Source organism: Eretmochelys imbricata, chromosome 9, assembly GCF_965152235.1.
Source record: "Eretmochelys imbricata isolate rEreImb1 chromosome 9, rEreImb1.hap1, whole genome shotgun sequence".
NCBI lineage: Eukaryota > Metazoa > Chordata > Testudines > Cheloniidae > Eretmochelys > Eretmochelys imbricata.
Window position 1 is genome coordinate 50506766 of NC_135580.1, and position 126271 is coordinate 50633036.

Consider the following 126271-nt stretch of genomic DNA (forward strand, 5'->3'; position numbering starts at 1 on the left):
GATGTATAAAGTATGCATCAAACGTAGCCAGAACCCTTTTATGGTCACCTTTGTTACTGTCTTCAGTAAAGTCAAAGGATTTAAAGATATGTTCCTCTTGCTTCCCAAGAGTATAAATGAAAGAAGATACCTGTATATCTCCCCGTTTCTTTGTGGAGCTTGTTTGCAATTTGAAATATTGCAAACTACTGCTTCCAATCTCTCCATTCTGAAGGTTTGTCAAAGCTGAAGTTCTCTGGGGCATTGAAGAATGTCATGTTGATGAGATCCTGCAACCTTTGTTACTATTCCTTCTGTCTGCAACTTTTGTTGCTGGTTTTTCTTCTGTTTCTGGTTTACTTCTGACACCATATTGTATTCTTCTGTACCAGATATGGATTGGTCACAGAGCTTGTTCATATACCCCAGATGTGTTCCTCATAAGATCCTTTAATGCTCTGCCAGGTATGGCTGAAGTTTGTTTAAATAAAGTATCTTACACATTGGACTACCTAGTGGCTGAATGGTATAATCTGCTTTAGCATTCTATTATAGCAGTGTTACAGCATTTCATTACACTAGAATTTGCAATGGTGATAATTAACACATTTAAACACAACTAAAATGTCACAGGTAGACCTGTCCAGTATGTGCCAGGGCATTTAGGTCAACTCCTCCTTGTACTGCAGCTGGGTAAAAAGAAGAAACCTTCCTGTTTCCAGTGTGATTATTCTGAGAAGGGTTTTCTTGGGCAAATATATTCCCAAAAGAGATGCCAGTAGGATATGTTCTGGAACAAATGTATTTGTTCCTCTGCCCTTTCTGTACCACAAGCACTGCTTCCATACCAAGGGCTTTAAGATGCAGACACTGATAAATGTTTCTAGAGCTCCGGGAGGTTGTACCGCAGAGTAATAGGAAAGATAGCTCCGAGCCCCAGAAGTCTTTGGTTTTGAACAGCAGGGTGTCCTGGCTGGCACCAACCAGCCCTAGTCAGATCCGTGCTTGCATTCTTGCTAGCTCTAACTTTGGTGCTGTTTGCGTTGTTGTGATAATATCTAAAGGGGAACCCTGGGAGGTCACATATTCAGGAAGGAGTCCTAGCTTGTGGCTTGTGTTCGCATGGATGGGGCCAATGCCAGGGTGCAGCATTCCACTCAGGATGAAGATTGGGAAACTTTCCCTTTGTCCTCAACCATCACAAAACCTGGTCCCGTTTCTCTGCTGCTCAGTGTGAACTTTGAGTGTTGCTTAGGGTGACCATATTTTCCCAAAGGGAAAATGGGACATTGTACAGGGCCAGCCCGTGGTGCTCCCTCCTCCCTTCCCACACACGTCTGGTGTTGTCGCCTCCCCCCACAAGTTTCTCCGTGCCCCTCTAGGAGTCACATGCCACTTTTTTTTGGCATAACTGGGCATTTAATAGAATTATAGAATATCAGGGTTGGAAGGGACCTCTGGAGGTCATCTAGTTCAACCCCCTGCTCAAAGCAGGATCAATTCCCAACTAAATCATCCCAGCCAGGGCTTTGTCAAGCCAGGCCTTAAAAACCTCAAAGGAAGGAGATTCCACCACCTCCTTAGGTAACACATTCCTGTGCTTCACCATCCTCCTAGTGAAAAAGTTTTTCCGAATATCCAACCTAAACCTCCCCCACTGCAACTTGAGACCATTACTCCTTGTTCTGTCATCTGCTACCACTGAGAACAGTCTAGATCCATCCTCTTTGGAGCACCCCTTTCAGGTAGTTGAAAGCAGCTATCAAACCCCCCTCCCCCATTCTTCTCTTCTGCAGACTAAACAATCCCAGTTCCCTCAGCCTCTCCTCATAAGTCATGTGTTCCAGTCCCCTAATCGTTTTTGTTGCCCTCCGCTGGGTGCTTTCCAATTTTTCCACATCCTTCTTGTAGTGTGGGGCCCAAAACTGGACACAGTACTCCAGATGAGGCCTCACCAATGTCAAATAGAGGGGAACAATCACTTCCCTCGATCTGCTGGCAATGCCCCTACTTATACAGCCCAAAATGCCGTTAGCCTTCTTGGCTACAAGGGCACATTGTTGACTCTCATCCAGCTTCTCATCCAATGTAACCCCTAGGTCCTTTTCTGCAGAACTGCTGCCTAGCCATTCAGTCCCTAGTCTGTAGCGGTGTATGGGATTCTTTCATCCTAAGTGCAGAACTCTGCTCTTGTCCTTGTTGAACCTCATCAGATTTCTTTTGGCCCAATCCTCTAATTTGTCCAGGTCCCTCTGTATCCTATCCCTACCCTCCAGCGTTTCTACCTCTCCTCCCAGTTTAGTGTCATCTGCAAACTTTCTGAGGGTGCAGTCCAAGCCATCCTCCAGATCATTAATGAAGATATTGAACAAAACTGGCCCCAGGACCAACCCTTGGGGCACTCCACTTGATACCGCCTGCCAGCTAGATATGGAGCCATTGATCACTACCCATTGAGCCTGACGATCTAGCCAGCTTTCTATACACCTTATAGTCCATTCATCCAGCCAATACTTCTTTAACTTGCTGGCAAGAATACTGTGGGACACCATGTCAAAAGCTTTGCTAAAGTCAAGGAATAACACGTCCACTGCTTTCCCCTCATCCACAGAGCCAGTTATCTCGTCATAGAAGGCAATTAGATTAGTCAGGCATGACTTGCCCTTTGTGAATCCATGCTGACTGTTCCTGATCACTTTCCTCTCCTCTAAGTGCTTCAGAATTGATTCCTTGAGGACTTGCTCCATGATTTTTCCAGGGATTGAGGTGAGGCTAACTGGCCTGTAGTTTCCCAGATCCTCCTCCTTCCCTTTTTTAAAGATTGGCACTACATTAGCCTTTTTCCAGTCGTCCGGGACCTCCCCCGATCGCCATGAGTTTTCAAAGATAATGGTGTGGCTCTGCAGTCACACCCGCCAACTCCTTTTAGCACTCTCGGATGCAGCGCATCCGGCCGTATGGACTTGTGCTTATCCAGCTTTTCTAAATACTCCCGAACCACTTCTTTCTCCACGGAGGGCTGGTCACCTCCTCCCCATGCTGTGCTACCCAGTGCAGTAGTCTGGGAGCTGACCTGGTTTGTGAAGACAGAGGCAAAAAAGAGCATTGAGTACATTAGCTTTTTCTACATCCTCTGTCACGAGGTTGCCTCCCTCATTCAGTAAGGGGCCCGCACTTTCCTTGGCTTTCTTCTTGTTGCTAACATACCTGAAGAAACCCTTCTTGTTACTCTTAACATCTCTCGCTAGCTGCAACTCCAAGTGTGATTTGGCCTTCCTGATTTCACTCCTGTATGCCTGAGCAATATTTTTGTACTCCTCCCTGGTCATTTGTCCAATCTTCCACTTCCTGTAAGCTGCTTTTTCGTGTTTAAGATCAGCAAGGATTTCACTGTTAAGCTAAGCTGGTCGCCTGCCATATTTACTATTCTTTCTACACATTGGGATAGTTTGTTCCTGCAACCACAATAAGGATTCTTTAAAATACAGCCAGCTCTCCTGGACTCCTTTCCCCCTCATGTTGTTCTCCCAGGTGATCCTGCCCATCAGTTCCCTGAGGGAGTCAAAGTCTGCTTTTTTGAAGTCCAGGGTCCATATTCTGCTGCTCTCCTTTCTTCCTTGTGTCAGGATCCTGAACTTGACCATCTCATGGTCACAGCTTCCAAGGTTCCCATCCACTCTTGCTTCCCCTACTAATTCTTCCTGGTTTGTGAGCAGTAGGTCAAGAGGAGCTCTGCCCCAGTTGGTTCCTCCAGCACTTGCACCAGAAAATTGTCCCCTACACTTTCCAAAAACTTCCTGGATTGTCTGTGCACTGCTGTATTGCTCTCCCAGCAGATATCAGGGTGATTGAAGTCTCCCATGAGAACCAGGGCCTGCGATCTAGTAACTTCCGTTAGTTGCCGGAAGAAAGCCTCATCCCCCTGGTCTGGTGGTCTATAGCAGTCTCCCACCATGACATTGCCCTTATTGCTCACACTTCTAAACTTAGTCCAGAGACTCTCAGGTTTTTCTGCAGTTTCATACTGGAGCTCTGTGCAGTCATACTGCTCTCTTACATACAATGCAACTCCCCCACCTTTTCTGCCCTGCCTGTCCTTCCTGAACTGTTTATATCCGTCCATGACAGTACTCCAGTCATGTGAGTTATCCCACCAAGTCTCTGTGATTCCAATCCCATCATAATTCCTTGACTGTGCCAGGACTTCCAGTTCTCCCTGCTTGTTTCCCAGACTTCTTGCATTTGTGTATTTGTCTAGTTTTGCTAAAAAAATCAGGACAGGGCTTAAAAAAAGGACTGTCCTGGCCAAAATGGGACATATGGTCACCCTAGGGTTCCTCCCATCCTCCATTCTTCTGCCTCCATGATGGGGTGTGAATTGCTGTTTGGTTCTGCCTTGCTGCCTGTGGTACGTATGCTTCCTGGGTCAAGCATAGCTCGTGTTGATGGGGTGCACCCCCAGCCCACACATGGTCCCTATCTTGTGTCACAAATCTGCCTTTGCAAAAGTGCTGTAATGAAAAAGAGCCCCTTAGAAACTCAAAGGAAAATGAGAGGCAGAAAAGGCAGCAAGGTGAAGCCTTGAGAAGGGCTGTAGTGATGATTTCCAGAGGGACTCACAGGATTTCGCTGTGAGCATGTAAAGGATACACGTCTGAAAACAGCAGGAGGCTTCGTGGGGCTGCAAAGGGCCATTTCCTCTTAAGCAGAACCCCCCCACTGACTTCAGTGGCATAATTTGGCCTATGGGAATGGGGAAAAAGGAATGTGCCAATGAGCCCAGGTGCAGTGATGGAAGAGGTCACTGTAGGGCAACCAGTCCACTTCAGGTAAATGGTTAACCCTCCTGGGGTGGAAGGCACTTTACCTGCCATTAGCACAGCCTTGCAGCCAGAGTGCATTGCTCAAATTCTGGTGAGATTAGCATATGTTCATGGCAGTCAAGCAGAAGTACAGGTGTTCTATCTGATGGAGATCTGCATTGTAATTTACAGCACCACTCGCTCCAGAGGCAAAAAAGGATGGTCTCAAGCCCCTTCTCCCTCCTGCAACGCACACCGCAATTAACAGCGCAAAGAGGCCTGAGCAGCCTCCCAGGTATTTCTGAAAGGCCTGACTTCAAAGGCTTTAAAAGGGGGAAGGAGGCTTCCTTTTGCTGCATTGCTGCATCTCCTGGAGGAAAGGTTATAATTAGAGCTGAGCTCAGGGTGTGATCAAGGGATTGCTCATCATCCTCACACACAGTCCCCCTGTCTATTTATCTCCTGCTCTCTGTGAGGCAAAGCCTCTATTTACAGACGCGGGGCTCTATTAGGAACAAAGGCTACATTCTGTTTGATGTGAATTAAATGCAATCTATAAAAGGGAGGAAAAATGCCAGCTTCACCTCGAATAACCTGTTCTTTTCTTCTCCTTCACATGCTCTCTGGTACTCCAGGTGGTTTTGCTCATCCCCTTTTGTGCCAGAATCAGGCTGTGCCACATGCAAAGAGAAACTGGAGAAAGGCGTTTCTGAGCTCTCCGTCTCCTTTCAGACAGAGCAAATGTAGCCTTGCATCTCCCCCAGTGAAAGAGTAACCCCAAGTCTCCTGCAATTCCTGTCACAAGGTAAGGGGCCAAATTCACGAATGGATGTTGGAGAGTGATTTATTTTTTTTCCTCTTGTCAGAAGTGAAAGTAAGCCAAGCCGGTCCAGTACTGCATACCGGCAAGAGCTGGTACACAGCTGACCGTACTGGCAGGGGGCAGCTTCTCCAGGCCAGCAATTTAAAAGGGCCCTGGGCTACCGGCAGTGGCCGAAGCCCCTGGCCCTTTAAATCACCGCCAGAGCCCCAGGGTTCCCAGCTGCCACCGCAGCTACCACTACCATGGGGCTCTGGCAGTGATTTAAAGGGCCCGGGGCTCCTGGCCGCTGCTACCACAGCCAGAGCCCCGGGCCCTTTAAATCCCCGCCGGAGACATGGGGTAGCAGCAGCGATTTAAAGGGCCTGGGGATTTAAAGGCCCTGCCCCCCTTGCTCAGGACCCCAGCCCTGCGTAACGGTAAGTCCCTTAAGTTACTTTCACCCCTGCCTGTTGTGGAGCCTTAACAAATGTTCTTCCTTTTATGCATTGATTGGACTTTGGCATCTTAAACTAATAGCTCCACAGACAGCTATTTAATATCTGTGCCGAATTGGCACAGCGATCGATCATTGCCCAATATTTATGACCTCTTTGATATCTCCAGAAAACTGGCATACTATATTTGTGATGTCAGTTTCTTGGGGATACTGGCGTTTGATAATCATGACAGCCATATGTAAAAATGAGGCACTAAGCAATAAATAGTGGGAATGTCCCTGTTTCCTTGTTGTGCAAACAACAATAATCTATTTCCCCCTCTGTCATTGTGAGAAAACAGATCTGGTGTATCCCTGGGACGATTGGCAGGCATGGAATGTCCTCCAGCAATGAGTCTTCCTACCGCTCCTTCCCACCTCCCAGCAAAGAATCTGATTCCTGAATCTCAGGTAGTGTTTTCCACTAAACAGTAGCAATGAGCTGAAAATCCCAGTTGATGTTTCTCCTCATTTGCTGAAGGACTGATTGATTCTGGCCTGGACTGAGCCGCATACCGTATCAGAGCAGGTGGGCCTTTTCCTGTTGATCAAGGTGGGGGCAAAAATGAAACCATTGGGACCGCTAAGGCCAATGCATAGAGGTCCTGCTCATCGATCTTTGGTATCATGAACAAATTTTCTCAAGCATCCAAATGACTGGCAGATCTTATTTCATTCCATGATATTCCCTAAGGGGGTGAGTTTCATAATCACCAAGTGATTTAGGAGCCCAGGTCTTTCAATGGGGCTTTCAGTGGAACAAGCAGGAAAGAACAAGGCATTGCCTGTAACTATGATCCTTTTCCCACAACTCTTGAGCTTATTTTATCTAGGCTTCTATGGCTCTCATTGCCACGAGTATTTGATTATAACATAGGCTCTAATGTAGGAAGAGAAATAGCTGGATTGTTATACAGAGGGTTTGTAGCTTTGGTGTGTATGTATAGAGCTCCTGAGGCAAGATTTAGTCACAGAGGTGCATTTGTTTAGTTCTGAACGTGGTTAGTCCCGTGGCCATTCTTGTCTCTGACAAGAGTGAGCTCTGTAGCCAAGGTCCAGGCCCTGGGAACGGCCCATCTCTCACTGTTAACTGGCCCAATATATACAAGGAGTTGGTGCCTGCTCTCGCCCATTACAGCTAGGCACTGATACAGAAGCAAACATAGAGTGAGTTATTCCAGCATTCCACTTCCCCTGTGACTCTGCGCGTTCTCTCTCTGTAAATGGATATGCTTCCAAGCCCTGTGGGTTCCACTTAGCAACTGACCGATTTCCCCAGAAACAGACCTGTTAAAGCAGCGCTTCGTTTTATCAAACCAAAAGAGAAACAGACACAGCAGTCATTGCAAAAGCCTGATCCTCCAAAGCATTACTCGTGGGAGTAGTGTCATGGATGTACTACCTGCTGGAGTGAAGGTTACTCAAAGGAGTAAGTGACATGACAGGCCCCAGATGAAGAGGAATAAGCATCAGGTCCTAAATGATCAGGAATCCGCTAGTAAGGAAAAGAACAAACTTTCACTGCATCTGCAAGTGCATTGTAGCAGAATGGAAGTGGTCATCTGGTGGGGGTGTGTGTGTGTATATATATATATGTATATACAAACACTGGAACCAGTTTAAAAATAAGCCTCTGGGAAAGGAATACAGCATTCAAATGAGTCCCTTTGCCATCCCCACTTGTGACAACATCCTGTTTCTTGGTGAAAAGCAGTGGATGGTGCATGGCTTGCTGAACCCCTTTAAGAAATCTCACCAGGTTTCCACAGCCAGGACTTGCATGAGGCACAAGGATCCTTTGCCTCACTCCCCTTCACCTGAACCAGGAGGCAGAATGTCGCCAAGGGATGACCAACTGTCACTCTCTCTGCTAGTTGCTGCTTTTCACAACAGATCTAGGATGCAGCCAGGGGTGAAAGTAAGTCGAGTGACTTGCCAGTACTCTGGGGCCAGCTCTGTCCCCAGAAGAGGCGGGGCTAGGACAGACGGGGTGGGGTTGAGGGGGTCAGAGCCAGCCCCAGCCCACCCTGTAAGGTAAGTGTCCCCCCTCCACTGGGGTAGCAGCAGCAGCCCGGGGCTCCGGGGGCTATTTAAAGGGCCCGCCGCTCCCCTGCTTCTACTGCCCCGGCCCTTTAAATAGCCGCCGGAGCCCTGGAATAGTGGCAGCAGGACTCCAGTGGCTATTTAAAGGGCCCAGGCGGTAGAAGCAGGGGAGCCCCAGGCCCTTTAAATAGCTGCCGGAGCCCTGCAGCCGCTACCCCAGGGCTCCAGCAGTGGGGCTCTGGAGGCAATTTAAAGAGCCTGGGGCTCCAGCCACTGCTGGGAGCCCCAGGCCCTATAAATTGCCCCTGGGGAAGATGGGCTGCCCCAGTATGGTGCACCGGTTCTTGCTGGTACTCCATACCGGGGCACACTGGCTTACTTTCACCTCTGGATGCAGCCGGATGAGCTCAACTCTGTTACTAGCTTAGTCACTGGGAGCTACAGACCCTGATCCGCTGCACTGCCAGAGAGGTGCAACAATGTAATATAAGCCCATGCTACAGCCCTCTTATTCTGCCAGGGTGGTGTAAAGGGGCCTTCGTGTAAATGAGATCCCCTGCCAGTCAGGCAGGCTGCAGAGGAAGGATGGCCCGGTAATTAGGGCATTAGCCTAGGACTTGTGAGATCCAGGTTCAATTCTGTTCTTTGCCACAGCCTGCTCTTGCCCTTGGCACTTAGCCTCTCTGTGCCTCAGTTCCTCTTGTGTACAATGGGGATAACAGCCGTGCCCTGTCCTGCTCCCTGGGTGGTGTGAGGTGGAGTAGGTTAGATTGTCTGACGCTCTGATGATGGGAGCCATGTAGCTTCCTCGTCTACCTACCTGAGCTCACTGTGTTCTTTGCAAAAAGAAAAGGAGTACTTGTGGCACCTTAGAGACTAACCAATTTATTTGAGCATAAGCTTTCGTGAGCTACAGCTCACTTCATCGGATGCATACTCTGAAACCTGTGTTCTTTGCATTTATCGCTTGGGACCTGAGCAGCACAATGAAATGAGCCCCGTGACCGATACAATAGCCAGGGCAGAGTCAATGTCATGGACTAAACAAACCCACTGAAGCGGTTTCATGTATTTGTGACAAGAAGGCTTATCTGTATTTACATGAGGTATTGCGTCTAATTAGAAATATTAGTCTCTTTCACATTGTACTCCTCAGTGCACCTGCAACCTGCCAGTATCTGAGGGAATTGTTCATTTGCATGTAAATGCAGCTATTTCTTGGAAGGTGTTAAATGCCCTCTGGTCAAAGAGAGCTCACTGAAAACAGGTTCCTGTTTGCCTAGGAGATGAGATAAATCCTCTCAGTTTTGTATGGAGAGAGGTTAGCAAGAGTTGAGAAAAGAAAAGGGGTATTTGTGGCACCTTAGAGAATAACAAAATTTATTTGAGCATAAGCTTTCGTGGGCTACAGCTCACTTCATCGGATGCATTCAGAGTTGAGAGTGTCACAGAGAATCCTATGAGTGTGAGAAGCCCAGGCAGCATCTTTTTTGTGTACCACAACCTTAGGGCAAAGCCCCGCTTGTGGAAAATGGGACAGCACCTTTTAAGGCAATGAATTATCATAGAAAATCCATTGTAACTGGGAATCTGGGGGCCAAATCTGGCTTGCTGGCAGTGGGGAAGCTCACTTGACTTTACTAGAATGGCAGTGACTTATACCAGGTCTGAATGGGGCTCAGTATGTGTCTAGTAATAAGACAAAGGGAATTGTAACTTCTGGGCTTTGCTGTAGCTTCAGACAAGAGGATGCCCTGTCATCAAGGCCTCCTAGATAGTATGACCTAGCCAGCCTTTAACTAACTGTCCCTTCTGAGCAAAAGAAAATTAGCCTATTAGCAGGGCAAAGGTCTCTGCAATCTGGGAACTCATTCTGGTGCTAGAGGTAGAAGGAAGAGGAGGTTTCTCTTACTCGATCTTTTCCCAGGTTTAACTTTAACAGCAGGATTTCCACACTGCAGAAAGCCATGTCTGTGGCTGATGTTTGTTTCATGAGGTGTTTGTTTAAATGTAGCATATTTCTGCTGGAGAGGGTTGCCTAGTGGGTAGAGCACTGTGCTGAGAGTCAGAAAAGCTAGGTTGTGTTCCCAGCACCACCACTGTCTTGTTCTGTGACCTTGAGCCAAATCACTTCTGTTCCCCGGGCCTCAATTCCTCCTACCACCATTTATCAGTCTTGTCTACTCAGATTGTAACGGTAGCAGCTGTACGTTGTGCCCATGCTCTTTGCGAGAGAGCACTGAACTTCACTGGGGACACCATGGGCTTCTGTAATATAACCAATATTCAGCAGTTGCCTAGGTGATCTTAAAAATTAATGGTGGAAATTAACTAACTACCATGCTTCACTTATTGTGAGAGAAGATCTCCTCTGCCACTTCCAAAATGCCTGAAAACCTATTCTCTTGGCGGTCCACAGCTGCCTAGATGCTGGTGATGAGATAAGAGAGAGGCTCTCTTGAAGGCTGGTACCCAGAAGGTTCAGTGAGGAGACACACTGTCAGTTATTTGATTTGACCTGACAGCCAATTCGTTACTTATTCTGGTGCAAACAATGTGGAGTTTATTAAATAAACCCAGTAATAAAGGCCAGGGAAGCAGTAAAGGCCTGTAGCAGTAAAAGGTGTACTTCAGTATTCAAATGCTGAAATCCATTGGCTGTGTGAATGGCTGCAGTCTTGCTAACTTGTGGGAGTTTTTTTGGTCACAAGGCTTGTGATAGCTTGTGTGCGTTTTTCCCTTTAAAGCTGCTGTCAATGTAGGAGAATCGCAGCTTCCATTGCAAAGCCAAAGGAAGCATCTGGCTCTCGTGGTTGCTCAGAAAAGCTTAAAACCATGACCTGAGTGCAACCTGAAGGCTCAGAGACCAGAGAGTAAAGGGAAAGAACAAACCTTTGTGACCTTAAAAATCACACATCTATGGACCATGTCATAGAATGAGAAATGTAGGCCCAGCCCCCTGTGCTAAGGCAGGACCAAGTAAACATAGACCAATCTGGTCTGGTGTTTGTTCTTAAACCTCCAGTGATGGGGATTCCACAACCCCCCTTGGAAGCCTGTTCCAGAGCTAACTACCCTAACTCTCAGGGTAGTTATGTCTACATTGGAAACTTCAAAGCACTGCCTTGGGAGCGTTCCCACAGCAGCGATTTGAAGTGCGAGTGTGGTCAAGCGCTGGGAGAGAGGTCTCCCAGCGCTTCTGGTAATCCACCTCCATGAGGGGATTAGCTCCCAGCACTGGGAGCCTGTCTACACTAGTGATTTTTCACACCCCTGAGCCAGCAAGTTAGAGCGCTATAAAGCGCTAGTGTAGACAAGCCCTTAGAAAGCTTTTCCTAATCTCTAACCTAAACCTCCCTTTGCTGCAAATTAAGCCCATTACTTCTTGTCTTGCCTTCAGTGGAGGTAGAGAACAATTGATCCCCATTCTCTCTTGAACAGCCCTTCACATATTAGAACACTGTTATCAGGGACTCTTATCTGTCTTCTTTTCTGAAGACTAAACATGCCCAGTTTTGGTGGTTGTTTGTTTTTTTTAACCTTTCCTCAGAGGTCAGGTTTTTCTAAACCTTTGGTCATTTGTTGCTTTGTTTAGGACTCTCTCGAATTGTCCACATCTTTCCCAAACTGTGGTGCCCGGAATTGGAAACTATGCCCACGGAAGCCTCCCTGGTGCCTAGTAGAGTGGAACAATTACCGCCCATGTCTTACATATGACACTCCTGTTAATACACCCCAGAATCTAGGCCCTTTTTGCATTTCATGACTGACCCCCAGGGGTTGGCTGTACTGTGTCCACACCTAGGTTTGTAGTAGTCCACCCTTCACTTACTTCAGTGCAGGGCTAGTGACTGAGGTCAGGAAAAACACAACTCAGGCTGCCTTTCCCCTATGTTAGCCTTCAGGACTTTGTGTTAGTATTTAATACTACCCCTTTTAGTACAAGAGGCCACCCCTGGCAGTCAGGGGCTGCCCAGATCAAGTACTAAATGGTAAGCTTCCAAGCAAGCTGTGCATTGCAAACCTTTCAGAGGGGGATCTCCCTGGCTTTGTAGACAGAGACTAGTCTTCCTTACTGAGAGCACTAACCCTCAGTGCTCAAGTCAGGAGCCAACAAAACCTCAAAGCCAGGTTTTATCCCAAGATCACCCGCTTAGCCGTGTACAGCACTCCTTCAGTGGCCATTCACCCAGCCCTTTTTTGATTAGATTTCAATACAGGGAACCCTTAGGCTTGCATCAGTACTGGGTTTACAATGGCGCCATGGTGCGGGGCCCACGCTCAAAAGGGGCCATGGCCCAGCCCACTCCACTTGCGCTGCACCCGGAGCAGCTGGCTCCTGCCCGCCCCCAGCTCGCTTATCTCAGCCAGCCCAGGGCTTCTCTCTGTCCCTGTCACCGGCCGGCAGCCGCTGATGGAGACAGGGGCAGAGAGGAGCCTTCAGCAGCTGCCACTCCGGGCTGATGACCATCCACTTCTGCCTACCTAGGAGCAGGGCCCGCCTCTCCCCGCTGCTCTGTGGAAGCGGCGGGCTGGGGGAGTTGGCGGCTGCCTCCCCCGCCACCCCATGCAAGGAAACGGCTTCTCCGCCATGACCACCACTAGCACCAGGCGGGTAGGGCTGGGTGAGCCCTGGGGAAATGGGACTGCTCTGTGCTCCCAAGCTTCAGCTGTGCGGGGGGGGTCCCTGTTGCATTGGCTCAGCAGGGTCTGTGGGGCAGATGCTGGGTTGTGAGGAGGTGGTAGGCTCAGGCAGTGGGGGTGGGGTTGTGTGTTTTGGGGTGTTGGGCGGTGGAGGTCTGGGGGGGTGCTGTGTGGTTGTGGGGAAGCATACTGGGCGGTGGGGGTGGGGGAGATCTGTGCACGTTGGGGTGGTGGTCAGTTGTGGGGTCTGAGGTGCTGTGGGGAAGGACAATGGGCAAAAGGGGGTGGGGGAGATGCATGCGGGAGTGGGGGTTCTCTGTGGGGTGCTGGGCTGTGTGGTGGGGCTAAGGGCAGGGGTGGTGGTGTGCAGGGCATTGTGCATTTGTGCTTGGGGGTGCTGGGTATAGCGGGTCCGGGGAGTGCTGGGGGGCTGTGTGGCGTGGCATGGTCCTGCCTTCAAGGGGAAGGGGCATGCTGGCAGCATAGGGCAGGGTGGGCTAGTGTGCATCTGGCGACTGCCAGTTTGTAAACAGTGCCCTCGCACTGAGCGGAGCGGGTCCACCCCTGCCATGCCAGGCTATACCATGCCCCATTGCCCCTGGCTGGCCCCTCACTTTGGGGACTGACCTCCTCATGCCATGTTCCATTGCCCCCATGAGGGCCCACAAATATGTTTGGGGCCGGGTCCAGAAAAGATTAATCAGGTCCTGGTTTGCATATTAATTCTAATTGTAGCTCCTGACAGAGGGAAGGTTTACACATCTGTAATTCTTCCCTGTCTCTCAACACCGATTGCACCATGTTCTCTGTCAGCCCACAACCTCTTCCCACACTGTGCAAAGGCTGTGTTTTATAAATCATTAGCGAGTCAGCGTGCAGGAGAAGGGCCAGGAACATGTGTGGGCAGTGCTTTTCATGCAGCAAGTGAGAAACAGGGAACTAAGCCTCAGCATTCTTGTGCTTGGCCTCGGGAGCTCAGTTTATTGCTTTTACAAGACAGTTTTTGTTTCTGTTTTTTTTTTAACTGAGGTCAAAAGCAAATAATATATCTTTTCAAAGGGCACTGTGTTACCCTGCAGCCTTCTGCAACACACAGCTTGGAAATAACAGAACCTGGACATCTCAGTCTGGTCCAAGGAGGAGCTTTGCAGATGGGCAGTATCTCTACTCCTGGCTCACGTGTCTCTGACACACCCTGTGGCTCTGATCCAAAGCCTTCTGCCAAATGGGGGTTTTTTCAGTGACGCCGTAGGGCTTTGGATCAGTATGTGTCTGACATGTATGTGGCTGTAGCATGTGCTTGTTCTCCACACACAGGCAGTGCAGATCATGGTCTCACACCTGTTAAATTGAGCGTATTGAGAACCTATAATTACTGCTTCTTTGGGGAGAACCACAGATGCCATGATAATAGGAGTCGGAAAAGAGCCTAGGCAAATGCTGTTGTTAGATACATAGGAGAAGGAGACTTCAGGGGTTTACATCTTGTCAGAGGTGTCATTTTTCCGCTTCCTGTCAGTATGCTGCTGGCCGTCATGCTTCCCTTACTGCTGGCCAATAGGAAATTGATAGTTGACCCAAAGCTAGGGTGGAAGATGTGACCCTATCCAGCTACATGTAAATGCTTCACTGCTTGTGACTCTGGTGGAAACGTTTGCAGTGTGAAGATTTTACCTGCTCTGGTAGGGTGTTTCTCCCCTCCCCATTCCTGGTCTTTTCAATATTGTCACAAACTTTTCCATATTTTTTTTTCCTTATGGCAATAAACCTTGCAAAAAAGATACCAGGTTAAAAAAAAACAATTAGTTCCCCCCCCCCCCATTCACATGTTTGTTGGTGCAAAATTTTCCCATCCAGGGTCCACTCCTAACTATGCCCGTGGCTGAGGCACGGAGCTCAGGAATTGCACTAACCAGTTGGGTGCGGTTTTGCCTTTAAGCCAGTCTAAGAACTGGCTAAGAAGGGTGCCTAGCCTGTTGTTTTTGTTACCCTCTCTCACCTGCTCCATGCTCTGATCTTCCTGTCTGTCTCCTCACCCATGATATCTCCTCTTTTAGACTGCAATGTCTTGGAGACAGGGACTCTAATGTTCCACATGTTTGTACAGTGCCTGGCACCATAGGGCCCCAACCTGGTTGGCGGATAGGCACCACTGCAGTATAAATGGTAAATAATAATAAAAAGAAACTGGCCACTATGGATGTAGAAGCCCTCTACACCAACATTCCACACAAAGATGGACTACAAGCCGTCAGGAACACTATCCCCGATAATGTCACGGCTAACCTGGTGGCTGAACTTTGTGACTTTGTCCTTACCCATAACTATTTCACATTTGGGGACAATGTATACCTTCAGATCAGCGGCACTGCTATGGGTACCTGCATGGCCCCACAGTATGCCAACATTTTTATGGCTGATTTAGAACAATGCTTCCTCAGCTCTCGTCCCCTAAAGCCCCTACTCTACTTGCGCTATATTGATGACATCTTCATCATCTGGACCCATGGAAAAGAAGCCCTTGAGGAATTCCACCATGATTTCAACAATTTCCATCCCACCATCAACCTCCGCCTGGTCCAGTCCACACAAGAGATCCACTTCCTGGACACTACAGTGCTAATAAACAATGGTCACATAAACACCACCCTATACCGGAAACCTACTGACCGCTATTCCTACCTGCATGCCTCCAGCTTTCACCCTGACCACACCACACGATCCATCGTCTACAGCCAAGCTCTGCAATACAACCGCATTTGCTCCAACCCCTCAGACAGAGACAAACACCTACAAGATCTCTGTCAAGCTTTCTTACAACTACAGTACCCACCTGCGGAAGTAAAGAAACAGATTGATAGAGCCAGAAGAGTTCCCAGAAGTTACCTACTACAGGACAGGCCTAACAAAGAAAATAACAGAACTCCACTAGCCGTCACCTTCAGCCCCCAACTAAAACCCCTCCAACGCATTATTAAGGATCTACAACCTATCCTAAAGGATGACCCAACACTCTCACAAATCTTGGGAGACAGGCCAGTCCTTGCCTACAGACAGCCCCGCAACCTGAAGCAAATACTCACCAACAACCACATACCACACAACAGAACCACTAACCCAGGAACTTATCCTTGCAACAAAGCCCGTTGCCAATTGTGCCCACATATCTATTCAGGGGACACCATCACAAGGCCTAATAACATCAGCCACACTATCAGAGGCTCGTTCACCTGCACATCCACCGATGTGATTTATGCTATCATGTGCCAGCAATGCCCCTCTGCCATGTACATTGGTCAAACTGGACAGTCTCTACGTAAAAGAATAAATGGACACAAATCAGATGTCAAGAATTATAACATTCATAAACCAGTCGGAGAACACTTCAATCTCTCTGGTCACGCAATCACAGACATGAAGGTCGCTATCTTAAAACAAAAAAACTTCAAATCCAGACTCCAGCGAGAAACTGCTGAATTGGAATTCATTTGCAAATTGGATACTATTAATTTAGGCTTAAATAGAGACTGGGAGTGGCTAAGTCATTATGCAAGGTAGCCTATTTCCTCTTGTTTTTTCCTACCCCCCCCCCCCCCCCCAGATGTTCTGGTTTAACTTGGATTTAAACTTGGAGAGTGGTCAGTTTGGACGAGCTATTACCAGCAGGAGAGTGAGTCTGTGTGTGTATGGGGGTGGGTTTTTGGAGGGGGGTGAGGGAGTGAGAGAACCTGGATTTGTGCAGGAAATGGCCTAACTTCATTATCATGCACATTGTGTAAAGAGTTGTCACTTTGGATGGGCTATCACCAGCAGGAGAGTGAATTTGTGTGGGGGGGTGGAGGGTGAGAAAACCTGGATTTGTGCTGGAAATGGCCTAACCTGACGATTACTTTAGATAAGCTATTACCAACAGGACAGTGGGGTGGGAGGAGGTATTGTTTCATATTCTCTGTGTATATATAAAGTCTGCTGCAGTTTCCACAGTATGCATCTGATGAAGTGAGCTGTAGCTCACGAAAGCTCATGCTCAAATAAATTGGTTAGTCTCTAAGGTGCCACAAGTACTCCTTTTCTTTTTGCGAATACAGACTAACACGGCTGTTACTCTGAAACCAATAAAAAGAAACTGACATTCCCAAGATAAACTGCATTCATGTCTCATTGGGTACGGTCTCTTATCCCAAACGTTACGTTTGGCAAGTGGATCTGTGTTTAACGCTGCTTTGGGCATCGTGGACTAGGAATAAAAGAAAATGAAGATGCCAAGCTGCTTTGCACTCTGCAGGGTGGAGGTTAGTCATTCAACCACTTGTGTGGCCAAACGGCCGTTTTTGCCTGGGCATTTGGTCCAACAATGCCTGAACTTTGCAGCCACTTCTTCAACTGGCGAGAACGAGGGGCAGAAATCTGATCCAATGGTGAAAGCAAAAGGGATAAAGGTCCAATCCGGGCAGGTACGGAGGACCCTTGATCCTAGGATGTTCAATAGGCACACAGAGCACTCAGCACCTTGCAGGGCTGAGCCTTTAGCCAACTGCCTCCTACAGAACTGCTAGGGAAAGCTGGACATGCTGTAGTGAAGTGCAGCACTCTGCTCTGCAGGTTCAAGACCATTTCAGCTAAGACAGGGCTAGTCAAAAAGACTAGGAAGCAGAAATCTGTTTTGGGAACTCTTGGGTGGTTTCTCTCTAACTTCAGTGGGGCCAGGATCTCACCTGTTCTTTCTAAAGAAGGGGCATGGAAGGTATTGAAAGCATCCAGAGGCTGGGTTGTACGGTGCAGGTGTGCCTTGTACTAGGGGAACGGGGTTAAATGGCAGCTGCTGAGAACAAAGGCATGGGAGTGGATGTGACTCTTGGCCGCAGCACAGGCTGCACATGCTCAGGAGCTGATTGGCTGGGCCGAGGCCGGTGCGGCGTGTGGGATGGGGTGGGCTGGATGGTGGGGGAGAAAGCGGGGGTGTTCAGAGATCAATAGGGCTAAAGTTAGTACTTAGGAGGCAGCGTGGTCTACTGTGAAATGGGAACAGCAGGGCTGGTCGCCCCCAAAGGGGGCCAAGCACAGGACAGTGCCTATGAGGAGAAATCTCCATAAGATTCCCTTTAGCCCATTGGATTGAGGGAGCTGGGTTTGCGCCCCACTGAAGCAGCTTGGGGGGCCAAGCCCCTCAAACCATCCCCATCCCTGGGACCCACACAAGCCCGAGAGAGCTGCTGCTCAGGAGGCCTCTGGGCTAGGTCCTGTGCCCTCTACTGCTCTCCCAGAGCTACCCCAGCTAGCGCTGCCCCCTGAAAATGGGGGTTCCTGGTGCATAGGGGCTCCAGCACAGTGTTATAGCCTGAGATGGTGCCTTCCCTGGCCCTACCTCTCTGGCTGCCGCCCCAGCATGGATCCCTCTGGGGCTGGGGACAGTGAAAGGGGTCTGGGGTAGAGGAATGACTGAGCATAGAATATGTAATTCTGACCTCAGCAGACTGGATCGGAAGGCTATTCTTCCCACAATCGCCCATGCAGGCCAACAGGAGAACAGGCACAGATTACAGGTATTACAGAATAAGACACACTTATTGTTTTATGTTTGTTGATCAAACTAGCCCTGCTGGAGAGCTGCTATGGGAAGGCTATTTCTGGTGCAAATGTTGACCTTATTGCCTGACTTATAGGGATCCGGGCTGGGCTCTGATCTATCAATCAAGCACTAATGAGCTATGTATGACTTCAGGAAAGCTCATGAACAGGCAGAGGTGCAATGCAAGTCGATCGCACCAGCTAGTGATTCCCTTAGTTTGGCTTCTTTCATCAGAGTAATTAATTCATGACTTACAAGAATCCTAGGGCAGATCTCAGCCCTGTGGAAGGGCATTTTAATCCCTCCCCTTGCTGCTTCTCTCTCTGACCACAGAGTCACTGTGACTTGAGTGGAGTTTCGCCTGATTTAGACCAATGTGAGGAGAGACTCAGGCCCTGGGGGCTATTTTGATACATCTGACTGCAGGCTCTGGTATTTTTAATGAGCTTTGCACACATGGCCTCCCACGCAGCGTGAGGGAAACACAGTCCTTTTGAACAAAACTGTCTAACACCTGCGCTGAGTGGGTTAGAGATAAGGGGCATGTTTTAATTGTTTCACTCCAGTCCCTTTGCACCATGCTGGTTGGAATTGCCATTCGCTCCCCCGTTACAGCCTGTTGCACGCCTGGAGCGATGTAGCAGGGTCTTAGTGTGACTGAAAATCAGATTCCCAGAGTTTATTTATCTAAAATGTCGTCATCATCTGTGCGGTCTGAAGTAGGAAGCACCTGTTATTTGTCATCTTCCTCTGTTTGGGCTCTTGCCTCCTGAGTCTTCTAAGGATCTTTGTTCCAATCCCCTCCCTGGAGCCACGCTAGCAGCTACAAGGAATGATTTGGAGCCTTTCTTGCTGTAATTTATACAAGTGAATGAAAATGCACCTTGCTTTGTCAAGGCGTCTTTCTCCACCTGATGTTTCCCAGCTGGTGCGGAAGCTGCCCCGCTTTTGCTTTGAAAATGACACCTGCACAGCAAGCGTCGGCACTTGGCTGGCTTCCCCCCTCCCCCCCCCCCACACTGTCAAGCAGTGCGGAACAGCTCATGCAGTCTTGCAGGGGCAGTTTACAGCTGGTTTGCAATTCCCAGGCATGTCCATCTCCAGCGCTGGCAGGCTGAGCGATTGCTCATGGCCTTTTCCAGCTGACTTCCCCCTGCAATATGGAGGGCCTGGCACATTTAGGGAGGTTCTCTTGGGTGCAGCATTGCAAGAGAGGATGCAGAGGCCCAGGCTGTATAGACAGCATTGGCTACCACTCTGCATGGCTCTTTTCTGGGACTCCTATGGGAGCCACCCAGCCATTTGCTGGCTCCTGCTGCAGCTACTCAATGGGCGATGAAAGGATTCCCCGGTGGAGTTAATACAGATCAAAATTCTGTTCGCTCCCAACCACCTAGAGGCCAACCTGGAACTTGGCCTGGTATGCTGGCGATTGATGCACCAAGGTGCAATTACTGCCCAGTCTATCGTTCCCCACCTCTAAACCTGTGTAGGGTCCCTTCTGCGAGTCACCCGTAGGGGAGGAGCAGGCAGCACCCCCTGTCTGGGGGATTGTCCCATGGAAAGTCCTGCAGGCCTGGCTTTATCACCACCTCATCCTGTGGCGCTTTGACAGCCCTGCCAGTGTAAAGTGTCTGCACTTTGGGACAGCAAAGGCTCAGTCAGCTGAGGGAGAACAGGCCTGGCCGTGCTCAGACGTGCCCTCTTCTTGTTCCTGGGCTTTCCCAGCTCCTCAGGCTGTTCTGAGAACATGGAGGCAGACAGGGCCAGGATGCAGCCAACCCCAGGGCTGGATGGCACAGACACCTGGCAGGATCTGCTAACTCACCGGGTCGCAGATTTCCACACCAGAACAGCCTGGACTCAGCCGCGGGAGAGCTGGCTTCTATTCCCAGCTTTGCTTCTGACCTGCTGTGGGACCTTGGGCTGGTCACTAATTCTCTCTGGGGTTTGGTTCCCAGTAGGTAAAATAGGGCTAGTTATCCTTCCCTACCTCACCGGGCTGCTGTGAGGCGGAGTCTAGGAACTCGTGTGATTACTCCACGAGAGTCAACACTCCCATTGGAGTAAATAGATTGCTGTGGTTCTAGCTGGGGGACTGGGCTAGAACTTCTGTGGCCCAGATTCAGCCGCGCACCTCAGCCCACACTGTTGAAGTCCTCTCAGAGAGCCAGGGACTGCAGGATTTGCCCCCGTGTGTCCCCTGACAGAGCCATGACTGAGAGAGAGGCTGTGGTAGGGCAGTGCAGCTAGGAGTTAGCTAAGTGATATGCTTCATGGCGAAAGAACTTTCCATTATCAGCAATCAAGTCAAGGCTGAAAATGGAGAGGGCAGAAGGATGCCTTGAGACGTGACGAATAGCAAAGAATCATTGGCAGGAGAAACGCATTGTCCTGACTGAAAATGCCAGCGCATTCCTGGTCCTGGTCAGAAGCCACCATCCAAGGCCTCCCCCAGAACTGTATTGTACATAGCATCTTATTGCTTCGACATCATGCAAAAATATGGATCCCAGTTTCTTATTGAACACCATAGTCTAGTTCCCCAACCATATGAACAATGCCATTGAGATTGGAGCAACAAGTACAAGCAAACTCCTCCATGTCAGGAGTGCTAACAGTACCAGGCCAGGATTTCCCAAGGGATTTGAAGACATGATTCCCATTAGTGTCTCACTGAACTTCCCAAGCCACCTTTGAAAGTCCCACCCTTTCTTAGGGCATGGCTACACTTGCAGATGTAGCGCGCTTTGAGTTAAACCCGCCTTTGGAGAGCGCAGCAGGGAAAGCGCTGCAGTCTGTCCACACTGACAGCTGCAAGCGCGCTGGCGTGGCCACATTTGCGGTACTTGCAGCGGCATTGGGAGCAGTGCATTGTGGGCAGCTATCGCACAGAGCGCCTCTTCCCATTCTGGCGCTGTGGATTGTGGGAAGGGGGCGGGGGGGCGGGGCGTTCTGGGTCCTGTCCCAATGCCCCGTGATGCATCGGTTCACATCCCAGCAATCCCTCTGCTTCCGTTCACAATTGGCGCCATCTTTCAATGTTTTTTGTACTGCGCGCGCTGTCTTCCCTTTCGGGCTGCAGGAATGGAGCCCAAACTGCTGAGGAGTATGCTGACGAGTGTCGCCAGCACGTCATGTTTGGCAGTCGAGTTATTCCTTAAGATCCAAAGTGACAGCGAGGACTCAGACGATGATATCGACGCGAGTAATGCATATGACATGAGATTGCTTGTGGCTTTCATGGACATGCTCACCACCGTGGAACGGTGCCTTTGGGCTCGGAAAACAAACACCGAGTGGTGGGATCACATCTTCATGCAAGTCTGGGATGATGAGTAGTGGCTGCAGAACTTTTGGATGAGAAAAGGCATTTTCATGGGACTGTGTGAGGAGCTCGCCCCCACCCTGCGGCGCAAGGACACGAGATTGAGAGCTGCCCTGGCGGTGGAGAAGCAGGTGGCGATTGCAATCTGGAAGCTGGCAACTCCAGACAGCTACCGATCGGTTGCTAACCAGTTTGGAGTGGGGAAGCTGACCATTGGAATCGTGTTGATGCAAGTTTGCAGGGCCATTAATCACATCCTGCTCAGAAGAACCGTGATTCTGGGTAACATGCATGACATTGTGGCTGGCTTTGCCAAATGGGTTTCCCTAACTGCGGAGGGGTGATGGATGGGACGCATATTCCAATTCTGGCACCAGCCCACCTAGCCTCCGAGTATGTTAATCGGAAGGGGTGTTTCTCGATGGTTCTCCAGGTGCTTGTGGATCACCGTGGGCATTTCATTGACATTAACGCAGGCTGGCCCGGAAAGGTGCATGACACAAGCATCTATTGGAACACTGGCCTGTTCAGAAAGCTGCAAGCTGGGACTTTTTTCCCAGACCAGAAGATCACCATAGGGGAAGTCGAAATACCCATTGTGATCCTTGGAGATGCCGCTTACCTGTTAATGCCGTGGCTCATGAAACCCTACACAGGGAGCCTTGACAGCAGCAAGGAGCGGTTCAACAGGCTGAGCTGGTGCAGAATGACTGTGGAGCGTGCTTTTGGCCATTTAAAGGGCCACTGGCGCTCTCTGTATGGGAAGCTGGACCTGGCTGATGACAGCATCCCTGCGGTTATATCCACGTGCTGCACCCTCCATAACAGTTGTGAAGGGAAGGGTGAAAGATTCATTCAGGCATGGAACTCAGAGGTTCAACACCTGGAGGCTGAATTTGAACAGCCAGAGAGCCGGGCTATTAGAGGGGCCCAGCGCAGGGCTGCAAGGATTAGGGATGCCTTGAGGGAGCAATTTGAGGCTGAAAGCCACCAGTAATGTCTGGTGCCCTGAACGGGAGTGAAGTGCAGTGGTTCCAATGTTAGTAGGAATCTGTGTTTGCTATGTATGATACACTGACTTGCAGTGCCTGTTTCTTTCCTGGGCTACGGTATCTTTTACTTTATGCAATAATAAAGAATGTTTTCAAAGCAAAAAAATCCATTTAATGAAAAGAAAATGCATTTATTGAAAAGAAACACAACTGCTTGGGAAACAGACAGGGCAAGGGGGTGGGGTGGGGAACGGTGCAACCACAGATTTGCATGTGTCCTGTTATCATACTCAGCTTTCCTCTTTGGAGTGCTGTGCAATGAGTGCTGCACTTCAGGATGGCTATACTGCATGGTGGTGGGGGTTGAGTGCAGTGGGTAAGAGTCGTAGTTTTCAGGGCTGGGTGGTGAAGCTACAGGTGTTGGAGGCAGCTGGTGGGGGTAAGAACCCGGATGTTGGGGAAAGTGGGCTGGAGGTGACATGGGGGCACAAGGGAAAGCGTTTTGGGACAAGGGCTGCGGGGCAGGGGGGCGCGCGGTAGTGCTCCGCCTGCATGGCTACGAGCGCCTGGATTGAGTCCGCTTGGAGCTCCATGATGCTTATCAGCCGCTCTGTGCTTTGGCGCCAGCGATCTGCAATCTGCTGGCGGACCCTCCTTTCACTCTCCTACCACTCCCGCACTTTTTGATTTTTCATAAAGGGATTACTGCATGACTTCATGCAGCATATCCTCTTTGCTTCTACGTGGCCTCTTCCTGGTTCTTTACAGCCTCTTGGCTGGTGATAACACGGACGGCTGAGATCTCAAGGTTGCATCTGTAAAGGAAAAATGCAACACTTAACAGAGGCAGCATTGTTCACACCAGACAGAGCAATGATTTCCCCCGTACTTAAGGAGGGCAAGCACAGTCTACACAATTGCATAATTTGCCCGTCCCAAAGCGAGCGCACATAACCCACAGGAGCCCCAACATGCTGAGTCAGCACACGGTCAAGGGGGACTGATTGTTTCACGGCTGTACTGCCCTCTGGGTTTCTGCGCCTTGGGGAGAGCCAACAGCTGCAGGGGGCCCCTATACTGAACACCGTCCCTACATTTTCCACAGGAGTTTGTCCTGGAAGATATCTCGCTGCTGAGGGTGACCTGGGAAGCAAGGGAGGGTCTTCTACTAGAATTCGGCTTCCACCTTGGCCCATATGCAGCTTGCTTGTGTGCAGCAATGGTCCCCCCACCCCACATGGCACAATGGCGTGGCCGTTAGCCTGACTGGGACAAGGAACAGAGCGGGTCTCCCGAGAAACCTGCGCAAGCGCATTGCCCAAGTTCTGGATGAGACCTTTGAAGAGATCGCTGAGGCCAATTACCATGATGTGAGAGAGAGCGCACCAACACCCTATTCCGCATCTAGGCATGCATGCAGCCCTAACCCTCCTCGCCCCAAGATCCCACACCGAATATCTTCCTTCCCAAAATAAAAGCCGCTTACCAGGAACCTCCTCTGGTGTTTGTCCTTCCCCAAGCACCAACCACCGTGACTGGCTACCTTCCTCCTGGCTTGAGAACAGCTCCTGGCTGCATGCATCTAGGGATGCTGGGGTGTCTTCCTCCGCCTCAGCACCCTCACTCCCGCTTTGCTGCTCCTCCTCCTCCTGCCTTGTTGCACTGGGCTCTGAAGTGTCCACGGTGATACTTGGCGTGGAGGTGGGGTCCCCCCGAAGTATCGCGTCCAGTTCTCTGTAGAAACGGCAGGTCGCAGGGGCAGCACCGGAGTGGCTGTTTGCCTCGCGGGCTTTGCAGTAGGCATTCCGCAGCTCCTCCACTTTAACCCTGCACTGCAGTGCGTGCAGGTCATGGCCCCTTTCCATCATGTCCCTTGATATCTGCCCGAAGGTATCGTAATTCCTACGGCTGGAGCGCAGCTCAGATTGGACAGCTTCCTCTCCGCAAACACTGATGAGGTCCAGCACCTCGCCATTAAGAACATAAGATTGGCTATACTGGGTCAGACCAAAGGTCCACCCAGCTCAGTATCCTGTCTTCTGACAGTGGCCAATGCCAGGTGCCCCAGAGGGAGTGAACCTAACAGGTAATGATCTAGTGATCTCTCTCCTGCCATCCATCTCCACCCTCTGACAAACAGAGGCTAGGGACACCATTCCTTACCCATCCTGGCTAATACCCATTAATGGACTTAACCTCCATGAATTTATCCAGTTCTCTTTTAAACCTTGTTATAGTCCTAGTCTTCACAACCTCCTCAGGCAAGGAGTTCCACAGGTTGACTGTGCACTGAGTGAAGAACTTCCTTTTATTTGTTTTAAACCTGCTTCCCATTAATTTCATTTGGTGGCCCCTAGTTCTTATATTATGGGAACAAGTAAATAACTTTTCCTTATTCACTTTCTCCACACCACTCATGATTTTATATACCTCTCTCATATCCCCCCTTAGTCTCCTCTTTTCCAAGCAGAAAAGTCCGTTCCTCTTTAATCTCGCCTCATATGGGGCCCGTTCCAAACCCCTAATCATTTTAGCTGCCCTTTTCTGAACCTTTTCTAATGCCAGTATATCTTTTTTGAGATGGGGGCCACAGCTGTATGCAGTATTCAAGATGTGGGCGTACCATGGATTTATATAAGGGTAATAAGATAGTCTCCCTCTTATTCTCTATCCCTTTTTTAATGATTCCTAACATCCCGTTTGCTTTTTTGACTACTGCTGCACGCTGCATGGACGTCTTCAGAGAACTATCCATGATGACTCCAAGATCTTTTTCCTGATTAGTTGTAGCTAAATTAGCCCCCATCACATTGTATGTATAGTTGGGGTTATTTTTTCCAATGTGCATTACTTTACATTTATCCACATTACATTTCATTTGCCATTTTGTTGCCCAATCACTTAGTTTTGTGAGATCTTTTTGAAGGTCTTCACAGTCTGCTTTAGTCTCAACTATCTTGAGCAGTTTATTATCATCTGCAAACTTTGCCACCTCGCTGGGGATCACCTGGCGCGTGGAGGCATGGTCATCTGGAAAGGTTCGCCGAGAGGATTCCACGCCTGGCTGAGCAAACAGGAAGGGGATTTTCAAAATTCCCAGAGAATTTAAAGGGTGGGTCTGACGGTTGGTCACCTGAGGGCAGGGCAGTAGAGTTCAAAGTAATGACCAGAGTGGCTAGGACAGGCACTGTGGGACACCTCTGGAGGCCGATCAGAGCGCATAATAGACCAGGGCATCCACAATGGTGCCGTGGCGCTCCAGCGGGGCGCACCAAATGTTATTCCACTCGCCGAGGTGGAGTACCAGGAGCGGGCCAGCTGCGGAGTCAGAGCGCTCCCCGTGCCTTGCCAGTGTGGACGGGTAGTGAGCTAGTGCGCCTGGGGCTCCTTTTAATGCGCTGTAACTCGCAAGTGTAGCCAAGCCCTTAATGATCAGTTTGGTTTGCCTGTCTTCTAGCAATGGCAACAAAACTGGAACATCTAATGACAGAGGCCAGGCCAGGACTCCTTGATAATGACAAGCTGTCGAAGATCAGACTGCTCCTTTAACAGCCTCTTTTATTGCCCGCTATGCTGATAAACAGAGCTTGGCATTTCCTCAGCCTGCTGCTGTGCTAGTCATCAGCTCCCTTGGCCCCTGGAGTGTGCATGCCACCCCTCCCCCACAGTTGGCATGTGGGACGAGCGATTTCCCATACCCATTGCTTTCCTCCGCTGGAAGCAGGAGACAGTTACACCCGCATCAAACACCTGCAGCCTGCCTAGGACCGTTCCACCCACCGTGGCCATGGATTATGGTGTTGCACCTGGAATTGTGTCATGAAGTTCCCAGTTACTCAAATCCATGAATCTTTGTGGCGGCATGAAGCATGCACCCCTTTGTGTGTTGCTGGGGAGCACGGTGTGCTGGGTGTTTTGTCCAGCTGAAGAGCTGCAGCGCTGCTTTTGACTGTAATTTGTGACTGAAGGAAGGCCAGATGGCTGTGAGATTGACATTTCGCACTTTGGCAGCACCAAATCCTGAGCACAGTGCTTAGGGAAGGCCTCTAACCGCTCCAAGCCTGGCTGTAAGGGGGTCCAGGTTTCTGCATCACCACCATCCAGCAACATAGGCTTGACAGGTCCTGAACTTTGCCTCAGCGCAGAAACATTTTTACTACCCACCCCATAAAAAACCCTGCCACTTACGTGACACTGGCAGGCCATCACCTTCTTCACTCTGCTTGCGTGTACGATCCTCGCCCCACAGCACTCGTTCTGTCTTGTCTGTTTGGAGTGTGAGCTCTTCGGGGTACGTACAGCGCCTGGCGTGATGGAACCCACCTGGGGCTGTCAGATACTGCCGCAGTACTTGCAGTGGTAATGAGTTGCTGTATCAGAGCATTAAAACACCCATCATAGTCCAGGGCCTGAGGGCTCCCTTCATACACACAGATGTGGCTGGTGCACATGGCACATCACTGCTCCAGTGGGGGCCGGTATCTCTGAGCATGGATCCCCCACGGCAGTGTAGGCAGTGCTCAGACTGACCCCCCCCTTCCCCCCAGGTTCTACTTCAGGGAGCAGCTGGGGCTTCCTGGGTGCCCTTCCAGGGAAGCTTCCCCTGTAGGTGCCCTAAATGCACACATGCTCTAGACCCCACACCCTTCTTGTACCCTCAGGGGGTGGGGAGGTTGCATTTGCCTTGCACCCCTGCCCCGCTCTGCGGGAGGCTTTGTGCTGCCGGGGGCTGTGCAGCCAGGCCTAGGAGCCAGTCTGGATCTGGGAGGGAGAGGAAATGAAGCTGGACACTCGAGCAGAGACCTGCTCAGCTGTCAGCATTGGCCTGCTCAGGTGGCCATGGTCTGCGTGCAGGACTTGCCTGGTATGAGGTTCTCTGCAGAAGAGGGGCTTGCCTGCAGGATCCCAGCAGTACCACACCTGGGTGGTCACTAGGGGATAGCATAAGTCAAGCAGCCCCAGCTGGCGGGATGGATGGAGACTCAGAGAAGCTGGCTGTAATTGTGGAATAACCAACCTGCAGCAGCTGGACAAAGACGGGCAGTCTCCAGGGCCCTGGCACTAGCCCGTGGCCAGTGCTGACGGCAATCAGGGCCACGTGATGCTGGGCTCTGGGGTTCCAGGCAAGGGCACAGGTGCATGTGGAGACTGTGTGGAGGGGTGAGTTGCTGGTTTGGGGACAGGGCTGGATGTACGGGTGTCTGAGGTGGGCTTTTTGCAGGGAGAGCAGCCTGCCTGCTGCTCCTCCATTCCTGTCCAAGGGACGCATCCCAGGAGCAACAGCCAGCCCTCCCCAGGCCCACCTTTCCCAACCCCTGAGCATTGACCCAAGCTAAACAGCCAGTGTTAGAATCCACATGGGCCAGCTGCGAGGGAGGGAAGCGGCACACACTTTGCCAGTGTTGTGAGCTATTTGTTAGATAACAATAGGAGTTGGGGGACCAGCATTTTCATCCTGGCTCTGAAGGGGAATGTGCTGTGCAGTCAGGGCAGCTCAGGACACATGGCATTTCAGATGCTCAGCATGGTGTGCATGAGACTTACGCTTTTCCTTTTGCAGGTTCTATTTTCACCTCTGCATCAGCTGAGGTCGTGCAGTTGCTCTTACCTTATTTATAAAATGGAAGCTGTGGTTAGACTGCCTTGGAGGGTACATGTCTGAAGCCTTGACCAATGATCTGGGCTAGGAATTGCACTGAAATATAAAGAAAAGGAGTACTTGTGGCACCTTAGAGACTAACAAATATATTAGAGCATAAGCTTTCGTGAGCTACAGCTGTCTGAAGGTGAAGCCCCCAACTAAAACCTCTCCAACGCATCAACAAGGATCTACAACCTATCCTGAAGGACCAACCCATCACTCTCACAGACCTTGGGAGACAGGCCAGTCCTTGCTTACAGACAGCCCCCCAACCTGAAGCAAATACTCACCAGCAACCACACACCACACAACAAAAACACTAACCCAGTTGTCCTGTGTTGTCCTGGCAACAAAGCCTGTTGCCAACTGTGTCCACATATCTATTCAGGGGACACTGTCATAGGGCCTAATCCCATCAGCCACACCATCAGAGGCTCGTTCACCTGCACATCTACCAATGTGATATATGCCATCATGTGCCAGAAATGCCCCTCTGCCATGTACATTGGCCAAACTGGACAGTCTCTACGTAAAAGAATAAATGGATACAAATCAGACATCAAGAATTATAACATTCAAAAACCAGTCAGAGAACACTTCAATCTCTTTGGTCGCTCGATTACAGACCTAAAAGTGGCAATTCTTCAACAAAAAAACTGACTCCAAGAAGAGATTGCTGAATTGGAATTAATTTGCAAACTGGATACAATTAACTTAGGCTTGAATAGAGACTGGGAGTGGATGGGTCATTACACAAAGTAAAACTATTTCCCCTTGTTTATTTCCCCTCCTACTGTTCTTGTCAACTGCTGGAAATGGCCTACCTTGATTATCACTACAAAAGGTTCTCAACACCCCCCCCCCCCCCCCGCTGGTAATAGCTCACCTTACCTGATCACTCTTGTTACCACGGTATGTATCTGATGAAGTGAGCTGTAGCTCACGAAAGCTCATGCTCAAATAAATTGGTTAGTCTCTAAGGTGCCACAAGTACTCCTTTTCTTTTTGCGAATACAGACTAACACGGCTGTTACTCTGAAACCAGTCTGTATGGTAACACCCATTGTTTCATGTTCTCTGTGTATATAAAATCTCCCCACTATATTTTCCACTGTATGCATCCGATGAAGTGAGCTGTAGCTCACGAAAGCTCATGCTCAAATAAATTTGTTTGTCTCTAAGGTGCCACAAGTCCTCCTTTTCTTTTTACGGATACAGACTAACACGGCTGCTACTCTGAAAACTGAAATATAAACAGCTGAGAGGTGAGGCTGGAACCTTCCCAGCTTAGTGCATGGTCACCTCACCTAAAGGCAATTTGGAGAGTCTCTCCCATACCACAGTGACCAACTTTGCAACTTAGTGGAACGAAACTCAAGTGTACCTGAGCCCTCTGCTCCTGTACTATGCCCCTGTCTCTGAGGGCCAGGGTTTGTAATCCCAAGCCACACTGATACATGTAAAGCATTTCCTCCTGACTAATCGTGGGGCATCCAGAATGCCAAAGGGATTAATAATTTACCACTGGTTGCAGAGCTGCCTCCTGTCACAAGCCTTGCAAATGCATGAACATGGTATGAGGACCTTGCATAGTTTTTTACCTTAGAGCTGTCTGAGGCAAATTCAGAGATTTCAGCAGCCTTGACAAATATCAGCTGTTTTCTCAGAAAAATGCAAGCATTGTGTGGGCTAGGTTGAATTTCCTGTGCCATGGACTGCCATCAGCCTTAAATATGAATGAGGAAACATACTTCCTAGCCTATTTTATACACAGAAGGATCCACCTGTGAGTGCTCTTATCCAGCTAGTATAAAGTGGGTCAGTCTGGCAATTACACGTGGCCGAACTCCCCCAATCTCTCCAGGCCTTTGCAGAGATGCCTGGAGAAAGAAACGCTCGGTCAAACTGCATGGTAGATAAAAGGAAATACTTTTCCCCACATAAGAAGCCTGGGGAACTAATTGCCACAAGATCTGAAGAGCTAAGCAGGACTCAAGAAAAAGGATCATCCATTTATATGGATGAGGGGATGTCTATAGTTACATTAGACAGGGTTTTAAAAAAATGAGGCCAGGATACACCAAGCTCTGCAGAGTGGGGGAAGGAGGACTGGTCACGCCATAATTGCTCAGTGGGGGTTCTTGCCACTTCCTCTGAAGTGCTAATCACGGTCTGAGACAGGAGCTAGCTCTGATCCAGCCTCTGAGAACTTGCTTCCTCCAATCTCACTATCGGACTAACAAGGATAATGTCACTGTTCATTTGTCGATGATTGTATTTGAATGCAGGTGTTAAGTGACCCAAGCGGCTGGCACAGGCTTCAGGTAGACAAATATGTAGATTTGGCTGATCTATGTCTGTATGGAAAATCATCAGTGACAGCCTAAACCAGCCTGTGGCTTCAGTGGAAGACGCTACATGCTGACACGCCTGAAAATCAGGCCATGTAAGAGCTACCGAAGGATTAAGGCCCTGATCCTACAAACACTTACCCACATGCTTAATTTCACACACATGAGTAGCCTCACTGAACTCACTTGGCCAGATTCTCATTTATACTAAGGCCCCTTGCTGGCAGTAGGAAAGGGCCTTAAAATGAGTAAATTACACTTACACCCAGTGAGCAGCCTTAGTGTAAATAGGAATAAGGCCGAATGAGAGTGCCTGTGTGTGTTTGTGACACCTAACTTTAGGTACCTGTCTTTGATGCTATTGGCTTGCGGCAGTATGGTCTAGTGGACAGAGCGCTTAATGGGGACTCAGGAGACTTGGGTTTTAGATCTGGCTCTGCCACTGGCCTGCTGGGTGACCTTGGGCAAGTCACTTCCCCTTCTGTGCCTCAGTTTCCCCACCTGTAAAATGTAGCTAACACTGCTGACCTCCTTTGTAAAGCACTTTGAGATTTCCTGCTGCCAAGCACTATGCCGGGGTCTATATTTAATCTTTTATGTTCATGTAATTAAAAAGACAAATGCGAGTTGAATGATACAAAGAACTTTAAATGGCAAGAACAAAGAAAAAGGAGGAAGTGTCAGCTGAGTTGCATTAAGTGCATTAAAATCAGCATTAAGTCCCTCTGTGGGCCTGACTCTGCATGAGTGCCCCATTGGGGGGTCTGTCCCCTCACGCACAGTGCTTGGCCAGATTAGGCCCCACAAAGAAGCCCATCGTTAAGTTGTCATCTTGAGTTCTTTAAAAAACAAATCAAACCCAAGTTTTAACTGAAACTTCTTGGCAGTTCTTCCTGGACAGCAGTTTTCCATTTTGTAACTTGTCTTGTAGGGGAACTGGGAGGATGCTAATTGCATTGTCCTAAGAATAGGAGTCCCTTTTTTCTTTTTCTTTTTTTGTGTGGCTATAGACACCAAATGGAGCTTGCTGCATTCGGGGAGATTTTCCATTGCTCAGTCTGTTTGAATATTTTTACCTCCAGGGTTTCTAAAGCGACACTCTTGAGCAGTTCTTTCTTCAAGTGCTTCCCTTCTAGCAGATCAGGTTTTGCTGTCTGGCATTTAGGCAGGCAGTTATTTCCTTGAGCCATAATAATATTCAAAGGGGATCCCAGCAGCAGCTGTGCAGCACCGCCTTGCCAGGAATCATTAAAACAAAACCTTTCTGCACAAAGGAGGGGTGTAATTAAATAGATGGGCTCACACCCACCCCACCCACACCCTTGTGTGCTAACTGCAAGCTAGCAGCAGCGTAGACACTAAAGCACTCAGGTGCACAAAGCCGTGTCTTTGCCTTGTTCCCATTTGATTCCCTCTCTGATCCCTCTGGAGAGGGAAATTCCTCTACCGAAGATTCCTACCACCCCCAGCTGAAAACAAACAAAAAGAAACAATCTCAAGAGGGCTGGGCAAAAGATACAAAGCTCTCCAAGGCGGTGGGACTCCTCCTCTTGACAACTGACTTCTCCTTTAAATGTCTGCAAAGGCAGGCTCCAGCTAGAGTTGCTTTTGTGGCTGCTGGGGGAAAGTCTCCTTCGGGTTAGGGCACTGGCCTCTCCGAGGCTCACCGGCCACATGTGCCAGCTGACACAGGCAGTTCCTACGCTTCCTCTTTTCTGAGCCTCCCACCTCTGTGCTGATTTTTGTGCTTCCTTCTGGAAACCTTTCCTCTACCTAATGCCAGCTAAGAGGCCAGGCGGAGACAGGGATCAGCCGGCACGTGTGGCCGGGAGGAGAAGCAAAGCGGAAGGGCAGGCTGCGTGGCCAGCTCTCAGAGGAGCAGTTGAAGCTGTGAGGCTCCTACAGTGAAAGCCTTGGCAGAGTCCGGCTCCTGGAAGTGCTCAGGGGGACGGGGGTGGGGGAAAGGAGGGAGGGTGTTTACATCCAGGATGAGGAGGTCTCCAGAAGTGGTTGTCATGTGAGCTGGCTATGAGAAATTGGAGTGGATTCCTGAGCAGAGTGCCACCTGCCAGGGGTCTGAAGACAGGAGGGCAGGAGTGTTCTTGTGCATGGAGCCAGTGAAGAAGGCCCCCTGATGTCTGCTTTGCTGGTGGTCTGGGCTGTGCTCCTGCACTTGGGGCTCCCCAGCTACCTGGCCAGCGGAGGGACGTCATGGCGACATTGCACAGGTAGGAGCAGCTTGTCTTGGGAGTTAGTACAAGTTGTTTGATAAGCAATGATTAGCCATCTTGCTGGTGGGGGTGGGTGGGGAGCTGGGTGTGGAGGAGCTTGCAATCAACCTCTGCGCTCAACGCTGCCCTTCCAAATCTGGGAGATCATCACAAACGTGCCAAACATCCCTCCTCTGGAAGAGCCACAGCTGCAGTCCAGGGACCCTGATGTGGAACTACACCCAGCATGGCTCTGCCATTGACAATATCCTCCGGCGCTCACCCTTCAGTGCTGACTCTGACTTAGGGCCGAATGAAGCTGGCGGACGTGCCGGATATTTTGGGTCTGCCATGAGTCCTGTTTGCCCGGGAACTTGATCCAACGAAGTGTCCTAATCCGCGCTCAGAAGCACAGCTGTGTTTGTTTCCTTCTCCCTCGAGGATCTTGTGCTGCCTTCTCTGGACGGTTTGCTCTGCTTTAGTTTGGCTTCCAGTCACAACGATCGGAACCTCAAGTCAATGGCTCTTGCAGTTTTTGCAGAAACAAATCCCCATGCTGTAACCTGTGGATGGAAATTTGTAAAAGCAGGTGGGGCATCTGACTGAGCCAGAGCTAAGTGAACTGCTGGGTCTGCTTGTGGGCTTTTGGCTCTGCAATTTATTAAAGATGACCTGATTTATCTGCTAACGAGCTGGCTTTGGCACCATACCAAGTATTGTGATGAATAGCATGTGCCCTGCCATTCATCCAATGACCTCAGCTAAAAATAAGGGAGGAAATCAGGCAATCCAGGCCTGGAGTATTACAGCTGCCGTTGGCTGGGGGCTGCAGAAGATGTGGCCAATAATTACACGGATTTAATCTGCCAGGATAGGCTGTTATCGCCATGGCCTATATTGCTGTAGGAGAGTGTGTGAGGGTTGTAAGCAAAGGACTGAGGCAACTGCCAGCCTCCTGGATTTGCTGGTGTAAAAGGAGAGTAGGGCTATTGATGGTGACTAGGGCTTTGTTTGGGCCAGCTAGAGCCATTTCAGAACCCAGTCCAAATGTCCTCCATCCTGAACTGTCATCATAGCAACTGACCTGGGTGCTCATCTGGCCCTCTGAGCATCGCCATCATTAATGGGACTTGATCCTTGCAGACCCTGCCTCCTGGGAGGGTATGTGTGTGGGGTGTTTGGTCCCCATTTAGTAGGCTGGGAACCACAACACAGGGCGGATGATATCACTTGGCAAGATCACCCGGGAAGTCCGTGGCTGAGGCGAGAATGAAAGCTGGGTCTCCCTAGGCTCTAGCCCTTTGCCCATCTTTCCAGTAGGGGCTAGTTCCAGTTCCTCCCATCAGCAAATCTCCCCAGGGACTCCGGAGTCCCATGCTGCAAGGTGATAGCTGACAAAGATGGAGTTCCTGGTAGGGCTGTGGCAGCTGGGAGTGGGCAGGCTGGATGGGGGCATGGAAGGGGGAAGAGTGGGCAATATATAGCACATGTTAGAGGAGGAGGAGGAGTGGCCCTTGCGGGGCTGCCACCTTGTTCTCCTGCTTCCAGTGGCATCCTCTGCTTGCAGAAACCCGTGAATACAGCGTGGCAGGGACAAGGGGGCTGCCCATGTGCGGGAGGAGAGCTGCAGGGAAATACAGCTCGGGGGGAATCAGGACTCGGGCAGGTTGTGAGGAGTGTGTGGAGAGGGGTGCAGGGTGGGACAGGGACTCTGGCTGGATGCTGCTGGGGGGCAGAGGGATGGAGTGTGGGGAGTGGGATCTGAACCAGCACTGTGATGGAGCAGAGACGGGGCCTATGGCTGGGAGCTGGGGAAAGGGAAGATTGCTGAGTGGAACGGGGGCACAAGGAGGCCAGTGGGTGATGGGGATTGGCCATGATGATGGAGGATGGGAAGTGGGGTGGGAGCAGGACTGACAGTGCTTTGTGCTCAGGGTGGTCCCTAGCCCCTCTGGCAGGAGACCTGCCATGGGGAGCCAGAGGGCAAAGGGAAGGCTGAGCATTTCTACTGCACGGCAGCCACAGCTGATTAACTAGTGGGGCTGCTTAGTGATGTGTCCCCATCCAGCCAGGCCCCAGCAGTGCCCCCAAGCTGGGTGTGGGGCAGCAGGGCAGGTGCAGGTGATGATGTCTGCCTGTCCCTGTCCCACAGCCGGGGTCTGCCAGCTCCTCAGCCCGAAACCCCATTGCCTCCTTGCTTCACGTGCGTGCTGTGTTTACAGTGTTGGGTGCAGCAAGGCTGACATTGGGGTGCTGGGGGTCTGGAGGGAGGGGCAGCACCAGATTGTGTCTTGCGGTTACGTTAGGTGAGAGTAGCCCTGGCAGATAGCGCTCACTCTTCAGACTGTGTACAGACCTGCAAGACACTGCTGAGCCCAAAGGTTTAGTGGCAACACCCCTTGTAAATGCCAGAGTAGATCCTGATCTGCCGTGCATTGTGTAGGTCCTGTATGAAGCAGGGCCTGGGCTGTGTGCCCATGGCAGGTCCATGCCATTGAGCCCATATGCGCTGGTTCAGGTCCACACACCGGGAAGAGGTTTGAATCCCTTTCTGGACAGGCTGTCCCTGGAATCCTTTGCTGTGGCACTGCTGGAGTTAGTCATCTCTGCCAGGGGAGAGTCAGGGCTCATGGTGAGCCCACAAGTCTGAGCCTGCTGTGTGTAATAACAGTGCAGAGCGTTTATCATCTTTAAGTGCTTTGCAGGCACCGAACACCCCTTCCAACAGCTCCGGGAGGTTCCTAAGTAGGTGCTATTATCCTCACTTCACAGCTGGGGAAATTGAGGCAGAGATTACGTGTTTTGCCCAAGGTCACAGAGAAATCAGTGTCAGAGCCAGGGTTAGGCTCCATTCCTGCTGCTCAGGGCTGGGCGCATGCTCTTGCTTCATGATCATCTTGGAACTGGAGTCAGTTCTGTCCCTGCTGCTCCGGCAGCTAAAGCAAGGAGTGGCGGCTGCATTCACAGTGCACTATCTGAGCGGATTCATGACATGCTTAACACAAGGCCTAAATGAAAACACTAAGAACGGAAGGGTAAGGAAAGCAGCCCTCAATACCCAGGCCTTGCCCAGACAGCACCAGCGTCCTTGCAGGGAATGGGTAACACGACCTAATTTGTATTGCAAAATTGCAGGGTGGATGTTTCCAGCTGAAGAGGTTGCGGTGCTGGGGCAGGCTGGTAGTGCTGCGATTTGGAGCGCCGTCTTGTGAGCTTGCTGTGCGCTGGGTGCCATTCTAGTGCTGCCCCTAGGATGCGGGGAGAGCTGCTGGGGGATCCCATTCACAGAACCTTCTCCACAGCTCTACTTCTGCATATGGGGAGGAGACCCTGATGGGCGGGAGGGGCAGAGATGGGGAGGAGGCTGGGAGGAAACCATTTTTATGCCAATGTTACGTCACTCAGCTCTCAGGGGGTTTGATGGCCCATGGAGGCAGATGTGCATCTCAACCAGGGGAGGAGGTCTAGCCATGCCCACACACCTTAGCGCTGTGACCAGTGAGCGGAGAACCCCAGCACAGGGTGGTACCCCTGCCTGCAGGACCTGCCCTGCAGCTGGGGCCAGTGCTCAGGCCAAGGGAAGGGCATAGGAGCACTGTGGGGTGGCGCTCAGAGCAGTGAGCTGGAATGATGCCTGTGGGAGGCACGGGACACTGCTTGCAGAGGCAGGAGCAAGGCTGGGAGCTGGCATCCCAAGGGCTGGGCTTGGTGTTGGTGGTGCCCTTCTGGGAGGCCGGTTCTGCACCCAGCTTGTGTTGTGTTTTTGGTCTGAAATGCCCCGACTGGGGGAAGGGAGAGGGGGGACAGAGCATAAAGGGTGAATTGGTGCGCAAAGGAAATGGGGTTTCCTAGATATACCCCTCAGAAACGCGTAGCCGGCTCTCCTCTTGGTCTGTCTCATGGTGGTTTGAGGCAGCTCTGGGGTGCTCAAGGCAGGCTTGGAACTGGGTTTCCTGGCCCGTGAACGTTCCTGCGGTTTCGGGTCTTGTCTTGTTCTTTGTCAGGATGGACGCGCGAGCAGAGCTTCCTGTGATTCAGGCTGTGCGGGACCCAGGTACAAGAGCCAGGGCTGCCTGATTCCGACCAGGCCCTTGAACCTTGCTCCTCCATATCCCAGGTGCCCGACCTAGTCCCCTGGATGCTGGCTGGTCTAGGGACAGTCACTGGCTTTCTCTGGCCACACATTCCTCCCTGGCCCTGATGCAAATTTAGTCCAGACTGAGACTGGTGCATTCCTGCCATAAGATTGTTCTGGCAAATTGGCATTTGACAAAGGAGGTGGGGGCAGGGGCGGGAGAGGAATGGGACTGGCTGGGCCAAAAGCCAGGGAAGGGATGGTGTTGGGAGGCTGAGATTGGATGAGGAGCCCAAGGAGGGAGTCTGGGACTGGGAGCCAGTGGTGGGGGAGGGGAAAGACTGATCAGGCCAAGAGTTGTGAGCAGGGAACTGGGATTGGCAGGGCAAAGGGAATGGGATTGGGATGTGAAGCCTGAGAGTGGAGACTGGTCCTGGGTAAGCAAGGAGAATGGGACTGAAAGAAGGAGCCAGCGGTGGGGAAGAGCTGGATTGGGACAGGGACAGATTGGAGGGGCCAGGGCAGAAGGGGAAAATGGGCAGAAGAGTCTGTGACTACTAGAGCACACTCCCCTCTAGAGCATGAAATGGAACCTCAGATGCCTATGAACTCAGACTGGCTATGAAACCTACTGGCATCCAGATGGCAAAGTGCATGTTTTGTTCCTCTTTAGTGCGGGTCCACACAGAGGATAACAACCTACTACATCTCTCAGGTACTCTGTTAGCTTGAGCGGCAGAGCTCTGTGCAGTGGATCTAACAGTTCCAACCCTGCTGATTAATCATGTGGGTGTCAATACAATGCCACAAGATGGAATTTGGTGTATGCATTATGAGACAGTTTTTAAATACATGATCACCTTCTATTTTTCCCACAGGACCCCTACCTCATTCAGGGCACAGGACGAAGTTGCTCTGGGGATGAATAAATTTGTTAGTCTCTAAGGTGCCACAAGTACTCCTGTTCTTTTTGCGGATACAGACTAACACAGCTGCTACTCTGAAACCTGTGTAGTGAATGAGGCTTTTGTCTGTAGGCCCTGTTTCATTTATTGCAGAGGTTGAAAGGTGATTAAAGAACGAGGAGGGGTTTGCAGGTAGAGAAAGGAGGGTCTCATGGTTCAGGCAGTTGAATGCTGCCCTGGAGAACTGGATTCTATCCCTGCCTCTGCCACAGATATCCTAGGTGTTTCAAATTGAGCCCCCAAAATTAGTCGAAACTCTTGACTTTCAGCACTCTGTGCCTCAGTTTCTCAGCTGTAAACTGGGGATAATACCACACCCATCATTTCACAGGGCTGTTGTTATAATAAGCTATGAAGCACTTGGATACTATAGTGATGAGGGCCATGGAAAAGACCGGGGGAGATTAATAATTCTGCCTTTAGAGAACGGTTTGAATAGTTTGCAATAAATAAATTCTGGGGTCACACCCTGAATAGGAGAATACAAAATATTCCAGGGCTGCTCATTAAGTGAGCACCATCCATCCCGTGCACTGAATGAGGCAGGTGTCCTGTGGAAAAAAATACTATGTGATCATGTCATTAAAGACCATATCATAATGCGCACACACACAAGGGAGGTACATTTAGGTTGCACAGACAACATTAATTCTGGCATTTCCTAACTGTTGAGTACTTGACTTTGCAACCTTACAAATATTCTTTTCATGCAATTATTTTGTGTGTAAAATATTTAATATTATAAAAATGAAACCTTTCAATAAGGTCATTTTAATTTTTCCAGATAAAAATGTTTTGGGATTTCCATTCGGGAAAATTTCTAAATTTCAACTTTTCTTCCTGATTTGGACCAAAAACCATTTTGGGAATTTCTGAATTTCCCCTGGGACAGAAATTCTGTTTTCTGGGCAACTCTAACACTTTGATTGGCAGGTTTCAGAGTAACAGCCGTGTTAGTCTGTAGTCGCAAAAAGAAAAGGAGTACTTGTGGCACCTTAGAGACTAACCAATTTATTTAAGCATAAGCTTTCGTGAGCTACAGCTCACTTCATCACGAAAACTTATGCTCAAATAAATTGGTACTTCGATTGTCAGCTCTTTAGGGTAGGGACAATCTCGCTGTTAGGTGTTTGTGCAGTGCCTAGCACAATGGGGCCCTGAGCCAGGACTGAGGCAACGAGGGGTCACTGTAATACAAATAAGGCAGCCTCTTTCAGTGACTTGTAGTTCTGTTCTAGTCATAGAAATGACCATGGCTGTATGCAGTGTAGGGGTAGCTGTGTCAGAGATCGTAGAGAGACAAGGTGGGTGAGGTCATATCTTTTATTGGACCAAACTTCTGCTGGTGAGAAAGACAAAAATGTCCAGTAAAAGACATTAGTTCACCCACCTTGTCTCACAAAAATGACCAGACTGGTTTGAGTGCAGGCAATATTTGCTGTCTGCACTGGCAAGCCCGGCTCTAAATGCAATAACACATTCAGCCAATCTCTTACGCATTGAAATGCACCTATTTTCTTGTAAGAGCATTCAGACTTTTTTTTCTTGTCTGTGCAGTGCTTCCACCCAAGAATAGCGTTCCTTTTTGCCAAAGGTAAGAAGTAGCTCACCAGATTCCAAGACATGAAAGCAGCCAGATTTCAAGATCTATAAGCTGGCCAAACTGCTCTAAACCACCCCAGCTGCTGCTCTAATCATTAATGAGGTTGTGTGTAATCACCAGCTGTGTTTTAATCATTAACAGTGCCTGTAATGTGGGAGCTGAACCAAAACACAAATCCTTGTCTTTGGTTTTAACTGAAGATCAACTTGGAGGGATCGTGGCTCTCCATTGTATTAAAATCTGACTGCAAGCTATGGAGAGCTTGGGTGCAAGAACAGCTCCCATTAATACAATTTATGAAACTCCTCATTCCAGATGCATAGCCCTGTGGGAAATGAATTTTGGATGATTCATCTGCACAAGACAGCTGTGATTAGGGCTGCTAACAGCCAATGGCTCTGTAAATCCATACAGAGCTGGAAACCCAGTCCTAGGCCTCTAGTTCTTCAGTTTCAGAAGTATAGATGTCTCCCACATGAGCCAAATAAGATCAACCTCTGCTGAGAGTTGCCAGCCACAGGAGAACATTACAGCCCATGGCTGCCTCCAACAGCAAGTCCGGGCCCCAAGGCAGGATAGTCAATGGGCCCCCACACCTGCACAAGCTGCGTCTGCGTGGACGCAGCCCACCTGACATTTGGGCAGTGCTGCGCATGTGCTGGCTGGTGCCCAGCGAGCTGCCGGCTCCGCTGCTGGGCGCGCTCTTCCAGCCCGGCCAGGGCTCCTGCATGCCTGCCCGGTAGGGTTACCAACTGTCTAATTGCAAAACCCAGAGACCCTTGTCCCACCCCTTCCCTGAGACCACGCCCCCTGCTCACTTCATCCCCCCTCCCTCTGTTGCTCACTCTCCCCCACCCTCACTCACTTTCACCGGGCTGGGGCAGGGGGTTGGGGAGTGGGGTGCAGGCTCTGGGAGGGAATTTGGGTGTGGGAGGGGGTGAGGGGTCTGGCTCTGGGAGGGAGTTTGGGTGCAGGGTGCAGGCTCTGGGCTGGGGCAGAGGGTTGGGGTGCAGGAGAGGGGCAGGGGGTCAGCGCTTACCTTGGGTGGCTCCCGAAAGCAACTCGCACATCCCTCTGGCAGTGGCTCCTAGGTGGGGGGCCCAGGGACTCCCTGCGCCGCTGCCCACAGGCACCACCCCCACAGCTCCCATTGGCTGCAGTTCCCGGCCAACAGGAGCTATGGAGTTGGCACTCAGGGTGGGGGCAGTGCACGGAGACCCCCTCCCCAGGGGCTTCAGGGACGTGCTGGCCACTTCCGGAAGTGGCGCCGAGCGAGGGCTGGCAGGAAGCCTGCCTTCACCCAGCTGCGCTGCTGGTGGTGGCCGGGGGCCCCCAGGCCCTTTTAAATCACATGGGCCCCTGGGCAATTGCCCCTGCTCCTCCCCTCCCCCCCAGTCGGCAGGCCTGTCATACCTCAGATACGTGTACAGAGTTGGTGCATGCATTCGGCTGGGATCTTCAGTATTGGCCTAGCTCTGCTCCTATTGAAGTCAGCAGGCGTCTTACTATTGACTTCAACAGGAGTTAAGTTAGGTCAGCGGTTCTCAAACTGTGGGTCAGGACCCCAAAGTGGGTCCTGACCCCATTTTAATGGGGTTGCCAGGGCTGACTTAGCCCGAGCCCCACTGTCTGGTGAGACTACAGGCCCCCTGGCTGGTGCTGAAACCCCTGGGCTTTGACATCCCCCCGCCCCTCCCCCCGGGATGCCAGGAATCGGGTGGGCTCAAGTCTCTGTCCCCCGTCCTGGGGTCATGCAGTAATTTTTGTTGTCAGAAGGGGGTTGTGGTGCAATGAAGTTTGAGAACCCCTGAGTTAGGTCATTGCAGGGCCCAGCCCTGCCAACCCCCTGCGGAGGCCTGTCCCATTCCCCCCCTACCCACCGAGGAGGGGCTGCATAGGGCTCCAGAATAGCTAGGGATGGCCCTGTCCACAGGCAAGTCCCTCCCGACCTGTGTAGGTGGGGGGGGGGAAGTGGGGCAAGAGCAGTGAGTGATGGGAAAGAGAAGTGAATGGGGGTGGGGCCTTGGAGGCAGAAGCGGGGCCTCGGGAAGAGGTGGGGCAGGGCCTTGCGGGGAAGAGGCGGGTGGGGGAGGTTCCGGCACTCCTGCTGGAGTGTTACGGTCTCTAAATATTGCAAAGTTGGCAATCCTACTGCAGAGTCATTTCACATGGCGCCTCTTTCCTACTTGTTCTGCAAAGGTACATGGGTTCCCCAAGGAAACGGAGCAAATCCAGATCTGTTGTAAGAGGCTACAGGTCCCGCTGAAGTCTCTGGGTCATGTTCAGTAGTGATGTAAGCTACCCATCGTCAGTGCATGGGTCACAAAATGCTACCTCCAGGGTGGTAGAAAATTCTGATCGGACAGTGTTTTACTTGTCCGAGTCTCAATGACTAAACAAGCTGCAAGACAGTGGAGGATCCAGCCCTTAGCACCGATTCATAGTTACACAGACGTTAAGGTCAGAAGGGACCATCTGCTCATGTAGTCTGACTGCCTGTGTAACACAGGCCACAGAGTGTCACCCAGTGATTACTGCATGGAGCCCACAATGTTGGTTGAGCTGGAATGTATTTCTGAGGGTTTGCCTGCCCTGCTGCCAGAGGTGTGACTGCAGCCGGCATAAACAGCTAGCTAGCTCTGGGCTTCAGTGCAGGCTAACCCCCTGGGGCTAGCTCGCTGCGCTGCTAGCCAGATGTGAGCTCGCTCAGGTAGGTCTACTCCAGCTGCATCATACCACGTGACTGCAACACAGGCCTACCTGTAGAGAGACAGCCATTGTTTTCTGGAAGAAAAGTGTACCAGGTGGTCTTCCTAACTGGTGACCCCCTCAGACCAGAGGCTGTGGGGGAGGGCTGTAATTTGATGGTAGCAAGGTAGAGCTGAGTAAATTGGGGGAGGACTTTCCCACGATCATTGATTTGAATTCAAACACAGATTCAGTTTCAGCCTTGTTCATGACCCTTTGCAGCTGGCTTGCCATGAACATTTAAGCAGTCAAGGCTTAGCATAAATAGCGGCTAAAAGCAAATGCTAAGCTTGAAAGCATCCATTTGGCTAAAAGGAAATTTTGAATTATAATTTGTTTGAATTGTACATTTGGTGGTTCGTTACATAAATTAGGAGGCAGAAATAATAGCCTGTGACTTGTGTTATTAACCATCGTGCAGCCATTTTCCAAGTTCAAATGCGGATCATTTCCAACCGAGTGTTCACGAGCTCTTCATATAAGGAAAACAGCAAGGAAGAAATGAGCAAGGAGTTTGGTGTCATGCACGCAGTCAAAAATTTTGTGATTTGTTTGCTAACCTTTTACAAGCAGAAGAAGAGGTGAAATTCAACAAATAGTGTGTTCACTCGTAACCCAACTAAATATTGAATGCTCCACTAGGGACCTGGGAATTTCTCTGTTTAACCGAATGATGGAAACCAGGACAAATTTGTATGAAAAATGTGTTAATTTCATTCCCTAAAATGTAACCAATTCAAAGAGAGGTTATAGCACGGAGCCAACAAACCCCAAAGCAACAAGAATGGCTGCGTCCAGAATGATGAGAAATTGAACCTGGAATGGTAACCAAGGTCATCTCCTTGGTGCCACAGAGTGCTGCCAGCCAGCCAGTCCAGCTGCTCCACAGATGAGGTTTAGGTTTTCTGAGTGCCTGGTGAGTTTTATTTCACTCTGATCCCATGGTGCTGGCCCATTGGAAATGCTTGGAGATGCAGAAATGGACAATGGGATCATCTGGGTGAAACTCAATGCCCTGCCATAGCTTCTGGGACACGACAGGCCGGGTTTCATTTCCTCTGTCCTCTGAGGGGATGTCGTTTGTCTCATACAAACTGTGGGCCAAATTCTGATCCCCTTACTCACACGGAGTAGCGTCATACTCTGTTGTGTTCAGTGAGCCTGCTTTCTGAGCAAGGTGCTACTTCCCAGGAGTAAGGGGATCAGAATCTGGCCCATTGCGGGTAGAAAATATTCACTTGCTACAGACACCTGCAGAATCTCTCATTGAATTCTGGGAGTTCCCGAAGCTCTTTGGGGTGGGATGGTCTCTTTGTTCTGAGTTTGTACAGCACCTAGCACAATAGGGGTCTTGGCCATGATGAGGGCTTCTAGGCATTACAGTAATACAAATAATATCTTCTCCTACAAGCAGGAGCCAGTAGATACCAAAGCCAGGTAAGCTCGCTGTCTAGCACAGTTCTGCTGAAAGGTATCTTCACCTTAAAAGCATCAGTGTAGCTGAGGGTGGGAGGAACATCAGTGCACCAGATTCTGTGCAACAGACAGATCTTTGCTCAAGTGCACAACCAGTGCAAACACTCTGGTCTGGTCTATTTTTGTTAAACAAAGAATGTTGTCAGGGACGCCGACAGCAATTAAGAAAAATTGGACCAACGTGACGCTGTTGCCAGTTAATAGGTGAAGCACCAGGGCAAAGTTTTCTCCTTTGCAGTTGCTCCACAGCACGGTATTTGCGAAGAGATCAAACGGTGGGTGCTCTTAACTGGTTATAATTCAGCATTGCTGGCATGGGTTTGAAGCGCTGCAGACAGGTTGTGGGTGGCCTAGGGCTGCCAGGCTGATGTCTGCACTTCCCAGCTGTGCCCAATCAAAGGCTGTCTCCTCACTGAGTTTTTCAGTCCGGGAGATACCCTGAGGCCACCTGTGCGTTGCTTTCTTCTCTGAGTAGATGTTAGTTCTTTAACAGCGATGTCCTATGGCTCTGTGTGCGGGCAGGTGGGTGGTGCATAATTAGGGATGAGCCAAAAAACCTGGAACTTCCAAAGCAAGTTGTTTCAAATTCTTGGGCCATCTGGATTCTGAGCCCCAGATCTAAACCTGCCCCTACGACTTTGGTCTCAGTTCAGATGCAGAAACGTTCAGAGCCCTTTGTGGGATTCTGGGTCTCTGAAACTTCATGAGAGCGGCGCAGCTCCCAGGACTTTCCCCCATTTTGACTGAATTTGTGTGGGAACAGCTCCCGAAGCTTTGATGACCTTGATTCTGCACCCAAACCCCAAAGCTGCTTGAGCCTCCAGCCTGAATCATAGTGTAAATCCAGACCTGAACTTCCGCAAATGCAGATGCAGGCTCTGGTTAAGGATGATTTCTAGCCTAAAACTACATCGGGATCCGCACCCCATCGCCTCTGCCCATCTCTCTGCCTGCCAGACACACAGTGGGTGGGGTGGTGCTGTACAAAGCGTTTACCAGCAGGAGTTTGGGCTGGCCGCATTCCTCCCCAGGGTGTTCTGTGCTTCCAGGAGTCTTTAGAAAGCTGTGCTGACACTGTTATTTGTGTCCCAGGGGCATGTAAAGCCAGGCACCTCAGTACCATACTGTACTTGAAAGACTGTGTTATACTAGAAAGAAAAGGAGGACTTGTGGCACCTTAGAGACTAACCAATTTATTTGAGCATAAACTTTCATGAGCTACAGCTCACTTCGTCAGATGTGTGTGCGTTGCCCCCTAGTGGCAGAGAGGATATGAGCCCCATTGAAGGGAGACGGCTTTTAGCTCACGTGACAATGACCAGTAGTTTTGGAAGAGAAGGGCCAGGATTCTATTCTAAATCCGGCTTCCCCCATCCCCGCATGCTTGATTGGCCTAGTCATTGATTAGCCTAGTCATTGAGCATGTTGTCTGCAGCACACAGATCCAATGCAACACCACTGAGAAATCCCTACAGTAGCTGTTATAATGCCAGGGTTGCAGGGGCCAATCTCCTGGGCCATAGCAGGGCTGGCAATCAAGTGCTATGTCTCAGCGGGAAGCTGGCCTGATGGACTGAGAGCTACTGGCTCTTTAACCTGTCCCTGGCACAGGACTGAGCAGCGACTGCCCTGCAACTCAGAGCAGGGTCATTGTTTCCCTGGGGTGGGGAGGGAAAGGAAATCCATATCCGAAGGATGGGAGTAGGGGGCTGAAGAAGGAAAGAAATGTTTTTTTAAGCAGTTGTCTGAAGCATCTCACAGGTTTGGGGTGTTGGAGTGAGTCCCATGGAAGGTGGGAGGAGTGCAGGGGCAGTGCTCAAAGGTGCATGACAAAAACAGTTTGTCAGCCATCCATGCTCTGTTGTACGTGGATATCACCAATCCTTTTTCGGAGGTGGAGCTGAGCCTGGCATTCCCTCTTGGGGATTCTGCATGGTGTGGGCAGCATTAATTTATGGCCAGGGATCCATGGGAAAGGACATGCTAGATCAGAGCTTCCCTGGCGACTCTCATGCAGGCCCCACAGTGGAGGAAAGGGAGAAGCCACTTTCCATCAACACCCCTCCTCTATCATCGGGACGGACATCTGTGCCAGCAGAGACTGAAGTGGATCCTGGGCTGATCTGGGCCCCAGTTCATTGGGCGAGATAATCTGTTGCATTATCTGAAACGTATTAGCAGTGATTTTTCCTCTCCCTCCAAGCACAGCTGAACTCCGGGTTCCAAACCGGGATGGCTTTACAGGCAGAGGGATACAGATTTTGTTTACAATGCAGAGTGAACTGGCGCTGCTTCATTGACCAGTCCCATGAGTTAAAAAGCATTCTTAATCCTTTGTGGTCAGGTAGGAAACTCCCGCCCCCAATGTATTTTTTGAGGGGAGAGGTTGTCTTCTAAGCATCAGGGATGGCCATGGCTGGAGATGGGACACTAGACAGGGCGGGCCAGGGCTCTGAGCTGGCACGGGACATTCTCTCTCTGGTGCTTCGCTGGCTGCATCTTGCTCACATGTCTGATTGCCATGTGGGGTCGGGAAGGAATTTTCCACCACGTCAGATTGGCAGTGACCTCAGGGGGTTTCACCTTTCTTTGCAGTGCGTGGGTGCGGGTCACTTGTCAGGATTATCTGGATATTTCTCACTGAATCATTCCTGCCAATGCAGGGGTCTCAGGCATTGGTGCATCACAGTCTCTCCATTCTCTGCCTTTGGCACACAATAGTCTAGTGTCCTGTGGACTGTAATATTTTGTATTAATTCAGGTTGTTGGGTTTGGCGTGCAGGTGGCTGAACAGTGCCCAAAGTGGTCTGAAAACCCTGTGGGGGCTCCTCTCAGAATCTGGGAGCAGCAGCTGTGGTAAGATGGTGCTTGAAGTGTCCCCTCAATCCCCTAGCTCAATTGAAATCAGTAGTAGTAGTATTTGGCCAGGTCTGCAATCCCTTGTGCCCTCTCCCCACTTCAAGCACTGTGGCTGGGTGGCCATGGGGGCTTGTGCTGTACAGGTCAGATTATGATCGGGTGGCCCCTTCTGGCCTTGAACTCTGTGACTCTCTGCGGAATACAGGGCATCAAATTCCTGTCCAGGGCTGTAGAAGTGAGTGGGTGTCACCGCTCATGAGGAATCCAGCCATCTCAAACCAGTGATGCTACAGCGCTGACTCCATGCAGCAGGGTGGGGTGTGCGTGATGAGTGCACGTGTCGTGATGAGTGCTTGTCCAGGATTCTTTTGTGGGAGGCACCTCCCAAAAGCAACCACAGGCACATCTGCCCAGAGGAGCGCACAGCCTGCATCCAAAATGACACGGCATATTGAGGGTTAGAACTAGACCAGGGGGAGGGGAAGCAGGTGGGCGGAGCTGACAGTGGTCAGTCCAGGCCATGACTCTGGTAAGGCATGTGCACATGGCATGGCAGCTGTGCTTTTGGGGGTTTTGTTTGTTACCCCCCTCTCCCCACATCTGATCCATCATCTTCCCCCCACATTTGTTGATGATTCCAGCTGGGTGGTTTTAGTTACTTATTTAGCTGAATTGATTTTCTGGTCACAAAAAGCATTTTTCAGTGCTCCCAAACTATTTGTGAATTTGGGTCAAATTCAACAAATGGTTTTTGGCTGAGGGAAAAAAATGAACTTTCTTTTTGAAAAAGTCGACACGTTTCACTTTGGCCATTTAGAAACAACTTGTTTGGGCTTTTCATTTTGAAACAGGTGTTTTGAATTCAAATTTGGCCAATTAAAACTCTCCCCTCCCCCCCCCCCCCACAAAGGGTGAAAAACACCTGAAAAAAGCCAATTTGAAATGAAAAACTCAAAAATCATTTTGAATCAACCCAAAATATTTCAGTTGATTCAGAACAAATTTTTTATTAGAATTTTTTTTTTAAAAAATGGTTTTGAATTAGCCAGATTTTTTTTCTGGTTTGGTACCCAAATGGAAAAATCCATTCTTAGCTCAGCCCTACTGATGATCTTCATGCCATTGGCAAGGGTCGTGAGCAACCTTAGTGATGTGGCTCTGTGATTTCTCTGACACAGACTTGCGCCCCCTGGATATTCTCTCAGAAGTGGTTCCAACTAGTGGTGTGAGAAGTGGGATTCGGATGCTCCAAGTGCAGGGGGCACGTGGGTTTCAGTTCTCTACATCAGCACGCCATGCCCTGAGCTTCCCGGCTTCCCAGATTTTCCTCTACTGTGACCTCTTCCCAGAGGAATTCTCCATCATCATCACCCTGAGGGTCCTCAGCGTCCCACCAAAGGTAAACACCAACCGCGCCTGCACCAGGGCCCTGGGTGTGGATGCCCCTCCCCTTTGGTGAATGGTTAGGACCCAAGCCCATATCCAGACCTGAGTTGCACTCCAGTGTCTCAACCACAAACTCATCCTTCCTGCCTATGAGCTCTCAGTTCTCCAGTGCAATCAATGAGCAAAAAGGTTTGCATGTATAGTCGTCTATGGGCAGCCTCCATGCCCCAAATGCTGGCCTCAGAACTAGCCCTTTCCCTGCTCTTTCAGAAAAACGAGTATATCTTCACTGTGATGAAGGAGGAGAGCAACACGGTGCTTGTTGGGCTCAGGTACTCGCTGAACAAACTCTACTTCCTCTTCTGGAGCAGAGAGTTCTCCAACGGCTGGCAGACCCAGGTCATCTTCCAGGGCATCTCCTTAACTGACGACCAGTGGCACACACTTGTCTTGGCCGTGTCTGGGCCATTCTTCTCCCTAACTGTGGACTGCAGTATCCCCATTGACGTGTATGTATAGTAAGTGCAATTCAGGGGGACCTCCTGGGTGTAGGGCTGGCTGGGGGGTGGTGAAAGCTTTTCAGATGTGGGTGCTCTGCAGGCTTTGCTGTTGCTCTGTCTACTCCTGCCATCTCACCCTTGCACACATAACAAAGCAGAGAACCTGGATGCTTACCAATGCTGCACAAAGGACAGAACTCTATGTCCTGTCCCTGTCCCTCAGGCAGGGAGTCCTGGAAAGCAGAGTCTTGCTCCAGCTCTCACCAGCCTGGCATTCTCAGAGGGTACCCAGCAATGTCAGCAATTTTTTGGAGGACTCTGCTCTCTTCCCCAAGTTTGGAGCCAGGCTCCTTGGTACTGGGGGTGACATGCCTGCCCCAAGAGGAGTTCCACAAACGTCTCCTCTGGGGTGGGAGCACTGAGCCAATCCAGATTCACGGTCTCCCCTTTTCTGTGCCATTCTGCCATGGAGTTACGAAGAACAGAGCTGGCTGGAGTCCGATCATGCTGGGCTAGAGGCTGTCAGTCACCCTGGAGAGGTGCCATGAGGCGGGCAGGGCAGCAGGAGGGTGCACTGAGGCAGCATTGGCAGGGTAAGCTGGGTGGGGGTGGGGGAGATGTTTTGGGAATGGGGAGGTAGGGAATGGAAAGAGGAAGGTGTCTTCTTGCTTTCATCTCATCCCCCCCAAATGCTCCACTTCTGTGTTGTGTTTGTCTCGTCTCTTTAGCCTGTGTTTCAGGCCAGGGATCTGGTGCTCTGAGCTGTGTTGGGGCTGGCTGGAAAAATGTCACCAAAAAGCCAGTTAAAAACGGTTTCATTGAAAAATGACTCTTTTTTTTTTAGCTGAAATGCCTGTTTTCAAGGAGATTTTGAAAAAAAAATTCTAAATGTTCATTTGGAAATACTGGGGAAATTCCCTCTTGCTCTTAGTTCCCCCCACCGAAAAAAAGGGAGGGGGAGTAAAAGTGTGGGAAAGGGGGGAGCCCTTCTAAAACTGAAACATTTTTGGAATCAAAATGAATTTTTTCTAAATAAAATGAAAAATTTCCATTTTCACTTTGCAATTTTTCATAGAAAAATGAAAACCCAAAACTGAGTGAAACATTGGACAAAACAAAAACTGTTCATTTTCTTTCCAAAATTTTTGCAACCTCTACAAAATGTGTGTTGCCCAGCTCCAGGGCACGATGGATCAGTTTGGGAGAAGGGCCTTTGGGTGCTATTGCAGTATAAATACTACATAACAATCACCAAACTGGCTGCAGGCAGTCCATAGGCTGATTGGCTCTGCTGTCTGGTGACTTTAGTGTGAGAAGGGTCCACCACTGGCTCCTCCTTTGGGGGGAGGGGGGGCCTCAGCTGTAGCTTGGCTGGCTCAGGAGGAAGGTACTGACCCCTGGTGGAAGGTCTGGGGGAGCGGGTGCCTTCCCTGGAGGGAAGGGGATAATCTGGGGCATCTGCAGTGTTACAAATGGGGAGGGAGGATTTGGTAGGCAGATGTGAAGGGGAGCAGAGAGAGTGTCAGCTTAAGTAATCTCACTGAAATCCTGCGTAGGGGACTTGTCATCTGAAAAGTTGCCGAATGTTCTGTCCAGATCAGAGTCAAAACAGCCTGTGAGACCCCGTTCTTCCCTAAAATCCAGAGAAAAGGAAAGACTTTAGTGCCCATCACAGAATTACCTTGTGGAACTCTCTGCCACATGAAATCGTCACTGAGGCAAAAGTCTTTTAGTAGGAGTCCAAATATGAATAGCCATCCTAGCCACTGTCTGAGGCAGGATCCCAGGCTAGATGAACTAGTCTGGCAAGGATCCCAGGCTAGATGAACTAGTCTGGCAAGGCCTGTGTTTACATTTGTCTTCCTAGCAACTGAGCGCTGTAATTACAGGAATCTCCTTAGGCCATCAGGCCCAGGGTTGGTCTTTCCAGTCACCAGTGGATGCCATGAAGTTAGCTGCTCTGTGCTCATGTGCCTCTTATTGTAATCCCTCCAGGGTGGTGGATACACCGTTCCCCGCATCCTTGGCTGTGAAAGGATCCAGGTTTTATGTTGGGAGCAGGAGGAGAAGGAAAGGGCTATTCACGGTAAGTGTCACTAGTGACATGGGTTTGGCTCGGTGTGCTCTGAGAACACGATTATCAGACACAGGGCGGGCTCTGGCTCATGTGGGCTCCGGTGAGATATGTTAGCAGTGGCAGTGCAGGGTTGCCCCCATCTCTGGGCCAGAAGCATCATCGGTTTGAGACACACTCCTCTCAGGAAGACTGGGCCCAGGTAGCACAGAATGCCGGGCTGTCCTTTGGGAAAGATGGCTGCACATTTCTCAGCCGAGCTCCCAAAGGCAGTGGGAGGGGACCCCAGTTTAAAACTCCACCATCTGAAAAAGGCTTAGGAGCTCCCTGGTATGCTGGCCTCTATTGTCTCCCTCCATTAAACAGCATCTAATGGCCAAGGCAGTTCCTGAACACATATTGGCTCCCAGCCACATTGGCCTTCGGTCACTGTCCTGATAGTATCTACACTGGGTTTCATTCCAGCTCTTTATTCATGAGCCCAGGCTTCCGTCCGGTAACCACAGCCCCTGCTTGCACCATAGGCAGTACAGAGATGCCGGGATTGCTGCAGAGCGGCCAGTGCTGGGACACCCCTTAATACTTTGCAGAGTTCTTTGGATTCCTCTGAGGGTGCAAGGCCTTATCCCTAATTCTCTGGATGGCTCTGCTAATGTGAGCAAACCCTGCAGGATTGGAGCCAGGATGGACAGTGCTGATCTGCACTGTTTTGGCTTCTCCATTCACTATTCTGGCAGTTACAGAATTCTGATAGAGATTAACATGGCTGCTTCTGTTCCCTGCTGATTTATGATTGCAAACGCAAGCACATTTCTGAGCCGAGACCATGTGCTTCTTCCCATGCAGTCTTTGCCCCCAGTACAGAATTCAGCTGCGAGACAGCATGACCAATGTCACAGAACAAACCTGGAAAATCTGGGGTCACTTCTTAATAGGGTAGACCCCGGTCCTGCAACTGATAGCATGCGAGTGGATTGCTGTGCCAGTGTGGGATTCCAGTGGCACCATTATGAGCACTGGGCACGTGGATTTACCCATGTGGTTCTTTCTGCAAGACTGGGGCCTTATTCCTTTTAGGTATTTTTGGATGGTGTGCTCATCTTCTCCCTCAAAGACAATGGCAGACTCCAGATTACCTTTATTTTTGGAACAGCAAGGCCAACAAAAATTCAAGCATTATTCAGTTGCCTGTTACTTTGTTTCACAGCTGGTTACGTTGCTGAATGAAAATAGAGTATGCCAGCGGTCATGTTAGTTACCAAATGCAAGCACTTAAGATCAATGAAGTGACTAGATGCGGAATCTATCTGTATCTGCCTTTTGACTCTCATCTTGTACTTAGACTGACCTTTTACTCTATGTTTATACAGCACCCAGTACAATGGAGCACGGATGCATATTTATTACTTACATGCTTTGCACCAAGAGGCCCCGATTAGGAATGGGACCTTTGTGTGTTACCACAATATAAATCTCTGTCGATAATACCAATAATTATAATAATAAACCTTCCACTGCCCATGTAATCAACAACAGCATAATTCTTATAGAATATGAGACCAATTTATCACAAGAGAATAGCTTTCACTCTGGCCAATGGTTTGATGGGGTTTTGTTGTCTTTGTTTTGGTCTCTAAATAATTTTCATTTAAAAGATGTTGGCAAACAGGGAAGTAATGTCCATTAAATGTATTTATTAACTGGCCACCAAATTTTATTTTGTCAAATTACTTATAATTCCTTTGAGAATAATGACAGGCTTCAGAGTAGCATCTGTGTTAGTCTGAATTCGCAAAAAGAAAAGGAGTACTTGTGGCACCTTAGAGACTAACAAATTTATTTGAGCATAAGCATTCATGAGCTACAGCTCACTTCATCGGATGCATTCAGTGGAAAATACAGTGGGGAGATTTATATACACAGAGAACATGAAACAATGGGTGTTACCATACACACTGTAACTAGAGTGGTCACTTAAGTTGAGCTATTACCAGCAGGAGAGCGGGGGCGGGAACCTTTTGTAGTGATAATCAAGGTGGCCCATTTCCAGCAGTTGACAAGAACGTCTGAGGAACAGTTGGGGGTGGGGGGGATAAACATGGGGAAATAGTTTTACTTTGTGTAATAACCCATCCACTCCCAGTCTTTATTCAAGCCTAAGTTAAATGTATCCAGTTTGCAAATTAATTCCAATTCAGCAGTCTCTCGTTGGAGTCTGTTTTTGAAGTTTTTTTGTTGAAGTATTGCCACTTTTAGGTCTGTAATTGAGCGGCCAAAGAGATTGAAGTGTTCTCTGACTGGTTTTTGAATGTTATAATTCTTGACGTCTGATTTGTGTCCATTTATTCTTTTACGTAGAGACTGTCCAGTTTGGCCAATGTACATGGCAGAGGGGCATTGCTGGCACATGATGGCATATATCACATTGGTAGATGTGCAGGTGAACGAGCCTCTGATAGTGTGGCTGATGTGATTAGGCCCTATGATGGTGTCCCCTGAATAGATATGTGAACACAGTTGGCAACGGGCTTTGTTGCAAGGCTAGGTTCCTGGGTTAGTGGTTCTGTTGTGTGGTATGAGGTTGCTGGTGAGTATTTGCTTCAGGTTGAGGAGCTGTCTGTAAGCAAGGACTGGCCTGTCTCCCAAGATCTGTGAGAATGATGGGTCGTCCTTCAAGATAGGTTGTAGATCCTTGATGATGCGTTGGAGAGGTTTTAGTTGGGGGCTGAAGGTGATGGCTAGTGGCATTCTGTTATTTTCTTTGTTGGGCCTGTCCTGTAGTGGGTGACTTCTGGGTACTCTTCTGGCTCTGTCAATCTGTTTCTTCACTTCAGCAGGTGGGTTTTGTAGGTGTAAGAATGCTTGATAGAGATCTTGTAGGTGTTTGTCTCTTTCTGAGGGGTTGGAGCAAATGCGGTTGTATCTTAGAGCTTGGCTGTGGACAATGGATCGTGTGGTGTTTCGTGGATGGAAGCTGGAGGCATGTAGGTAAGTATAGTGGTCAGTAGGTTTCGGGTATAGGGTGGTGTTTATGTGACCATCGCTTATTAGCACAGTAGTGTCCAGGAAATGGACCGCTTGTGTGGATTGGTCTAGGCTGAGGTTGATGGTGGGATGGAAATTGTTGAAATAATGGTGGAATTCCTCAAGGGCTTCTTTTCCATGGGTCCAGATGACGAAGATGTCATCATTGTAGCGCAAGTAGAGTAGGGGGCGTTAGGGGACGAGAGCTAAGGAAGCGTTGTTCTAAGTCAGCCATAAAAATGTTGGCATACTGTGGGGCATGCGGGTACCCATAGCAGTGCCGCTGATTTGAAGGTATACGTTGTCCCCAAATGTGAAATAGTTGTGGGTGAGGACAAAGTCACAAAAGTCAGCCACCAGGTTTCCCGTGACATTATCGGGGATACTGTTCCTGACGGCTTGTAGTCCATCTTTGTGTGGAATGTTGGTGTAGAGGGCTTCTACATCCATAGTGGCCAGGATGGTGTTTTCTGGAAGATCACTGATGGATTGTAGTTTCCTCAGGAAGTCAGTGGTGTCTCAAAGATAGCTGGGAGTGCTGGTAGCGTAGGGACTGAGGAGGGAGTCTACATAGCCAGACCTGCTGTCAGGGTGCTAATGCCTGAGATGATGGGATGTCCAGGATTTCCAGGTTTATGTATCTTGGGTAGTAGATAGAATACCCCAGGTCAGGCGTCTAGGCATGTGTCTGCACAGATCTGTTCCTGTGCTTTTTCAGGGAGTTTCTTGAGCAAATGCTGTAGTTTCTTTTTGGAATTAATTTGCAAACTGGATACAATTAACTTAGGCTTGAATAGAGACCGGGAGTGGATGGGTCATTACACCAAGTAAAACTATTTCCCCATGTTTATCCCCCCTGCCACACTGTTCCTGAGACGTTCTTGTCAACTGATGGAAATGGCCCACCTTGATTATCACTATAAAAGTCCCCTCCTCCCCCCCCCCCCCCCCGCCAGCCTCCGCTCTCCTGCTGGTAATAGCTCACCTTAAGTGATCACTCCAGTTACAGTGTGTATGGTAACACCCATTGTTTCATGTTCTCTATGTATTTAAATCTTCCCACTGTATTTTCCACTGAATGCGTCCGATGAATTGAGCTGTAGCTCATGAAAGCTTATGCTCAAATAAATTTGTTAGTCTTTAAGGTGCCACAGGTACTCCTTTTCTTTTTGAGAATAATGTTTTCTGTGTAGTTTAATAGGTGAAGAGTATAACAGCCTTGATTTATAGTGAAATGACAGGTGCATGGGTCTTACATTGGAGACTGATCCATGTGTCTGTTTTAGCTTTTGTTTCTTTTTTTCAAAAGGGTTTTATGTTTTCGGGTTGAGTAAATGATGGGTGAGTAAGAACGTTGTTGCTTTTTAAAGACCATTTCCTTGCTTGAACTAGTAGCAAAGCAGGAGGAGAGAAGTCCCAAGCTCATATCACTTGGCAGGCAGGAGCAGGGAAAGCTAGCTAGCTCTGCAGCAACTCACCCAGTCCTGCGCGTGTTTGGGCCCTGCTGCATCTGTGCTCAAAACACAGAGAGCAATGAATCCTCAAGTCAAATGATAAGGACTGTCCTGGAGTTCAGGGGATTCAGGGGCCCGGTCACAGGTGTGGGGGTAGAGGTTGTGCCCATCCTGATTACCACAGAGGAGGGCCCTCCTGGGTACCACCCCCCATTCCTGCCCTACAGCTGCAGCTATTGAGCACCCCTGTCTAAGGCTGCACAGCCCATGAATGTTCTCAGCTGACTGAGAACCACAGAGGAAAGCGCTCCCCTAAAAAGCTGGGGAAACACTGTGCATGGGTATTGCCATCCTGATGCCCTCTCCCATTGCCAGGGGAGAGAGTCGTCATGGACCATGCCCCTGAGCAGGGGGTGGGGTTGAGTGTAGGTACCAATCCCCTACTTGACTTTGACTGGCTTTCTGCTGCACCAAAGCACACCCAGGACATGGCACAATAGCATCAGATTAAAGGAATTCTAAACACCTAATTGATCTTTCCCCATTTATGCTGTTTGTTCAGTCTTTACATTTCTCGCAGCTTGGGTTGGGAAAAGCAGCTAGTCAGTTTCATGCTGGGGCTTTCCTGCACAGGTCCTGTTTAAGTTACAAACCCTTTGTGACAAGTTTAAACCCAAACATATGCAATGGTGCCAGTTCTCGTGATTTTGTTGCTAGTCTTGTGATAATTGCTGTTCATCCATCTGGGACAGTTCCTCAGATTTGCCACCTAAAAAGAACGGCTCAAGTGTGGGAATCCCCCGCACATCCTCTGCAGTGAAGACCAGTAAAAAGAATTCAATTAGCTTCACCGCCACACAGTCCAGCATAACTGACAGCCTCAACCACTGAGAGCATCAAGGCTGGAATAAGGGGGTGGGCTGCAGGGCCAGATTCAGGTGCATTGGCAGAGCTGTGCAGAAAAATGATCCAATGTGCCTGGGCTTGCTATATCAGCATCTAATCCAGAGATGTGCAAACTACGGCCCACAGGCCACATCCAGCCCGCGGGACTGTCCTGCCTGGCCCCTGAGCTCCTGGCCTGGGAGGCCAGTCCTCGGCCCCTCCCCCCGGGTCCCCCTCCCCTGTAGTTATGCCGCCACGCGGGCAGCGGGGCTGCAAGCTTCTTCCACTCTGAGCAGCATGGTAAGGGGGTGGCGGTGGTGGTGGGGTTGGGTAGGGGGTCCTGGGGGGCAGGTCATGGGACAGGAAACAGGGGACAGTCAGGGGACAGGGAGCAGGGGACGGTTGGATGGGGCGGAGGTTCTGGGGCAGTCAGGGGTCAGGGAACAGGGGGGTTGGATAGGGCATGGAATCCCGGGAGGTCTGTCAGGGGGTGGGTGTGTGGATAGGGTTCAGGACAGTCAGGGAACAGGGGGGGTTGGAAAGGGGGTGGGGTCCCGGGGGGGCAGTTAGGGGCGGGGGGTCCCGGGAGGGGGCGGTCAGGGGACAAGGAGCAGGGGGGTTGGATGGGTTGGGGGTTCTGAGGGGGACAGTCAGGGGGCAGGAAGTGGAGGGGGCGAATAGGGGGTGGGGTCCAGGCTGTTTGGGGGGCACAGCCTTCCCTACCCGGCCCTCCATACAGTTTCACACCCCAATGTGGCCCTCAGGCCAAAAAGTTTGCCTACCCCGATCTAATCGCTGCTGGGGGAAAACCTAATTTTCATTCAGCTGTGAAAGCCTAGGAGCGTGTGATGTTTGGAGAGCTCTTTGTACATACGGATGTAAGAGCTAAGTGTGGCGGGATGGATTCTGTCTAGCAGCTGGGCACTACATGCATGGCCTAGACTACTAGGGAGGGGGTTTATTTCACCATGTTAAAAACTTCAACACTTCTGCCTCTCAGCTTCACCCTCTCTCAGGAACTTGACAGTGAGTTCCTTGGGACAGCAGAGCAAATAATTCACAACAAATGCATCCAGATTTAGCCTCTCTGCTGCTTGGTGAATATCTGTGACCCCTGGTGATTTTCCTTGAATGTATTAGTTATCCACATTTATTCAGCAAATGTTGCATTGAATTAGTTTTTTACTTTCTGAATTGACTGAGGGCGGGTCTCTCTCTGAGAATTTCAGAATTAAAATCTGAGCTGTGGTGGCCAGAAAGTCACATAGTATTGTGGCTGGATGAGATTGCAAGGACCTCCAAATACTTGTGGGTGGGGATTTAAAGTTAGTTTCCCACAAACACTCAAACACATGACTTTGAAATTGCGTTTCTCTGAACATTGATGTGAGTAAATCTCAATTGGTTGGGTGTTTGCAGAAAGCAAGCACATAGGGCAGCAAACGTGGCCAAAGAGAGTTCATTTAAATGTGGGAGCGAATATTGTTGGAAAATGAATTATCATATCATAGAATCTTAGAACTGGAAGAGACTTCAAGATGTCATCTACTCCAGTCCCCTGCACTCATGGCAGAACTAAGTATTCTCTAGACCATCCCTGACAGGTGTTTGTCTAACCTGCTCTTAAAAATCTCCAATGATGGAGATTCCACAATGTCCCTGGGCAATTTGTTCCGGTGCTTAACCACCCTGACAGTTAGGAGATGAAATATCTCACAGCTCTTTTCCAGAGGCAGCTATGCAGCCAGGTGAGTTGTTAAAACATTAGGCAGTAATTTGTTTCCCCTGTCTCTCATCTCTTGTTGCTAGTTAGATAAATGGGTTGTCCTGAAACCAGCCTCATCCTTCACTGAAACAGCAAATACAACACTGTCTGCCCCAGTGATCTATCCCTGGAGACCTTCCCTCCCCCAAGCCCACATCCACAGGCTACAAATATGAAATAAAGCATGCTTGCGACATAATGGATAACTTGAAAGCGAGAGAATGGCCTACAGCCACCCCTGTGATCACAGGGTCAGAACCATCAGCCAGAGCCCACTGAGTTGCCACTACTGGCTGCACAGGTGGAGAACTTGGTGAGCGACCTTGCAAAGGAGGTTGTGGAGGGGGCTCAGATGTGGAGCACGCCATGGAGGAAAAGGATTGCTAATGGAGTAGTTTCTTGCTGCTCTAGGACACACAATCCAGCCAGTGGGAGTCACCATGTTGGGTGCCATTGCTGAATCACCTGCAGGACATGCCAAGTTCTTTCCTCTGGATGGGCTGTCAGAGCTCCAGGAAATAGGCCCCTCCAGCAAATGAGGGTGTTGGTGGGGGGAGGGGAGGATGAGGGTGTTGCGGGAAGGGAGGATTTGGGGGCTTGGTGAGAGGGGACAGGGAGGATTTGGGGGTTTGAGGGAGGGAAGACTTGGGAGTTGGTAGGAAGGGGAGGAGAGGATGGGGGGGCTGGGGAAGAGGGGAGGATGAAGGGGTTTGGGGATGTGAGTATTTGGGGGTTGGTGGGAAGGGGAGGGAAGGATGGGGGCTGGGGAAGAGGGAGAAGGGAGGATAAGGGGTTTGGGGGGAGGAGAGGTTGGCAGTTTGGGAGGACTGAGGGGTGAAACTTGGGCGTAAGGGGGCTTCGGCTGTAAGGGTGAGGCTGCAGGAGGGGTGAAGGGGCCTCACTGTGCTGGGCCTTCTGCTTGTGCAAGGGGCTGGCGGCACTTCAGGGCCCGCCTCCCCCCATCTTTGCTGACAGAGTCACGCCCCGAGGACAGAGGCCATTCAGGAGCTGGGTTGGGCTCGGAGTGCTGCTAACGCAGCTCCCAGGAGGAGGGCCTTGGGGAGGTACAGCGCCATCCCCACACCGGGGCTCTGCCCCCAGCTCACCTTGAGGGTGACATGGTTTAAGAACAGCCCTCGAAGGGCAGGGCAGTGGCTTGGCCTGGGCACCCCTGTGGGGATGAATGCCAGCCTTTTACCCCACACAGGAGTCCAGGCCCTGAGGCCAGGCGCAGGAGTGAGCGGGGCAGATGGGTGGGGCTGGGCTGGGAATGGGCAGAGCATTGGCTCCACTCCCCCTTTTCTGGCCAGTGCAGAGAGTCGGGGAAGCAATTTGTTGTTGAGACATGCCAGCAGTAAATTACCATCCCCTGTGAGCAAAGGGACGGACCTGAGCTCATATGGTAGTGCAGCAAGGACATAATCCTTCCTCTGCATAGCATGGTCAGGCCTGTGTTTCAAGCTGCTTTTCCTTTGCCAAGCCGTTGGCACAAACACCAGGTTAACCCGTGTTTTTTCCGAGAGAAGTGGGCACGGTGAATGTCAGTCATGTATCTGAAGCCCACCCCTAGACAGAACAAGCCCTGCTGGCTGTTATGTATCCACAGGCAAGAACAAGGCACGCCCCTGCAGTCTCAAATAACTGGCCTTTTAGATCAAGGAAATCAGCAGGTAAGAACAAAAGTAAAGTCTCCAAAAGTGAGCACAGTTTGTGCGTTTCCTCTGTTCCAGACTAGAGACAGCTCTGAGAACAAAATGGCCAATGAACTCTACATGAATCTACCTGTGTAGTTTAGGTGTTTTACGCAAAGCTGAGCACTGCCGTATCTATGCACTGAGAGCCAGATTATTTAGGTGCCTAAAGATGCAGACAGAGGCCTAGTGAGATTTTCCAATGTGCCTAAGCAAGTTAGGCATCCAATTCCCATTGAAACCCATAAATTAGGTATCTTAGGAGAGTTTGAAAATACCACTAGATGTATAGGTGTGTTTTGAAAATACCACGAGATGGCTGTGTTCATCTTTAGATCCCTAAACACCTTTGAAAAATCCGCCCCTACTTCCCTAACCCAAAGCAACTCCCATTGATTTCAATGGGCTGTGGATCCGGCTCTGAGCATGGGAAATGTAAAAGCGCAATACGCAGAAATCCAATGTCAGTTTGTCAGCTACGCCTGCCATATGCTCCACTCATAGCAGGCTATGCTGCGGGTTGATAGGGAGTGAAGTGCCGTGTGTGAAATTGCTGAAGCAACTGCAAGAGGAAGGCTAGCCACACGCACTGGAATCTGACCCAACATTTCCTGGCATTTTCCCAAACTTCCATGACACACAGAAAGTGACTCAGGCAGTTTGCTTAAAAACTTCTGACATTTTAACAAATATCTTAGAGGTGTGAAAAAATATTGACTGTCCCTTATCTATGGGACTGATGTGGTTTTTGAAATGTCAGTGATTTTGTAAAGGCAAGGGGACAGTTGCCTGTGGTCATTCTTGGTCTCTAATTTGGCAGCGAGGTCTTTTTAAAGCTAATTGTCTCATCATTGACATTAATATGATGATGGCTCTAGAACTGCTGTGGATGGACATCTTGGAAAGCTAAGATGGTGTCATTAAACTCTGACCCTCGTTCATGAATCACACCCACTCAGACTGTAGGAGTTTAAGGGAAATTCAAACCACAGATCACCACCTATCATTGCCCATGCCCTGCAGTCTTGATGGATTATTCCTACCTACATGCCTCCAGCTTTCACCCTGACCACACCACACGATCCATTGTCTACAGCCAAGCTCTGTGATACAACCGCATTTACTCCAACCCCTCAGACAGAGACAAACACCTACAAGATCTCTATCAAGCATTCTTACAACTACAATACTCACCTGCGGAAGTGAAGAAACAGATTGACAGAGCCATAGAGTTCCCAGAAGTCACCTACTATAGGACAGGCCTAACAAAGAAAATAACAGAACGCCACTAGCCGTCACCTTCAGCCCCCAACTAAAACCCCTCCAACGCATTATCAAGGATTTACAACCTATCCTGAAGGATGACCCAACACTCTCACAAATCTTGGGAGACAGGCCAGTCCTTGCTTACAGACAGCCCCCCAACCTGAAGCGAATACTCACCAGCAACCACATACCACACAACAGAACCACTAACCCAGGAACCTATCCTTGCAACAAAGCCTGTTGCCAACTGTGCCCACATATCTATTCAGGGGACACCATCACAGGGCCTAATAACATCAGCCACATTATCAAAGGCTCGTTCACCTGCACATCCACCAATGTGATATATGCCATCATGTGCCAGCAATGCCCCTCTGCCATGTACATTGGGCAAACTGGACAGTCTCTACGTAAAAGAATGAATGGACACAAATTGAAGTCAAGAATTATAACATTCAAAAACCAGTCGGAGAACACTTCAATCTCTCTGGTCACTTGATTTCTGATCTCAAAGTGACTATCCTTCAACAAAAAAACTTCGAAAACAGACTCCAACGAGAGACTGCTGAATTGGAATTAATTTGGAAATTGGATACAATTAACTTAGGCTTGAATCGAGACTGGGAATGGTTGAGTCATTATAAAAAGTAACCTATTTCCCCATGTTTGTCCCCCCTCCCCCCCCACTGTCCCTCAGACGTTCTTGTTAAACCCTGGATTTGTGCTGGAAATGGCCCACCTTGATTATCATACACATTGTAAGGAGAATGATCACTTTAGATAAGCTATTACCAACAGGAGAGTGGGGTTTTTTTGGGGGGGGGGGAGAAAACCTGGATTTGTGCTGGAAATGGCCCACCTTGATTATCATACACATTGTAAGGAGAGTGATCACTTTAGATAAGCTGTTACCAGAAGGAGAGTAGGGTGGGGGGAGAGAAAACATTTAGTAGTGATAAACGCCCATTTTTTCATGGTTTGTGTATAGAAAAACATCTTCTGTATTTTCCACAGTATGCATCCGATGAAGTGAGCTGTAGCTCATGAAAGCTTATGCTCAAATAAATTGGTTAGTCTCTAAGGTGCCACAAGTACTCCTTTTCTTTTTGTGAATACAGACTAACATGGCTGTTACTCTGAAACTTGATCTCCCTAGTTTTTCTTCCTCTCTTTTCAGGGCTTGTTAAGACAGCTAGTCCTGTTGCCAGGATCTGATGCTACCTCAAGGATGTGCACTAACATGAACTTTAAGCTAGCAGTGCTCTCCATCCCCCCAGTACTGCAGGATCTCCCAGTGAAGCCAGCGAGCAATGAGGTGCTGAAATACCCTGACGGTCAGTAACATGCAGCAAATAGTTCATGAGGTGCCTCACCATCGCGCATTAGCAGAACGTTAGAGCAGAACCTTAGTGCTGCTTTCTAACTGCACGGAGCCTGATACTAGTCTGATGGGAAAGCCAACCACGGTGAGTGGACTGCATAGCAAGCAGGCAAGAGTTGCAAGGTGTTTAGCATCTCAGGGGAAGGAATTTTTGTCTTCCATTGATTTTATCCTATTCCTTTTCTTGGAAACTTGCAGAATCAGTCATGGAACAGAGCAATCTTGTGGGTATTTCCCATCAGGTGCCTGGGCCAAGCTTGGAAGGAATAGCAGTAGCTCATCTCCTTTCCCAGAACAACACTTAGTTAACAGCAATATGCAAGATAATGTATTTCCCTAAGCAATTTCCTGTAAGTACAGTATAGGAAGAATCTTAAAACAGTAGTATATTTAGAATAAGGATAGTAAAGTGACTACGGTGAGGGGCCTGGGCAGCAGCAGACCCAGCTTCTTGTTCTGCTATAAGCTTCATGGATGATTTTAGGGTGGGTATCTTTCTGAAAAGTGAATGGTGTGTCGAGAGAGAGAGAGAGACGAGGGTTTTGAGAGAGACGAGGGTTAAAAAAGGAAGGTTTTCTCCCCTTCTGAAGGTTTGTTTTGGCTTGTCATAACTCCAGAATGGCTTGGCCCAGAAATGACTGATTTGGTCTAATCTATTGGTCTGGGTAAGAGTTGACGCTAATGAATAGTCTTAGGATGGGGCATATGGAGAGAGGGCCCAACGGGATGATGCAGGGAGGAGAGTTGGCCCATACAGCAGTCCAGAGACCCACTCCTGAAATAAATCCGCCATTCAGTCTTCATTAGACTTCAGCGTGAAGACCTTATTAAATCGCATGGGGACAATTCAGGCCATTCATATTCATTGTGTCTAGCTGTCTGCAGACTCCGGCAGGTAGCACTATTGTGTTGTGTATTCTGTTCCTGTTTGGAAGGTGTTTGTCAGTCCCATAAAAGCTACAAACTTAATTTTTTTTTTTTAACATGAAAGCTTAGGCTAGCATCCAGTTCTGGCAAGGGGTGAATTGGGTGGCAAATTCTGCAGAGCCCTGTCAATAAGGAAGCTGGTTTTATCCCTTGGAAATAGCAAGAGAAGCTGCGTTTCTGAGTCTGATCTTTGCGGTACGTGTCAGTTTGCAAACGCCACTTCTGAGAATTGCTAGGGAACAAGGCCCTGCCAGCAGAATTGCAGATCAGCCTGTGAGAGCTGTCCTGGGGATGTAATGCCTGTAGTGCACAGTAATATTCTCATTAGAGCACTGCTGTGTGGAGCTCTGTGGAAACAGGTCTGGGCTGGTCTCTCTTGCTCAGAAAACATCCCAGTGTTATTCCCTATGCTGTTATTCTAAGCACTGCTGTGGTTCTGTTTCCCCTCCAGGCTATTTACTATCATTCTAAGCATAGTGCAGCATCTTCCAGGGCTTGTAGCTCCTGGAAGGATGGTGTGGTCCAGGTCTTTGTGTCCCCGAAGGGAATAGAGCAGGGAGCTCACTCTGGAATTCTGGGAGGAATCCATTAATACATCTCCATGCCTGAGTTTCCGCTGGCTCACACCAGTGTGATTCCTCAGATGTCAGTGAAGTTACCCCTGATTTGCACTGGTGTAAGAGCGAGGAGAATCAGGCCCAAGTTTTGGGAGTCGCTGCAGAGCAAAGGAGAGCCAGGCACTGAGAGCAGGGGGATCCGAGAGCACGCTCTGTGGCTGGTAAGGTGGTTGTGGCAGGGGGTGATGTAAGCCAGGAGAGAGAGAGAGAGCAGTTCCGCCCCACCAGCCCAAATCAGCCCAAATCAGATGACGCTGGGCTCTGTAGTGTTCTGCAGTAGGTGGTTCAGAGAAACTGAACTATCAGCTGAATTGAGATACCAGGGGGAGAGCTCGGAGTAGGGGGAGAAAATTAAGAAAAGAAAAGTTTTTTCCACTTTTAAAACATATGGAATTGAGGCATTGCATAGTGATCAATATGCAAATTAAGCTCTTGTACATTTTGTATGATATCTCCAAATTTCTGGACTTTGGGCCTTAACAGATATGGACTAGATTAGGCCCTCAGAGCTCTGCAGCATATCTGCTGAGTCTGGCTTTGTCTTGGAACAGTGCCCTTGCTAATTGCTCCTGCAAAGTGGACATACAGTCTCTTTCTCGTGAGTGAAGGCCCCATTCAGCACAACACTAAAGCACATGCTTGACGTTAAGCGCAGCGGTACTCTAATTGACATGAGCGGGGTACGCTGATGTACTTCAAGCTAAGTGTGTGCTTAGGTGCTTTGCTGGGTGTGGGTCCTAAGCCATGTAACCCACTGTGATCTGTAGGAGTCTCTACCCAATCCAGGCCACCCTATGCTATATGCTCTGGCAGGGCAGTGGTCTCCATTTTTAATAGTCCAATTTAATCTTTCACTGTATTGAGGGCATTAAAGGGACCTGTTTGCTTTTGTTTTGTGTTCAGAGGCTGACATGAAAGTGACTCTAGGATCCCGACCTCCCTGCACGAAGAATGAAAAGGCCCAGTTCTGGTTTAGCGCTTCTCAGAAAGGGCTCTATCTATGTGATGGGAGTGCATGGATCGCCATGCTAGAAGGTAAGAGATCTGTGACTGGTGGACAGCTCTGCTACTATGGCTCACTTTGTTGCTTCTAGTGGTACAGATTTAGATTGTGAGCTCTGTGGAGCTCAGACTCAGTCTTCTCATCTGGGAGCACATGTGATTGGTCTGACACTCCCCTGGACACATCTTATGGAATTAAGATAAATGTTACTGAATTAAGTTTAATATCTTGGGGTCTATTGTATTAAAAATGCAAGTGTGGATGTGTTGTTGTGGAGCATCTACAGGAGACTGACTAGTACAATCTCTGGGACGGATTAGGAACTTCCAAGGACTTTTTGGGGACAAGAAGTGTGAAGTGGAGCTCCTAGGAAATACATGAGGTGAGGGCATTGCAACTCCCCACCTACACACTCAGTCTTTGAAACTTCGCCTTGTGAGGGCACCTGTTGTCTATTGATGACCTGTTACATGCGGGCAGTTCAGAGACACAATCTGGATTCTCCAGGGACCTACAGACACAGAAAGATGACTCAGGACCTTCTCCCTGATCCAACAAATGGGCAGGACCTCTGGGTGACAGAGGGCCCCAATCTTTAGGGTTGGAAGGATTTGACCATCTGAGGCCCCATAGGACTGGGTGCTGGTTCTGAGCTGAGGCTTCTGACCATAGCAGAGACCGCTTTATGGGGTATGGAAGAACTTCTCCTGCCATAGCCCATGGTAGAGTTGGGGTGACCTCTGGTAAACTTGTCTGTGTGCACATAGGTTCTCTTCTCGTTTTTAATATGTTTTCTCTGGAGTGCTTTTACCCAAAGAATAAACGTGCTTGCTTAGGAAGAGCTGTGTGGTAGCTTAATTGTGGCCAGCAAACACTATTAGTCCCTGGAGAGAAAGCAAGCAAGTGTGCTTAGACAGATTGTCTTTTCCTGGGAATAACACAGTGATGGCTGGGAATTGTTCAGCCTGTAGACACCCTGTTCAGGAAGAAAAGAAATGCAGGTCTCCACCCAAAAGAGGCGATGGCAGGGGAGCTAGGGGCCCTTGCTGTACCACTGAGGGAAAACACAGGTGCAGTTGCCCTGAAACATGACAGCACCTAGCATATATTTGGTGCTATATGAATAATAATAATGATGATGATTAACAAAAGGTGTAAGTATGGCAAGTTGAGGTGTTTTCTCTCTTTGTCTCTTGTGCAGGGTTGTTCTTTGCTAGTGGGTGTGTGAGAGCTCAGCAGAGGTACAAATTTTTTTCAATGCTCTCCTGCCCTCATTTTTCATTCTTTGTGTGATGGGTTCTTTCACAGAGACTCCCCTCGAGAGTGTCACTCAGTGAGCTGGGATACCACTGAGAACAACCCTCCTGCCAGAACAGGTGCCCCTCCACTCCTGTCTTGCTGAGTTAGACACTCCAGCACAGACCCAAAGGTTGGACAACATCTCTCTGCAGTTCACTGAAACAGATTAACTCAGCCAAGGAGCTTCTCAGTTAACTGGGACTTTCCCAGTGCCCAGTGTTCAGCCTTTCTGGGAGCCTGAACTCCAGATAAATCCATTTTACTCTGTATAAAGCTTATACAGGGTAAATTCATAAATTGTCCACCCTCTGTAACACTGATAGAGAGATATGCACAGCTGTTTGCTCCACCAGGTATTAATGACTTACTCTGGGTTTATTAATAAACTCAAGTGATTTTATTAAGTATAAAAAGTAGGATTTAAATGGTTTCAAGTAATAACAGACAGAACAAAGTAAGTCACCAAGCAAAATAAAGCAAAACCATGCAAATCTAAGCCTAATATATTAAGAAACTGATTACAGGTAATATCTCACCCTCAGAGATAGTCCAACAAGCTTCTTTCACAGACTAGACTCCTTCCTAGTCTGGGCCCAATCCTTTCCCCTGGTACAGTCCTTGTTAGTTCCAGCAGACATCTCAGGTGGTAAGCAGGGATTTTCTCATGACTGGCCCCTTTTGTCCTGCTCCACCCCCTTTTATAGCTTTGGCACTCGGCAATCTTTTGTCTGTGCTTGTCCCCACCCTCACCTCATCAATGGAAAAGTACAAGGATTAAGATGGATTCCAGTATCATATGACATGGTTACATGTCACTGTAAGACCCCAAGTCTCCATTTTTCCTGGGTTGGCCCACACATGCACAAGAAGGCTTTCAGGTAAATAAACCATTTACAACCAATTGTCCTAGTCTATGGGATTCTAAACCACCATTACTGGCCCACACTTTACATATTTACAATAGGACCTCAGAATTATACTTCATATTTCTAGCTTCAGATACAAGAATGATACATGCATACAAATAGGAGGAATATTTTCAGTTGGTTATAACCTTTTTTATGATACCTTACAAGAGACCTTTTGCATAAAGCATATTCCAATTACATCATATTCACACTCATAAGCATATTTCCATAAAACATATGGAGTGCAATGTCACAGTATGGATGTACATATTAAAAGACCAAAGGTCAGGTTTTCTCACCTATTTAGCATCTGGTTGAAAACTGCTTGATTGCTTAGTACTAGGAAAATTCATCTCTAGAACTGCACTGCATAGGGTACTAGACTAGGGTTCAGAGTGCCTGGTTTCTATTCCCAGTTCTGTTATGAAATGGCTTTGGGGAAATCATTTCAATTCTGTGTACCCATCTGTAAACTGGACATGGATTTCACCCCATCACTGTAGCATAAGCACCTCTCAATATTTAGAAATGGCAACAACATTTATCTACTGCCTGCCTTCCACTCCAGCAGGAGAACTAGCTTGACTAGCTGTTTGTGTGTGAGTGGGCGGGTTGCGTGTGAAGAACTTAGTGAGTGAAGGCAAATTCAATCATTGTAACGAGACTCACCTGCCTTTATAATGCATGTTGAGATCTAGGACTGAACAATGCTATGCATTAAGTATTAAATGGCTCTATTATGAAAGGGGTTTTACATATAGCTGGGGTCTGCACAGTTAAGAGCTTTAAGGAGCAACTGAAAAATAATGCTTGCAAAATGCTTTGTACAAAGTATTATTAAAGAGGGTCAGTGATAGGGGTGGGACTGGAACTTCAGCTGCAGACTCAAAACCTCTCTGTGCACTCCTTTTAAGCCGTGTGATTTCAATGAAGTCTTGTGGTTGGAGAGAAAGCAGCTTTTAACATTCCTTGCATGCATAGGTGCTAAGTTTTCTTTTTCCCCCGGGGGTGCTCCCCCCCTGCCCTGCTCCAAGCCCCCCCGGCTCTGCCTCTTCCCACCCCTGTTCCCCCTCCTCCCCAAAGCTCTGCCCTCTCTGTCTCTTCCTGGCCCGCTCCAACCCCTCCCCCAAGGCCCCGCCCGCCTGCCACTTGCTGCTCTCTGCCCTCCTGCAAGTGCTTCCCCCAGCTGCCGAGCAACTGTGGCTGGTGGGTGCTGAGCACCCACTATTTTTTCCCCTTGTGTGCTCCAGCCTATAGTCCAGGGATTCTTACAACAAATGTTTGGGTGGCCTCAGAGTGCAGCCACCAACTCTCGCTGGTGGCCGCACTGACACTTTCCCCCTAAAATACTTAATTAACTTTCGGAAAAACAATTACATAGGCACAGATTCACATCCAAATAATTGTAACGAGTATTTGTAGGGTTTCTTGGCAGACTCAATAACAAAAATCATGCTGCCTCCCCCTTCACTTCACTTCCCCTCCCCTCCCTTGCCCCATGCAGGGCTTCATGGGTCTTGGGGCTTGCTGTGAACAGAGATATTTGTATATTTGTTAATATCACAGCACACTTAGTAGCTACCTGGGAGGCTATGAAAAGTGATAAGTGATATTAACAAACATACAGGTATCACTTTTCATAGATAGCTAGTAAGTCTGCTGTGAAAAGTGATACTTGCACGTTTGTTAATATCACTTTTCTCAGCAAGCCCCAGGACCCATTAAGCCCTGGATGGGGAGGGGGAGGGCAAAGTGGGGAGGCAACAGGGGCCAGAGACGATGGGGGGATGGATGCAGGGCTGGGGGAGGCTGAAGGGTCCTGGGTGTGGGGAGGATGGATGTGGGGCTGTGGGAGGCAGTGGGGGCCCATGGTAATGGGGGTAGGGGTGGATGTGAGGCCAGAAAGGCAGCAGGGTCCAGGGGCAATGGGTGGGAATGGATACAGGGCTGTGGGAGGCAGCAGGCGCCGGGACGATGCGGGTCGGTGATGAGCCCCACTGTTGCATGGCCAGAGGCAGGGCCTGGTGTCTGCTGCCATGCGTCCAAGGCTCAGTGCTCGAACCCGGAGCTGGGGACAGGAACTGCATGGCTGGAGCCAGGGATTGGAGCCCACTGCCATGCAGCTAGAGCTGTGAGTCAGCGCCCAGGGCTATTGCCTGCCGCTGCATGGCCAGAGCTCAGAGGTGGGTGCTGGAGCCCAGGGGTTTGTGGCTGCAGCCAGGAGTCAGCACCCGCCATTGAGTGGCTGGAGCCAGCACTCGCTGCTGTGTGGCCAGGGCCAGGGGTTGGCACCTGGGGCCAGCTCCCACCACTAAGTGGCAGGAGCCCAGGAACAGAGCCGTGGTTTGGTGCCTGCTGCCATGCAACTGGGGCAGAGGATCAGCACCAGGGGCTAGGGCCACGTGGCTGGAGCCTGGGGCCAGTGCCCACTACTGCACGGCTGGAACTGGGGGCCAGAGGCAGTCTGAAGCTCTGCTGCCAGAGCTGGGGGTTGGCGCCCAAAGCCCTATGGTTGGAGCCCACTCCCCTGGGGCTGGGGGTTGGTGCCTGTGGCCAGCACCTGCCACTGTGCGGTTGGAGCTCAGGACTGGAGCCGAGAGCCAGTGCCTGTTGCCATATAGCTGGAACCCGGGGCCGGAGGCTGAAACCCTGCAGCTGGAGGCCACGGCCATGTGGCTAGAGCCGGGGGAGGGTGGGGATGGTCATTTGGAGCCTGGTCAGTTGGAGCCTGTGGCTGCACAGCCAGGTTCCTGAAGTCCCGCTGCTGGAGCCTGCTGCCCAGACCCCCTCCCCCAAGGAGAGTCAAGAACTCACCTTGCTCCTGCAGCGTTGTGCCCCACTTCTCTCCAGAGGCGGTGCAGGGCGGTGCATCCAGAAGCAACAAGGAGGGAGGGGCCGATGCTTTGCCCCCACACCCCTGGAGACTGTCGTGGCTGCATGAAAAACCCCTGGTGGCCGCATGCGGCCCCAGTGGCTGCGTTTGAAAAACATTGCTCGAGTCAGTGCCTATGCTTTGTGACAGGGCAAGGCCAGATGGCTATGGAAAAGTAGTGGGAGATAGATATATTAGCTCCAGGCTAAACAAATCCCTGGTACCAGGATAAATGAAATGGCAGCTGCTCCAGGTCAATTAAGACACCTAGGGCCAATTAAGAACTTTTCAGAAGGCAGGGAGAAGGCTAGGTTGATTGGGACACCTGAAGCCAATCAGGGGCCAGCTGAAACTAGTTAAAAGCCTCCCAGTTAGTCAGGTGGGTGTGCATGTCAGGAGCTGTGGAAGGAAGTTGTGCTGTTGGAGAGGCTGAGTAGTATGCACCATATCAGGCACGAGGAAGGAGGCCCTGAGGTAAAGGTGAAGTGGAGCTTGAGGAATTGAGGGCTGCTGTGGGGGAAGTAGCCCAGGGAATTGTACATGTCATGTTTCTAAAAGGTCAGCTACCATAGCTGATACTATTAGGGTCCCTGGGCTGGAGCCTGGAGTAGAGGGTGGGCCTGGGCTCCCCCCCCCCACCTTTGCCCCCTGATTAATCATTGAGACTGGGAGACAAAGGAGACCGTGCAAGGAAAGATAACTTCTCCTCACCTCACTCGCTGGCTTATGATGAAAATGGCTCAGTAGACTGTGACCCTTGTCTCTAGAGAGAGAAGGGTTACATGGAGGGTCACAGTGAGCCTCTGAGGCTAGCGAAATCCGCCAGGAAACGCGGGACCCACGGTGGCAAGGACAAAGCTTTGTCACAGCTTGCATGTTTTGAATTCTCTTGGTGCAGCAGGCATTTCATTGGGTAGTTAAATAGCTGTATGTGCATGCTTACTACACCTATGTTTGAAATGGCTGTGTAAAAGCTAATGACAGAGATGATGGGTGAGGTAATATCTTTTACTGGACGAACTTCTATTGGTGAGAGAGACAAGCCTTCAAGTTATACAGAGCTCTTCTTCAAGTCTGGGAAAGGAACTGAGAGTGTCACAGCTACATACAAGTGTGGAACAGAGAAGGAGTTAATACATGTTGCAAGAGATCATGCAAGGTGAAGTGGGTAGATAACACTTCTACAGGCCTAGGACAAAGGAGGATTACTGGGTTACTGCCCTGCAGTCTAAAAGCTCTTTTCTACTGAGCATGGGCTGTGGAATATTTTCAAACCTTCATAACTTCTCCATTTTATCTTCCAGTTTTTGCAGGTGCCTAAATCATGCACTTCCTACTCCTTGTGGATGTACTTTCAGGTTGATTATTATTTATCTGTATTGCAGTAGCAGCCAAGACCCCAACCAAATCACACCCCATTTTGCTAGGCATAGTGTAAGAGACACTCCCTGCCTTAGATTTACAGATTATAAGGCTAGAAAGAACCATTGTGATAATCTGATCTGCTGTATAGCACAGGCCAGGGAACTCCTCCAAAATAATCCCTAGAGCAGATCCTTTAGAAAAACACCCAGTCTTGATTTAAAAATTGTCAGTGATGGAGAATCCACCATGACCCTAGGTAAATTGTTCCAGTGGTTAATTACTCTCGCTCTTAAAAATTTACATCTTATTTCCAATCTGAATTTGTCTCACTTCAACTTCCAGCCATTGATTGTGTTAGACCTTTCTTCACTAGACTGAAGAGCCCATTATTAGATATTTGTTCCCCATATAGATACTTATAGACTGTAATCACATTACGCCTTAACCTTCTCTTTGCGAAGCTAAATAGATTGAGCTCCTTGAGGCTATCGCTCTAGGGCATGTATTCTAATTCTTTCATCATTCTCATGGCTCTTATCTGAAACTCTCTCCAATTTATCAACATCCTTCTTGAATGGGGGACACCAGAACTGGACACTGCCTTGGGGAGCTTACAATCTAGATAGACAAGAGAGAGGAGGGTAAGGGGAAGGAGTATAACATACAAGCAGAGTGAACAATATGATAGTGACGTGTTTGTGGCATGATAGTACCACAATTTCTTTTTTTTTTGCCAGGCTCAGCTCTGGCTGGCTGAGTTTCTGGCTGTCTCCTCCCAGTAGTGTCTTCCACCTGTAGCTGATAGGAAGGTGGGAGATCTGGTGTCCCTGAAAGGGGAATCCTTTGCACAGTTCTGGGTCTGGGGTGCTGGGAAGAGGGTTTAACTCCAGCTGATCTCAGCTCTCCCCTAGAGGCTGTACCTGCTGTAACTGCTTTTCTTCCCTCCAGGTGGCTCCTTCCAATGGTCTCCTCAATTAGATTCAAAGTTCAGGGACCTTTCCCATCCCTTTTTAAACTAAAAAAAGGTGATTTTTTTTTAACCCTCTCATAGTGGGAAAATGCCTGACTGAAGGGATTTTGCTCCAACTTTCTAGAAGCATTCATGGGCTGGCAGAGACCGGACCTACAGAATGCAGCTCTGGAGGCGAATGTGTTGGAAAATGATCAGTATGTCTTATGCACAGGGAGGTACAAAGGCAACTGTTTTGCATCCTTAGGCAGAGTGGCCTCTGCAATACATGTAACATCCTTCCACTCACAGCGCTGTGTTTACGGAACCCTTGTCTTCCTGGTCCATGCTGTCCATTGTCTGTGGCCATCACTTGTCAGGTCACTTTGCTGAGGGCTGGACTGTGCAGGTAGAGCCCAACAGTAAATTAACTTGCCCTTTGATTGTTAAGCCCTTTAGCACAGGACTTTTAATTTGGCTACTCAGTGCCATGCATACGAAATAACCAAAAATATAGCCCTCCATTCAACTTTGGAACACAGTTGAATTAAGGAGGCATCTATTTTTCATTTCCATCCTTTTTTGTTATTTCCTAGTCAAAGAGAGGCTGGACTATGTAGAAGAATATCAGAACTTGATGACCAACTCTGAAACCATGGGCATCGAGATCTTCGTCATTCCAAAGGTGGGGGTTTTTGCGGCCACAGCAAATCGGTACACTCCGCCTGGGTCAGCTATCTACAAATGGACTGATGGAAAATTCCTGTCTTACCAAAACATCCCCACCTACCAAGCTCAATCCTGGTGCTATTTCACCATAGGAAAAAAGGTAATTCCACTTTTAGGGTTCCTTTGGTGCTGTGTCAAATTGCAAATGCGAGATGACAGCTTCTTCTCAGAAGGGCTGGCCCAACTTTGAGTCTTGTCAGGGTTAATGTTTTAGGGCCAGATCCTTAGCTGGTGTAAACTGGTGTAGCTCAGTTAATTTCAACAGAGTTGTGCTGGTATAATGGGGCTGTCCCCATGGCTAATCTGCAACTGTACATAGATGATTGGGAAGGAAATGTTGCTTTTTTTGGTTTTACTATTGTACAAAGCAGCAAAAATCCTAGCTAAGCTGATATCAGTTACTGACACGCCATAGGAAATAGATACTTGTTTGTTTCTCCATAGCATTCAAAGCTCATCAGTCAGTCCTTCTTGAATTACTATTCTCCACAGCATGTAGGTCTATATGAAGCCTCCAAGCCCGTGATTTTCTGTTCAAGATTCTCTAAAACAACAATTTGTTGCTGCTGATTTCTGGTGGACTCTGTCTGCTCTCAGCTCAGACATTAATAGGTTTCTATTAAAATCATATTTGTGAATGTTGCAATGTCCTGTTCCCATGCAGGTCATGTATCCAGCAGAATTGTATCATGGATGGATTTTAATAAGTCTAATGGGTATGACTTTTCCAGTCTAATAACTGGCTTTCCAGAGAACTGGGCTGTGTGACACATGCCCCCTTTGATTCCATAAAACTGTGTAAAGTTCCCATTGTCCAGAAAATAAATTCGATTTCCAAACCTGGGCAGAACTCCATGTCTGTAACATGAACCTTCTAGAATCTTAGCCGGGACATGCTTCCATTTACGAGATCTGGAGCCAGATTCTCTTCTCCATTGTCCTAGTTTTATGCTGTTGTGACTCCATGGATTGTCCAGTCTATTTCCAGCATAAAAGTGGTGGGTGGTGGAGTGGAGAATCAGTAAATTGCACATTGCTTCTGCTGTAGTTTGCTTTCCCTTTTCTGATGTACTCGTAAATGGAATCACACCTTATGTTATGTGTGTGACTGTCATGGTTCAGGGCCAGCTGCCCCCATGGCCCAGCTCTTATCTCCCCAAGTGCACCCCACTCCTGGCGTCAGACCTCGTGCCTTCACCTGCCCTGCAGGGAATCCCATGACTCTCCTAGTCTTAGACTGGGCTGGGGGCTGCGGTGCCCTGTGACTGCTTAGCAGGTGGTAGTACAGGGCATGACCAAACAGCCTTCTGAAAACAAATGATTGTTTCCCCTTAGCAGCAGGGAAACAGCGCAGCACGAGAGAGAGGATTTCAAACAGTGAAGGCCTTTACACTGGTCGGTCGGACCAGGCCTGGTCCTCAAGAGGGACCAGCTGCTACAGACCCATCCCACAGGGCCTGTCTCTGTATCAGTCTGTTTCTCCACAAATGGGTCCTGACAACTGCCTCCTCCGCAGTCACTTTTGATCTGTTTCAGTCCTTTCAACCCGGCTGTGCCAACCCGGGCAAAACAGCTGTGTAACCAAGCTCACCAGCCCAGGCCCCTTGCAAGGGTTTACTTGGAGGTTTCTTATCTATTTGTGTTCCCTTCCTGCTACCTCTGCTAGTCAATATAGTCCTAAAGTTCACGTTGCCCGTGACTCGGTCACATACAAGCTTTGTGAATGAACACAGATCTGTAGTAGCGTACTCCTATGTTATTACATCTCAGCCCCGCCTCCTGCACACTGACCTCTTGCTCTGCATGCTGCTCAGCACCTTGCTCCTCGTCGCATGGGAGCTTTCTGTGCAGGCGGTGTGCATACGTTACGTGCTCTGCCGTATGCACATGTTGTCTGTTGGGGATGGGCAAAGAGGCTTGTATTTGGATTTAGATTATGTTTGGCTCTGAAGTTTCTGACATTTGGATGATGTTCATGAATACCCGCATTCAGGAAAATGTATGTTGGTCTGGGGAGGGAGGTGTTGGTAGAACAGCAGCACTTTCCTAGCAGATTGAGAAAGCAGGAGAACCACATCGGGAATTCACCAGCTCCAAAGCCCACCATAACAGCTGGGTCCCAGGGTTCAGAGACCACAGACTCAGCCAGGGAAGCGTCCTCCAAGGAATGTTAGTGGGACTGCTCTTGGCTGAGAGCTGGCGGCTCTGTGCAGGTGATGCTGTGGTGGGTGTTTGTTCTCTCGCTCGCTTTGTGCTTCCTGTCTGAAGGGGCAGGCTGCTCAGCCACAGAATCTTCAAAAGTTCTCAGCAGCTCCTGTGGCTCTCCCTGGAGCCTGCTGGGGGCTGAGCTTTTTTGAAAATCTGGCCCCAGTTGGGAGTGCGGAGACCTTGAAAATTTGGTCCTGGGATCTTTTGCAAAGCTGGCCCTTCGAATCCTGCTGTTGGTGGTTGCTCTCTGGCTTCTGTTCTGGTACCTGCAGGCAGAGGTAGGGAGCTGGGCCCACAGCTCATGGGAGAGCTGGCCTGCTGTCTGCAAACACTTGAGGAATGTCTTTTCACACTCATGGATATACTGCTATGATTGAAACACATGTTGAAAACAAAGGCCCCCCCAACTATGTACATGCACTGCTTACGACCCCCCAGCTATGTACATGCACTGCTTACGACCTCCCCAACCTCTGTACATCTCCTCTGTCCATACACAAATCCTCCCAATCCAACCCCCCAACAATCACATCCCAGCTCCTTGTGCAGCTGAAGCATAGAACTCCGCGGAGCCAGAATTCACCATGCCAGAGTAAGGAAAGCAGTCAGGGTGGCCTGCCAGCACCTGCCTCTCCTCCTCTTCCTCTCTGCCACTCTCCTTCCACTGTAAACAGCTACTGCAGCAGCACCTGCAACATGTTCGTGCTCCTGTCCAATTTCTATTGTGGCAAGGGAAAGAACTGGCCCCCTTTTCTTAAGGATCCTGGATGTACTCTTCAGTTCATGCTGGCTACCCTGGATGTCTCAGTTGTGGAAGCCTTAGTGATAGGAATAATAAAATAAATAGTTGATCTAGCTGTCCAGAAAATGTAATAGCACCTTACTGAAAGAAAAGTTGGGATAGGTTCTGAAAAAGTCCTTTTAAAAATTATGAAGCTATTAGCTTTTGCTGTATTTCTGGGGCCCTTCCTAGAGAGAACCTGTATTTCTACTTGTTTCAGAGTAGCAGCCGTGTTCGTCTGTATCCGCAAAAACAACAAGAGTACTTGTGGCACTTTAGAGACTAACAAATTTATTAGAGCATAAGCTTTCGTGGGCTACAGCCCACTTCATCGGATGCATAGAATGGAACATATAGTAAGAAGATATATAGATACATACTGATAAGTTGGAAGTTGCCATACAAACTGTGAGAGGCTAATTAGTTGAGATGAGCTATTATCAGCAGGAGAAAAAAACTTTTGTAGTGATAATCAAGATGGTCCATTTAGACAGTTGACAAGAAGGTGTGAGGATACTTAACTTAGGGAAATAGATTCAATATGTGTAATGACTCAGCCACTCCCAGTCTCTATTCAAACTGAAGTTAATGGTATCTAGTTTGCATATTAATTCAAGCTCAGCAGTTTCTCATTGGAGTCTGTTTCTGAAGCTTTTCTGTTGCAAAATTGCCACCTTTAAGTCTGTTACTGAGTGGCCAGAGAGGTTGAAGTGTTTTCCTACCGGTTTTTGAATGTTATGATTCCTGATGTCAGATTTGTGTCCATTTATACTTTTGCGTAGAGACTGTCTGGTTTGGCCAATGTGCATGGCAGAGGGGCATTGCTGGCACATGATGGCATATATCACATTGATAGATGTGCAGGTGAACGGGCCTCTGATGGCATGGCTTATGTGATTAGGTCCTATGATGGTGTCACTTGAATAAATATGTGGACAGAGTTGGCATCGGGCTTTGTTGCAAGGATAGGTTCCCGGGTTAATGTTTTTGTTGTGTGGTTGCTGGAGAGTATTTGCTTCAGGTTGGGGGGCTGTCTGTAAGAGAGGACTGGTCTGTCTCCCAAGATCTGTAAGAGTGAGGGATCATCCTTCAGGATAGGTTGTAAATCTGTGATGATGCACTGGAGAGGTTTTAGTTGGGGGCTGAAGGTGATGGCTAATGGCGTTCTGTTATTTTCTTTGTTGGGCCTGTCCTGTAGTGGGTGACTTCTGGGTACTCTTCTGTCAATCTGCTTCTTCACTTCAGCAGGTGGGCATTGTAGTTTTACGAATGCTTGATAGAGATCTTGTAGGTGTTTGTCTCTGTCTGAGGGGTTGGAGCAAATGCGGTTGTATCTTAGAGCTTGGCTGTGGACAATGGATCGTGTGGTGTTTCGTGGATGGAAGCTGGAGGCATGTAGGTAAGTATAGTGGTCAGTAGGTTTCGAGTATAGGGTGGTGTTTATGTGACCATCGCTTATTAGCACAGTAGTGTCCAGGAAATGGACCGCTTGTGTGGATTGGTCTAGGCTGAGGTTGATGGTGGGATGGAAATTGTTGAAATAATGGTGGAATTCCTCAAGGGCTTCTTTTCCATGGGTCCAGATGACGAAGATGTCATCAGTGTAGCGCCAGTAGAGTAGGGGGCGTTAAGGGACGAGAGCTAAGGAAGCGTTGTTCTAAGTCAGCCATAAAAATGTTGGCATACTGTGGGGCCATGCAGATACCCATAGCAGTGCCGCTGATCTGAAGGTATACATTGTCCCCAAATGTGAAATAGTTGTGGGTGAGGACAAAGTCACAAAGGTCAGCCACCAGGTTTTCCGTGACATTATCGGGGATACTGTTCCTGACAGCTTGTAGTCCATCTTTGTGTGGAATGTTGGTGTAGAGGGCTTCTACATCCATAGTGGCCAGGATGGTGTTTTCTGGAAGATCACCGATGGATTGTAGTTTCCTCAGGAAGTCAGCCGTGTCTCGAAGATAGCTGGGAGTGCTGGTAGCGTAGAGTCTGAGGAGAGAGTCCACATAGCCGGACAATCCTGTTGTCAGGGTGCTAATGCCTGAGATGATGGGATGTCCAGGATTTCCAGGTTTATGGATCTTGGGTAGCAGATAGAATACCCCAGGTCGGGCGTCTAGGCATGTGTCTGCACAGATCTGTTCCTGTGCTTTTTCAGGGAGTTTCTTGAGCAGATGGTGTAGTTTCTTTTGGTAATCCTCAGTGGGATCAGAGGATAATGGCCTGTAGAATGTGGTGTTGGAGAGCTGCCTAGCAGCCTCTTGTTCATATTCTGACCTATTCATGGTGACAACAGCACCTGCTTTGCAGACTTTTTGATTATGATGTCAGAGTTGTTCCTGAAGCTGTTGATGGCGTTGTGTTCAGCACGGCTGAGGTTATGGGGCAAGTGATGCTGCTTTTCCACAATTTCAGCCCGGGTACGTCGATGGAAGCACTCTATGTAGAAGTCCAGTCTCTTGTTTCGACCTTCAGGAGGAGTCCACGCAGAATCCTTCTTTTTGTAGTGTTGGTAGGAAGGATTCTACCTTAGTTAGTATGTTGGTCAGAGGTGTGTTGGAAATACTCTACTGGCCTTACCAAGCACAGCGTATCAACCTTCCAAAAGGAGATCCAAATATAGTAAAATATAAATTACAGGAGGAAGTCAATGAAGAGTCCTTTAGGTTGCTGCTAAAAGCACATGTCTTGAGCTGATGCAAGCTTTTCTGTTGTTTGTTTTCTCTGCTCTCTTGCCAGCAGCTCATCCAGTTTTGCATGTGGATTGCAAGAAGCTTTAATCTGCTTAGAAGACACAGTGATCCCATTTTTCTTAAAGTGAACATGCATTGAAAGGCATCTGGTGTCATCACTTGTCAAGGGATATGTATTGTTGCTTTCAGGATATGGTTTTGTTGATCAGTTGGAGAGGGGTCAGAGAAGAGTCACAAGAATGATTAAAAGATTAGAAAACCTGCCTTATAGTGATAGACTCAAGGAGTTCCATCTATTTAGTTTAACCAAGAGAAGGTTAAGGGGTGACTTGATCACAGTCTGTAAGTACCAGTATGGGGAACAAATATTTAATAATGAACTCTTCAGTCTAGCAGAGAAAGGGATATAAGGTTGAATGGCTGGAAGTTGAAGCTGGACAATTTCAGATTAGAAATAAGGAGCACATTTTAACAGTGAGGGTAATTAAGCACTGGACCAATTTACCAGGGACCATAGTGGATTCTCCATCACTGGCAATTTTAAAATCAACTGGATTAAAAATAAAAATAAAGACCTAGTTCAAACAGGAATTACTTGGGGCCATTTTCTGGCCTGTGTTATAGAGGAGGTCAGAATGGATGATCACAGGTGTCCCTCCTGGCCTTGGAATCCATGGATTGCCTCGGTTTTCTTAAAGTACAGAATCATTTCCAGCTTGCTTAGTGCCCAGCCCAAAAGGATTTGCATGCCCCTGGCTGCTTATAAACTGACGGCAAACAAACTGAAGAAATGTCATAACTTTATGCAGTACTGCCAACCCCAAGTGTTCAAAAATCATGAATCAGGCCCCAAAAAGCATGAGATATTTTTAAAATAAACATTGAGTTCTTTTTATTTGCCGTCAGGTTTCTGAGGCTAGGGTACATTCCAGTTCCATGTTCAAGCATTTCTCTGCAACCACAAGGGCTGGAAACATAGAGCTTGTCTGCACTTGGAAATTTACTGAAGTAGCTATCACAAGTGATCTTCTGACTCAAAAGTTATAACACCCAACATAAGGTAATTCTATTTTGGACCTCCTTGTGATGGCTAAAGATGAATTAATCACTAGACTGGAAATTGGTGGTTGCTTAAGGACCAGTCAATGTGATCTGATTATATTCAACATAGGGAAACAGAGGATAGTCCCAATCATTGATATAGGCACTTGGGGCATCAAAGGGGCTACTTTCCCAAAGCTGAGGAAAATTGTAAGTGAAATTGACTGGGAGGAAACATTTAGACAGAAAAATTTGAATGAAAATTGGGAGTTCTTTAGGAAGAGTTTATTAGATGGAAAAAAAGCCACGATTCTATAATAAAAGAGGACAACTTTAACTAAAACCCATCTTGGTTTAGTGAAGGCAGTAACTAGAAATAAAATGGCAAAGTATAAAAAATGGAAAACAAGGGCAGATAGATAGTAATTGATATAAATGAGAAATTATGAAGTGTAGAAAATTGATAAGGGAAGCTAAAGACATAAGGGAAATATCCATGACTAGAAGTGCTAAGGACAGTCAAAAGGAGATTTTAAAGTATATTAGGAACAAAATAAATAATAGCAATGATATAGGCCCATTACTAGATAGAGATGGTAAAATTGTTGTTAATAATCCAGAAAAATCAAGAGTATTCAATAAATATTTCTGTTCTGTATCTAGAAAAAAACATGATGATGTGCTTGTATTGCATGAGGATGGCAAAGTACTTTCCAGTCCCTCCCTTATTAAGTAAGGTGGATGTTATACATCTACTCAGGATAAACATTTTAAAATCAGTAGCCCTGGATAACTTGCACCCAAGAGTCCTAAAAGAGCTGACAGCTCATTGATGTTAATTTTTAATAAATCTCAAAATACCAATGAAATTCCAGAGACTCAAACAGTGCTACTGTTGTGCGAGTATTCAAAAAGGACAAGTGGGATAACTTGGGTAACTATAGGACAGTTAGCTGCACATAAGTCCTGGGCAAAATAATGGAAAAGCTGATAGGAGATTCAATTACTAAAGAATAGGAATACAATTAATGATAGTCAATATGGTTTTATGGAAAACAGGTCTTGTCAAACAAACCTGATTTTATTCTTAGAGGAGATTACAAGTTCGGCTGATAAAGGTAACTGCGGAGATGTTATAGACTTAGTGTTTTGTAGGGCATTTGACTTAGTACCATATGATTAAAAAATTAGTACTATGTGATATCAGTAAAGCATACATTAAATGAACTCGTTACCTGGGAGATCTCAAAAAGTAGTTGTCAATGGGGAATCATCATCAAATGCGGAGTGTTTAGTGAGGATCCATAGGGATCCGTTCTAGGCCCAACACTATTCAACATGTTCATCAGTGATCTGGAAATAAATATAAAATCACTGCTGATAAAATTTGTAGATGACACAAAGGTTGGTAAATAATAATGAGGACGGGGCAGTTCTACAGGGGGATCTGGCTCACTTGATGAGGTGGGCCATTTCAAGCAAAATACATTTTTATACAGCCAGTGCAAAGTTATACATCTAAGGACAAGGAACGCAGGCCACATCGACAGAACGGGGGACTGTATCCTGGCAAGCAGGGACCCTGGAAGGATCTAGGGGTTGTAGCGGGTGCACAGCTTAACCTGAACTCCCAATGTGAAGCTGTGGTAAAAGGGCTGATGAGGTCCTTGGATGTAGAAACAGAGGAGTAGTAGGGAGGTTATTTCCCCTCTGTATATGGTTGTGGCTCCCAACATTTTACTAATGCAACCCACCATTTTGGGGGGCCCACCATTACTCCTGCACCCTCTGCCCCTTCTCAGCTCCCTGCTCCCCCATCTCCACTCTGCTGCTCAGTCCAAGCCCCCTGCTGAGCTCCTCCCCCCACAACTCCCTTGCAGTAGCTTTCCCAGCCCTGTCCCTTCCCACAGCTCCAGCCAGCTCCTCTCTCCCAGTGGCTGGGCCATAGTCAGTGGCCTGGTAGTGACTGTCTCTTTGTTGGCTCCAGCTACTTCCTATCCTCTGCTGCTGCGATCTCACTCCCCATGCTGCCGCCTGCTGCCCAGGGGAAGTGAGAGCCTGGGCTGCGGGACGAGAGCACATGCAACCCACCTAGACCCTTCCTGCAACCCACTGGCGTGTCGTGACCCACCATCTGGTAAACACTGGTCTCTGGCATCGGGGAGACCGATATAGGAATATTGCATCCAGTTCTGGTGTCCATGTTTTCAAAAGGATGTTCAAAAATTGCGGAGGGTGCAGAAAAGAGCCACAAAAATGATTCAAGGGCTGGAGAAAATAGTGTAGATTCAGGTGCCAGGCTCTGAAGCCCAGCAAGCAGGGAGGGTCTCCAAGCCTGGGCTGGAACGTCTACACTGCTATATCGAGCCCTGTAGTGTGAACCCCACAAGCCCAGCTGACCTGGCCCTGAGGCTTTCTGCAATAGGGCAGGGGGAGGTTGCAGTATGGACATTCCCAGAGAGCTCAATCTGTTCAATTTCTCAAGCAGAAGACGACAGTGTCTGACGACCTTCATGGGGCTCTTTAATCTAGCAGGAAATGGCATAGCAAGGACTAATGGCTGGAAGCTGAAGCCAGACAAAGTTTCTGTGAGAAGCAAGGCACACAATGCTGACAATGAGGGTGGTTAACCACTGGCATGAACTGCCAAGGGAAGTGGTGGATTCTCCATCTTTTGTCTTCAAATCCAGCCTGGCTGCCTTTCTGAAAGGTGTGCTTTAGTCAGACACAGGTTTAATCACATTCAGGAAAACCTGGGTGAAATTCTCTGGCCTGTGCTATACAGGAGGTCAGACTAGATGCTTTAATGGACCCATCTGGCCTTATATTCTATGAATAACATTCTGCATGGACACACTTATTCTGGAACGAGTACCAGTAGTTAACTTATTGCTTGTAAGGGACGTTGGGAAATACTGACTATACAAGGAGCTATACCAAAGATATATACCAAAGATAACATTTGCAGTAGAAGGAATTATTTTTCATTATTTTGGAAACTAGAGTGAGCAATGGAATTTTTGGTTCGGTAGCTGAGCCAATAAATTAGAAAAAAAACCACCCAGTGCATTTCAAACCAAAACTGATTTCTTTTTTGTTTGTTTTTTCTTGCTAAAAAACTGAACTTTTTTTGCATGGGTCAAATGCAATGTTTTGAATGTTGCTTTGAATCAACATTTTGGTTTGAAAATGTCTTTTCAAAATGAAATGTCAAAGGGGTTTGCTTAAAAAATGTCAAAACAAAACAAGTTGGCCTTTCTGAAACAAAATCAGGGTTTTTTTCGCCTGAAACTATTTGCCGAATTTTCTCTAAATTATTCCAAACAGTTAAATCCAAAACAGACTGAGAAGAGTTACAAAGGGATCTCACAAAACTGGGTGACTGGGCAACAAAATGGCAGTTGAAATTCAATGTTGATAAATGCAAAATAATGCACATTGGAATACATAATCCCAACTATACATATGAAATGATGGGTCTAAATTAACTGTTACCACTCAAGAAAGAGATCTTGAAGTCATTGTGGATAGTTCTCTGAAAATGGCCACTCAATGTGCAGCAGCAGTCAAAAAAGCTATGTTGAGAACCATTAGGAAAGGGATAGATAATAAGATAGAAAATATCATATTGTTTCTATATAAATCCATGGAACTCCCACATCTTGAATACTGCATGCATATGTGGTCACCCCATCTCAAAAAAGATGTATTGGACTTGGAAAAGGTTCAGAAAAGGACAACAAAAATGATTGAGGGTATAGAACAGCTTTCATATGAGGAGAGATTATGAGACTGGGACTTTTCAGCTTGGAAAAGAGAAGACTAAGGGAGGATATGATACAAGTCTATAAAATCATGACTGGTGTGGAGAAAGTAAATAAGGAAGTGTTATTTACTTCTCATAATGCAAGAACCAGGGGTCACCAAATGGCAGCAGGTTTAAAACAAACAAAAGGAAGTATTTCTTCACAGAACAGGCAGCAGGTTTAAAACAAACAAAAGGAAGTATTTCTTCACAGAACATGCAGTCAACCTGTGGAACTCTTTGCCAGAGGATGTTGTGAAGGCCAAGACTATAAAAGGGTTTAAAAAAGAACTAGATAAGTTCAAGGAGGATAGGTCCAGCAATGGCTATTAGCGAGGATGGGCAGGGATGCAAAACCATATTCTGAAGTGTCCCTAGCCTCTGTTTGCCAGAAGCTGGGAATGGGCGATGGGATAGATCACTTGATGATTACCTGTTCTGTTCATTCCCTCTGAAGCACCTGGCATTGGTGGTTTAGTTGGGGTTGGTCCTGCTTTGAGCAGGGGGTTGGACTAGATGACCTCCTGAAGTCTCTTTCAACCCTAATCTTCTATGATTCTATGATTGGCCACTGTCAGAATACAGGATACTGGGCTATATGGACCATTGGTATGACCCAGTATGGCTGTTATGTTCTTACGTTAAATTTGTGAATAGTTTCAGTGCCCTGAAAAAAGTATTTTTTGGCAAATTCACTATTCACTGATAACATTTTCACCCAGCTCTGTGACAGTTTTAAGTCTGATTGTGATGGGGTGGATCAGCCCCGCACTGCTACCGAAAGGGTTCCAACTGGAAGTCAGGTATAAAAGCCTGCAGAGCTGCTCAGTCAGGGCTGGCTGCTGAGGAGGAAGGACGCTTGGCAGAGGCTCCAGCCCAGGAGCTGCTACAGCCCTTACCTACGAGAGCTGAAGACCCAGAAACTTGGGCCAGAGGCCTGAAGCTATCAGAAGCCCAGGGAGTGCCGGGTGCTGAGGAGCCTGGAGATCTCGAAGCTGAAGAGCCAGAAACCTGGACCAGAGGCTTGCAGCTATCAGAACCCCAGGGAGCATCTGGTGCTGGGGAACCTGGAGACCCTGATGCCATATGGACTACTGCTGCTGGAGAACTGGTAGGGAGTGGCACCTTCCACCATAATGAGGTCAGCGTGTTTCAGTAGGATTCCCTGCTGATCCTGTGGTGGACCGCTGTGCCACTGGCAGGGCCCTGGCTCGGGGCCTGGTGGAGTTGGGTGGGTCCGGGCCCCCCTACCAGGGGTCACCACCCCCTTGCAACGGCCCCAGTTACCTGATCCTTGTTTTGTCTCCAAAGTGGGCAGCTTGGACTCCGGCTGCTAGGCTGCGCTAAGGGAGGGGGAATTAGGCGGACTCTGGTCATTGGGCCGCACTGTCCTAGGGGCACATTGTATGGACTCCGGCCGCTAGGCCGCATTACCCCACTCAGGGAGAGGTAGTATACGGACCCTGGCCACTCGGCCACACTGTACTGACTACCGGGGCGTGTGTGTGTGTGTGTGGAAACAGACATAGGCGTAGAGAGGCAGGTTACCACTCACCCCCCTGACTCAAAGGGTTGACGAGGTACAAAACCCGCCACACTGATGAGTTGTGATTATGCTAGTGCTGTCTTTTCAAAAGCTATGCAAGCTCAATTCAAAGCTCTCAAGTGATAAGTGTACCACTTTGCTCAGTAAGATGCTCCGATGGTTCTTTATCTTCATTGTTAACAAATTGCATTTTTTCAACTTTGAATTTTTCTAACTTCCACATCTAGCCTGTGGATCTTGTTCTGCTGGTGAGAGCTAGATTACAAAGCCTGCTGGTCTCAGAAAGCTCCTCATCTTGTAAGTGTTTGTAGACCATGATCAAGTCGCCTCTGAACCTTCTCTTCAATAAGCTATTGAGATTGAGCTTCTTCAGTTTTTAACGGCCTTCAGGAAGGTGTGCTTCCCAGATGTTGGGACTGGAAGACGGGGTGGATCACTTGATAATTGCCCTGTACTGTTCATTCCCTCTGAAGCATCTGGCACTGGCCACTGTAGGAAAACAGGATAGAGGACTAGATGGACCACTGATCTGACCCAGTATGGCCATTCTTATATTCTTATGACCTTGAATCATTCTTGTAGTTCTTCTGAGTCCTCTCCTGATTTTCACCGTTGTTTCTGAAGTGCGCACCTTGGAAGTGAACTCTGATTTTTTAAGTCTGCCTGTAACCTAGTACCTACAAGAGGCCAGATAAATATTTTTACTATGCCTCCCTGACAACAGCCTATCTTACCAGCTCATGGAACAATCTGACCTCTGAGTAAAGGGTGTATTTATTTATCTGTTCATCACTTCTCCCATCTGTGCTGTACAGAACCTAGCACCCAGCTCCCTGCCTCTCTGCCCCATAATTCACAACCTCCTCAGCCAAAGTGGAGGGAATGACGCAGAATGGGAGAGGTGAGAGCAAATCTGGTGCACTTGAACAAGATGGTTTGAGGGGGATTTCCGAGGTTAATGTTCCTAATCTGATCGCTGCTAGCCTGGTTGTAAGGACCTGGTGTTGTGGTCCTAGCATCAGACCCAGTGCCCAAGGGAGTCAAGAGAGAGGAAGCTTTGCAGTGACTCCACTGAGCTTAGGATCAAACCCCTATCTGACAGTGCCTTCTGCCCACATGAGCAAGAAGAAAGAGCCAGAAGGGATTGGACATTATCATATGAAGCCAGGTATTTCCCCACCTGGATAGAACTCCACAGATGCTGTTCTTCAGAGCATCACATGGACTGGAAGGTAAATTATCTTGCGAGTAAAGTGTGGGGGGTTGGATTTTGTTTTTTACTTTCAGTAAACCGTCCCTCAGCCGCAGACAATGCATTGAATAGAAATAATTCAATATTCACCCCAAGTGATTCTCACTTTCCCACCTCTTGTCATTAAGATCCTTTCTATCAGAGTGCTTCTCGCTATATTTTGCATTGTTAGGTAGATATTAATAGAGGGGCCATGTCTTCTGGCTATCATCCAGCCCTGCCCACATCTGCAGACTGAGAAGGCCTTTCAGCAGTTCCAAAGCCAGAAGGGACCACTGTGATCATCTAGTCTGACCTCCTGCATAACACAGGGCAGGGAACGTTCCTAAAATAATTCCTAGAGGAGAGCTTTTAGAAGAATGTCTGTCTTCCTTTAAAAATGTCCAGTGATGAAGACTCTGCCAAAATCTTTGGTTCCAGGGTTTAATTACCATCACTATTAAAAATTTAAGCCTTTTTTCCAGTCTGAAATTGTCTGGCTTCAACTTTCAGCCATTGGAGTTTTTTACACATTTCTCTGCTAGATTCAAGAGCCCATCATAAATATCTGTTCCCCATGTAGGTGCTTATAGGCTGCAATCAAGTTACCCCTTAACCTTCTCTTTGTTAGACTAAAAGAGCTCAAGCTATTTAGCTTATCACCATAAGGCATGTTTCTAATCCATTAATCATTCACAATTCAACATCCTTCTTGAAATGTGGGCACCAGACCTGGATTCAGGATGTCAGCAGTGCTCTCAGCAGTGCCAAATATAGATTCCCTTGTTTTTGCATCCCAGGCATCACATTAGTTCTTTTGGCCAAAGCATCATACTGGGGGCTCATGTTCAGCTGATTCTCCACCATGACCCCCAAATCTTTTTCAGAGTCACTGCTTCCCAGGATAGAGTCCCCCGTCCTGTAAGTATGGCCTGCATTCTTTGTTCCTATACAGATACATTTACATTGAGCCAAATTAAAACACACATTGTTTGCTTGCACCCAGTTTACCAAGCAGTCCAGATCGCTGCGTATCAGTGACCTCTCCTCCTCATTATTTACCACTCCCTCCATTTTTGTGTCATCTGCAAACTTTATCAGTGATGATTTTATGTTTTCTTCCAGGTCACTGATAAAAATGTTAAACAGCATAGAGTCAAGAACCAGGGGCGGTGGAAGCTTCTGAACAGTGGGGGGCCACTTGCGCCCAGACCATCGCCCAACCCCCCCATACAACCCCTTCCCCTGAGCCCCTGCCCTTGAGGCACCCCTTTCCCTGATGCCCTGCCCCCATGCCACCCCTTCACCCGAGGCTCCACCTTCCGCACTGCCCTTTCCCCCTAAGGCCCCACCCCTGCACCGTTCCTTCTCCCCGAGTCCTTGCCCCCATGCCATCCCTTTCCCGTGCCCCTGTGCCACCCCTTCTCCCCTGCCCTCACACCACTCCTTCCCTGGAGGCCCTGCTCCCACACAGCCTCTTCCCTCCCAAGACACCATCCCCTCCCCGCATCGGTCATCCTTAGGGCTGATAAAAGGTGGAAGGGCATAGCCCTCCCTCTTTTAAAAGTGGAGGGGCCATAGCCCCCAGCCCCCCATTCCAGCACCCCTGCCAAGAACCAATTCCTGCGGAACTCCTCTAGAAACACACCTGTTCAATGACAATTCTCTATGTACAACTATATTTTGAGATCTATTAGCCAGTTTTTAACCTATTTAATGTGTTCCATGTTGATTTTCTACTGTCCTAGTTTTTTAATCAAAATGTCACGTGGCACCAAATCAGATGCCTTACAGAGGTCAAGTGTATTATATCAGCACCACTGCCTTTATCAACTGAACTTTGTAATGTCACCAAAAAAAAGACATCATTAGTTTGACATTGTTCATCAAATGTCTGCTGTTTCCCACATGAGGTTCTGTCACATCTGCAAATTACAATCCAACAATATGAGCATCCTAATCAATTAGGGGTCAGTTACCACATAACTGATTCAAGGGTTCTTAACAGGGTATGTTACAGCTACACAACCTGTGAGAGGAAAGCTATTGGAGGAAAGCTAATGGAGAAGGTAAAGTATTGGATGGAAATTAACATTGTGATTACATGGGCACTTTCTGTCTTCTCCCTGGTATCTGGGGAAATCTTTCATAGAAGATTAGGGTTGGAAGAGACCTCAGGAGGTCATCTAGTCCAATCCCCTGCTCAAAGCAGGACCAACACCAACTAAATCATCCCAGCCAGGGCTTTGTCAAGCCGGGCCTTAAAAACCTCTAAGGATGGAGATTCCACCACCTCCCTAGGTAACCCATTCCAGTGCTTCACCACCCTCCTAGTGAAATAGTGTTTCCTAATATCCAACCTTCACCTCCCCCACTGCAACTTGAGACCATTGCTTCTTGTTCTGTCATTTGCCACCACTGAGAACAGCTGAGCTCCATCCTCTGTGGACCCCCCCTTCAGGTAGTTGAAGGCTGCTATCAAATCCCCCCTCACTCTTCTCTTCTGCAGACTAAATAACCCCAGGTCCCTCAGCCTCTCCTCATAAGTCGTCTTTGCAATGGGAGGTATTCTAACAGTAGAAATAACAGCTTTTGTTAAAAGAAAACAGCCAAGGTTGCTGGTCCCCGGCATTTATCTACTCCAACAGCAATCTCATCAGGGATGTGTTCGCGTACAGATTGCACACAAGCAATTATTTTTCTCTTCCTAAATCCATCCTTGCTGCAGGATGAAACAGAATCCCCTGTTGCGTGCCTTTGAGTGGCTGCTCACTCTAAACAACCCTGCTGTGAGAGGCCCATGCACTCGATGCATTTGTGAGTTTTGCTGGAAGCTATTTTTTTCTTCACTCTGTAGCAAAGTTCAGTTAAAAATAAAATTGCAGTCCCTTTAAGCTTTATGACCTGCCAGATCAGATGCCTGTCATTTGTAGGCTTTGTGATAGGGTGCTTGGAGAGCCAGGCAGCCTAGCAGGTAGCACACTCAATTTCCATCCCCTTGCTCTCTGTTAGGGCAGTAGAGGGGCTGGTCCCTGACCCTAATCTGGAATCTTTGGCTCTCCACCTGCATCTGGGCAACAGCCCTTAAGTGGCCGTGTGAGGGGGACCTGTTCCTTCCCTCTCCACATATCGCAGCCCAGGGCCCCGTGGGAAGCAACGCTGGCATGGTTCTCCCTTCAGGGAGCCTAAAATCACTGGCAAAGCTAGAGAGGCCTTGTGGGTCTGTTGGTTAAAGAGGTTTGTGCCTGTGAGCTAAGAAACTTCTCCCTTTGTTCTTGGTCCTTCTGTATTTGGAGGAGCTGGACTTTGTATGTTCCTTACAACTAAACAAGATGTCAGCAAAGAAAATAGCAGCCTCTATCAATGTATCCTTCCAGCTTTGACTAACTGCTTGGATCAAAGAGGGGCAGCACATGTGCAGGAGTGAGACCAAGTTTCCAAGGAGACTAGAAAGATTGTGAGCTGCTGTTCCTGTTGAACCAAGATGTAACAAATAATGGAGTACTTCCAGAAAACAAAAATTCCCAGCACGAATTAAAACAAGACCTAAAGCAGGATCTAAAGCGAGAGCTGGAGGTTACCCAGAAAGGGCTCAGAGGTGACGTGCATGCTGAGAGGAGATCCCTTCTGGATCAGCAACTACCAAGTGCTCAGACGGATTGGGAAACCCAGCTGCGACACCCAGGCTGGAATGGGGTTGACCAACAACCTGACTGCCACAGACCAGAGATTCTGCCAGGAGATAATGTAGACCTAGACAAGCTTTGGCCTATCTGGAACTTGCTTACTCTGATGAGTTGCAGCAGTTCAGCCCCCCCGAAGGAAATCAAAGGGGCATTGACCATAGCAGAAGGCAGTTGCCTAAATGATGAATTGGGCCAGCCAGGGGACATTTACAACAGTTTGCTACCCTGTTTGTAACGCGCAGAGGACCAGAGGGGAGCAGTCAGTCTGTCCCAGCTCAAGTAACTTTGTCCCAGCTCAAACATCCAATGAAGTGGGCTGTAGCTCATGAAAGCTTATGCTCAAATAAATTTGTAAGTCTCTAACATGCCACAAGTACTCCTTTTTTTAAAAAACTGTTGGAGGTTTATTTGGCTCAATTCAACACTGTAGCTCAAATGAATGGCTGGGAAGAGGGACAGAAGGAGGGCGATGATTAGCAGCCATCTTGGGTGGTCCAGCTCTGATAGTGCTGCATAACTTACCGCCAGAAAAGAGATTAAGTTATCCAGACCCAGGACAAACCTTTGAAATGTGGTTTGGAGCTACCCATGTAACTTAGGCCTTGGCTAAACTGGGAACTTACATCGGCATAGCTACATCTCTCAGAGGGGTGAAAAATCCACACCCCAGAGGGACACAGATGTGCTGACCAAAACACCTGGTGTAGACAGACCTGGCTTGATGAAAAATTTTTCCATCCTCTCAGGGAGGTGGATACCTACAGCAATGGGAGAACCCCTCCCATCAGCATACATAGTATCTACACCAGCGGTTATCAACTTGCGTCCCATTCAGCACAGAGCTGCGGCCTATGTGACATCCTCAGGCCCAAACAGGTAGATGACACATTGTGGGCTGCAGATGCGGCCCACATTGGTAAATCGGTTGAAAGCCACTGATCTACACTGAAGCCCTACAGAGGCACTCTAGCTGTTGAAGTGTAGATATAGCCTGCACTAGCCAGGGCACAGCTAAGAGCTCGGAGAAAAGGGAAAGAAGAAACTTCACCAGAACCAGCAGAGGATCTGCACAGACTTGTGTTCCTGGCATACCCAGATACCAATGTGGCCGTCCAGGATAAACAATGTATAAGTGCGCAGCTAGAGTTGGATCTGCAGATCAAGATCGGTGGAAGGAGGCCACAAACGCTCCAAGAGGCTGTGGAATTTGCCACCGAGCTAGACTCTCTTTTTTTGCAGCAATGCACCAGAAGAAAAAGCAGCCAGGCGTGAGGAAGTTGGAAGTTGATCTCTCTGAGCCTGGTAAGTGCAGCTGTGTCTAATATGAGTGATAAAAGAGGGGATGCTAATCTGGCTCATGACACTTTTGAATGATTAGAAAAAATGATACATTTGGCTTGTAAAACAAAGGAAATTGGCAATAATGCACAAACTAAAGGAAACAGTTTAGTTAAACACTGATACTGTGACAAAACTGGCCACAAAAAGATTGTAATAAATTTAAGGCAGGCCAAGACCAACTGTCACAGGTGTCTAATGAAACCTCTTTCCTAGTTTGGGAAATGGGGAACACCAAGCTGAAGGGGCAAAGTTTGGGGGAGGTACAAGGATCAGACCCACAGATCTGGGCAGCTAAAGCGCAATATTGGGGGTTTAGCTATTGAATGTGTAATAGGATGTATCCTGTGTATTGGAATAGTTGACACAGGCTCAAACATAACAGTTGTTAGACCTGATGAAGAACTCTGTGTAAGTTGGAAAGTTTGTCTCTTTCACTAACACAAGTTGGTCCAATAAAAGATATTACCTCACCCACCTTGTGTCTCAGGCCTGGCCTTCACTCAAAAGTTAGGTCGACACAGCTACGTTGCTTAGGGGTGTGAAAAAGCCACACCCGTGAGCGACATAGGGCTTGGCTACACTTACGAGTTACAGTGCAATAAAGGAGCCCCGGGTGCACTAGCTCACTACCCATCCACACTGGCAAGGCATGTAGAGCGCTCTGACTCTGCGGCTACAGCGCTGCTGGTACTCCACCTCGGTGAGTGGAATAGCGTTTGCTGTGCCCCTGCTGGAGTGCCGCGGCACCAGTGTGAACGAGGTGTTTCTTTACTGCACTCTGATCCGCCTCCGGAAACGTCCCCTAATCCCCTTAAGTCAAGTGGCCACTCTTGTCATTGTTTGGAATCGGCTGTAGGAATGTGGAAATGCCCTTTGAAAGCTCCGTTTCTGACAGCCGGCTGCTTATCTGCTCCGGGACAAAGCAACCATTAGTGTGGAATGCTGTGAGAGAGAGAGGAGTGTGAGGGCGAGGGGGATCTGCTGCTGTCTGAGCTTACAAGACATCATGCTGACATGTTCTCAGCCCCCCAAAAACCCACTTTCTTCCCCCCCACATACACACAACACACTCCCTGTCGCACTCCACCCCCCCCATTTGAAAAGCACATTGCAGCCACTTGCATGCTGGGATAGCTGCCCATAATGCACCACTGCAAGTGCCGCAAATGTGGCCACGCCAGTGCGCTTGAAGTTGTCAGTGTGGACAAACTGCGGTGCTTTCCCTGCTGCGCTCTACGAGGGCTGGTTTAACTCAAAGCGCTCTACATCTGCAAGTGTAGCCATGCCCATAGTTAAGCCAATCTAACGCTCGGTAGACAGTGCTAGGGCAACTGGAGAATTCTTCCATCAACCTAGCTGTGGCCTTGTGGGGAAGTGGATTACCTACACTGATGGGAGTATTCCCACTGATGCTGTCAGGAGTGTCTACGCTGAAGTGCTACAGCAGTGCAGCTGCACGGTTTAAAGTGTAGACAAGCCCTTAGTTATTTGACCAGCTGTGCGAAAAAGGCTAGGGAATCCAAAATAGAAGCACCTAATTGGTTCCAAATGGATACAGTGACACCCATCCAAAATTTGGGAAAATTGGGTTTGAATATTGGTCCTATGGAATTCAAACAAGAAGTCTGGGAGGCTGAAATGGTGGATGAGACAATAATTTGCTTGTCATTTTGACTAATAACTGTGTAATCAGTGCCAGGAAAAGTGTCCTCCAACTTCAGTCTGTGGAAATTCCTTTTAAATATGTAGCCCAGGTGAGACCAATGGTTTGTAGGCACTTGTGTGCAGTGAATGTGTTCTTCTGCCCCTGGGGACAGACACTATATCAGCTATGTGCTGTGATAGCTTTCCAGCAAGGGAACGATGGGGAGTGATTGAAACTGTTCTGAGACCCAGGGTCCCAGGGGAATCTTAGCTGCTAAAGCTTTTTATGGCTTCGAATCAGGAAAGGATCCCTGTTTGCTGAATGTCTCTGATAAGCAGCAAATATTACAAAGGGAACTATGGTTGCAAAATGTGAATCAGTGGATTTGGTAAATATCAGTACAGAGGAAAACTATAAGAGGGAAGTAGGGAAAGGTGAGCTCCCCGAGTTTCTATTGGACTTGCTGCAGCACAGTGCTGTACATTTAAATGAAGAAAAGCAGAAGAGTGCAGGAGACATTCAGGTCAGGAATCAGGACGCTTCTCTCCTGTCCCAACAGAGATACAGGCTGTACTGCACTGGTCCGGCCCAGGACTGATGCTGTGGGAAACTAACCCGTTAACCATCCACCTCACCGGTCACCGGCAGCAAAAAAGGGAAGAGGCACTACAGGCCGTCGCTGAAATGTATCAGGGAGGCACAAGTGAACCTTCAGCCAGCCCTAGGGCCTCACCTGTGGTGCTGGTTAAGAAAAATGGTGGAAGCACCAGAATCTGTGTGGATTATAGAAAATGAAATGAAGTCACTTTAAGGGATTCTTCTCCATTACCATGAATGGATGATGCTCTGGATGCTGTAGCAGGTTCAGTCTGGATTTCACAGTGGACCTGAAAAGTGGGTATTGGCAAGTGACCCCAAAGGATAGGGCAAAGACTGCTTTCACAGCAGGACAAGGCCTCAGGGTGGTGGCTTGCAGCCTGTGCAATAAACCAGATGCATTTGAGAGGCCCATGGAGAAGGTGTTACATGGCATACCCCTCTCAGCCTGTCTGTTATACCTAAATGATATAATTATGCATGCTAAAGCATTCCAGTGGGAACTCATACATCTACAGCTGGGCTGTGCTAAACTGATGACTGCCAGTCTGAAAATGAAATGTGAGTTTTTGCTCATAGAGGTAATCTGCCCTGGGCACACAACCAGGGAGGGGGAATTCCCTTGACGAAAAGAAATCTGAGGCTGTACAGATCTGGCCAACTCCCTGAACACACGTTTGCACAGAGATTTGCAGGGCTCTGCTCCTGTTCCACTGGGTTTATTTGTGGGTTTGCCAATATTGCAAGCCCACTGCATAGACCAGGTGAGACGGGGGAAACCGTTTCCGTGATCAGCAGAGTGTGATGTATCATTTTCTGAGTTGAAAAAGGCTCTGGTGACTAATCCTGTCTTGGCCTGTCCATGTTTCAAAACCTCTTTCAAATTGGACACAGATGCTGGTGCTTATGGTTTGGGGCCAGTATTGACACAAGAACACAAGGGACGTGAGCGGGTAATGGCTTATTACAGCAAACATCTAAGCTCTCTGGAAAGAAATTATTGTAGCACTCAAAAGGAACTCCTGGCAGTGGTTAGATCTACAGAACATTTTCATCCCTATCTGAGATGGGAGTTCTTTATGGTCAAGACAGACCATGCTTCCCTGCAATGGCTCTTTCGATTCAGAAATCCTGAGGGGTAGCTTGCCAGAGGGTTGGAGAAACTACAGTGCTGTGATTTCACAGTGACACACAGGCCATGGTAACTGTGATGCCTTGTTTGGATGGTCTTGTTGGGAAGCTAATTGCAAACCCTGCCCCAAGCAGGAGAGCAAGGAATTGGCTGCTCAAGGGAATGGATACGCCTCTCTTCCTCTAATTCGCAGAAGTCCCCATGGTCCTGGTTCATTCAGGGGAACAGTGGGGGTGGGGTTTCAGGAATGGACCCCAGAGCAACTACAAACTTCCCACAGAGGATCCTGATGTCAGGATAGCGTGTGATTGGAAAACCAAAAAAAAACCCTGGATGTAGTGTCCCCTGACAAGGCCACAGTAAAAGCTTTCTGGTCACAGTGGGGAAGCTTGGAGTTCAAAGATTGAGTATCCTATAGGTCGGAGATGGGGGAAGCCAGTGAGTGATAGGTACAGGTGCCAGCTGGTTGTGCCAGATACATTGAAAACAGATATAGAAAGCTGGTGCAGGAATGTGTTGCTTGCATTGCAGAGAAGGGGCCTCCTATGACTAGGAGAGCCACTTTACAGCAGTCTCGTGTGGGGGCACCAGTGAAGCACTTTGCTATTGATGTTCTTGGGCTCTTGCCTGAGCCAGAGTCTGGCAATCAACATTTGCTGTTAGCTATGGCCTGAGGCTTATCTAATATGGGCTCAAGAAGCTGTGACATGGGCCTCAGTGAACGTATGTTTCACCAGATTTGGGGTCCCAGCTGAATTATACATAGATCAAGGCTTTGAATCCAATATGTTTCAACAGGCTTGCGAGATTCTGGGATTCCACCAAACCCCAGCTCAGCCCCAGTCTGACGGGATGGTGGAAAGGGTCAGTAGGACTCGGGGGGGGTGGGGGGCGTTCAGCTGGTTCCCTGTGTGGAACAGCACCAAAGGGACTTGGACCAGCACATTTAATTCCTTTTGATAGCTTATAGAATGGCTGTCAATGAGAGTGCACAGTGTACCCCAGTACTCCTCGCGTTTGGGCAGGAGCTGAGAACCTCAGCAAAGCTCTTCCCTGGAGAGGAACAAAGGGATTTCAACCATTTGGAGCATGTAGAAACCCTACAATGCAAAACTGAAAAAGTTCACCCCTTTGCTAGGGAAAATGTGAGGATCTCCTTTACCAGAGTGAAAGGGCTATAGGATGTAAGGGTCATATAGGGAAACTGGTTTGACAATCCCAGACGAAAGAAGGGTAGGAGCCCTAAGCTGAGTGAACCTTGGCAGCGACCGTACAGTGCTCACCCAAATAAATCAAGTGTACAGGATCCAGCTGGGGCCCAGGACTAAATCTAAAGTGACCCAGAAGGACCATCTGAGGAGGTAGCGGGGGAGAGGATTTCAGCATAGCTACCCCCAAGGGTCAGATCGCTGCTCAGCCTCATTTGGAGAAAGAACTTGGACCCAGGTCTCCCACATCTCTGGTGAATGCCCTGTCCATCTGGCTGTTGTGAGGCAGATTGCTCACAAGCTCTTCTGGAAGAGTTGTTCGGCTTTGTATAAATAATTAAGTATTCAGTAGAGCAGGAGCTTGATCCCAGGTGTCACATATCCCCAGACCCTAACCACCAGGCTACAGAGTCAGTCTCTCTAGCCCAAAGTACATTTAATTGTTTGTATGAAGTGGAAGAACTCCCAACAGGAGAGTCTGAGAATGTTAACTAGAAATCCTCCCTATAGTTTCATGCAAAAATTTTCAAAAGGTCTCGGGTTCCTCTCAGCATTGACCAAGAAATGTTTTGAAATGTCAAAAATATTTGTGGGGCAGGAAAACTGTTTCTACCCAGCTCTACCTTTAATACTTTTAATTGTAAAACCACAAATGTTGGCCGAATACTGCTGAAAATGGGAAAATATTAGGCCAAAAACTGGAAAGACATATGGTTTTTGGCTGACAATTTTTCAGTTTTCTGACCAAAAGTCGAAAATATCCTGGAAAAACACACACTTTCTGTAGAAAAAATTTATTGAATGAAAAATCCAATTTTCCCTTGGAGGGGAAAAAGGTTTCAATGGAAAAAGTTTGCCCAGCCCTACTAGAAAGCTGGTCTTCTCCATCCTAGGAAATATAGCGAGGTCTGTAGCTAGCTAGGCAAATAGCTGTCATGGCAGAGTGTTTTCTGAGCAATCAAGAACCGGCGGAGCAGAGTTTCTGTAATGCTTTTGTGGGATTGTTAACTAGCTGTGTTATGGCTGAGGTGGTGACCACCAAAGATGGACTCAGGAGATATACATTAGGTGCCCGGCTCTACCCCAAGACACCTTGTGTGACGTTCCTTTATGCCTCATTTTCCGATGGGAATAATATCACTTTCCTGTGGGGGGTGCATTCTCGTCCTGGGGACAGTCAGTGGTTAGTCCCTGAGGTCTGGAATAAAACAGAATGAGTTTATTATGTGCCCTCACTGCTCTTTGCCCAGGTGCTGTGAGCATAAATTCAGTAACGTGTATGGGGTGCTCTGTGAGCACCACAGAAAATCCTTTACATAAAGCCAGTGCGGTACAAGCTTCCTCTGACTGTGGGTGTTGTGGCAGACATATTCATAGGCACCCCACTGCTGGTGATTCACACAAACACTCATGTATTGAGTGTGGATGCATGTGCAAGCATCGGAGCTGTGCTATGCAGGCCAGGATGCTGGTGGCAATGCTGAGCGTTTGCACGAGCTCCATGGGTTTGCCTGGTTTTGTAAAGCTAACCTCAGACAGCTTGGAGTTGGATATTAGCTAAGGGGAGTGCCAAAATGAAGGGATGCTTATCTGAGCTAGCACCAGATGCCATGGGTCTAATTGGTCAAGCTAGAAGCTGCAGATTCAGAGGTGGGGGAAACCAGTTAACATTGCTTTTCTGAACCTCAGAAAAAAACTTTCTTTGAATTTGGGGTCCAGGTGGAGGGGGCTCTTCTGTTACCCAGTAGAGCTCTGCAGAGCAGCCTCACCTTGCAAGGAATTTGGGGTGTCCTTCAGAGCGATACGGTGGTAACTGTTAACCAGGAGAACTCACTTCCCCTCTTCCCCTGTGGACGCAATAGACATCGAAGATATCATTGACAAGGGCCAGTCTGAGCCCTGGCTCACGGACCTGGAAGGAAAGGTGGGCAGACGGAGACTAGGCCGACTCAGAATGCCTCCAGCTGGTGCCACAGAGCCCTGTTGGGGCACAAAGCAGCCTTGGTAGAGTCTTTAAAAGGGCCCAAATGCCCTTTCCCCTCTGTCCGTTCTCTTCCGCCCTTTCCCTCCATGCCTCTCCTCCCTGTCCCTCCCCTCTGATGCAGGGACGGGGAGGGGAAGAGAGAGCTGCTCTGTGTGGCCAGCAGGGGGTGCACTTTAGCTGCACTGTCCTTCAGCCCTTCCAGAGAGCAATAGCAGCCCTGCTGCCTGGCCCTGCCGTGACCCAGTGGGACGTGCCCATGTGCCGCACCCAGCACTCCGTTCCAAAGCGTGCCCCATTTTCACTGCACCTGCGCTTGATCATTCCCTGTGAGGGGAGAAACTGAGATGTCCTGGCTTGTTATTTTTCAGATCTTCCTAGCAGTGGCTAATTTTGAGCAGAATGAAAGGGGTCAGGAGTTCTCTGTAATTTACAAGTGGAGCCACAGAACAGAGAAATTCTTCCCGTACCAGCGGATCGCCACGCACAGCGCTAGGGACTGGGAGGCCTTTGACATTGAGGGAGAGGCCTTCCTCGCGGTTGCCAACCACCGAGAAGGTACCTTGCCCTTATTCTTCCTGGCAGTGCTCGGTCGGTAGGTGCTGAGTGCAGGAGGTTTAGTGGGATACAGCCATCTGGGACCTGTTGAAGGAGGACTCGGGGACCCATCCTGCCTGTAACGCCCCGTTTCAGAGTGGGGATGTTCTGGACCAACCTCATGGTGTCGTTAAGCGCCCCGTTATTGTGCAGGCACCTCCATAGCAGGAACATGGGGTGGGATCCTGGCCCCAGTGCCATCAATGGGAGTTCTGCCAGTGACCTCAGTAGTGCAAGGATATCACCCATAAAATGCAAACCCTGGGAAAACGCTGTTGTATCTGGTAAGGCTGATGCCTAGTAAAGTTTTAAACAGTAGCCTTTTGTATTCTCAGCGTGCTGTCTGTAGCAAAGGCAGGAGCTAGCCCTGCTTTGGGGGCACTGTTTTGACTGGATATTTGATTCATTTCCATTTGTTTGTCAGGAGAAAGGGTACGGAAGAAGATGTAACAGTAGCTACTGGAATCAGCAGAGACTGATCCTTGTCATGGATTAGCCTGACCCCGCTAATGTAAATGAAGGGCATTGGACATCCTCTCTTTTACCTGCAGAACCTTCTTACCCCTTCCACCTACAGATAGCAAAGTACTCTGCAGAAATTATTAAACCACTCAGAGAGAGAAAAATATTGTCTGCATCTTACTGAGGTGGGGAAACTGAGGCACAGTATGATTAAGAGTCTTGCCCACAATCACACAACAAGCAAGTTGCTTAGAAATAGACACCAGATCTCCCAGCTCCAGTGCTTTAACCGCTAACCATGAGTCTCCCTAACACCTCCTAGAAGGTGGTGCGATTTTCGGTTAGCAAACAAACTGTGGTGATGGGAAGAAATGTGGTCATTGCTGGGAGGAAGGGTGTACAATGATCCATTTTACCCCGTGGGAAATTTCCAATCCCGCCGGCCATCCACACACAGAGCTCCCCTGGTTGTTAGGTCAAAGAGATCCCAATCCCCTGTCATTCATAGGTGACCTCTTCCATCACAGCCCACTTCTAGCCCATCACTGGAACAGCGTCTCTGCCTTGTAGAGATCCTTCTCCCTCTTACCCCGGTGTGGCTGTAGATATGAAATGATACATCTGAGTTACAATTTCCCTTCTCACCATTAAAGTGAAGGATTCCACTTCAGAGGGACTCTGACAAAACTCCTCGCTAATGACCCAGCAGTTGTTGCTTCTCACTAATCCTCCTGTTTGTCACAGTTCCATACTGAGGCACAATCCCAGTTGCCTCACTGCGGTCCTTGACATGCGTTCCTGCTTCACGCTGGAGAAAGCGGATAGTGTACAAGTGGGACTTTGAAACACCAGGCCGGCGAAGAAACCAGCGTCTTTCTCCTGTTGAGTTAGCCAAATCGTGTTTTGCTGCACCCAGAAGACCCTTACAAACACCAGCCCTTTAAAGATGCTCCTTCTGCTGATCTGTCAGACGTTAATGACTGTGAAGTATCTGCATCAAAAGGGCACCGTCAGCCTGGCCACATCTCATCCTGAGAGAAAAGTGTCCCTTGAACTCTCAAGTTAGGGCAACCATCGGGAGCACAGAGGCTACCTTGTAACATTCTCCAGAGTACATATATGTTCTTGCTACATACTCTTGAGTAGTTGACTAACTGTTGCTTGTATTGACTGCTTGGACTGAGAGTCATGAGCCATTTCTTCATTAGAGTGTGTTTGCATCTGCCCCGCCCACAACCCCATCCTCTGTGGAGTAACCATGAGCATACCATGCTGGCCTGACTTCATTCCATGTGTTCACACCGGCGTTTGTGTACCACCAGCTGTGATGCTCTAGTGATGGGGATTTGGATACCCCCATACAAGCTGGCTGGGCATTGTGATATCCTCCTTAATAGCTCACCTACCACCCCCATCTGAGGTTTGTTCTGCCAGGAGGGATATTGCAATGGTTTCGATGGATGGGCTGCATTACGTGGCATCATTCCTAAAGGCTCGTCAGAAGAGTTTTAAAGAGATAGTACTTCTACTGGGGAGCAGTGAAAACACACTTGGTTTCCCAATGGGTTAAAATAATCTCTGAAAGTACCTTTCCTCTTACACAGTCTGCATCTCCCGTAATAGCTCGCTAGGCTTTATACAGCACTTTTCATCAGTAGGTCCCAAAGTGCTTTACAAAGGAAGTCGGTATCATTCTTCCCATTTTAAGGGTGGGGAAACCAAGGCCCAGAGAAATGATGTTCCTTGCCTGGTCTTCTTGGCAGAGCCAGGAATAGAAGTCAGGTCTTCCACTGAGTGCTGTAGCCACAGTTCTGTACGCTGTATCTGACCGCCAGGCAAGGCCAGTAAGAGACACCTGCCAGGGGAGAGAGAGCCCCCCAACCCTGGAGTCTACAGGCTCTGTCGGCCGCAGGAGTAAAGACAACAGTTGCCTACGGAAAACCTAGAACTAGCAAATATGGGCTGGTGAATCTGAGCGATGAATCCTGTGTTTGTAATGGGGAATTGGGGACGTCAGCAAGGAGTGGGAGGAGACCTTGGGAGCCGTTTCATTTCCAGGGGAAACCTCTGCTTCGCAGCTGGAATCCTCAAAGCCTCACATCATGGCCACGATGCGAGGGAGGCGCAGGGTCTAGTGGTTAGAGTCCTAGACTGGGGTGTGGGAAATGTGGGGTCAGTTCCCTGCTGTCACAACCTGCCTGTGGGACTTTGGGTGAGTCACTTAGCCTCTCTGGGCCTCGGTTTCCCCATCTGTAAGGTGGGCATAACAGCCCTGCCCTACATATGTTACCCACTAGGAGGTGCTCAGGTGCTGTGGTAACAGGAGCAGATAATTACCATAGATAGACTCCAGCTGTCAATCATTCTCCTCCCCCGGGGAACGTCTCTAGGTGTAATGCCTGTGCACCCCTTCACTCATCAGCATGGGGGTTACATAGGACTTACGTGTGCCCAGACCTCGTGCTGGCCTTGCATGGGGTGAACATCATTATTTCCCCAAAGTGTTCATGCTGCTGTCACATCATCTCCTCTCCATTGGCCTCTAAGAGCAGCGTGTTTTTCCCCATGTGTCAGCTGCGTCTCCAAACATCATCAGCTAAGGGCTAGTTTTCTCAAGCGCTGGGCATGCTTGATCCTGTGAGGTGCTGACCACTAGCCAAGCATTTAAACACATGCTTACCTTTAAACTTCAATGGGATTGGGCCTGGGGCTTGGTTTCAGTGGCACGCCTCGCAAACGCCAAGCCCCCTGGACTGAGTCCCAAACCCTCAGCACCTCGCAGGATTGAGCACTGGTGGTCTTCAGCTCCCACTGAGCGCTAGCTTGTGTCCACACTAACAGGATGCAGGAGTTTGGACTCATTCCACACACTGAGGCTAGCCATGAAGTTGCAGTGTGCTGCCACCCAGAGGGGAATGTTAGTATAAAGCCACGAGGCGTTCAAGTTATTTAACACAAAAGGGCCGCAAGTACCGCTCAGAGCTTTGGCGACGGTAAAACGAGTGACTAGCCAGTGGTTTAATCAGTTTCATGAAAATAGCTGAATCTGTCTGAAAAGCACATTGCTCTACTATTACTGGTACAACCGCAAAGAAAAGAGCAAGGTTTGTTAAAGGGTGAGGGTGGTTAATAAATGCATAGGTTGGAAGGCCAGAAGGAACTGCTAGACCAAGTAGTCTGACCTCCTGTTCACCATAGACCAGAGACTTGCTCTTAGTGATTTCTGCATCCAGCCCATATTCGTGGTTGAGCTAGAGCATATTATTAGAAAGACTTTCAATCTTGGTTTAAAGACTCATTTCCCCCTGAGAAATGATCATGTCCATAACTGAAACCTCCTTGATATCTATTTTTCTTCTATATCTGTCACCTTCTCTTTTTATGCTTCTGTAGTAAATAAACGGTACAAACAACCACTCCACTTCTCTGCAGTTAAAAAAATGAGCGATTAAAAATTCGATAAAAAATGCAGGTTTAAACTGGTGTGCCTGAGAAGGACTGAATCTCTGCACTGCTGCAAATATAAAGTGGAAAGATTTATTTCAGCCTTCTCACTGTAAATCAAGCAAACAGCCAGCCATCCCGCGTGACCAGCTGTGCAATAATTAGGCATAGAACCACAAGAGGAAGGAATCGGAGATATTGACAGTAGGTAATCAGTGCCCTATGAAAACTATCAGCCCTGCATTTTTAGGGGCCCACCATTACACACATACTTGTAGGAAAAGAAAATTCAGGAAAGAGACTTGTTTTAGCTCAATGACAGTATGAAAATCAAAAGGATCACCTTTTATTTTCTCTTATAATAGATCATATAATACAACATAAAAATGTTGCAACAAAAAGTCATTTCAAAAGGAAAAACTGAAAATGTTTCATTGTGAAAATGCCGAGACGGAACACTGGGATTGCTGGAACTATTTTCTCTCTCTTTGTCGTTGAAATGTTGGTGAAATTGACGTGATTTTGTGACGCGTTTAGATTTTGATGGAACTGCATGTGCCGATGGAACACTGTTGGGCTGTAATTTTTCAGACCAGCTCTAGTCCTTGCGCATGCATTAGTATGCATTAGGCTGTGTGCTAAAGGCAGGCTGGAGTGACTCTCACGTTCGGGCAGCACTATGGTCCAGGAGACCCTGGGGGTGGGAGCTGAAAGGTGCTGGGTAACTCCACCGAGGAGAGATGAAATGGAAGCCCCCAAATCAGGCCGCCCAGGAGGTTACTTTGCATGGTGAGGAGGATGGAAGGGAGGGTAGAGAGCTCTATTCTCAAGTGTTTTGCTGGGAAAGGGAAAGCTGGCAATGCAGGCAGCCAGTTGGGCCAAACAGCATTCTCCGTTGCGTACACCTGTGTGTCACCCCCTGTGCCTGGTCACAGTGCTAGCACCAATCACTTTTTCTCCTGCACGGTGGGCTTTGGAACCAGGTTTGGTATTTGGGAATGAAGTTCTCTTGCTTTCGCACCGGGCTAGCGCCACGGCTGCAGCCCAGAGGTACTCAGCACAGTTGAGTCCAAAGGTCACTTTAAGCAAACTTTGCATCAGGAGGATGGGGCTTGTCTCGCCCCTTGCATGACTCAGAGCAACTCAGGACTGCTCTGTGTTATGTCTGGCTGCCCTCAGCCCTAAGGAGTTATTCAGGCAGTTAGGGAGTGCCATGGCATAGGGATAGCCTGGCATGAGCTGCAGGACGGTCTAGCTGCCCCAAGTACATGCCTAGGGTCTCAGATGGGCACACAGGTGGGGTGATTAGTCCTTCCCACAGCTCATGCTGCCAGGGCTGCGTTCTATTTTCAGTGCACTAGCTCAGGGAGAACTAACACAGTACGTCTCTGCGAGCTGGCCATCACACCCCAACCCAAAGCGTAGCCTCACCCCTAGATGTAAGAGCTGGTAGAGCCCAGTCAGGGTGTGTGTGCGAACAGGCAGGATTACGCTGTAGTGTCTATATCTGTACACGCACAGAGAGGAACTGATTGTCCCTTCTGTTGATCCCTCCTGTGCAATATTTCCTCAGGTCTCTCGGAAGCAAGACTGGTCCAGTCTCACCCAGCAGTTTTCCAGGGTGAATGGCACATCCCCAGCTGCCTGGGGTAGCTGGGACATTCCCTTTGAAGTGCAACATTTCAGTGGTGCCCAAGCACCAAACTCGGTAGCTGCACCCCTACTGAGTGGCAGAGGGCTGCAAGGCACTGTTAGAATTGCTCCCACATATCCAGGAGAAGTTTCCACTTAGGTATTACTTACTCCTCGTTGTCCTTGCTGGGTTAACGCTGTCATTGGCTGAGAGAGGAACTGAATTGGTAGCATCTGCTCGTTTGCTTCTTGGGAAGAAATTAGTCCCTAAGGGACAGACAGCTTAGCTGCTTTCCCCCCTTTCGTATATTTCTTCTGATCCTTCGCTAGTCTCTGTCAAGTTACTGTCTCATTTCTTTTGATCACCGAACTGCATTCTGTTTGCTAACGCCCTCTTCTTTTTCTGTCATTCCCAGGGGATAATCACAACATCAATAGTGTCATATATCGGTGGAACCCCAGGACTGGGCTTTTCGAGGCCAACCAGACAATTCCTACCTCTGGAGCCTATGACTGGGAATTTTTTACTGTTGGACCTTACTCTTTCCTAGTCGTGGCCAACACATTTAATGGCACATCTACAAAGATCGACTCCCACATCTACATCTGGCTCGGTGGCTCCTTTCAGCTCTTCCAGTCAATCCTGGTAAGAAGTTGCTAGAAGTCAGATTCGACTTCCCTTTCGCACTGAGTAGTTCCAGTGAGTTTAATGGGACTTCCCAGCTAAGTGAGGCCAGCTGGATATGGCTCTATGAGGAGGTGCATGGCTCATGCAGGCCAGTGGGATCTGGTTGTAGGAGGAGGTGCGGCTCCTGGGGCCAGTGGGATCTGGCTGTAGGAGGAGGTGCGGCTCCTGGGACCAGTGGGATCTGGCTGTAGGAGGAGGTGCGGCTCCTGGGGCCAGTGGAATCTGGCTGTAGGAGGAGGTGCGGCTCCTGGGGCCAGTGGGATCTGGCTGTAGGAGGAGGTGCGGCTCCTGGGGCCAGTGGGATCTGGCTGTAGGAGGAGGTGCGGCTCCTGGGACCAGTGGGATCTGGCTGTAGGAGGAGGTGCGGCTCCTGGGGCCAGTGGGATCTGGCTGTAGGAGGAGGTGCGGCTCCTGGGGCCAGTGGGATCTGGCTGTAGGAGGAGGTGCGGCTCCTGGGGCCAGTGGGATCTGGCTGTAGGAGGAGGTGCGGCTCCTGGGACCAGTGGGATCTGGCTGTAGGAGGAGGTGCGGCTCCTGGAACCAGTGGGATCTGGCTGTAGGAGGAGGTGCGGCTCCTGGAACCAGTGGGATCTGGCTGTAGGAGGAGGTGCGGCTCCTGGGGCCAGTGGGATCTGGCTGTAGGAGGAGGTCCATGGCTTATCGTCTGGGGACAGACCGACAACCTCTCTCTTTGTGCGTGAATTGGTGAAAAAAGCGAAAGCTGCTGAGAGTGTCTCCTTTGATCATGGAACTCGTGAAAGCCTATTTTGTGCCCACTGAAGACAAAAATCAATATAGAAAATTAATCAAGCTTCTTCCTTCTCACAAAACGTACACCCTTCCCCAGCTTTGTTCTCTTGTCTTTCGCTACTTGAGTGTAATAGCCCGAAGTCTGTCTCCTGCCTTCCAGGGATTCGAGACAATGCTAGATAATAAGTGTAGAGAGAAGTGTTCTCTAGTCCCATGGGGTACTGCTGGGGTTTTCTTTCCTAAAGACTTGCCAAGTTCAGTTTTTTTTTTTTTGTATGCAGTGGCAGTGTTGCTAGCTGACATCAGTGGCTGGGAGGTACCCCCTTGGGTAAGGTGCCAAACCGGTTTGGGGCAGCAGAGGAGAGGAATAGTAGAGTGTAGGGTGGGGGGGCTACATGACCTCGGAGTCAACCCCAACCCCATTACACACCTGATTTCATCAATGCACATATTAGTGTTCGCTGTCTGTACAGTTCCAGTCGTGTGCCAGGCACTTTAGAGACTGCTGAGAAGACAATGTCCATGCCCCCACAGGCCGAGACCCGAACATACAAGCTGAGGAGAAGAACTGGGGGCAGCTCCTTGAATGCTGCCTGCCTTTCCTCACAGCTTTACAGCAGCTCCTAGTGCATCCTGCCATGGGCTGACTCAAACATGAAGCAGAAACCATGTGAACATCAAACAAGCCCAAACTCGCCACAGCTATTTCTGATCACTCTAGATATAGAAAAAGTGACTTATACAGCCCCTGCTGTGTTATCTTGCTGGGTGAAAACGTTGCTGGGTGGGCGGGGATCTCCCAAGTCACTTTGCGGGCCGCTCTCCAAATCAGCAGAGCAGCGGGGCTCGGTGGGCTGATGGAGAGAGCAGCCCTGGCTGAGACAGCAGCGTAGTGCTGTCTACATCCCTACAGAACTGTTAGGCTCCGTCTCTCTGCCCTTCTCTTCATACACCTCTGCCCTCTCAGGCCCTGTGTTCCCCAGCCCGTTAGCCAAGCAGCATCCGACACTGATGGTGAAACTCTAGCCCTCTGAGGTCTATGGGAGTTTTGCCATTGACTTAAATTTCACCCTCATCCCGTTGACTGGAGCAGTCTCTGCTGAGTGCTGGGAGTTTCTTTCTATCTCCAGGAGCTGCCTTCACAGCAAGAGCAAGAACACAGCGTAGGTTTCACCCAGCTCCTGGGTGTTAATCTGCCAAACTGTCCTCGTTTTAAAAGCAAGTACCCGTGCTTGGCTGGTCTCCTTGCCCAGCCCTTAGAGCTGCAGTCTGTGCTCTCTGAGGGTGACATCCAGGGCAGCAGCTACTGGGGTCTCACTGGATCTAGAGTAAAAGTTCTGCCTACTGAATAATAGCCTGTGTTCCTAATTAGTCAGAGCCAGGGTCCAGAAAAGTAAGAGAATCACTGAGGTCACCTGCAGTATCCTTCTGAGAAAACAACTGGCTGAAATCAGCAAATCGCTCGCCTGGTGGCATTGCCACACCCTTGTACAAGGCTTCTTGGAAGGTTCATTATTTATACAATTTCACCTTCCCTCCCTTCCATGTGATTTTTAAATCCATGATGAGGGTGCTGAGATTTCAGTCCCTGGAGGACCGGGGCAAGGAGTGTTGTGAGAGGAATTCTGGGTTTACTGGAACACTTCGCTATGAGAGAGAGCCACTGGAGGATTCGGAAAGTTACCAGCAGCAGGACTTGCTTCAGGCCATAACAGCCAGTTCCTGTGTGGATGTTGTTTTTGGCAGGGCATGATTGCTCTCTTGGGGTATGTTCTCTCTTTCACAGAGGAGTATTTAACAAGCTCCAAATTGCAACCAGTGAAATGTGGCAGCTACATTCTCACAAGGCGGAGATGCATTTCAGTCCCATTTCTTGGATGCTGCTCCATGTCTGGAGAGCTTGATTTCTTTTTAATGGGAAATTGCAAACTCCCAATTTGATTTTAAAATTTACCCTTAAGATTTGTGAAAATCCCTAGCCTCCCTAAAGCAGCAGGAGCTAATAAAAGGAACAGAAAGTTCAGAACTAGAGCTAAGCAAGCTATGCCCTCAACATCAAATTGCCTGGACATTGATCTTCCGAAGCGTGTCACTCTAACAGGTAGGGCTTCCTATCTCTCTGTTTCACTTTGTGGGGAGGTTGTCACTTAGAGACTCTGCTAGTGTTGGGGAGGAGAACCTGTGTCCCAAAAGCCTGTCCTGGAGCTGCCAGAATCTCTTCTCTTTCACAGCTTTGCTCAGATTATTTTGTGACAATTGTAGCCTCTGGATCACCAACTCTGAAACAGCGTGTATGACATCTGTTCCTGATACATGTATAATAGCATCACAGTGTGAAGCTGCTGGGGATGAGAGGTGATGCACTGTACAATGCTTTGGTCCTTCCATACAACAGCCTTCTCAGGCCTTGATTCAGTAAACCATCCCTCTTCAACCAAGTACCCTTTAAGTTCTGTATGCACTGTAAAGGGACTTAACGCATGCTTGAAGTAAAGCATGTGCTTAAATTCTCTGCTGAAATGTGGCCTAAAACAGGCCTACGCACACCTGTGTAATAGGTTTGAGACCTCCATCAAAAATTTATTCATTGAATCATGGAAATGTCAGGCTGGAAGGGACCTCAAGAAGTCACCAAGTCCAGTCCCTTTTATTGTCGCAGGACCAAGTAAACTTAGACCAGCCCTCACAGGTGTTTGTCCAACCTGTTCTTAAAAACCTCCAAGGATGGAGATTCCACATTCTCCTTTGGAAGCCTATTCCAGAGCTTAACTACCCTTATAATTAGAAAGTTTTTCCTAATATCTAATCTAAATCTTTTGCTGAAGATTAAGCCCATTACTCCGTGTCCTACCTTCAGTGACCACAGAGAACAATTGATTGCCTTCCTCTTTATAACAACCCTTAACATATCTGAAGACTTTTATCCGGTTCCCCCTGAGCTGTCTTTTCTTAAGACTAAACATGCCCTCTTTTTTATAGCCATTCTTCGTAGTCAGGTTTTCTAAACTTTTTATCATTTTTGTTGCACTCCTCTGGACTCTCTCCAATTGTCCACATCTTTCCTTAAGTGTGGCACCCAGAACAGGACACAGTATCCAGCTGGGGCCTCACCAGTGACAAGTAGCGCAGGACAATTATCTCCTGGATCCTACATATGACACTTGTGCTAATACACCCCAGAACGATATTAGTCTTTTTTGCAACATCCATTGTTGACTCATATTCCATTTGTGATCCACTATCACCCCCAAGTCCTTTTCAGTAATACTGCCACCTGGCCAGTTACTCCCCATTTTGTAGTTGTGCATTTGATCTTTCCTTCCTAAGCAAAGTCTTTATTGAATTTATGCACTTGTCTTTATTGAATTCCATCTTGCTGATTTCAGACCAATTCTCCGATTTGGCAAGGCCATTTTGAATTTGAATTCTGTCCTACAGAGTGCTTGCAACCCCTCCCAGCTCAGTGTCATCTGCAGATTTTATAAGCACACTCTCCAGTCCATTATGGGCACTAGGACCCAGGAAAAGCTGCTTATCCGAGACATTAATGAAAATATTGACTAATGCTGGATGCAGGATTGGCCCCTGCAGGACCCCACTAGGCACAGCTGTCAAAGTTTGACTCAGACTCACAATTTATCAGACCACTCTGTTTTATTAGCAAAGCTGCTCTGCTAATACATTTAGAAGTGAGCCCCCGAGTGGGGCTTGTGTCTTTTAATTTATACAGTTTTTTGGAGAACAAGTTACAGAGAAGTTACAGACAAAAGAAGAAAAAGATTTTAGTCACCACCCTTCAAGATCCCTGAGACCAGTCACGTATCTTCAATTACCTGCCACCCTTAACAATCTCCTTTAACAGCTTCCAGTTAACTTAACTAATTGCCCTTCACACCTTCCATTGTGATGCCTGCTTCTTAGACGTGCTGGCTCTATCTTAATTGCTTCTCCATTCAAAAGCTAACTGTCCCTACGTGTGCTCCCTCAGATACTTTGTTACATGTTTTGGCATGCCCTCTCATATACAATGTATCCAGCATGTCCCCTTATACAAGGTTATACTTATACAATGTTATACTTCCACACACCCTCCACAGCAAACCATTGAAAACTACCCCCGAATATGGTCTTTCAACTAGTTGGGCATCCATGTTAAGGTCGTTTCATCTAGACCCCATTTCCCTGGTTTGTTTATGAGAACGTCATGTAGGACGGTGTGAAAAACCTGACTAAAATCTAAAGATATGTTACCCAGGTTCGCTTTTTCGGTTCATTCTAGACTTTTGGTGCTGCCGACTGGGAGGCCTTCCCCATTGGAGACAGAATCTTCCTCGCGGTGGCTAACAGTCATAGTTATGACAGTGCAACGGTAGTACTGAACAACTACTATGCCATCAACTCCTCCATCTATGAGCTAAACATCACGGCACAGATGTTTGTCAAGTTTCAGGATCTTCTCACCTACAGGTACCAACTCTCTTTTCAGTGCAAAAACATCTGCACTGGGTCCCGGAGAGCTCCCGATTTAACCTCCTTTCCAGTGATCACAGAGTCAGACATTTGTAGATTTTTCAGACCAGAAGGGACCGTGACCTCCTGCATAGCACAGGGCAGAGAATTTAACCCAGGGATTCACATAATACCGGCATCTGCCAGGGATTGCACTCATAGGCATAGTTTGACTGCTATACTGGGGGTGGGGGGAAGCGCACCCATGCACATGCAAGCACCCACACGTGCATGCTGAAGCCGGTCCCCTTGGTCACTGGCTCTCTCCCCGCGCCTACAGTTGTACCTGGGCTGCTGGTGCTGGGGAGGACAGAAGGGCATAACGAGGGAGCCCCAGCTGCTGCTGGCAGCCACTCCAGCACCGGCTGCTGCAGTGATGTCCTTGCTCTACTGCTGCTGCAATTGCCTCCCTGCTGGGGCTGCTGCTGCCCAGGGAACGCCCCATGCTGGGCTCCTGCTTCCCCCGCCCATTCCTGTATCCCCTTTTCTTCCCCATCCCCTCCCTCTTCCTCTCCCCTTCTCTTCCCCCTGCCCCAGCCAACTTCCCTTCCCCACTGTCTCTTCTCCTCACCACACCCCCCTTACTCTGTTCCCTCGCCCCGCCCCCAGGGGCACTCATGGCTGTAGAGAAAACAGGTGGGCACTAGGACCCAGGAAAAGCTGCTCACTCAGTCCTGCTCCATCCTTTTCCCAGAGCCGAAATGATGGCAATGACAAAGTCCCCTTCTCTCCCTGGCCCCCAGGCTGAGCAGAACAAGCCCTGCAGGGCAGCTGAGCACTCACAGAAATAGGGGGGAAGGAATGACATGTGACCCCTCCATGCCTCCCCTGTTTGAGAGGACCGTGCCCCAGAGACCCCCCAAATTACACCTATGATCATGCTTCCCCTCCCCTCGGGAAACATGACGAGAGGGAGTCACTACGTAGGAACACCAGGGCCCATACCCTGACCTAGCTTAAATCAGCTGACTTCCATGAACTTCAATAGCTGTGCTGATTTACATCAGCTAAGGATCAGGCCCCCGATTTGGAAATTGAGGCATGTTCCCATTTAAACAAAGGAGGGAGAGTGTGGCACATGACTGATGACTGGGGGTGGCTGGGGTGCTCAGAAGAAGGAGAGTCCTGTGTTTGTCAATGAAGGTTCCACCAACGCGTCTGTTCCCATCCTGTTTCAATGAACCACATTGTGTAAGAGGAGGACACAGCTGGCCACAGGGGTTATCTGATGTTTAGCAGTTGAGAGTGTAGGTTGAACAACTATCTAGATAGTTACTCTCTCAGGTCTACTAGCATAGAACTGGGAGAAGGTGGTTAGAGGAACCTGCCCACTTTGGACCCAGTTTTCCCCTCCCCACACTGGATTTCAGTGGCTGCATTATATGTCCCCTTTGCACCATATAACAGGCTGCCCAAGGTGCAAGGCAGAGGAGAACCAGGCCCAGTGTCCTATGCAGAGCTCAGTTACAAAGTCTGTATCACCAGCAAAGCCAGACAAGAACAAAAGAAAAAAACCCCTTCATTGTCTCTGTCCATTTCCCTGGCCCTCTGTGCCCAGTGGGGACCCACCATACCCAGGGCCCATCCAGATACAAGCACTTCACTCTGCTCCACACATTCCTCTGCACTGAGGTGGATCTTCCTGGCCAGGCTAGTGGGGAGGCCCAGGTCCTTCTGCTGGCAAGGTGTGGGTAGATTTCAGAGTGCCGATCCCAATGGAAGCTGTGGATCATGTGGCCTCAAGGCCTGGCGCTGGAGCTTTGTGTTTGCTGAGACCGGGGACAGAAGGGAGCACTGAGAGGCCGTTTGTAGCTCAGCAGAAAGGAGGCTTCTCCCCATTCGATCTGAGTGCAGACCCTAGGGGGATGGATACATCGTAAAGCCTGATTGGCAATGTGAGAGCCCTGGGCCAGGCAGAATTGCTCTTCCTTCAGCCAGCTGCTTCCACGTCAGAGTCTCCACAATAAACTGAGCCCAGACTAGCCCTCCCTCATGAGTGCTGCCAGCCCTGTGCATTGGCGTAACACCCGCGAGCAACCTGCACCTTGGCAGGTCTTTAACTGAACTCCTCCTCCTGTGGGAAATCAGCCTTTCCGTGGCACCAGCACCATGGCATAGGTGAGCTACTTGGCCATCGTTTGTCAGCCCGCTCAGATGGGGTTCTAGCCCAACATGACCTCAGCTGCTCAAAGGGCAGCGTGCCTCTTTTGGCTGAGACTGAAGCAAGGACGTGTGTTTCAGGCCCCCTGCCGTAGCTGGCTGTTTCTTGCTCCTTCTCACAACCAGCAGCCATTCCGGAAAAAGCAAGTGGGTGAGTCCTTGGTGCTTTGGCCTGTGTGCGAGCAGTGGCCTACTCCATTCCCCAGAGCAAAGCACTCAGGTCATCTTCTTTGGAGCTGTCTGCAGGACATGCGGAGAGGTGCCCCATGAAATCTCTGCCAGCCAATCCCACTGCGGGTGGAGCTTCAAGAGTGGCAATAACAAATAGTTCCAGTCTGGCTGTTCTCAGCCACCAGATTCAAGCCACTCAGCTTAGGACTTCAGCCCGCTTTACAGGGAAGGAAATGGAGGCATCAAGCTTAGTCGCTTCACATCGTCAGGGCTTCTCAGCACTTCTTCAAATCAGGCCTGAAAGCAAGCACCAGCCATACCCGCCGTGTCCCACCCATGCCCTGTCCCGGGGTTAATCAATAGGCGGCCCGCAGGCCAAATCCAGGCCGCCAGCCGCTTTTGAACGGACCCCGAAATCTTGTTATTTACATAGTATTGTTACTGCGGTGTGAAAAATGTTTCTCTGGAGTCTGGACCTTGGCCGAGAAATGTGGAGCTTGACAAAAAATAACTGACTACCCCATTCCCTCTCCACTGACCCACACTGGGAATTTGCTGAATGGTAGCTCATTCTGGAACATGATAGTCAGGAACTAAAATCCGTGAGGATCAATTGTTGAAAAGATTCTTTTCAAAATGTATTATAACTGAAGGCAGCTTGGGGAAAACCTGCCTCTATGTGGAAATAGCTGAATTCCCCTCAGGCTGACATAGTTTTTGTAAGTCACTTTTAAGGGAGGAGTGATCTTGCCTCTTCTGTATACAGCATACAAGCCCAGTTCTGTCCTCCTCAGTGCCCAGTCCAGTCATGTGTGGCTCTGAATTTAGCAGCAAGCATATCTCAAATGGAAAGCTTGGCTGTGATCCCTAATCATTCCCTGTATCAGTGCCTCTGGGTCTGGACACCACAGTGCAATTTGACCATGCTGAAAGGAGGTAAGGTGTTGTCACCCATTTAACTCCTAACCTCTTGAGGTGCGAGATGTCACAGTACAGCCACAGCAATGACCCACACTGTCTGTGTTTGCAAGGCTTGGTATGCTGGCCTTCACCTGGCCAGGGCTGACATGACTCTGTGGCATGTATACCTCATGCCCACATATGGACCAGCCACTGTTACCAGAGGCCAGGCTTGCTATGACTGAAGTGCTTGTGGAAAGGGCTGAATTAGCAACTGTTTATCTACAAAACAAGTGCCTTGTGGGCAGTGGCCCAGCAAACTGTCCCACCAATGTGCCTCCACCCTGACCTGGGGAGACCATACCTGTTGGGAGGAGGGTACTTTATACCCATCATCCCTTCCTGCTGCCACGTCCACTCCATACCAGCTGCGGTCATGGCCTATCTCCCGGGGACACTAGAATCTGGACTGGAGCCACCAACTCATCACAAAGCCCAGGGAATGGCCAGCAGACGGTAACAGCTTTGTGTCTCTGTGCTGCCCTGGGCCGGATGGCGGCTGGTGCCCCGAAGGGACCTGGTGAGCCTCTCTAGGGATGGTTCTAATGACCCATCTGTGTGCTTGCTCCCTATCACAGTGCTCTGGACTGGGAGTTCTTTTCAGTGGGAGAAGATTATTTTCTGGTGGTAGCAAACTCCTTTGACGGATTCACCTTCTCTGTGAACAGTATTATATACAGGTAACTATGCCCGAATGGTGCTGCCCCATCTTAGAGCCACAGGCAGTTGGAGAGGCACCGTCAATTGTCTGCAGTCAAGGGCCAGAGGAAATGCAGACAGAGATGGCTCAGAAGGCTCAAGTGATTCATTTCGTCCCTTCACCCTGCTCTGCCTCCTCAGGATCTGGGCTGCTCTGCGTGGGGCCAGGTGGCCCAGAAGCAGAGCAAGCAAGAAATGTACAGGGGAGGTTATTCCACCCTTTTCTTCTACTCTTGCTACCTGATTGCAGATCCATACCTCTGAATGGGCCCTAGTGCAAAGCGAGCGTCGTTCTAACCCATGCAGAACTGGGCCATTTCAGCCAAAAGCAGCAAAAGAAGGCAGTGGGCCTGAAGGAGGAGTCAGGGAGAGAAGGAGTGAGACTGCGCCTTCCACTGCTCTCTGGTGGCCAATGGATGTGTTGGGTTCAGTGCCCACAGGCAGTGACTAGAGGGGGGACCATGCAGAGGCCTTTCCCCTCAGGCTTTTCCTGCTGGATGCAGAGCTGGTAACGTGCACCCGAGCGAGCGTCCTGCAGGCATCTGTCGGGCTGGGGACCGGTGCTGTGTGGGCAGCAGCCCCGCGAGCTCTGCGTGCTGCCCCCCTGCAATCCTGACCGGGAGGTGCTACCACCAGGGCGAGAGTCTCCATGGCTGGGCTGCCGGTTGACCTTTGAGCCTGCCCACCTGCTCTCAGTGACCTGTGGGGTGGTGCTGACCCTGGTCACTAGGGCCTGGACTGAGGCCACCAAATCCATTTCACGTAGGCCACCCCACCCAGCCATCAGGTGACCATTCTAGGCCACTACTGGGCAATTTTTCAACCATCAGCCTAGAGGGAAAAGGTTCAGTATTTCATGACCAGTCACCAGTGCCTCATCGTCTGGAGGGGGGCAGAGGTATGAAGCTGTTCAGACTGGGAATGAATCCGGTGTCTGCTTCTGCACAAAACATCCCTGACAGGAGAGGTCTAACACAGCACCAAGCCTCGAGCAGCAGGATCTTCCTCTAGTTCTGTTCCAGTCACAGCCCTTCCAGATAAGGAAGCATGCAATGGAGTAATGGGGGCTGGGAGGGGCCAATGCATCTTTGTGGGACAGCGTTTCTGTCAGTTTGAACTAGCAAGGGTCTGTCTACGCTGCACTCAGAGGTGTGACTGCAGCATGCGTGGACATACCTGAGCTAGCTTTGGTCTAGCTAGCTCGGCCCATGCTGCAGCAGCTTCACTGCTGCTGTTATTGGAGCTAGCTAGGTCAGAGCTAGCTTGGGTGCATCTACACCTGCTGCAGTCCCACCGCTGACTGCAGCGTAGACAGCCCTTCAGAGTCACTAGCGTGGGGAGGTGCCCAGTGGAGATGCAAGCCCATGCTATGGGTATTAACGCTATCCTCTGCGCTGCAGGTGGCAAGGGTATGAAGGCTTCGTAGCGGTTCATCGTCTTCCGACGTTTGGCTGTCGAGACTGGGAAGCGTTTCACACAACAGCGGGCTCCTACCTCATCTACTCCAGTGCCAGGGAACCACTCTCCAAGGTGCTGAAGCTGAAAACCATCTGATCAGATATTCAGTGATGTCTGTTTACTGCCAGGAGCGGGACAAACCCAGGCAAAGAGGTGACTTGTCCGGCTCTGCCCAGGCTAGAATTATCCCCCTGCAGGAAATACGCCAACTCAGGAATGCTGGGAAAGTCTGAAGCCTCAGTGCCAAATCCCTGGGGTTGGTTGAGCTGTGCTCTGCGCAGGACCTGGACAGATGGGGGAAAGTGGTTCTATGGCACCTATCCCATTCCTTCATCCAGGAGCTGGCCGGGGCACCATGTGAGCCCAGCTATGGCTTGAGCCAGATGGCGGCCGTCAGGCTGGTGCTATTCTGAGCTCCACGGATAACATGCAGCAGGGGAGATGGTCCGAGGGCACAGTCTAGTCCTACATTCAAACCCATCCTAGGCAGCCATCCTCTAGCTCACTCTGCAGTAGACCCCAGCGGGTGAGAACACCAGCTCTGTGGAGTGTCCAGCCTCCATTGGATTGGTCTGATGCACGAGCCTTGCATGGTTATGTCCTCCAATAACGCTGCCCATGTCCTCCAAGGTGTATTGATTCTTGTTTCCAGGCCCACCTGCCTGCAATGCTGAGGAGGCGTGCAGTGTCTGTCTAACCTCCTCCCATTACTGTAGTTGTTTCCAGTTATTCCCTGTGCGTGACGGGTTCATCTTGCAGAAATCAATAGGTATATTTTACAACCACGCTGAGTCGATGGAGATGTGATGATTTATCCCCTATAATGACAGAGGCAGTGGTGGCAGTTCCACAGTTATGGCTGCACTGCGATTTGCACTTAGAGGGATTTTAGTCATTAGAGTAGCAGGCCAGATCCTCAGATGGTGGAAATCACCCTCACGCCATTGGGCCCTCGCCCTCCAATCTGGCAAAGTCATTTTCCCATGGAAGTGTCTGTTTAATTGTTTTAGTAAGAGATTCAGTCAGTCACAGAGGGAATGTTGCAAAATGCTCCAGTTGCAATTTTGTCCTGTTTCGCTCATCCTTCTTTGAGGTCCTCTGCTTAGAATCATAGAAGATTAGGGTTGGAAGAGACCTCAGGAGGTCATCTAGTCCAACCCCCTGCTCAAAGCAGGACCAATCCCCAATTAAATCATCCCAGCCAAGGCTTTGTCAAGCTGCGCCTTAAAAACCTTTAAGGAGGGAGATTCCACCACCTCCCTAGGTAACCCATTCCAGTGCTTCACCACCCTTCTAGTGAAATAGTGGCTCCTAATATTCAACCTAAACCTCCCCCACTGCAACTTGAGACCATTGCTCCTTGTTCTGTCATCTGCCACCACTGAGAACAGCCGAGCTCCATCCTCTTTGGAACTCCCCTTCAGGTAGTTGAAGGCTGCTATCAAATCCCCCCTCACTCTTCTCTTCTGCAGACTAAATAACCCCAGTTCCCTCAGCCTCTCCTCATAAGACATGGGCCCCAGCCCCCTAATCATTTTCGTTGCCCTCTGCTGGACTCTCTCCAATTTGTCCACATCCCTTCTGTAGTGGGGGGACCAAAACTGGGCACAGTACTCCAGGTGTGGCATCACCAGTGCCAAATAGAGGGGAATAATCACTTCCCTCAATCTGCTGCCAACGCTCCTACTAATACAGCCCAATATGCCCTTGGCCTCCTTGCCAACAACTGCTGACTCATATCCAGCTTCTCGTAATCCCCAGGTCCTTTTCTGCAGAACTGCTGCTTAGCCAGTCGGTCCCCAGCCTGTAGTGATGCATGGGATTCTTTCTTCCTAAGTGCAGGACTCTGCACTTGTCCTTGTTGAACCTCATCAGATTTCTTTTGGCCCAATCCTCCAATTTGTCTAGATCACGCTGGACGCTATCCCTACTCTCCAGCATATCTACCTCTCCCCCCAGTTTAGTGTCATCTGCGAATTTGCTGCGGGTGCAATTAATCCCATCATCCAGATCATTAATAAAGATGTTTAACCAAACCGGTCCCAGGACCAACCCCTGGGACACTCTGCTTGATACCGGCTGCCAACTAGACATCGAGCTGTTGATCATTATCCATTGAGCCAGACAATCTAGCCAGCTTTCTATCCACCTTATAGTCCATTCATCCAATCCATACTTTTTTAACTTGCTGGCAAGAATACTATGGGAGACCATATCAAAAGGTTTGCTAAAGTCAAGATATATCATGTCCACTGCTTTCCCCATATCCACAGAGCCCGTTATCTTATCATAGAAGGTAATCAGGTTGGTCAGGCATGACTTGCCTTTGGTGAATCCATGTTGACTGTTCCTGATCACCTTCCTCTCCTTCAAGTGCTTCAAAATGGATTCCTTGAGGTCCTGCTCCATGATTTTGCCAGGGACTGAAGTGAGGCTGACAGGTCTGTAGTTCCCCGGGTTCTCTTTCTTACCTTTTTAAAATATGGGCACTATATTTACCTTTTACCAATCGTCTGGGACCTCTCGGACTTAACCAACCAGAGGTCTACCAATCCATAGGCTCAGAGACAGAGCCCCCTTTGAACGCTGAGCATGCATGGAGTTATCACCATTATTAATCATAGCCCCAGCCTGCCCACCCTGGCTCCCTGCGTGCACCAACCAGCAGCTCTGGGAGGCTGAGCACTGGGAGAGGGGACATGCGGGTGGCAGGGGCATGTGAGGGGAGCATGGGGAGACAATTGGGGTGTGAGCTAGAGGGGAAAGAAGCTGCACTCCAATGAGCCACCCCCGGGCATTGGCACTAGGTGCTCTGAAACAGCCAGCCCGTTTCCTCCAGGGGGGGCTGCATGGAACCACTTGGGGATGATTTGGGAAGAAGCCCTGTATGAACATAAGACCAATGTACTCCCCCACATTGGAGAGTGCTTCTGGGGGAGCCCCAGCATGCTCCGGGGGGGATTCCCCTAGAGAGATGGGAGCACCAGCTACAGAGATTCTGATGAAGGAGTCCTGACGAGGGGACAAATACTGCAGAAAAGATGGGGCAAGATTAAATAAGAAGGGCCCCCCAGACCGCTAGTGCATGGGCAGAAGGGGCTGTGCTGGCCCCAGGGCCCCTAGTGCATGGGCAGAAGGGGCTGAGCCAGCTCCTGGGTCTCCAGTGCACAGGCAGAAGGCAACAGACAAAGACTGAGGAAAAACCCATTTGTGCTTCACAGCCAAATGCAGCCTTCCCCTTAGCTGCCCGCTTTGGAATCTAAACTGGAGCATGTATTTCACACTGTTGGGGCACAGTGGGGAGGTGAACGTGGCTTTCAGCTCAGAGACCCTGCCCTGGCCTCTCTCACATCACAAGTACAAACACTTCTCCTGTGGCCCCAGCCAGCACCCAGCACCCCCAGACTGCAGGGCTATTTCAGCTGGCTGAGACTGGGGGGCTCTTGGCAGGGTTACGTCTGGGCAGCCAGCGCAGCAGCTGCCTGCACGTGGCCCGACAGTCTCACAACTCCTCGTCCTGCCTGCAGCACTCGGCCTTTAGCACGCAGCCGATCATGGCTGTGGGAAATTGCACTGAGCGAATGAACTTTGACTAGACCAGCTCTCGGCTCCAGACCTCTCCTGTCCCAGCTGCCTGGCCCGCTCCAGAACAGCTGTAATACCCATCCCACCCAGAGTGCGGGGTGTGTAAAACAAGTGATAGGACCACTGCTGCTGGTTGCTCTGCTAGAGCCGGGAAACCACGCCCATCTTCGCTAGGGCCCCGCTGCCAAATGTCTACATTGCCTTCACGCGCTGCCACGTGATTCCACACCCACTAAAACAGGTCCCACCCCAATCCCTTTCCATTTCCCCTTCATACGCCCCCAACCCAGCCAGCGGCTGGTTCCCCCCTCTCCTGCCTAGACCTGGGCTACGCTTAGAAATAAGCCACAGCGCGCAGGGCAGTGAAACGTGGTGTGCGGTAGTTACGGTGACCTAGCCGCTGGTGTAGACGCAGCTCAGTTGACGGAAGGATTCTTCCATTGACCTAGTTACCGCGTCCCAGAGAGGTGGAGTAACTGCATGGCTGGGGATAGGACAAGTCTAGGGTGCTATAACAGCACAGCTGCAGCACCATAGCTGTGCTTAGAGGCTCTAGTGTAGACATGGCCTTAGACTATAATCCTACCCTGTCCTCTTCCCAGGGGTCGGACGCCCACTGACAGAGCTGGGATATCTCCCCAGTCTGCGCCTTTGAATTCTTCTCTGCCTGGAAACTCCAGTCTCCTAAGGGTTACCACGTGAGGAGAGGGATTGCTCCGGTTCAGTTCCTGAGCTGTGTCCCTCCCTCAACTATGTCCGTATCGCCTGGGAAAGGGAGGAGAGCAGAGATGGCCAGGGTGGAGTCCAGGACATTGGGAGAGGCTGGCTGCCACAGGCTGTGTCACCAAGTGGCTGAGTCAGGCTTTCCTAAGCAGTAATGTCTGGTTTAGAGCAGTGTTTTCCAGCCAGCTGAAGAGGAGAACATTTCGAATGCTCCAGCTGAGAAAGGCCTGTCCTAAAAAACGTGCTGTACACTGTGCCCATCGCCCGCTGCTCTCCACAGCACACTCCCTGTGCGTCCTTCCCCCACCTCCAATTACCATCCGAGAACAACTCGTGCAGCCATTTCAACTGGCGCCAAAGCTCAGTGCCCTGGTTATATTTCATCTTCCCTTCCCAACCCTGATAAATGGGCAGACTGTATTTTACAATCCTGCCACGGGGACGAGACAATTAAATTAGCAGATGCAAATCGAATCCAAGGGAACGGTTTGGGTTCGGCTCACCAGAAAAGCCTGACATTTTTGCCTTGCTCAGACAGTAAAAAAAAGCTCAGACATGTTTTTCCTTAGTTTTCCATTGGTTATTTTCCCACCTCCTGGGTCGTAGCACCGCATGGGGCTATTTCATTGCTACATGTAAACTACGACTGTGATAAATGGCTATGTCTGCAACTAGCAATTTGTCTGACGCCAGGTTTTAGATGTCTATTGCAATTAGACGCTGTGGGGCCTGAAGGTGGGTTGCCCAGAATGTGCACTAGCTAAATTGTTATCGAGGCAGGGGTATAACAAGGTGCGAGGTGGGGTAGAGGGCTGAGGTCCCCTGACCAGAGCTGGAAATTTGGCCCCTGACCAGAGCTGGCCCCTGACCAGAGCTGGAAATTTGGCCGGCCACTCGGGGCAGCTGGACCAAAATTGAGTGGCATGGCAACCCCCCTCATATCTGATTCCCACACCCCTCTTTGCAGTCCTGGCACCTGTGGCCTTGCCCAGGGCCTGGGGAGAAGAGGGGCAGGGGGCCTCAGGACCCCCCAGCCCCGGGAGGGGTAGGTCCAGCTTTTGGTGCTTCCTGGGGAAGCAGAGGTCAGAAGGTGCCTGGATCAGGGGCTCCCAGAACTGCCTGGCTGCTGTTGGGGGTGGCATTCTTCAGGCAGACCGCCTCCCTGGCACTCAGGTCTGGGCATGGCACAGGTCTGGGTGCAGGGTGGAGCTCAGAGCCGGGTGTGGGGCAGCAGGAGGGGAGTGGTTTTGGCTCTGAGGGCAGGGGGAGAGTCCCGGTCAGGGTGCGAGGACAGCAGGGGGTGAGGCAAGGGGCTGGGGGAGAGAGTGGGGCAAGAGCTGGGCCACGGCAGGGGAGGGAGAGTCCTGGGCCCGCTCTGCAGGAGCCTTCTGGTCGCACCCCTGTCCAGAATCTATATGGGATGATGTGGGATAGAATCATAGAGTATCAGGGTTGGAAGGGACCTCAGGAGGTCATCTAGTCCAACCCCCTGCTCAAAGCAGGACCCATCCCCAATTTTTGCCCCAGATCCCTAAATGGCCCCCTCAAGGATTGAACTCACAACCCTGGGTTTAGCAGGCCAATGCTCAAACCACTGAGCTATCCTTCCCCAGAACCTCAAGCCCTCCCCTGAACTGCAGCTGTCCCCCATGAATGCCCTCCAGCCCCAGGAGCTGACGGTCGAGCTGTCCCCAGGGTGGCAAATGCAGCGAGATGGACAGGTGGGTGATCTGCCCCAAGGGAGCGGCACAGCTCAGATTAGAGCACAGCCCTCCAGGCTCCATCCTGTGCCCTCAGCACTAGGCCAGACTGCCTCTCCCCAGGGTGGTTTTGGCATGTAGCTGCGACCAGCTGTTCCTGCCATCTCAGTGCCACCTGGGGGGATTTGGCCTAGAGTGTAGCACGCAGGGGGGGCCTTGTCCACGTAGACCGAGAGCCAGCACAGTTACGTTACTAGGGCTGAATGTATAAGAGCGAGAACCCCTCCTGCTGCAGGCAGGCCCAGGGTAAAGAAATGTGGGACCCCGTGTGCTATGAAAATTGGGGGCCCCACAGGGAATGTCTAGGCAGAATGTCATTGGGATGCCTGTGCCAGCCCCCTACCAGCCAGCGTAGACCTTTGGATGATTAGTGGGTATGGTCGAAGTGGAGCGGTGCGGGGTGGGGGGAGGCCAAGCACCAAGGCACAGCACCACTCCGGTTTGGCCCGGCCACCCCTCTCTCACACTTCTGCATGCCCCTTCAGCCCATATATCCCCACAACTTCCCTCAGCCCCATTTACCCTGACAGCCCCCCAACACAACCCTGCAGCCCCACTCCTCAGTCCCCCAGCCCCCAACAACCTCTTCCATTGCTCCCACAGCCCCCCACCTGCTCCAACATCCCAATTCTCCCCACAGCCCCCAGAACTCACCCCATCACCCTTCTCACACCTCAACCCCACACTCCACAGCCCCCCCAAGGTCCCCCACCCCACCACTCCACCAGCCCTCTTGCACCCTCAACCCCACTCCACAGCTCCCCCAAATCCCCCACCCCACCACTCCTCTAATCCCCACTCCACAGCCCCGCAACATCCCTCACCCTATCCCTCCACACCTCCAACCCCACCACTCCACAGCTCCCCAATGTCCCCCACCCCATTACTCCTCCAACCCCTCATGCTACAGCCCCCCAGTATCCCCCATTCACCCCCCCCCACTCCTGGCCACTCACCACCGCCCCTGCCCCACCTTAGCTCTCTGCTTCTGTCCCAGACTGGGACTGCTCCTCCCAGTCCTGGCCCCCCAGCAGCTCCACTAGCGCCCACAGCCTGTCCCACACGCCCACGGCCCTGCACCCACAGAGCCCCGCACCACTCATGGGCGTCTGGGCCAAATCGGAGTGAGTGAGGCACTGGGGTAGCAGCACCACTCAGGTTATTGTTTTTCCCCAGCAGTCCAGGGACCTCAGAGCGGAGCCCTGAGCACGGGCAGTGAGTGCCCCTTGATTAATCCAGGCCTGGGACCAGGCCAGAAACCAGCCCCACGCTGCCTGAGTTCAGCAAGACGCTTGTTCACTGCTTAGGTTAGTCCCCAGCTGCCTGTTAAAGTGGTTCTTGTGCCTTCCTCAAACGTAACTGGTGCTGGCCACCAGCACAGATGGGACACTGGTCTAGGGGGCCCTCAGCCTAAGCTGATTTGCAAGTCTTATGTGCCTGGCTCTGGCGTGTTCTGCCCTGTGAGTGTGATGGGACAATGCTATTAAGTCCTAGCCAGTGGCCAGGTGGGCAAACTCTCCTCCATGCTGATGAGGAACAGACCGGAGAGCGCTCTGGACTGGGGGGCTGGGTTCCACATGTGCCAAACCAGACTAGCCAGACACACACACACCCATCCCCTGATGCACTCTAACTGTGGTCCTCCCCAGCAAAGCCCCCGGTGAGCAGGGCCCTAGCCAGGGGTGGGCAAGCAAGGCGCTTGCCCTGGGTGCCTGCCAACTTGCAGAGGGCACTCAACTGGTCCACGTTTTTCCTCGGCTCTCTCTGATTGGCTGGCTGTTTGAGCTCTGCTGATGATTGGCTGGCAGAGGTTTTCTTTTTTCCTGTTTTGCTTGGCCGGCGGGGTCATATGGTATGGGTGTATGGAGCTCAGTGCAATTCAGGGAACCCTCCAATGAGCTGCCACATGTTCTCGCCCAGGCATCAACTGGGCATATTCTGCACCGTGCCCAGCAGGTGGCAATGCAGGTGCAGGGAACATGCTGGGCCCACGTACGATCAAGCTCTCAGAAGACAAGTGGCACCAGCTAGGGTGAGAGACGAGCAGAAATGTCAGGGACTTCAAGTACGAGAGGCCAGAGATGAGCTGTGGGAGCTGCCTGGGCACTGGTGAAAGAGTTGCTTTAAGAGGCAGGCTGCCTACGTGGTTCACTCAGCTGGCAGATGGAGGCCTCTGCTAACAGAGCATGTGCAAGGCTGCCTCCAGCCCGCAGCCAAAGGGAGTTATTGGGCTAGCACCTCCCCTGGGGCTGTGAATGGCAAGTGTGAATGGCACAGAATGGTGCCTGGTGCGCTCATTACCATCCTCACTCCTGAGCGGGAACAAGCCAATGACCAGTGGGTGGCCAAGGCTTGGCTGCCAGGACTGAGTGTGGTGAAGTTCCTGGTCCTGTTCTGAGCAGAAACCTGGCGTGTTTGGTACGGACCAGTGAGCAGCCTGGAGCCCCTGGCTGCAGCATGCGTCTCTAAAACAGCTGCTCTACTAATGAGGAGACAGGTTTGGCTGCATCCCAGGTGCCCGCCGCTCTGTGACAGAGCCCGTGTGAGTATCACAGCCCGGCTGCTCGAGGGACGTGCCCCAGTGGCCGCCGGCGCCGACTGCCTCAATGCAGGCTTCTTACACAGACCCTGGGGATGGCTGCTTGGACAAAGGAGACTGAGCAGCTGTGGAGCACCGTGGGTATTACAAACCAGTGTAACTCTTTCAGTGCCTCACAGCGCGGCTGTGCGTCCAGGAGCCCAAGTGGTGCTTGTGGACCCCAGCCAGCTAGGTGGGCCAAAGGGGCCCGGACCCGAGGTGTGCAGGGGCGGCGAGTTACATCTCCATGTGGTGCCTTGGCACCAGCAATATTCAGAGCTCAGGGGCCCAGCTCCACCAATATTTGGGGCTGGGTGTCCCCCCCACATCCCCCAGCCCCCTCTTGCTGCCCCCGCCTCCCCGGCCCCGGAGCAGAGCATGCCTGGCTGCCTCTTCCGAGCAGCTCCATGCTGCCTCCCTAGTGCCCCCCATCTCCACTGCCAGGGCAAACTGACTGAGCCTGCCCTTCCACCTCAGATCCTTCCCTTTCCCGGCAGGACCCTCCAACAGCACAGGGGGCCCCCCCCACCTGCAGTCACCACTCCTGCCCCATGCTGGCTACAGTGAGGGGCTACAGTGAGGGGCAGCAGGAGGGGAGGAGGCGACGTAGCACTCCCCGGCACCCACCATGGGAGAGATGAGGGAGATTCCTGGACCTTAGAGGGGCCCACAGAGCACATGCAGTGACAGCGGTGGGGGTGAGTGGGCTGCTTGGGGGGCAGGAAAGGGGGGCTCCTCCCCCAGAGCTCGCTGCTGCTGGTAGGGAAAGGGCTGGGGGGAGTTCTCCTCTCTGGCCCCTGTCCTGGAGCAGCTTGCCTGCACCCCAAACTCCTTATCCCCAGCCCTGCCCCACCCCAGAGCCCACACCCCCCAGCCAGAGCTTTCACCCCCCCACACACCCTCTACCCTAGCTCTTAGCCCCTCCAACACCCCAAACACCTTATTCCCAGTCCCAGCCAGAGCCCTCACCCCCCACCCCTCTGCCCCAGCCCTGAGCCCCCTCCACACCACAAACCCCTCATCTCCAGACCCAGGAGAGGCCAGGAGCAGATGGAACAGTCCCTTCTCTCATCGCCTGTCACTCAGCCTTGGCAATGCGACTGGTTTTAATGTGGGAACAATCTTCAGGCCGTGCGGGGATTCCCTGTTGCCGAAGACGAAAGAAATGCCATAGTGGCGCAGGGTGACACAGCACTGTCCCACCATGCCTTCACCCCACCCAGTTTCTGCCAGCCCAATTGGTGCCTAAGCCCCGCCATTATCTCTTCAGCAAGGCTGCCACAGTCTGCCCGTGGGGCCTGGGGCTACTCACCTGTCCCTTTGGCATCAGTTCCCCAGCCACACAGTGGGGAGTAACAATCCATCTATCCTTTGGCTCTCTTGTTTAGGTTGATCGGCAGCTGTCTGGAGCAGAGACTGTCCTCTGGGTTTATACAGCACCTGGTGCAATAGGGCCCTGAGTGCAGATTACGGCCCCAGGAGGCAGGGCGACTGGTCTACTATTTAGCTGAGCGTCCAACTATGCTTCATTCATGTGAGCTGGAAAGTGGTGGAATCTCTTGCTCACAATTTTTGTTAGACGCATCAGCAGCACTTGTTCCATTTTATTAGTCAGGGCTCGTAGCTGCCAGGGCTCACATGCATGCCCAAAGCGGGAGAGGTGCATGAGTTACGAGCTGCATGGGGGCTCCTCAATTTGGAGGAAATAAGCAAGGCTCTTGGTTTGCCCGACCCTGCAACCCAGAACATGTGGGATCAGCAGGTAGGTCTGGGTACAACAGTCTGGTGAGCGTCCACCAGGGAGAGCTGATACAGGGTGGTAACAGGCCCCGTGAGAACCCTGTTTCAGAGGCACCCCCCGCCCCCTTGAGCAGCAGTGGGTTGAGATGCTGAGGCCAGAGGTTCAATCCCTGCAGGTGGCCCCCCAGGGCTGTCCTTATGAGTAGTGGCCTGGACAGGGAGTTGAACTGCTGTGGGTCTCCGATGCTCAGGACAAGCTGCCTTGAGCGTATAACATGGCATGAATTTCTGGCCCACTCTAGGGGTGTGGCTGCATAGAGAGGTTTCTGAGTAAACTAACTGACCTTTGGCTCAGGCAGTCTAGGCTTAGACCTGGAGGTCCCATGGTCCTTCCGAACACGGGATGCGTGCCAGGGGGTGTCATTGCACAGTTCTGCCAGTTTCACCCTTCAGTCGGATGCTGTGGTGACATAAGGGTTCCTGGCACCTCTGTAGTGGGTGGGAGCCCAGGGATAGCTGCTCCACCCTTGCTGTCTCAACTGCGGGGCCAGGCTTAGCTCATTGCTCAGAATTGGCAACTCTCCAGTGGAACAGTTCTCAGCACATCCCAGGGAATGACCCTCAAATGGCTCTGACCCCCCTTCACAGTACCCTGGTCTGTCTCTCCCAAGCAGAGTCTGAGGGAAGCCTAGGGAAGCCGGCCATCTTTTGTCTCCATCCTGTGCTGTATTTCCTGCAGCTGCTGGGTGATCTGTGAGAGGGCTCTCACTGAACACTGCTCG

General features: G+C 49.6%; 1 protein-coding gene across 1 annotated transcript; it reads left to right on the forward strand.

Annotated features, from left to right (window-relative positions):
• The first annotated feature begins 32781 nt into the window (after positions 1–32781).
• On the forward strand, positions 32782–115199 carry TSPEAR (thrombospondin type laminin G domain and EAR repeats). The gene is made up of 12 exons (XM_077826996.1): positions 32782–32875; positions 47762–47982; positions 48240–48478; positions 50465–50555; positions 61806–61962; positions 64457–64588; positions 72546–72778; positions 97945–98131; positions 104125–104354; positions 109426–109613; positions 113525–113626; positions 115046–115199. Exons 1-12 carry the CDS (start codon positions 32782–32784, stop codon positions 115197–115199), a joined length of 2028 nt encoding a protein of 675 aa, XP_077683122.1.
• Positions 115200–126271: the final 11072 nt, after the last annotated feature.

Bases quoted from the DNA above. Each gene is read 5' to 3' on its own strand.
- TSPEAR (XM_077826996.1), top strand. From the start codon at position 32,782: ATGTCTGCTTTGCTGGTGGTCTGGGCTGTGCTCCTGCACTTGGGGCTC. The intron at 32,876-47,761 runs GTAGGAGCAGCT...TCTCTGACACAG, and splicing joins GTCATGGCGACATTGCACAG to ACTTGCGCCCCCTGGATATT. The intron at 72,779-97,944 runs GTAATTCCACTT...GTTATTTTTCAG, and splicing joins ATTTCACCATAGGAAAAAAG to ATCTTCCTAGCAGTGGCTAA.